Source organism: Anomaloglossus baeobatrachus, chromosome 2, assembly GCF_048569485.1.
Source record: "Anomaloglossus baeobatrachus isolate aAnoBae1 chromosome 2, aAnoBae1.hap1, whole genome shotgun sequence".
Lineage (NCBI taxonomy): Eukaryota > Metazoa > Chordata > Amphibia > Anura > Aromobatidae > Anomaloglossus > Anomaloglossus baeobatrachus.
Genome location: NC_134354.1, coordinates 554048943 through 554193121, shown reverse-complemented (window position 1 = coordinate 554193121; position 144179 = coordinate 554048943).

Genomic DNA, 144179 nt, shown 5'->3' with positions numbered 1-144179 from the left:
GACCTATAAGTATCACTAGAAAGTAAGATCTTAGAAATAAAAAGATAAGGAGACAAAAAGATGACATAACATTAGAAGAATGAACAGGAAGGCAACAAGTTCAAGTAGTTGAAGTTGAACACTTACAGAATTTGTTTCTCCATCGACTTTGCTTGTAATCAGAAGATTTCCCAAGTGTCATCAATATAAAGGCATATGGCAAGGAATAGTATCAGCCAATATCCACACCCTGAAAACTTAGTTGATCTCTTTGAAAACAAAAATAGGCAAGATATTTTTTTTTTCATTTATAATTTATTATACCATTATTTAGCAAAAAAAAATTGAGACATTTTGTGAAAATTGAAAAAATAATTTTCATTATTTATATATATTCTTGATGACTCAGTAGGAATACTGATAGAGGAGTTCCGTCTTTATTACAATTAAGAACAATTCTACTATATTCTTATGCCTTAATATAGCATACACAAAAAAGATGTAAAGTAGGCAAGCTTTTTTTCCCCATCTAAAATGCTTTGACCATGTTAGTGAGGAACACAGAATAGAAAATACATAACAGGGCTGTTCCTCAAAGTCACTTGGTGCAAAAATATAAGTGAGAACATCCACTGTTACACTAAAAATGAATACACAGCAAATGTAAAATTTGACTTTAAATAAATGACCCCAGCTTTTGGTAAAATTTTGAAGTTTATGAATAGAGAAGAGCCACCACCCTAGTGTTCGAGTTCGTTTCATCGAACGGCGGGTGTGTTCGTCGAATTTTAGACGAACACTTTCGAACACCTTCAAACACCATTGAAAACAATGGCAGGCAAACACAAACACATACAAACATGCACAAACACGAACGCACACACATATATTATGCTCACCTTACCTTCCGTTCCATCGCCGGCCTCCTGGGACTTGCAGTTTGCCGGTACAAGATGTGTAACGGGTAATCATTGCGACCGATGCTGGAACTTCCTCTGACAGAGCACTGACGTCAAAGGCAGGAGCCGCTTGCCTCTGATTGGCCAACGTGCTACCTTTGAGTAGCGTCTGACAGAGGAAGTTCCTCCCTCATCACGATGGTTACCCGATACACGTAGTTTGCTGCTACAGGATGTGTATCGGGTAACCATCGCCACCGATGCCAGAACTTCCGCTGACAGAGTGCTGACGTCAAAAGCAGGAGCCACTTGCCTCTGATTGGCCAGCGCACTGCCTTTGAGTAGCGTCTGACAGAGGAAGTTCCTCCCTCATTGCGATGGTTACCCGATACATGTAGTTCGCCGCTACAAGATGTGTATCGGGTAACCATCACGACGAGAGAGGAACTTTTTCTGTCAGACGCTACTCAAAGGCAGCGCGCTGCCCAATCAGAGGCAAGTGGCTCTTGCCTTTGACTTCAGCATTCTGGCAGTGGAAGTTCCGGCATCGGTCGCGATAATTACTCGATACACATCTTGTACCGGTGAACTGCAAGTCCCAGGAGGCCGGCGATAGAACGGAAGGTAAGGGGAGCATAATATGTGTATGTGTGTATGTTTGTGTGTGTTTGTGTGTGTTTTTGCATGTGTAAAATGGCACAATAGGGGACCAGGATGGGACATTTAACAAGTTGTGGAAGGAATTGTTTGCATTGCAATGATTTCCTATGGGAAATATTGTTTTGCTAAACGAGTAACTTGGTTAACAAGCACACTCCCAGAATGGATTGTTCTCATTAACCAAGGTTCCACTGTATTAACATTTAATGACAGTATTACTGTGAAAAGCCAGTTACGCTTTTGGTGATTGAACCATTATCGAACATAACCTCGAACTGTCGAACTTGAAGCTAATTGTTCGCGTTCGTCGAACGACTCGAACATCGCCTAAAACAGGTCGAATTTAAGATTGGCGAACAGTTCGATTCGAACACGGCTCATCTCTATTTATGAACTAACATCTTGTTGCAATATTATATATAGTGATGAGAGAACGCTAAAGTGCTCGGGTGCTCGATACTCGAATCGAGCAAACCGGACTGCTTGGCTTCTCATCTTGAATAACGAGCATAAAGAACAACTGCAGGGGCATGAAAATAGCAAATAAGATTGAAACAGTGCTCAAATGGAATTGGAACAACATAGGGGAAATGCCTGGACACATCTCTGACTCCCAGGTCACTGCTGGGAATTTTGTTGTCAGAGAATTATGCCACTTTTAGCGATTGACAAAAAACATGCAAAACAGAGGATAAAATGGATTTTACAGGAAAAAAGGTTAGGAAACGTTATTACTGTCTAACGATTTGTATATAAGGCAAATTAAAAAAAGAGGAAAAAATTAAAAAAGCCTCCTCTACTCTTTATACTCTGTTTACATGCAGCGTTTTTGCTATAGTTTTTAGACTTGGTCAATGGTTTCAATAAATATTTAACTGCCAAAATTTACAATGAAGCAGGACTCCTGGCCTTATATTAGACTTAAAGGGGTGCCTCATACACACACTGTTAAAATTATTAGGTAGTGAAACTCCGACAGCCATAAAGCCAGTGCAAGGCAGCTAAAAAATAGAAGGGAGGACTGTAAAACCCCCTGGAAGACACAGAGAGGAAAGACTCAGAAAACATTTTTTACCATTTTTATGGAATGGAACTCCTAGACTGATAAAACCTGTGCACTTACTACAAGGCCTTGCAAGAATTCCAAGCATGAATTACAATACATGCAGCAAAAGACTTAGAGGATGGCTTCTAACTACATTTTGGGACAATTTGAAAAACATTCAGAACTGCTAGACTGGTAAAACCTATGCACTCAGTGTAAGGCCTAGCAAAAATTTCAAGTAGGGATTGCAATACATTCAGCAGGAGACAAAGATGGGGGCCTCTGTCTACATTTTGAGACAATATTAACCCCTTCAGCCCCCGGGCACTTTCCGTTTTTGCGTTTTTGTTTTTTGCTCCCCTTCTTCCGAGAGGCGTAACTTTTTTATTTTTCCATTAATCTTGCCATATGAGGGCTTGTTTTTTGCGGGACGAGTTGTACTTTTAAATGAAACCATAAGTTTTACCATATAGTGTACTGGAAAACGGCAAAAAAATTCCAAGTGTGGAAAAATTGCAAAAAAGTGGGATTGTACAATAGTTTTTGGGATATTTTATTCACCGTGTTCACTATATGGTAAAACTGATGTGTGGGTATGATGCCTCAGGTCGGTGCGAGTTTATAGACACCAAACATGTATAGGTTTACTTGTATCTAAGGGGTTAAAAAAAATTCACAAGCTTGTCCGAAAAATGTGGCGCACGTTTTGCGCCATTTTCCAAAACCCGTAGCGTTCTCATTTTTCAGGATCTGAGGCTCAGTGATGGCTTATTTTTTGCGTCTCGACCTGACGTTCTTAACGGTACCATTTTTGCACAGATGCTACGTTTTGATCGCCTGTTATTGCATTTTGCGCAAAATTTGCGGCAACCAAAAAACGTAATTTTGGCGTTTGGAATTTTTTTGCCGCTACGCCGTTTACTGATCAGATTCATTGATTTTATATTTTGATAGATCGGGCATTTCTGAACGTGGCGATACCAAATATGTGTGTATTTTTTATTTTTTTAACCCTTTAATTTTCAATGGGGTGAAAGGGGGGTGATTTGAACTTTTAGGTTTTTTTATTTTTTTTAATTTTTTAAAACTTTTTTTTTTACTTTTTTTTTTTATTTTACTAGTCCCCCTAGGGGGCTATTGCGATCAGCAATCCGATCGCTCTGCACTATCTGCAGATCTCAGCTACAGAGCTGAGAACTGCAGATTTGCTGCTTCACTTTCAATGCCGGCTGTATTCCGGCATTGAGAGGAAGTGACTCATGTTAGCCACAGGCGTCATCACATGACCCTGTGCTACCATGGCAACCGCCGAAAGTCACGTGATCATGTCACGTGACTTCCGGCGGGGGCGGGGTAAGTCACTGTCATGGCGGCGCCCATATACATATCGCTGCCAAGACTTTGGCAGCGAAATGTAAGGGGTTAATGGCCGCGGGTGGAATTGATTCCACCCGCGGCTAGCAGGCACACATATCAGCTGTTGATAACAGCTGATATGTGCGCGTCTCGCCGCCGCCGACCGGCGACAGGGGGCGGGGCTTACCGGCACACGATCCATGACGTATTCAGTACGTCATGGGTCGTTAAGGGGTTAAAAATCATTTAGACTCAACAAAGGTAAAGCCTATGCACGCAGTACAAGGCCTAGCAAGAATTATAAAGAGGGATTGCAAAATACACAGCAAAATATGTAGAGGAGGGGAAATCTTAAAAACATTGGGGTAATTTTAAAAACATTTAGACTCCTACACAGGTACAGCCTATGTACTCAGTGGAAGGGCTAGCAAGAATTCCAAGGAACAATTGTAATACGCACAGCAAGAGATGTAGAGGAAGACCTCCCATTACATTTTTGCATTTTTACATTTAAGAGAATTATAGCAGCATTCCTCTAAAAATTATATATTCTGGATTATTCACACCCTGGGAAAGTTAAGGTTGATGGTCACATCATGATCCTGTTGATACAGTGAAGGAGGAAGACAAAAAAAAGAAGAAAAAATGGACTGTAAAACCTTGTTTGATAGAAAACAATGTATACACTGTAATAAAAGCAACATTACAATTGCTTCTAGGTTTGGCTGCTGTCACCTGGTGGGGTTGAGAAGCCTGAGTTTATCCATGCATTGTTCATTTTGATAAGATTAAGGTTGTCAGCATGTTCAGTTAACAGGAGGATGTCCCTTTAAGTTATTATGCCTCCTATGGCACTAAAAACGTTTTTAAACTTTTAGACAAAATACTAGCAGCAGGGCAGGCCAGCACCCCCAAGGTATAGAGGGACAGTTCATGCCATGTGTCCAGCTTGGTTACTTTGTTACCCAATAGTTGTATGGCACAGAGGAATCATGGAGGATGGTGGTATGGTTGGCTAGGTACTCTTTCATTATCTTCATAAACATTTCCGTCTTTGTCAGAGTACCCCGTACATCAGGGCCTTGGTGCTGGGAGGGTCTAATGAAACTGTCCCAGACCATCAATAGTGTTCCCCTGCCTCTGTTGGTCCTGTTTTGTGTCTCCCTCATCTATACTCCTTGGTTGTGCAAAGAACTTTGGCCTTTGACCCCAGTGTTGTCAGATGGGATTTTTTTGACCAATTCTTCAACTATGGAACACTAGTATTGCAACATTTTAGTTGACCTCTCCACTGCAAGACAAACAGATGGAAAGGTTTCCTTGTAGCATGGTTCAAGATTTATGCACAAACAATAATCGGTGTTGGCCAAAATGCGTATAACACAAGCATTATGGGAGATGCATCAGGGCATAAAGTGTGCTATGTGTGCTAGACTCCCAACAGGCAAGACTTCCCTGTCCCCATCAGAAGGATATCTCTTTATTTCCTTCTCCTCCCTCTCTTCCTCAAACTCCTCCTCTTCAGGCAATCCATGCTGAACAGAGGAGAAATTCGTATTGGTAATAACCTTTTTAGCACAGGCAACTATCTCCTGCTTTTACTCTTCCTCAGCCTCCACCTCCTTTTTATCATCCAATCCACACTGAGAAGATGAGATGAGTAGTACCACCCTGTGTACTTTCTCCCTCTATCTCCCCCTGGTCTGCATGCAAAGCTTTCTCTTTAATTGTAAACGCTAAGCAAATTGATTAGACACACAAGCAAGATAGTTATGCTGATTGTGGCGTCATTGCTGCTCATCATCTTGGTTGATTCCTCAAAGTTTTGGAGAACCACAAAGATGTCAGACATCCATGGAACTTGTTGGTTCTTATGTGCAGAGGCTGACTAGAATACTGATAACCATGTTGTAGCTGATATTCAAAAATTACTCTCTGCTGCCCACAAAGTCTTGCCAACATATGTAATATTATTTTCCAGCATGTGAGCAGGCTGCAAACCAATCCATGAGCTAGCACTTGCAAGCACTGCTGCAGCACTGCCAGACCAGCGGCAGCTGTAGGTGACTTGCGGAAATGGGCAAACTTGTGGCATACCTTGACATGCAGCTCATGAAAATCTTTGTAGTTTTTTAGAAAGAACTGAACCACTAAGTTAAGCACATGGGTAAGGTATGGTGTGTGTGGCAGTTTATTGAGCTTCAGAGCTGCCACCAGGTTACAGCCATTATTACACATGACCATGCCTGGTGGGAGGTTCATTAGAGAGAGCCATGGATCTCTCTGGTCTGTTACACCTTTCAACAACTCTGTGGCAGTGTACATTTACCACCATCAGTGTAACGTCCCCTTTCCAGTCCCTTACAGCATGCCTTGCACATTTTAAATTATGTATGCAGCTAAGATCGGTATTACTATAGAATAGAATCTATTTTAATTTTCCCTGAAAAGGACTGTTTTTTGTACGTAACAGCAGGAAGGACTGTAATGCAATGAAACCTGCCTAATTGCGTGTAATATACTATGCAGTTAACTCTACATTACCTGCTGCTAGGAGCAGTATTACTAAAGAATATATCTACTTGAATTGACTCTGAAAAGGATTGTTGGGTGTATGTGGCAGCATCAAGGACTGTAACACAATGAACCCTGCCTAAATGCCTGTAATACACTATCCGTACTATGGAAGCTAACCCTACACTATTTTCAGATTAAGAGCTGTATTATTATAGAATAGAATCAGTGACTTTCTCGTCAAGTAGACCAAGTTATACCAGGGTTTTTTTTAACAGTGCTTAGGGTACCTTCACACTTTAGCGATGCAGCAGCGATCCGACCAGCGATCTGACCTGGTCAGGATCGCTGCTGCATCGCTACATGGTCGCTGGTGAGCTGTCAAACAGGCAGATCTCACCAGCGACCAGTGACCAGCCCTCAGCCAGCAGCGACGTGCAAGCGACGCTGCGCTTGCACGGAGCCGGCGTCTGGAAGCTGCGGACACTGGTAACTAAGGTAAACATCGGGTATGGTTACCCGATGTTTACATTAGTTACCAGCGCACACAGCTTAGCTGTGTGTGCAGGGAGCAGGGAGCCACGCACACTGAGCGCAGGCTCCTTGCTCTCCTAGCTACAGTACACATCGGGTTAATTAACCCGATGTGTACAGCAGCTACATGTGCAGAGAGCCGGAGCCGGCAGCACAGGCAGCGTGAGAGCTGCGGAGGCTGGTAACTAAGGTAAATATCGGGTAACCACCTTGGTTACCTGATGTTTATCTTGGTTACAGCTTACCGCAGCTGCCAGACGCCGGCTCCTGCTCCCTGCTCGCTTCATTTGTCGCTCTCTCGCTGTCACACACAGCGATCTGTGTGTCACAGTGGGAGAGCGCCTTTGAAGAAAACAAACCAGGGCTGTATGTAACGAGCAGCGATCTCGCAGCAGGGGCTAGATCGCTGCTCAGTGTAACACACAGCGAGATCGCTAATGAGGTCACTGCTGCGTCACAAAAAGCGTGACTCAGCAGCGATCTCGGCAGCGAGCTCGCTGTGTGTGAAGCACCCCTTAGTCAAAGTGTTAGAGTGCAAACACTCAAAAGCCAGTGATAGTCTGGAACCAAATAAAAGTGTAACTTTTCTGTGCTGCTGTAAGAATGATGAAAATCCAAATGTGCTGAATAAAATGTAGGTGGTATTATTATTCTAAGCAGTTCAAAATGGGTTCTCACTTTGTCATCAGGAAACCCAGGGTTTCGGTGGGTTTCCTAATGTAGAAGGGAGGACCCACTTTGAAACACGTAGAATAAAACCACCTGCCTTTTATTCAGCACCTTTGGGTTTTTGTCATTCTTGAAGCAGTGCAGAAAAGTTCCCCTTTTATTTGATTCCTGATTATCTCTGACATTTTTAGATTTTGTTAGACTTAACTGTGTTCTCCAATGGTCACTTGATGTGATTTTTGGTAATCCTCTCTTGATATTTAGTTTAATTTTTATACATTTTATATATTTATATCAATAAAAGTTTTTGTGATTTTATATGAACATAGCACTCAACTTTTTTGCACCAAGGTTAGATCTTGAAATATTTGTTGCACTAATATTTCTAAAAAATTATACAACTCTTTTGACTTGGACTTTCAAAATAAGCAAACCAGCCTCAACAGGTTTAAGAGCTCTACTTAATTATGTTAATAATGTATGCATCTTAAATTAATTAAACAGACAATAAATATTTTCAACACTATGGCGATTGCTATGTGGAGTGTTGAAATGTCTGAAATTATTGTGATCCCATATGATTACCCTAGCAATCATTATGTTAAAGAAAGCTTTTTAGATTTATTGCAATTGGGACTGCACAACATCACGTTATAGCATTCCTTGTGGGTTCTAGGCCAGTGAAGTCCTACAGTTTTTGATCTGTTAGAGTTAGTGAGGGTACTCTTTAGAGTGGATATCCACTACTTTAACATTAATGGCCTATTCTTAGAATAGGTCATCAAAGTCCGATTGGCCGGAGTCCTACATCTAGCACCTCTGCCAATCAGCAGTTCTTGGTGCCAACGGCAGAAGCAGGTGGTCAGAAATTCTCAGTTCCAGAGTTGCCCTGTCAACTGATACTGGTACTGCACATCCGCCTCCTATTTATTTGAATGGGAGGTGGTTGTGCAGAACCTGGGGGGGGGGGGCGCTATAAGAATAGGCCATCTATGTAAAAGTAGTGGACTAACCCTATAATATGTAAGTGCAAAGCCTATATGAGCTCTAAAGCATACCTGTCATTTCAAGTTAATTTTCAGGATAGGCTGCTATGCTTGCTTGCATACATGATGAAGGTTATTATACAGAAGATATTATTAATGTAGCTATTAATCCAGCGCTAGTGTAAGATATAATACATACTGGAAAACCAAAGCATATTCTCTGTGTGTCCATCCATCTGTCTCATCTTTACCCTTCTTCTACCCTTTACTGTTATCAGAATTAACTAAAATCTAATCTCCCAGAGAGTTGATAACTAGTCTTCACTAAGGGGTGCTTCACACATAGCGAGATCGCTACTGAAATCGCTGCTACGGCACGGTTTTGGTGACGCAACAGTGACCTCATTAGCGATCTTGCTGTGTGTGACACTGAGCAGCGATCTGGCCCCTGCTGCGAGATCGCTGCTCGTTACACACAGCCCTGGTTCGTTTTCTTCAAAGCCGCTCTCCCGCTGTGACACACAGATCGCTGTGTGTGACAGCGAGAGAGCGACGAAATGAAGCGAGCAGGGAGCAGGAGCCGGCATCTGGCAGCTGTGGTAAGCTGTAGCCAGGGTAAACATCGGGTAACCAAGGTGGTTACCCGATATTTACCTTAGTTACCAGCCTCCGCAGCTCTCACACTGCCTGTGCTGCCGGCTCCGGCTCTCTGCACATGTAGCTGCAGTACACATCGGGTTAATTAACCCGATGTGTACTGTAGCTAGGAGAGCAAGGAGCCAGCGCTAAGCAGTGTGCGTGGCTCCCTGCTCTCTGCACATGTAGCTGCAGTACACATCGGGTTAATTAACCCGATGTGTACTGTAGCTAGGAGAGCAAGGAGCCAGCACTAAGCAGTGTGCGCGGCTCCCTGCTCTCGCGGTTATGATCTCTGCTTCGGCTGCTGTGTTTGACAGCTAAGCAGCGATCATAACAGCGACTTACAAGGTCACTGTTATGTCACAGAAAATGGTGACGTAACAGCGACCTCGTTGTCGCTGTCGCTTAGTGTGAACCAGCTCTAAGGATTGATTTGAACAGTAAATTTATTGTAGCTGTAATGCCACCACAAGGGGGTGCAGGTACACAGGAGAGATATTGAGATGCTAGGTCTAATGCGGCTTCTGCACACTAGATATCACCACCAGTATCTGGACAGGGAGGTAGCACAATGGTCGTACACACCAAAACTCCTAGCTGGGAGCTCAAGTCAGTGCAAAGGAGGAAGAGGAGCCGAAGTCACGTGGAAGCTTAAAGTCTGGGGTCAGAAGCCGAAGGGAAACGTCAGTACAAAAGGGGGGAAGCAGGACTGAGGGAACAAGACAATGAAGGGTAAGGAAATCAGGGAGCACAGACAAGATGGATGGAGCAGTGGACAGGGAAAGGAGTCGGGGTAGCGGGACGAGGATCAGAACAAACTCACAGGAACCAGAGGTGCACACTGCTGAGCAGGAACTATCACTGGCGAAGTTCTGGAGGAAACAGCCCAATCATAAAACAAATCGGAACTAAGCAACAAACAAGATCCGCCCACCAACAAGGACCCATGGAAAACAAACAAGCGAGCAATAGACAAAACCCAATGGCTTTGCAAGGAGCATGACAGTAGCTTTTTAAAACTTAGAGGTACAAATCATTCTCAATATGAGATAGATTTCATAATATTCTATGTCTTAAAATGTCCATAGGAGATATGAGCATTTCCAACCATTAATGGAGATGAGGAAATTGTTTTGATACAAATCAAATTTCTTACAATATTTTTAGGAACAATATGTGATTTGCATCAAATAAATTGATTAAAATAGCCTATTTTAAATTTTTCAAAAGTTTACGTAAGTGAGAAAGGGATCACACAACTTCGGACATGGAAAAGCTGGCTCTACAATAAGCTTTGCAGCTGAAAAGGGAAAGGTACTGTAAAAGGATGAAAAAAACTGTCCCACTTTTCTGTATGAAAATCAAACTAAGACTTAGGAACCTAGCCTTAGGCAATATATTAATGGTGGTTGGTCTGTCCGTCTTGGTGGGACAAAAAACAACACTGACTGACACTTAGGCATCATTGAGTTTTTCACTTATGTTTTCTATTTGTGATTTTAATGGATAGAAAAAATACCCATGACTTTGTTATAGCGGAGCTACGGTGACCCCCACCCAATACCTTTTACCTTACTCCTCAATAACTAAGAAATAAACACATCACAAAGTTGGATGAAATGGCCACAGCAGTCTTTATTAACATATACACACACAGGAAATGAGCTTAAATAGGGTGTGGTCCTCGAAGCTCATAAGTCTGTTGATTAACTTGTACCTTATTAACATTACCTTCCGCCTGAACCACACTTACACCCAGCCGTAATCACTAACTCGGGAGCACAAAAAAAAGCGGTGGAAGGGATAACTACCTAACTAGGAACCTGACATTCCATTGCCGGTGGTCCCCCAAATCACCAAACCACCAAACCACCATCCAAACTGGCCAATGAAAGGGATCTATATTTCCATGAATGCTCCAGTAACAATTTACATGAACTCTGAGGACCCACCCTAGCTGCCAACAGCCACCATGACCCTGCAATCACTAAAATTAGGGACAAGAGGGCGGAAAAATCCCAGGGGAGCGCAAGCCAAAGAGATCCTCCACCCCCAGGCTGGCCTATATATGCTCCAACTGACTCATAAACCCCACCCCCTCCCCCTTCTGGGGGGTCACCTCCTCCTGACCAAGTCATGCTGGCCTCCACCCACACCAGGGGTACTTTATATTCTATTGTGCTGTTAAAATGTCCATGTTTTTATGCAAACCATGTGTCCATGCAAAACCATACATGTTTTTTTTATAACAGAATCAGACACAAAAAGGACTCATAAAATTCTATGGATCTGGGAATATCATGGAAATCACAAGGACTAAAGGCCGCTTTACATGCTGCGATATCAGTACCAATATCGCTAACTTGGGTACCCGCCCCCATCAGTTGTCTGACACGGGCAAATCGCTGCCTGTGGTGCACAACATCGCCCAGACCCGTCACACTGCTTACCAGTCTAGTGACGTCACTGTGACCAGCAAACCGCCTCCTTTCTAAGGGGGCGGTCCGTGCGGCGTCACAGCGACGTCACTAAGCGGCTGCCCAATAGAAGCGGAGGAGCGGAGATGAGCGGGACGTAACATCTCACCCACCTCCTTCCTTCCTCATTGCGGGCGGGACGCAGGTAAGGAGAGGTTCCTCGTTCCTGCGGTGTCACATGGAGCGATGTGTGCTGCCGCAGGAACGATGAACTACATAGTTACTGGAGCAGCAACGATATTCGAGAATGGACCCCCATGTCACCGATGAGCGATTTTGCACGTTTTTGCGACAATGCAAAATCGCTCATAGGTGTCACACGCAACAACATCGCTAAAGCGACCGAATGTGCGTCACAAATTCCGCGACCCCAACGAGATCGCTCCAGCGATGTCGTAGCGTGTAAAGCGGCCTTAAGTCAGTGTGCAGTCTGTGTGATTTATTCATAAGTGAAAATCACTGATGACACTGATGGTAAAAACTTACCCACTGACCAAACACTGATGAATATCGGATTCAAAGCATTGATGACACTTATACCATTTAATGAATGAAGCCTTAAGGCTGCTTTACACCAGACAATCTATCGTGCGATAGATCGTCGGGGTCACGGTTTTTGTGACGCACATCCGGCATCGCTGGCGATGCCGGCCTGTGTGACACCTCCTAGCGACGCAGTATCGCTCACAAATCGTGAGTCGGGTACTGCTCGCTAGGTTCCATAATATCGTCTAATTTAGTTGACCATCGTTTCCGTGGTAGCACACGCCGCTCCGTGTGACACCACGGGAACGATGAGCAGCTCACCTGCCTCCCGCGGCCGCCGCCGGCTCTATGTGGAAGGAAGGAGGTGGGCGGGATGTTTACGTCCCGCTCATCTCCGCCCCTCCGCTTCTATTGGCCGGCGGCCGTGTGACGTCGCTGTGACGCCGAACGTCCCTCCCACTCCAGGAAGTGGACGTTCGCCGCCCACAGCGAGGTCGCACGAGAGGTAAGTATGTGTGACGGGGGTTACTGACTTTGTGCGACACGGGCAGCGATTTGCCCGTGACGCAAAAAGTACGGGGGCGGGTACGATCGATTGTGAAATCGCACAATCGGTCGTACCGTGTAAAGCAGCCTTAAGCCCCAGCAATAATAGATAAAAGGTGGCTGTCTGACACCTCCAGTACTAATGCTATAATAATGTGCAAAAATATAAACATATGTCATTTACAATAAAAAAACACTACTTCACACATCTTCCTGTTGAAAATGTAATTAACTATCTAGATTCCATGCTAGTGCCACAAATCCAAAATGTTGTCCAAACAGGAAAAACAGCAAAAAAAGCAGAAACTTTACAAAAACAAAATAGTAGGAAAAGTGAAAGAAATATCTGATATTTAGCATCACTTTGTCATAACATACATTGTGCTGTCATTGCTCTTTTTGTTGAAAACTTCGTTCTGTCTTATTTTTATCTTGCTGAATGGTAGGCACCAAGAAGGATTTTCTCTATTTGGACCAATATTTTCCCGTCCGTTACTGAATCTGAAGGTTTAGCTCTGTATAACACACCACTGATTGGCAGCTTTCTGTGTGCACGGTGCATAAACACAAATCTGCCAGTCAATGGGGGATTGGACTATAGACAGAATTCCTTTAGTGATAATCTACTGCTGATAAAACAGAGATTGTATACAAATTTCAGCAAGTATCCCAGTATGTGGTACTGTACATCGATGGAATCAGGGTCTCTGCCTCTATGTTATTCTGCTCTCAGTTGAAGTATCAAAAACTGTAGATGGATGTAATAAAAAAAATATAATCTAACGCCATCTCGTTTTTAGATTAAAAAAAACGAGGAATTAGAAATATGTGCAATAAAAAATAAAAGCACTGTGGAATTCTGAAAAGTGGCATGGCAGAAATACCTCTTTTTGAGGAAAAGGAAAAATGTATCTAATACCTGGTATTAACAAGCCTTTAATGAAACCATCATGTAATAGTTTGGTCATTGGATATTTTAGGTCCTTAATCTTTTAAAAATATCTTTTACACAAGTATCTAGAAGTTCAGTGCGCAGATTATGCCATAACCACAAGTAAGAAAATATACAATATGCATAGTTTTAGAACAAAATTAAACTCTTTTTATCATGTTTGAGAAAAATCAGGACTTTCAAATACATTCTCAGGTAACAGGAATTTGCGGCATATACATTTATTGTTACCACATTTTAAATCGGTTTTGGATAGAGGGAATTTTACAATATTGTTTATATGCTAAGAACAGACTGAACAAACAGCACAAATAGCATTTTACTGCATGGCTCCCATACTTTACATCTCTATGTACACATTGTTTATTTATCCCTAAAGAAACAAACAGGCCATAGGTGGTGTTATATTATATTCTTATACATGGTGCTTATTGGGAAGTTTGATCTACGCTAAATAGCTGATCTACAATTAATACCACAACACTCAGTTTGAAGTTCACAAGATATCACTGTTTTCTGATTTACTAAAGCCCCCTTTAAATGCAACGACATTGCTAACGAGATGTCGTTAGGGTAATGGAATTTGTGATGCATATCCGGCCTAGTTAGCTACGTTGTTGCATGTGACACAAATGAGCGAGTGTTAACGATCAAAGATACTCACCTAATCGTTGATCGTTGACACGTTCATTTTCAAAAAATCGTTGCTGCTTTTGGACGCAGGTTATTCGTCGTTCCTGAGGCAGCACACATCGCTACGTGTGACACCCCAGGAACGACGAACAACACCGTACCTGCGTCATCCAGCAACGAGATGGGCGTGACTTTCATGCAGCTGCTCTCTGCCCCTCCGCTTCTATTGGACGCCTGCTGTGTGACGTCACTGTGATGCCGCACAAACCGCCCTCAAAGAAAAGAGGTTGTTCGCCGGCCACAGCGTCGTCGCTAGGAAGGTAAGTACGTGTGGCGGGTACTAGCGATATTGTGTGCCACGGGCAGCGATTTGCCCGTGATGCAAAAACGACGGGGGCGGGTGCTTTCACGAGCGACATCGCTAGCGATGTCACTGCGTGTAAAGCAGCCTTAACTGGCAAGGATGCATTATATCCGGATACCTTAATTTTTTATACCACACAGTAAAATGCAAATTGAATGAAGTAGAAATGAATGCTCCTTGAATTCCCCAAAAAATGTATATTCTCCAGAAAATTAATGTTTTGGAATTTTCTCCTTGAAAATTCAGCGCAAATACTGACCAGCTTGCTAATATTTTGCTGAACCATGGAGGGCCAGCAAAAGATTTTTAAAAAATTGAATAAACCTCTTGTTTTTGTTTCAGGCCACTAACACATTCACAATCCTGGGACATCAAAGACCTAGTCACACCAGAGGTTGCAGCTTAGAGTGAAACAGGCCGAAGAAGATCAACAGGTTAAGGTGAAATGAAGAGGTGTAGAAAGCCATATGGCAGGCTGCGGGAGTGGTAGTACAAGTGTTCAGTGAGATAAGTATTGATTTTTTTTTTTTTTTTTACATGCTATGTTTATTATGCTCTGTTTTCCAGGGAAACCTAAAATATCCCTAAAACTTTTTAGCTATTAACTGAGCCCAAAACACCCATTACTACTCTGTGTTGCAAATTCTATTATCTCCATTGCACAGCTATTGACAACTTATGTATGTGTATTTGCACACTGCTGTCCAGTTGCATGTTTTGCTGTAACTTTTGCTAAATTTATTTGAATGTGAATGAAAAAAAATGATCACCTAATGCAGCATTGTTGATAGTTTATGAATTTTGAACAATTGTGTGCTCAATTGATATCTTTAAAATTAAGAACTTAACAAAATATTCACAATGTCTCTTAAGAATCTCAAAGTTATGCAGTCTTCTTACAGTCTCTTAACCTCCTTGGTTTCTTTAGTGCTGGAGAGAAGTGGTGGTTAATGCTGCACTGTCGCCAAGTAAAGAAAAAATTGTTGATTTGATAATAAAAATGTTTTATTCCATAGGTCAACGTGTTTCAGGGTTCAAAACCCCTTCTTCAGGACCAAAAAAGAAGAAAAATCAACAATGCAGCCCCCATTAAATTTTATGCATTCTTGGTGGTTGTGGGTGGTTGTGGCCCTCACAACCCTATAAGGTGAGTGTATACTGTACACACCTTTAACTTAATATCTGGTAAGACCCTATTTGCACTCTTTGTCCTAAGCTCTTAATACCTCTTGGTTTCTGGCAGAGTAGGCACATCTCTATGAATGTCAATTCTGATTAGTAACTGAGCTGTAATATTAACAGAATCATAGAACTTGGCAGACATTCTGCTATAACAGGTTGAGCTATCAATTGTTTGTTCCTAGTTTATGCCTTTCATACAAAGAGATAACAGTGCATTTGAACAAGCACACTTCTCTAGACAGTGGGAGCAATGATTAAGAGTATTAAGAGAAACCATTGCTGTGTCCTGGTGATTTTGCAATTCCTGTAATAGCAGCTTGTCAGGTCCAGGGAGAGATGTACAGGGAAATGAGCATATAACTACTGCATGGAAATTAATGGGCTTGAGAGAACTGGCTGTTTTTTTAGGGGTTAACCCCTTTCCTGGCATTTACAGTGAAAGCAAAAAGTGTAGACACCCCTGTGAAAATGACAGGCTTTTGTCATGTGAAAAATATTAAACGGAATCACTTTTAATGTCCCCCTTAATCTTTACAGAGCTGTCATAAATAGGTATAAATGCAAAGGTACTTCAACAAACTATTTATTCAAGCATGTGCATGTTTATGCTATTACAATACTTTAGATCTTTAGAGGTTTTTTCACTGAAAAGATTTTAGTTTCTCTTTCAATTGAATTCTACTTTTACTGATTATACATAATATTAAAGGTGGAAAAAGTTGTAAGATATTTGTTCTTTGCATGCTTTTTTTTACAAGACGTAAAACTGACATTTTAAGAAGGGTTTGTAAACGTTTTATATCCACTATAGCTACTGAGAAGACTTGGCCAGGCTCCAACAGTCAAGTTCCATGAAAACCAGCTGTAAACTATAAAAGATAAAAGCTCTCATTGCAGGAGAATAACAGCAGATAGAGGAAAAGTTAGTGATGCAAATCTTGTTACTTTCATGCGGTTTAAATAATTAAAGCAATATAATAACTTTTGAATAACCCTTTAATATTTAATCTTAGTATTTGGACATTATTAGAATGTTTAACTAAGGTTTCTGTGATATATCACTTAAGGTAAATTAGTCACACGGGAAACAAAGGTCCATAGTAATGGACTTTTTTAACATTATACAAATTCTGATGTTATATGCAAGTCGATTTAAGTACAAGTATAAGTATAAGAACAAATTATTAGTTACATTTATTGGAATCTGATGTCAGAATGTTAATTATATCTCTGGTGACCACTAAAAAAAGCTAGTACTATTAAAAAAATAACTAATATTACTACTAAAGAAATAACTAATATAGCTGGTCACATTTGTGTTTCTATTAACTTATCCATGAATGTCCCATTTTTATATATCATCAATATGACACAATAGAGGCATGACTATATAAGTCTCTACTATCCATAATTACATTAAAATAAACTTATCAATTTGTAATTCTTGAAACTGGAAGACTTAAGATTTTACTCATAGGCAGGTTATAACTTGGACATATGCTAAACATTCTATGAATGTAGACCTACTTACACAATAAGGGATGTTATAATCGCTTTCACAGGACACAGAGAGGACAGCTGTAATATAAATTTCTGGCACACGTGAGATTGTGAAAAAATAATAATATTTTATTATAGTGATTTCTGCAAAAAGTCACACCGTCAGTTTTGCCAACGTTTCGGTCCTTGTGTTCAGAGCTTTCATCTAGGCAAAATTAATCCTCAGGTCGACTATGAGAAACTCGCAGATCTAGCTTTCTGAAGCAGTAATAAATGCCTTGTCACTGGGACAAGGAAGTAGCAATATTAGTGCCAGGACTGCAGTGAGTCTGTGGTGAAGCTAGTAGATGGGGTGCTGGCGCCTTAGGAGAGCAGCTGGGTGCCTGGGAGGCAACTCCGGTGTGTAGGCGGCACGATGGCCAGCTTGCCCAGTGACAAGGCATTCATTACTGCTTCAGAAAGCTAGCTCTGCAAGTTTCTCATAGTCCACCTCAGGATCAATTTTGCTCAGATGAAGGCTCTGAACAGAAGAGCCAAAATGTTGGCAAAATTGATGGTGTGACTTTTTGCAGAAATAACTATAATAAAAAAAATATTATTTTCTCACAATCCCACGTGTGCAGAAATTTATATTACAGTGATTACTATTAATTTTTCTGAGCACCAATTTATCTATGGTTGAAGCGGAGCTCTATCCATTTACAGAAAGGACTGAGTCTGGGCTATTTTAAAACCTATTCTGCATCCTTACAACTCAAACTCAACTGAAAATTGAAAACTATTGTCTCCATGCCCCGCTACTTATGATGGAAGCTTCTGGCTTATCAGAGGCACACATCAAACAACAACCTTGGCATCTAATCACAGGCAGCACAATGACTTAAGTGAATTGCGACTCCTGCCCCATAAATGGGTGCAAGTGGGTCAAGGTGAGATCAAGTATTTTGAAGGGATTTCTGAAGAGAAATATTATATACAGGTATTACTGGAGAACGAAAATCTGGATTTTACTATTGTAAGTGGGTACTAAAGATTGGGAATTCTATTTTGAGGCATTACAAAACGGGAAATTACAAATCTATTGTTGGCAGTGCAAAAGAAGAATGTTTCTACTGTATTGGGGAAACAAAGTGAGGTTACTATTGTATAAAGGGCATTACGAATACAAGGGAGCAAAAGAGGGGGGCATTATATCTGTATGGGTACACAAACACTGATATTACTATATTACTATATATACTATATATTACTATAGGGGAAAAAATAGATGCAATACTAATCTAAAAATTAATTGAAAGAGGCATTCCTACTCTTTGGATGGCACATAGTGGGAGGAATTATTACTGTGTGGGAGCCACAAAGTTGGGCCAAACAAATGGGGACATTAAAACTCTGATGTATTTATTTTTGGGGATAATGATAACTCTGTTGTCGCTAGAGGGCTAAAGATGACACTATAGAGCCTGTGCTGAAGTAAAGGTAAAGGGAAGAGAATGCTTGACAAGCCATGAACCAAAATTGTTTGCATGTTAAATTCAAGTTGTCATGATAATCTGTGCAGGTAGAAAGGAAAAGAAACAATGAAAGACTCCAATCAGAAAAAATGTCACCTGCCAGTCATTAGATGTACTTTAATCATTTAAATAATCAGCACTACAGGTACCTATCAATATATAGTCACACTGTGGTGGTAATTTTAAGAGCCCATTTTTGTTACTAGGCAGTAGGGACTGTATATTCTGTCAATGAGGGGTTATGGTATGACAGTTTTATTTGGCACTTATATAGTGGCATTCAAGGTGTATTTGTAATAGAGGTATTCATGGTGTATTTGTAATAGTATAGAAAGAGAAAGAACATCCTCTTGAAGACCTTATAGTGTTAAGTGTAATATTGCTACATTTTCCATAAGTTGCTTTTTTAGGCCATTTAATGTGTGATTAATGTTCTTTGTGTTGGAAAAGTAAAGGTAACTGAGTTGATACTTAGTGAATCCATCAGATGGGGGGAATTTTGGGGAATAACAAGTGAGTTACTGTCTGTTTAGAGGGAATCAGCAGTTAGTAGTGAAGTGAAAAGATGGAAAGCAGTCAAAGGGAGTTTGACAAACTAGGCTGCATAATTAGTGTAACATCAAGTAAGAAACTGCTGAGGTAGCAAGCCGAAATGTAATCAAAGAGGTTGCAGATATACCCAAACACAGCCTGACGATACTTGACAATGATAAGTGAACTTGAAAGGAGTCCACCTGTAGCCCAGGAGAGCTAGAGAGAGAAGCGTTCAGATGGGCAAAGAAAATAACATGGTGATGGAGAGTTTAATTTATTTATGCTATGTAATTGAAAAGTACTTTGCAAGCTCTATGCTTAAGGTCATTTGATTTCTATGCTAGATTGAATTGCTTGCGCGTTCTAGGGTTAATGAAGATCTACCTAATGTACTGAATGCATTAGAATGTGCCAAGTTGATGAGTAAGAAATGTTCTTCTTTTGCAAATTGGATAGAGATCTTCTTTGGATTACCATATCATGATACAGTAAACAACCTATAGTATGCAGATAATGTCTGAAGGGAATAACATCACACACCGCGAGGAACCCATTTCACTGGTGTCTAAGGTCACAACAGAACACCTCAGTTCGTGGGACACTTTCACCATAATTTGGTGCACTTGTTAGGATTGAGTCCTGCAAAATATGGATGTTCACTCTCATACAGTTAGGGGTGCTTCACACACAGCGAGCTCGCTGCCGAGATCGCTGCTGAGTCACGCTTTTTGTGACGCAGCAGTGACCTCATTAGCGATCTCGCTGTGTGTGACAATGAGCAGCGATCTGGCCCCTGCTGCGAGATCGCTGCTCGTTACACACAGCCCTGGTTCGTTTTCTTCAAAGCCGCTCTCCTGCTGTGACACACAGATCGCTGTGTGTGACAGCAAGAGAGCGACAAATGAAGCGAGCAGGGAGCAGGAGCCGGCGTCTGACAGCTGAGGTAAGCTGTATCCAAGATAAACATCGGGTAACCAAGGTGGTTACCCGATATTTACCTTAGTTACCAGCCTCTGCAGCTCTCACGCTGCCAGTGCCGGCTCCGGCTCTCTGCACATGTAGCTGCTGTACACATCGGGTTAATTAACCCGATGTGTACAGCAGCTAGGAGAGCAAGGAGCCAGCGCTAAGCAGTGTGCGCGGCTCCCTGCTCTCTGCACATGTAGCTGCATTACACATCGGGTTAATTAACCCGATGTGTACTGTAGCTAGGAGAGCAAGGAGCCAGCGCTCAGTGTGCGCGGCTCCCTGCTCCCTGCTCACACTGGTAACTAATGTAAACATCGGGTAACCATACCCGATGTTTACCTTAGTTACCAGTCTCCGCAGCTTCCAGACGGCGGCTCCGTGCAAGCGCAGCGTCGCTTGCACGTCGCTGCTGGCTGGGGGCTGTTCACTGGTCGCTGGTGAGATCTGCCTGTTTGACAGCTCACCAGCGACCATGTAGCGATGCAGCAGCGATCCTGACCAGGTCAGATCGCTGGTCGGATCGCTGCTGCATCGCTAAGTGTGAAGGTACCCTTTAGAAAGAGCTTATCACCATGTGTTCAAAAATGATGGATTGTGTCCCAAAGAGAAAGACTGGCCTATTGTGGAAGCAGATTGTGCAGTGCGGCGTAAACACTAGCCAAACCCATTGAAGAAGTTGCCTATGGTATACATTGTCCTGTGAAGAAAAGTCAGCCTACTGTGAGAGGTGTGCACAACAGGATATAGTGATGGAAGGTAAAAGACTTCCCATAAAAAGGTGAAACCAGAACACATTAGGTGTGTCTAAGGGTGGTGACACTTTAGGATGAGAGAGCACCACTCACAAATGTTAAAGGGAAGGTATCGTGAAAAAAAAAAAAATCAATTACTGAAAAAATGTAAAGTAATAATGTTTTAATGTTTTGTTTAAATATTATTATTTGTTTTTAATTGAGCAAAATATAATTTTTTTAAAAAAAAAGTTTGATATTTTCCACTGTTAAACACTAGGGGGAGCAGCTGCTGAAATCCTACAGAAATCCGACTGTATAAAAAGCTCACATTACAGCCTGCAGTAAAGTGGGCGGAGTCTGCTCTCCTGTGTGTGATGACACGCCTCCCCCTCCTAATCTGAGTGTTTACAACAGATAACAGAGAATGACATGTAGGGACACAGTGCACAGCCATTTTGTTTGTGACCACCACAAATGTCTAAAGTGTCACCAAGGACAGCAGGAGTATCACACAGGATAGGCTTAGATACACAGCCATGCAGACAGTATCACACAGGATAGGATTAGACAGCTCAGCAGACAGTACCACACCGCAGGATTAGATACACAGCTCAGCAGACAGTATCACACAGGAGAGGATTAGATACACAGCCATGCAGACAGTATCACACAAAATAGGATTAGATACACAAGCGTGCAGACAGTATCACACAGGATAGGATGCATGCAGTTATAATGTTATCTTGCTTTAAATAAAGATGTCTTTCAGTTTTTATAATCTTTGAAAGCTGGCAATGGGGGCTGCCATGTTACATTCCAAGTTCTAGCATGACAATGCAGGCTCAATTTACAGCACCTCATGGACAGAGGGGATAGTAGTCGGATTCCGACCCCTTTAGTTCTGTTACTACTCAAATGGTAACACCTATGTTGGCTGCCCAATTCCCAGCCGTGGGTGTGTTCAGCCACCATTTTTCCAAGGCCCACGCTTTGGGCTGGGCTGTATTTTTCCCCTACAGCCAGGATCTGAAGGAATAAGCAGTACCAGCTTCCATCCTAACAGATCCTAGAACAGAACCAGCCTTACCGACAGCTAGTTGTTAGTTGTAACAGAACTAAAGGGGTCAGAATCCGACTACTATCCCCTATGTCCATGAGGTGCTGTAAATTGAGCCTGCACTGTCGTGCTAGAACTTGGAATGTAACATGGCAGCCCCATTGCCAGCTTTCAAAGATTATAAAAACTGAAAGACATCTTTATTTAAAGCAAGATAACATTATAATCGCATGTTATCTTACAAGTAATCATTGTTTTGATTAAAAAAATCCACGACACCTTCCCTTTAATGAACAGCCAACTGAAGGAAGGAATCAATACTGCACTAAAGTGGTTGCAGCCATTGTACTGCAAGTGCAAAGTAGAGAACTTCATGAACTCTGCAGAACCAGTATGACTGAACAGGGAAATCTTAGTTCTTGCAAGTGGTGGTTTGAAGAGGAGCCAGAGAAGGTAGTGGAGATGTGGGGGAAGCCAAAAGAAAATGACCCATGAAGCAGTAATAGATCACAATTCAGATATCCAACAGTCCACAAATGGTATGTTTGGGATTTACATCTCAAGCATCAGTAGTGCTGCTCAGCAACAGGACGTATCATGATTAGTAGTGGAGGAGGCCAAGCTCTCTGGCAGAGGAGAAACTTGGCCTTTAGGATTCAGCCACAAAAGTGGGGGTCAAGAATAGAGTTGAGCGCGGTTCGTGGTTCGTGGTTCTCCAGTTCGCGGCTCGAGTGATTTTGGGGCATGTTCTAGATCGAACTAGAACTCGAGCTTTTTGCAAAAGCTCGGTAGTTCTAGAAACGTTCGAGAACGGTTCTAGCAGCCAAAAAACAGCTAAATCATAGCTTGGTTTCTGCTGTAATAGTGTAAGTCACTCTGTGAATCAAACTATTATCACATTTCAGTGTATAGTGTGCGTGAACAGCGCCTTCAGATCACTGCTGTTTCTATAATGGCGATCGCCATTTTTTTTTTTTTTTTTTCTTGTCTTCCTTCCCTAAGCGCGCGCGTCTTGTGGGGCGGGCCAGCATGTCAGCCAATCCCAGACACACACACAGCTAAGTGGACTTTGAGCCAGAGAAGCAACGGCATGTGTGATAGGATCTGCATGTCACATGTCCCTGCATTATAAAACCGGACATTTTCTTCACGGACGCCATTATCTGCCTTCTGCGTCTTTGGTGTCAGACATCACTGTCGCAGCTCCGTCTTCCTGAGTCCTATAGCCGATACAGCTGTATGCGCTGCATACACAGCGTTAGACAGCTTAGGGAGAGCACTTTATAGCAGTCCTTTTAAGGGCTCCAACCGGCAGGGTCAGAGAGCCATAGGTGACAGGTCCTGCAAACAGCAACAGCGTCTGTGTAGCCCAGGTCAGGGATTTCCTACCTGCATTTCACCATTAGGAGGGAATAGAAAGGCAGTCTTCCATTCCTCTACCCAGAGCACCACAATCCTGCCACTGTACCCTCTTGTCCTCTGCACACTCCAACTGATAACTAAGCCATTATACTAGCAAACACTCAGTGTACCTAGTGGCATCCTATACGTGGCTATTGGACTTTGCTATAGTCCCACTAGTGCAAAGACATTTGCAGAGCGCGTCTGCCTGCATTGCACACTACAACTCATTCTAACCAAGCCATTATACTAGCAAACACTCAGTGTACCTAGTGGCATCCTATACGTGGCTATTGGACTTTGCTATAGTCCCACTAGTGCAAAGACATTTGCAGAGCGCGTCTGCCTGCGTTGCACACTACAACTCATTCTAACCAAGCCATTATACTAGCAAACACTCAGTGTACCTAGTGGCATCCTATACGTGGCTATTGGACTTTGCTATAGTCCCACTAGTGCAAAGACATTTGCAGAGCGCGTCTGCCTGCGTTGCACACTACAACTCATTCTAACCAAGCCATTATACTAGCAAACACTCAGTGTACCTAGTGGCATCCTATACGTGGCTATTGGACTTTGCTATAGTCCCACTAGTGCAAAGACATTTGCAGAGCGCGTCTGCCTGCGTTGCACACTACAACTCATTCTAACCAAGCCATTATACTAGCAAACACTCAGTGTACCTAGTGGCATCCTATACGTGGCTATTGGACTTTGCTATAGTCCCACTAGTGCAAAGACATTTGCAGAGCGCGTCTGCCTGCGTTGCACACTACAACTCATTCTAACCAAGCCATTATACTAGCAAACACTCAGTGTACCTAGTGGCATCCTATACGTGGCTATTGGACTTTGCTATAGTCCCACTAGTGCAAAGACATTTGCAGAGCGCGTCTGCCTGCGTTGCACACTACAACTCATTCTAACCAAGCCATTATACTAGCAAACACTCAGTGTACCTAGTGGCATCCTATACGTGGCTATTGGACTTTGCTATAGTCCCACTAGTGCAAAGACATTTGCAGAGCGCGTCTGCCTGCGTTGCACACTACAACTCATTCTAACCAAGCCATTATACTAGCAAACACTCAGTGTACCTAGTGGCATCCTATACGTGGCTATTGGACTTTGCTATAGTCCCACTAGTGCAAAGACATTTGCAGAGCGCGTCTGCCTGCGTTGCACACTACAACTCATTCTAACCAAGCCATTATACTAGCAAACACTCAGTGTACCTAGTGGCATCCTATACGTGGCTATTGGACTTTGCTATAGTCCCACTAGTGCAAAGACATTTGCAGAGCGCGTCTGCCTGCGTTGCACACTACAACTCATTCTAACCAAGCCATTATACTAGCAAACACTCAGTGTACCTAGTGGCATCCTATACGTGGCTATTGGACTTTGCTATAGTCCCACTAGTGCAAAGACATTTGCAGAGCGCGTCTGCCTGCGTTGCACACTACAACTCATTCTAACCAAGCCATTATACTAGCAAACACTCAGTGTACCTAGTGGCATCCTATACGTGGCTATTGGACTTTGCTATAGTCCCACTAGTGCAAAGACATTTGCAGAGCGCGTCTGCCTGCGTTGCACACTACAACTCATTCTAACCAAGCCATTATACTAGCAAACACTCAGTGTACCTAGTGGCATCCTATACGTGGCTATTGGACTTTGCTATAGTCCCACTAGTGCAAAGACATTTGCAGAGCGCGTCTGCCTGCGTTGCACACTACAACTCATTCTAACCAAGCCATTATACTAGCAAACACTCAGTGTACCTAGTGGCATCCTATACGTGGCTATTGGACTTTGCTATAGTCCCACTAGTGCAAAGACATTTGCAGCACGTCTGCCTGCGTTGCACACTCCAACTAATTATAACTAAGTTGCATTGTCAGGGATATTTATTCTTTATTATTCTGCTGTTAATAAAGCTAGACCACCACTGCAATCTTCACCACCTCTCAATTTTTACTACCACATTTTCAGTCCACAATCTTGTCGCAATCAACATGAGTGGCAAAATGACAGATGCTGGTGGAAAGGGGAAGAGGCGTGGTGGAAAAGGCAAAAAAGGTTTTGTCCGTGGGGAAGGTGGCAAAGCTCCATTATCATCTGCTGAAGATAGACCATCTACCAGCAAAAGTAAGATGTCTACTACTTACCGTGGACAATCCGATGTGCTCCCTTTTTTACGGACACGAACAACAGGAAGAAAGGTAGATGATGGGCAAAAAAGGAAAATGCTTGAATGGATCTCAAGTGGTCCAACAAGTGCCCTCTCAGCCACTTCAAGTACCGCATCCAAAAAACACCAGTCCTCTGAGTTGTCATCCCAATCACACTTGATTTCTCCCAGCTCTGAAGTCTCCATCAGCCCTGCACAGTATGGTGGAACTGAGATGGCTGAGTCTGCAGAGCTGTTCAGTCACACTATAGCCTGGGAATCAGAGGTCTGCTCCCAAGCTACAGTGAGTACAGAACAGGAAATGGTCTGCAGTGATGCCCAGAACCTTTGTGACTCAGATTCAGGCCGTGAGGACCAAGTTTCTGAGCATAATGTTGACCCTTTGTCACAAACTGTAACACCTGTGGTTATAGACAATGAGGAACATACTGATGAAGATGAGACGCAGATACCCGATTGGGATGACAACTTAAATATTCCGTCAGGGCAAGAAGAGGCTCGGTCTGAGGGGGAGGGGAGTGCAAACACAACAATTGATGATGACGTTCTAGATCCCACCTACTGTCAACCCCCAGTCAGGCACTCGAGGAGGTCAACAGAGGCGGTGGAGGAGGATGCAACCGACGACGAAGTTACCTTGCGCCTTCCTGGACAGAGTCGGAGCACTGGTAGCACGTCTACAACTGCATCCTCAGCCACCACTCTGCCTATGAGCATTATTCGGGGTGGATCAACAGGTCGCATGGCCTCTAAGCCTTGCCTAGCCTGGTCCTTTTTTCACATCGAAAAAGATCGCCCAACTCATGTGATATGTAACATTTGTCATGATTCTCTTAGTAGAGGTCAAAAGCTCAGCAGTTTGACAACTTCTTCCATGAATCGTCACATGAATAAATATCATAAGTCCCGGTGGGAAGCTCACCGTGCTGCAATGCGGCCTAGCGGAGCGAACCATCCACCGCCCGCCCCTTCCACTGCATCCGCGCGCTCTTCATCTTCTAGGACTGTGGGGACAGCTGCCACACCTGTTTTTCCACGCAAAACTTCCACCACTGTAACCGCAACAGGCAGTTTGCTTGTAAGGTCGTCAGTTGGTTTGGAAGGGGAAACAAGTGAGTGTGTACAGCTCTCTCAGACATCGATAGCACCAACGTTGGATGAAGGCAACATCATGTCTCCGCCTGCACTTTCCTCACAAACCTGCATTTTTCCAGGGACACCCTACTCAACACCGTCTACACACAGCAGCCAGATCTCTGTCCCTCAGATGTGGTCAAATAAAAGGCCACTTCCTCCGACCCATGACAAAGCTAAGAGGTTGACTCTATCCCTCTGTAAGCTGTTGGCTACCGAAATGCTGCCTTTCCGCCTAGTGGACACACAGGATTTTAGAGACCTTATGTCTGTCGCTGTGCCCCAGTACCAGATGCCTAGTCGCCACTACTTCTCTAAGAAAGGTGTGCCCGCGCTACACCAGCATGTCGCACACAACATCACCGCTTCCTTGAGAAACTCTGTGTGTGAACGGGTGCATTTCACCACCGATACTTGGACCAGTAAGCATGGACAGGGACGTTACATGTCGCTGACTGGGCACTGGGTAACTATGGTGATAGATGGTGAAGGGTCTGCTGCACAAGTCTTGCCGTCCCCACGACTTGTGTGTCAATCCTCTGTCTGTCCAAGTTCCGCCACTGCTTCTGCATCCTCCACCTCATCTGGGTCCTCCACCTCCGCCCCAAGCCTGCCTGGTCAGGCCACCAGCGTTCTCACTGCGCAGAAGGAATCACGCACCCCTCATTACTATGCTGGCAGCAGAGCGCAACGGCATCAGGCGGTCTTTAGCTTGACATGTCTTGGTAATAAGAGTCACACAGCTGAGGAGTTGTGGTCAGCTTTGCGGTCCGAGTTTAATAAATGGTTGTCTCCACTCAAACTGCAGCCTGGTAAGGCCGTGTGCGACAATGCTGCAAACCTGGGTGCGGCACTTCGCCTGGGCAAGGTGACACACGTACCTTGTATGGCTCACGTGTTGAACCTTGTCGTGCAGCAATTTTTAACACACTATCCCGGCCTAGATGGCCTTCTGAACAGGGCACGAAAACTGTCAGCTCACTTCCGCCGTTCAAGCGCCGCAGCAGAGCGACTTGCATCGCTCCAGAAGTCTTTCGGCCTGCCGGTTCATCGCCTGAAATGCGATGTGGCGACACGCTGGAATTCAACTCTCCACATGTTACAGCGACTGTGGCAGCACCGCAGAGCCCTGGTGCAATACGTCATGACGTATAGCCTGGGCCAACGAGATGCAGAGGTGGGGCAGATCACCCTGATGGAGTGGTCTCAGATCAAGGACCTATGCACCCTTCTGCACAGTTTCGACATGGCGACGAATATGTTTAGCTCTGACAATGCCATTATCAGCATGACGATTCCAGTCATTTACATGCTGGAGCACACGCTAAACACTATTCGGAGTCAGGGGGTGGGACAACATGAAGGGGAGGAACTACAGGAGGATTCATATGCGCAAGGGACAACAACATCACGAAGGTCCAGACGTTCATCATCACCAACGCAGCAGGCATGGGACCATGGGGGACAGGGATCGACAAGGGCGCATAGTAGCAGGCGAAATGTTGAGCAAGGTGCAGGAGAACATGAAGAAATGGAGGACGAACTGTCCATGGACATGGAAGACTCAGCGGATGAGGGAGACCTTGGTCAAATTTCAGTTGAAAGAGGTTGGGGTCAGATGTCAGAGGAAGAAAGAACGGGTAGCACCTCTATGCCACAAACACAGCATGGACTTGGTCCGCATGGCTGCGCAAGACACATGAGTGCCTTTTTGTTGCACTACCTCCAACATGACAGTCGTATTGTCAAAATTAGAAGTGATGATGACTACTGGATTGCCACACTATTAGATCCCCGGTACAAGTCCAAATTTTGTGACATAATTCCAGCCATAGAAAGGGACGCACGTATGCAGGAGTATCAGCAGAAGCTGTTACTAGATCTTAGCTCGGCTTTTCCACCAAACAACCGTGCAGGTGCAGGGAGTGAATCTCCCAGTTGTAACTTGACAAACATGGGACGGTCTCGTCATCTTCAACAGTCTACCCGTACCAGTAGGACCTTTTCTGGTGCCGGTAACAGCAATTTTATGGAATCTTTTCATAATTTTTTTAGACCCTCTTTTGCAAGGCCACCAGAGACAACAAGTCTGACACATAGTCAACGGCTGGAGAGGATGATACAGGAGTATCTCCAAATGAACATCGATGCCATGACTGTGCAACTGGAGCCTTGCTCCTTTTGGGCTTCAAACCTACAAAAATGGCCAGAGCTCGCAACTTACGCCTTGGAGATTTTGTCGTGTCCAGCTGCCAGCGTTGTCTCTGAACGTGTATTCAGTGCTGCTGGGTGTGTGCTGACAGATAAGCGCACGCGTCTGTCCAGTGACAATGTGGACAGACTGACGTTCATCAAAATGAACAAGTCATGGATCCAGAAGGAATTTACTACCCCTGTGTCATCCTGGGGAGAGTAAATGCTTGTGGATTTGGAATGTGCTTGATGCAAATCAAAACATCCTGTTTGCAACTAGGGCCCAAGTGCTGCCACTGATGGGGTGGGTGTCTGTGTGGCCCAATTTTTGGAAAAAAGGGAGACTCCGCTTGGAGTAACCCTTGCTTACATTGTTTTTAAAAGAAGCCAAGATGAACAAGTCATGGGTCAGCAAAGACTTTGCTACCTACCCCGGTGTCATCCTGGGGACGGCTAAGAATAGCGTATTTTTGAATGTGCTTGATGCAAATCAAAACATCCTGTTTGCAACTAGGGCCCAAGTGCTGCCACTGATGGGGTGGGTGTCTGTGTGGCCCAATTTTTGGAAAAAAGGGAGACTCCGCTTGGAGTAACCCTTGCTTGCTGTGTTTTTAAAAGAAGCCAAGATGAACAGAGCTGGGATCAGGAAAGACTTTGCTACCTACCCCGGTGTCATCCTGTGGACGGCTAAGAATAGCGTATTTTTGAATGTGCTTGATGCAAATCAAAACATCCTGTTTGCAACTAGGGCCCAAGTGCTGCCACTGATGGGGTGGGTGTCTGTGTGGCCCAATTTTTGGAAAAAAGGGAGACTCCGCTTGGAGTAACCCTTGCTTGCTGTGTTTTTAAAAGAAGCCAAGATGAACAGAGCTGGGATCAGGAAAGACTTTGCTACCTACCCCGGTGTCATCCTGGGGACGGTTAAGAATAGCGTATTTTTGAATGTGCTTGATGCAAATCAAAACATCCTGTTTGCAACTAGGGCCCAAGTGCTGCCACTGATGGGGTGGGTGTCTGTGTGGCCCAATTTTTGGAAAAAAGGGAGACTCCGCTTGGAGTAACCCTTGCTTGCTGTGTTTTTAAAAGAAGCCAAGATGAACAGAGCTGGGATCAGGAAAGACTTTGCTACCTACCCCGGTGTCATCCTGGGGACGGATAAGAATGGCGTATTTTTGAATGTGCTTGATGCAAATCTAGCTGTGAAGTGTACAACTGGGGCACAACTGCTGCCACTGAAGGGGTGGGTGTGTGGGGCCCAATTTTTGGAAAAAAGGGAGACTCCGCTTGGAGTCACCTTGCGGTGTTTTACATGACTTTAGAAGGGCGTGCCATGCCTATATCTGTGTGTCCTCCTCTTTTTCCTTGTCCAGCTGTTTTGTTTTCGCATGAGTACATGTCCTTGTCACTTTCCCATGTGTTTGTGTTGTGTTGTGAGTTGTTTGTCACCTTTTGGACACCTTTGAGGGTGTTTTCTAGGTGTTTTACTGTGTTTGTGATTGCCTGCCATTGTTTCCTATGGGCTCGAGTTCGGTTCGTCGAACGTTCGACGAGCCGAACTCGAGCCAGACCCCCCGTTCGGCGAACCGCCTCGAGCCGAACCGGGACCGGTTCGCTCATCTCTAGTCAAGAAGAAGCGACAAACAGGTACCAGTTGCACAAGTAATGTTCATTGACATGGAAGAAGGATCCTCTATTCTTACTTGCTGGACTGGATAAGTCATTGTTGATAAGAGTGACTGTTTTTGTGCACCCTCTAAAAACTGAAGAAAGGCCTGAAGAAGCCAGATCGGCTGGACTTTAGTTTAGTTTTGTTTTGTTATGCTTTTTCTGCTGGAAGAAGAGCACTTGTGCAGTTGAAGGGTCCCGCAGTACTAAGAGTCTACGTGCTGTATGGCCCAAGACAGCAAGAGAAAAGTGGACCAAATAAGGCAAAATGTGAGCCAGACCTGGAAGCATAGGAGTGAAGACTAGGATAAGCAATTCATGGAAGGGTTACTACTGCAGAAGTGGAATTTAGACAAAAACAAGGTATAATCTAGATTGAGCGTACACTTTTTTATGCTGTGCAATTGCTGAGTAACTGAAAAGTGTTTCAGAAGCTCTGTGCCACCATTTCTAACCACCAGACTTATTCCTCTGATGTACCTCATGTATTGAAAACCTGCTACTATATATTTCCAAGAAGTTCATCACTAAAGATTGTTCTATTTTCACAAAATGAACTGAGATCTTCCTTTTGCAAATCCATAAAAAGGGGTTCACATATCCTATAGGAAGCCAACTCACAGGGCAACACCTGACATTAATGGGATTCAGTATTTGTTCTTTAGTGCATAAATGATGCAATATTTTTACAATATATATATTTGTAAATTTTGTGAGATCTACAGTATACATTATGTTCGTATTTTTTTTTTTGGGGGGGTGGGAGAAAATATAATTTTAATAGTGATGATGCTATTGGGTCAACAAATTTATATCTGAGCACTGTGCTGCTCATGGTAGCAGGGTGCGAAGGCTACAGTCAAAATAGTCCTGGTGCCCAAAGGACTCTAGATATTCCCCTGGCTACTACAAACTTTATGTTACAATATGGATTAATTATAATAAAATTGTCAAATTAGCATTAAGTGGAAATACTCATGTTTTGAGATATGTCACTTCTTTCCTTTAGCTTGTGAAAAGCTTACAAAAAATAGATAAGAACAATGCCACGGCAGTCAACGTTTTTTTTTGTTTTTTTCTAAAAGCATTTTCAGCTCTATCGTATGAAGTAGAAATTACTCCCACATACATTTCATCTTAACATGTTTAGGTAATGCCATCTTAACTGCTAACTTATTGAAGCTATTTTTGACATATTTTAAAATACAGATTTTAATAATTTTGACATTAGAATTAAAACATTTCAAACTGATATAATGATTAAAATAGACAAAGCTTGATTAATACTATATTAATTCTATATGCAGCTTAGCAGCTTTACAGTAAACAGATACAGATCTGTTTATTCATTCCTTTTTTTTAATTGGGGCAAAAACATGTAAAATTGTCCTAGTCATGATTTCTTTTATAGCTATCTTTTATACTTTAAAATGAAGATAATAAAATGAAGAGCTTTTCAGGAGTAAAGCAATGATAATTTCTCTGGTATAAGCAATTGCTGTTTGATAGGTAAGGATTAGTGATGTGTGAATACTAACTATTTGGGTTCGGATTATTCGTAACTAATCACAATGTAATCAGGTACTGGTCATGAATAACAAACTTAGGCCCGTTTCACACGTCAGTGAAAAACACAGACGTTCTTCACTGACGTGTAAAACACGCACAAGTCCCTCCGTGTGCCGTGATTCACAGCACACGTGGGTTGTATAAGTGCAATTTGGCTCCGTTCTCCGTGGTCCATGATTGTACATAGAGATCAACTCACCTGTGCCCGCTCCCGCTCTCTGTGGTGCTGAATGCTCCCACGGTGCAGCATCCGGCCGGTGATGACCTCCGCAGCAACTGCTTCCGGCTCAGAAGCAGCAGGCAGAACAGGCTGCAGAGAGCACCGCTGAAGCCGGGTGAGTAAAAATGATTTTTGTTTTATATGCACAATTTTTTTCTGGCACGTGTTTCACGGATCACACCACTGCGTGGTCCGTGGGATATCAGTGATGCCAGAAAAAAATGGACATGTCTCCGTGCGGCAATCACGGACACGCGGGTATGCCGCACGGAGACAAGGTCAGTGAAAAATCACTGATGTGTGAGCAGACCCAATGATTATAATGGGTCTGCATATGTCCATGATTCTGGTACGTAGATAAAAAATCACAAACGTACCAGAATCACTGACGTGTGAAACAGGCCTTAATGCTAGTCAATGGGGAATCCAAACATTTTTCTTGAAGACTTCCCAAATAAAATGCTCGGGTTCCCCATTGACTTGCATTAGGTTCATTATGTGTAACAAGTACCGGAATACTACTTTGGGATTAATTCGAAATAATCTGAAACTGGAATAATTAGAATTTGATCATCACTAGAGATAAGCGAGTACCGTAATACCGTAATATAATCACTATACTCGTGACGAAACTTTGTAATATTTGTGTATTCATTACGAATAGCGAGTACAATGCAAGTCAATGGGAAATGCGAGTAATTTTCTGCTGGACTCAATAAAGAGGGGGCCTAAGGAAAAGGCTGAAATGGATGGGAAAGTGATGAAACTGATTTGGGAAAGCCTGGAGAATGTGCCTGCATGCATTTCTGACTCACATATAGTTTCTGGGAATAGGGATGTTACAGTATTACGCCACTTTTACAGATGCACAAAAACACCTACCAAACTTAACCTCCTAAATTGCATTTTACAGGCCGAAGGTTAAGAAACAGTTTTTCCTGCTTAATCACTTATAAATAAGGCTAAATAAACTGGAGGAAAAAAATATCCCTTTTAGCGTTTGTTCACATGTAGTGTTTTTGACTTTTTTTTTACTTTTACAATTGGGACGGCCCTGACTTATACATTTTGTAGGTTCCTCTGTCATACATAATTTCTGGTTAGCTATTTCCCAGTACTAGAGAAGGCCAGCTAGAACGCACCTGTTGGTATGTCAATCATTCACCCTGAATGAGGGCCGTGAGGTGGCCCAGTAACATACATTTGTGAGGGACTGCTTTTACTTATTCATTTGGACAGTTCCTTCCCCGTTGAGACTCAGATGATGGAAAACATATTCCATAGCAGTTTACAATGTGCCCATTGCGGCATTGGGTTTTACCCTCCTCCTCCTCCTCTTCCATGTCATTCTGTGGCCCTCAATTCAAGTTTTCAGAGGGCCTGCAGGTGTCAGGAAAGCTGGGTTTGGTGAGGGCCCTGAGGTGGCCCAGTCACATACGTTTGGGAGGAACTGCTCTTACTTATGCATTTGGGCAGCCCCTCCCCCATTGAGACTGATGATGGAATACATATTTCATAGCAGTTTACAATGCGTCCATTGTAGCACTTGGGTTTACCCTCCTCCTCAAGTTTCCAGGTCTGGATTGTAAACATGTGTGTAAGCCAGAACAGCGAGAGCAGATGCTGTCTAGCATGGCAGACAACAAGGTTTCTTCAAATATCTCAAGCAGCAACAAATCGTCCATGAGCCCACAGTCTACTATTTGGATACACAGAAGGCTGGCCCATCCAATCCTGAACCTGGTCCTCTTTTCTCCTCCCATCATCAGTCACAGGAGACATATGACTCCAAGCTTGTGCACTTTGAGGATCTGTTTTGTACGTATCATTTGGTTGGCTCTGGCCTCTCACCGTGCAGCATTGTAGAGGGACGTGAGGAGGTGGTGTGCGTTGATGCCCACGTATTTGAGGACCTACAGCTAGAAGAAAGCCTCTTTGAGGAATATGATTTACTGTCTCCAGAGGTGGAGGCTGATGATGATGAGACACAGTTGTCATCAGGTCAGCCTACAATCTCAACTGGGAAGATGAGATGGAAGATGAGGTGATCGATGATAAGTTCACTGATCTGACCTGGACCATTAACATGCATAGTCAGCTTAACATCACAGAGGAAGATGGGTATGTAGTAGCAACACAGGCACCAGGGGGTAGTGGTTTGCCCAGAGTGAGAACTGGATGAACTGTTCCGAAGAGAACCCCCACTGTGACCCAAGTCAGGGCAAGGGGGTGTTGTGCTGAAGCTGATATGTCTGGAAAGTTTTTTTTAAAGTCCTTCAGAGAAAAACATTGTATTCCATAGCATCTGCCATCCAACTTGAGCAGATGCCAGGGCAAAGGCAACCTGAGCATTACCAGTATGCAGAACCACATGGCAGCCAAGCACCCCAGTAATAAAAATAATAATGATAAAAAACTTTATTTTTATAGCGCCAACATATTCTGCAGCGCTTTACAATTCAGAGGCTCATATACAAGCAATTAACAGTTATAGAAAATACAATAATTATAACAAAAAAGACAACCCTGCTCATGAGAGCTTACATCTACAATAAGGTGGGGTGGACAAGGTACAGGTACTCTGTTCATTTCCAATGACAATACAGCAATCTCAAAGAAATGGGGGATAGATAAAAGCTGCCTGAACCAGTCAGCCAATCTTTGAGATGCTTTTGGGTGTGGTGGAGTTTGATGGAGAGTTATGTTGTGAGAATTCGTGGAGGGACTATGTGAATTTAATTCAATTAGGGAGTGTGATAGGCCACCCTAAAAAGATGTGTTTTTATAGAGCATCTGAAGCTGAGTAAGTTGTGGTTCATCCTGGTTTCTTGGGTCAGAGCATTCCAGATGATTGGTGCAGCTCGGGAAAAAAGAGTGGGAGGTTAGGATTAGTGTGGATGTGGATGTTAGTCGAAAGTCGTTTGTGGACTGTAGAGAATGGGTAGGGTGATAGACAGAGATGAGGGTGGAGATGTAGGGGGGTGCCGCATTGTAGAGAGCTTTGTGGGTGAGAACAAGCAATTCGAATTGGATCCTGTGACATATGGGCAGCCAGTGCAATGACTGGCACAGAGCAGAAGCATCCGAGTAACGGTTAGCCAGATAGTTGACCCTGGCTGCAGCATTAAGGATGGACTGTAGAGGAGAGTCTAGTTAGGGGGAGACCAATTAATAGAGAATTGCAGTAGTCAGGGCGGGAGTGGATGAGGGCCACGATGAAGGTTTTTGTAGTTTTTATGGTAAGAAATGGGTGGATTCTAGAGAGATGTTCTTGAGGTGCAAGCAACAGGAGCTGCCAAGAGATTTCATATAGGGTGTGAAGGATAAATTGGTTTCAAGCATAACCCCCAGACAGCGAGCCTGCTGCCTAGGAGTTATTATCATGATACTGCACATAGAGAGGGGAGGTTAGAAGATAGGGGGGGACAGAAGTAGTTCAGTTTTAGAAAGTTAAGTTTGAAATAGAGAGCAGACATGACGTTGGAAACTGCAGACAGACAGTAGGTGGGCAGAACACCAGGGTACCAAATTTGTGTCTGCGGGTCAAACCAATCCCATGTCACCAGTGCTATGTCCTTCACAATCTGCTGTCCAGGAAGCAGGCATTCATACATCCTGCCCACAAGCTGTGATTGTACAGACACAGCAAACATCAACCACATCCACTTCCTCCAGCAAAGCATCTAGTTGTTCGTGTCTGTGAGCTTGGAAAGGAAGCTTAAATACCCAGCCACGCACCCACAGGCACAAAACCTAAACTCGTATATTGCCAAATTGCTAGCTGTGGAGATGTTGCTGCTTAGACTTGTGGGAAAACAGTATTTCCGTGATCTCTTGGCTGTAGCTGCCTCACAATAGTGTTTCCAGCCACCACTATTTTGATCAGTGTGCCATCCACATATTACACAAGCATATGTTAAACAATTTCAACCATGCTCTGACCAATGCCATTACTGGGAAGGTCCACCTAACAACAAACACGTAGACAAGTTATTGTGGACAGGGACGATACATATCTGTCACGGCAAATTGGGTAAACCTGGTGGAGGCTAGGACAAAATCGCAAACAGGAACATCACACATCCTACCCACGCCAAGAATAGTGGGCCCAACTAATACCAGCGTTTCCGCCTGATCATATGCCACTTCCTATCTCCCCTCCTCCTCCTCCTGCTCCTCATCCTGCGCTGAAGTACTCTCCCCATCACTGCAAAGCAGGAAGCTGTGCAGCAGCACATCAGCAAAGTGGCAACACGTGCTGCTGAAGCTGATCTGTTTAGGTCAGAAACCACACACTGCAGCAGAACTTTGGCAAGTTATAAAAGAAAAGACCGATGAGTGGCTTTCCATGCTGCATCTCCAACTTGGTCTGGTTGTGTGTGATAATGGGCATAACCTGGCGGCGGCTTTAAAGGTGGGTGAGCTGGTACACGTTCCATGCATGGCTCACATGCTGAACCTAGTTGTTCAAAAATTTCTGAAAACATACCCTGACATGCCGTACCTACTTGAGAAGGTAATATAAGAACAAAAAAACAAAAAAGGTGAGCCAGAGTATGAGTTAGTGTACATACGATGTGTAAGATCATGTTCACTTGAGAAGGTGCCCCGTATTAGTGACCGTTTCCGCCATTCTTCTACCGCTTTTGTTGGTCTTACCACACTGCAAAAGCGCATAAATTTGTGAAGTCATCAAATCATGTGTATAATATAAATAATAAGCTGCACACTAACCACTATAAAAATATAAACATAAAAATGGTAAAGCATTACTGCTATAGGAATACTGTGAACAATGAAAAATACATTTAGCTATCCGGAAAAATTAAATACATGAAAAATACTATTGCAAAAACTGCTCTGAATATTTGAAAATAGTAGAGATGTTTAGCAAATGTATTGATCAATGCAAATCAGCCTAAAAACCAACGACAAGGTAATTTCTAATTTTTTGGGAACGTAACCTTTGTGCCTCTCTATGTGCTATTAAAAATCTGCAAGTATGGGCAGACAGGCTCCTGGCTATATAGGAACATGAATATAGTCTGGTAATAGGGTGAGGATCTGGGTTCTTAGTCAGAAGAAACTGCATACTTATCAGAAAAAAGACTGACTGGAATACCTATGTGTGTGAATTAGGTACTACCTTAAAAATACATGACTATAATATAAATTATAAAGCAGTTTTTTTTCTAATTAGTATACAGTTTCTTCTGATTTGATATGTGGGTTCAGTCATCGCTTAGTGTATCAAGAGTGGTGATTGTAACCTTGAACCCCCTGCATGGACTGACAGTTGCACAGCATTAGGCCATGTGCGCACATAGCTTGATAGAGGGATAGCTAGCTTAGACAGCTTTTTTAAAAAAAATTTTGTAAAAAAAAATGATGTGGGATCCCCCCATTTTTAATATCCAGCACAGGAACAGCAGCTGCTGCAGGCTGCAACCCTCAGCTGTCTGTTGTACCTTGGCTCGTTATGAAAAATAGAGGGGATTGCACACTTTTTATCAATTTGAAGATGAAAATTTTAAAAAGACTTGGGGTCCCCCCATTTTTATAAAACCAGCCAAGGTGCATGAGACAACTGGGAGCTAATATTATTAGGGTGGGAAGGCCCATCATTATTTGGCCCTTTCCAGCCTAACAATAGCAGCCCACAGCTGCCCCAGAAATGGGGCATCCATAAAATGTGCCAATTCTGGTGCTTGACCCGACTCTTCCTGTGGCCCTCGTGTAGTGGCAATCAGGGTAATAAGGAGTTAATGGCAGCCCACAGCAGCCACTAAGTCCTAGATTAGTGATGGCAGTCGTCTATGACATCCCACCCCCATCATTAATCTGTAAGTGAAAGTAAGTAAACACATACACCCCCAAAATCCTTTATTTGGAGTAAAATTCAAAAGGCACTACTTTCACTACTTTATTAACCCCTAAACACCCCTGAAAGTCCGAAGTAATCCACAAGATGTCCCATGGCGATTCAGCTTTGCTTTATTTATTGTGCTGTACGATATAGACCCGCCTACCGGTGGCTGTGATTGGTTGCAGTCTGACAGCTGTAACTCAATGTGGGGGTGTGTCTGACTGCAACCAATCATAGGCGTTGCTGGGCAAGGGAAGCAGTGAATGTGAGATGAGCCTAATAAGCGGGTGAAGTGAATATGAGATGAGCCTAATGAAGCAGGAGAGGCCATGGAAGCAGTGTGACAGCTGCACTGGTGATCAGGGAGTATGAAGCGGAGAGAGACAGAGAGCAAGCAAGAGGGAGAAAGAATGGAGAAAATCTATTGACCTGCATTTTTGTTGACAAAAATGCATCCAAAATGCAACAAAAATGCAGTGCAAGCGCACAGCTAAACATTTTGGTTGCGTTTTGACACACATCATTCATTTCAATGGGTGGAAAATGTTCACAAAACACAATGAAGTGTCATGCTGCTTTTTTTTAGGCAACGATTTTGACAAATATTTATCAAACAAAATCCTGCCAAAAAAAAAGCAATGTGCACATGTAATCTCTGATTTATCATACACTTTGCTGAGGAAGCAAATGCATGCATTTTGTCAATGACACAGTGCAGTTTAAAACGCAACCAAAACGCAAGAAAAAATGCAACATGCGCACATGGCCTAATGCTGTGCAGCTGTCAGTCCATGCAGGGGGTTCAAGGTTACAGTCACCACTCTTGATACTCAGAGCGATGACTGAACCCACACAGCGCCACCCTGATGAATAAAACTCAAATGCTGTTTGGAGGAATACATTTCCTTCTGGCAGCAGGGTTTGATGTACTGGCACTGGGCATTTGCAAATATATATTTCCTCATATCTAAACATTATTGCAGTTTTTCACATGAGGAGTTCCTTTTAACATACATGCCAATAGAAATAGTCCAAGAGTTTTCATTCAAGGTGTTAAAAAAATCTGAAACACATTATTCTGCATTTTAAGTCATTGTCCATTTAAATGAATCAGTAACAGTAACATGATGTAAAAGTTTGCAATCATTGGCAAGAATAGCAGGAGTCTGAGATAAATCACAAGATTAATAATACATTACATTAGGCCTGGACATTGGACATTGTCTCAACCAGACAATTATCCTATGGGCCATACTTTATTGATCCCACAGTGGTCCATTCACTCCCATTTAAGCCTTTCCTTGCAACCTCCTTGTTCTTGTAAAATGCATAGTATAACTTGTGATATGTAGTGTTGATAATGTGGGATGGGGAATATGGCATAGGACTTGTGTAGGAAGATTCCAGACCATAGGGTAAGAAACAGTTACGATTTGGGATTAGCCCACAATGAGAAGAGAACAAAGTAAAAGATGGTTCATTCAAGAGGAGTGTCACGAATCGGGGTACAGGGGCTCCTCGTTTGTCTTCTGGGGCTGTTCCTCCCTGATGTCACTCAGCCCGATCTCCTGAACCACGGATGGTGACCAGGACGTTTTGGAATTCTGACACTGTGTCAAAAAGAGCCTACTGAGCATGTGCGGGATTCCTATGGGTCTTTTGACATTATCTGAGCATGTCAGTGATGTGGCACGTTCCTATTGGCCACAGTGACATCATCAGTGATGTGGCATGTTCTTATTGGCCACCGTGACATCATCAGTGATGTGTAAGGCTCTCATTGGCCAAAGGGGCTGGCTACATGTGGTTCCTCCATCTTGTGGACGGTACAGAGGTGATAAAAGCCCTGACGCCAACATGGAGGTGCACACTCGTCTTTGTGCATTCAACAGCACACAGCTATTTTAGGTAGGGATACGCGGCGAGGTCCAACTGGACTGATTGAGGGTCAGGAGGCAGGTTAGGGTGAGGCGTCGCGGTCACATCTAGACCGAGTTAGGGTCAGAAGCTGGCTAGGGTTCCATAGATATCGGGGTTGTGCCGCTAAGGGACCGTTGGTTAACTGGTTACACCCTAATACATATGGATATAGGAGCAGTACCCTACAAGCTCACTCACTCCTGCATATACCCAGAGCATATACTAGCAGAATATGGGTAGTGTTCTGCAGGCCTATCCCTATACATACTGTGTATGCAACATATATTAACTTCTGTGAAGTCACAGGAGAGCATTGTGCCATATCTGATCCTGTGAGTTAACAGGGTCCTGTCCTTTATATATTATTACCCACTTTGGGTCCTGTGAGTTATCAGGGTCCCGCTATATTATGCTACAGCTTCTGTGTGGCCTAGAACACAGAGACTGTACACGCAGGTTCTGAGTACTTATTATACCTGTGTTAACACCTGTGTGACCTGTAACACAGGCGTAAATTATTACCTGGGGCTTTGTTGAATATCAATAGAGCCTTATTCTATCAGCTGCAGTTTACCACCACTGAACGGTGGACCCTGACCACTGATATCAGTTTACTCTCATCTTTTACCATATCAGTAGGTCCATCTGTAACAGGAGTCAGTTAAGCGGAATTTAGAGAGTAAAGATCTAATGAGCAACATTGGATTCATAGTCTGTAGGTCGTGAAGTTGCAGTTAGTGGGTGATTTGTGGCAGTAACTGAAAGAAAGACTGGAGAAGAGGCTTCTAAAGGCATTGAATTGAGAGACTGATTCTCAAAGAAATAGCCCCAGACAATAGTAGCCAGAAGACATGACTCTAATGGTCAGGTCCATTAACCGTTAAGGTAATGGGTTTTTCCTAACTGCTATATGACTTATATTTGCTATAAAAGCAAATTTTCCCAGAGTGTCTGAGAGGGCAAGGCTTTACTCTGATAATGGTGATGGGACCCATGATCCTCACCCCTGTAAGGAGACTAGACTTGGAGCAGCTGCAAGATATTAACCATCATGAGTTGTATTGTAATGCTTAGCTGATTTTGTGCTGGAGCTGACAGAACCAATAAGATTTGGAGCAATCCGGTGGGAACTAAAACTGTGCCTGAATATGCCTTGTAGAACTGTAACATGCTGAAAGATATGTGCCTACTAGCTGAAGTGTAATATTGCTGCAAAGAATGAACCATTGAGTTAGGAAATGTTTGAAATTAACTGTTGGTCTTCTTTTGAGTATGGATCTTGGCCAGCCGATGTCAGTAGCAGTATGCGGCTTGCACGGGTTCACGACCAACACAACAAAAGTCCTCACATACAGTCAGGTCAAGCTTTTCTATCTAGCGTGTCAAAGCGTCTGGAGTCAATCCCTCACCCGTGACTACCACCCACGACACTCTAGATGAATGTGCATATGATTCATTGTTATGTACACATCAAAGTACTAAATACACTAGTCCATACTGTAATGCTCTTACTAGTGTCCCCGCATTGTACTGTTCCCCTCCTCTGGTGGGGATGCCGCCACTCTCACCTTTACAACTGTTCTGAGGTGACTGCTCAGTCCCTAGTTCTTGCCGCTGCCTCCCATGGCCTACTCACACTGCCCTGACCTCCTGGGAGTGCTCTTACAGCACATACATATATCTTGTCTTAAAGGGCCAGTACACCCTAACCTAGAAGTGCTTCTGGTACTTAAGGCACTTTTTACTTTAGGAAGGTAATTGGGCATACATTGCTAGTCTTAGGTCCTTAGCTTCTGCTGCTGTTTATGGCTGTATTCCACATTGCTAATGCTGTTCTATGTCCCAGTACCTGATGTACCCACTGCTACTCCATTGTACCCTGTAAGCCAAGTCCACTATACTGGCCTCTGCTGCATCGTGTCTTATCAGTCAAGTCAGCTATACCGGCCACTGCTGCATTGTACCCTATTGATCAAGTCTGCAATACCAGACGCTTATGCATCTTATCCTATTGGTCAAGTCTGCTATACCGGTTGCTACTGCATCATACCCTATCAATTAAGTCTTCTATACTGGCCATTGCTGCATCATATCCCATCAGTTAAGTCTGCTATACTGGCTATTTCTACATCGTACTCCATTGGTCAAACCTGTTGTGCCATCTGCTGTATCATACCATTTTGGCCAAGCCTGCTGCATCAGCCATCCCACCTGCACCTACCATATCAGTGACTGTCCATGTCCATACCTCTGGTGTCAAATGCTGAGGCACCAAGATCTTCTGGTGCTGCCCTTGGTGGCTACCTATCAGTGCCAGCCTATCCGTACAATCTCTGGCTTAGTGAAGTATCGGCAGCCGTTTAGGTATGCTCCTACAGGCCAGAGATCAGTACCTTGGTCCAGCGGGTCAACTCCCCACTCGCTCCTGTGTGCATATGTTATGTAAGGTACAGAGCAGAGTCTCAGTCTGTCCTATGTTATGTATGCCGCAGAGTCTCAGTGTATCCTATGTACTGTACAGCAAAGTTTTGTTGTATGTGTTGAATACTGTCAGAATCTCAGTGTATACTTTATGATATATGCAGCAACATTTCAGTATTCTTTGTAATGTGTACAGCAGAGCTTCAGTGTCTCTTATGTGAGCCTGAGTGTATCTCCTTTAGGCCCGTTTCACACGTCAGTGAAAAACACTGACGTTTTTCACTGGTGTGTAAAACACGCACATGTCCCTCCCTGTGCCATGAATTACGGCACACGTGGGTTGTCTAAGTGCAATCCGGGCTCCGTTCCCCGTGGCCCGTAGTTGCACTTAGAGATTAACTCACCTGTGCGCGCTCCCGCTCTCCATGGTGCTGATCGCTTCCGCGGTGCAGCATCCGGCCGGTGCTGACCCCCGCAGCAGCTGCTTCTGGGTCGGCTGTGTCGTGCATCATGAATATGCGCGACAGTAATGAGCCAGCTCAGAAGCAGCAGGCTGCACGGGCTGCAGAGGACATCGCTGGAGCCAGGTGAGTAAAAATGATTTTTATTTTAAAAGCACGTTTTTTTCTGGCACATGTTTCACGGACCACACCACTGCGTGGTCCGTGGGACATCAGTGATGCCAGAAAAAAATGGACATGTCTCCGTGCGGCAATCACGGACACGCGGGTACGCCGCACAGAGACACAAGCAGTGAAAAATCACTGATGTGTGAGCAGACCCATTCATTATAATGGGTCTGCGTATGTCAGTGATTCTGGTATGTTTAAAAAAAAGCACAAACGTACCAGAATCACTGATGTGTGAAAGGGGCCTTAAGGTAAGTTTAAATAGTATGATCAAGTAATGCAAAATTTGCTGTACCTTGCACTACACTCTGATAGTGTGAGGGGGTGTTAAAGCTTTTAAGCTAGAGAGGTTTGTTTGCCAGGACTGCCTCTTTGTTCCAGGCTAGCCTTACATCACACCTGGATGTGTGGTGTTACTGTGATAACTCTTGCTAATATGCCTCTTTCAAGGGGTGTTTTCTGCACATTTGATCATGTTATTATTTTGGGAGGCTCATTTTAAGACCCTAAGTAAGTTTGTAGAGGTATTTAGTGCCTACAATTCTTGGCTTTACTTTACTTGCTATTTTGTTTCTATTTGAGTCCACAAATATTAGTTTGTTTTTTGTTAGACATTGAAATTCCAAGGTATATATCTCTCTTTAGATATCTTTTTCCATTTTGTTGTCTGTGCTGTTAGGATAGTATTCGTATAGTGTCAAACAATATTGCGGGCATCACACGAGACGAGCTATCGTGCGATTGCACGAGCGATCGTACCTGCCCCCGTCATTTGTGCATCACGGGTAAATAGTTGCCCGTGGCGCACAAAGTTGTTAAACCGCCATTACACGTACTTACCTGCTGAGCGACCTCGCTGTGCGCGGCGAACATCCTCTTCCTGAAGGGGGAGGGACGTTCGGTGTCACAGCGACGTCACACAGCGGCCGGCCAATAGAAGCGGAGGGGCGGAGATGAGCGGGACGTAAATATCCCGCCCACCTCCTTACTTCCGCATTGCCGGCAGGTGCCGCGGGACGCAGGTCATCGTTCCCAGGGTGTCACACGGAGCGATGTGTGCTGCCCCGGGTACGATGAACAACCGGAACCATTAAAAATAAACAATTTTTAAAAAATAAGCGAAGAGTACACGACTCACGATTTGTGAGTGATTCCGGGTTGCTCGGAGGTGTCACACGAAACGACGTCGCAAGCAATGCCGGATGTGCGTCTCGAAAACCGTGACCCCGACTATGCATTGCGCGATAGCTCGTCTCGTGTGATGCCCGCATATGTGTTGATTTTATTTTCAATGTGTCAATTAAGTTTTACCTCAGATATATGCTGTGCTCTTCATTCTTTTGATATGTATTGCTGTTTATAAGGATATAGGCTATGATACCTCCATCTACTCTTTCCCCCATTTTGCTTCCTTTTGCAGACCCTCTTGCCCTTGCTATGACAACTTTAGAGCAAAAACCTTGGGTCCCTATTGACATATGGGATTGTGGATCTAAGGTAAAGTTTGGGTCAAGTCTGGATATCAAACTGAAATATTTTAACTAATTCCTGGTTGAACCCAACAACCCCGAACATCCACGGGTCCGCTCATCCCTAGTAAATACCATAAATATTAAATAAAAATGGCCATATCTCTGTAAATGTATAGTGGATTAAAGAAAAAGGCTGTATGGAATAGCAGGAGTGAAAACAGAACAAAAGCTAGGCAGTTTTGACCTGGTTCTCGCTAAATATTGCAAATTACGGTAAATTCAATTATAGTTTAGGAAGGTAACTACAAGAGCTAGATAAGTACACAGATATAGACAACAAAAAACATATTCGACCATCATTTATTAGCAATCACATGCACAATTACATTTTATTTTAATATAACTTAATCATAATACACAAGATTCTAATAATATCAACCTCCATTTGCCAGCAAATACAATAGATCAGATAAAGATATGCCTGGGGTTACCTATACAACTTTGTAGTTGTAATATTTAGTTATAACATGGTAAATGTTGTGCTTATAACACAGTTTATATTATTAATTCATTTGCAATTCTTTCATTGATTGCTTTTGCAATTTTTCAATTTGTTATATTTGTCATTTATAACAACATTTTGTTGTGATCAGAATACCAAACGCAAAAAAGAGTAGAGTAGAGAAGAACCTAACTTTTTATTTTTGCATGTTTTTATCAGAATGTACAAAACGTTTTGTATGGAACAATAAATAGATAATACACATGCCCTTGTATTGTACCCAGTTGCTTATGTGTCACATAGACAAGAAATACTTTATAATGGCAAATATAGGTGTACCCAAATATAATGCAATAAAACTGTACAAACATTTTTACAATAAACATTTTTTAAATTCTTAAAAAGGAAAATTGAATACAAGTTTGCAAAGAAAAATAAAAATTACAAGCCCCCTTAAGACAAAAAAATGCCTTAGGCTGTGTTCACATGTCCTGCAGTCATCTGTTAGAACTGATAAATTGGGAAACTGATTAATGCCGGATCTATTTTTTAACATGCAAGTGTCGCGGGCGGAGGGGTGGGAACGCCGCTTGTCTGGACTCGCTGGTGCTCGGGTCCGGTGCTTCTGCTCCTCGGTGGCTCGAGCACGGGGTCGGACCCGGGGTTCGAGCAGCGCCTCCTCGCCCACGAGTGAAAAGGGGAGGTTTTTGGTGGGTATTTGGGATGTTGGTCGTGACGCCACCCATGGGTTGTGGTGATGGTGGGCACCACCGCTGCTGGTGACGGGGTATCCCGGGAGAAATGGCGGAGAGCAGCTGAGGTGTTGACCCCTCCGTGGGTAGGGGCTGTTGGTACCGGGGCCCCGGTTGGGGAGTAGGGAGGAGGTATAGGTGCAGGTGCAGAGACGGGGAGGCAGCAAGGGCGCGGGTGCAACGTTGCGGTGCAGCGCGGTGCCGGATGGCACTGTTTTACTCACTCAGACACAGAAGGACAAAGTCTCTGGTAAACCAAACAGCTGGATGGACGGGGCCCACAGCCGGCTGCGGTGTTCTCACTCTCGCCAGACGGGTTGATGGTGATTGTCGTTTTCCTGCACCTGTGTATGTGTATTTGACTCCTATGGCTTCCCACGGGTAGTCCGCTCCCCGGCGTGTACGTGTCGGGAGAGCCCGTTTGCCCGCAGGCACTAGCCCTTGGATCTCTGGCCCTTGGCGGTGGCACTTATCCGGACGGGTTGGGATGTTGCCTTCTGACGGGACTTAGGTGGGAATGAACCCCTGAGGTCCAGACCGCAATCAGATAATTTGACCTTTTTGACAGCTCCTAGCCTGGTCGGGGTCTGAGTACTCTGCGTTGGTGCTTGGCTTCAATCTGCTCCCTGGTTTAGTACCGGCGGGCCACCACCCGACCCCGGTCCTACGGTTCCGCTGACCTACACCTACACCAACTCCTGCAGACGGCCACCACCGTCTGCCGACCTTGCTGAACGTGCCTGGGCTCCAACCCAGACATCAACAGTTTTCAATCCTCTCACTTCCACTGTCTACCACAAACTCCCTTCTTTTCCCGCCTCCAGGCCTGTGAACTCCTTGGTGGCTGGGATCAACCACCTTGCTCCGCCCCACCTGGTGTGGACATCAAGTCTGGAGGGTGGCAACAAGGATTTGATTGACTGGTGTCACCTACCCAGGGGAGGGGGTGTGTGTGTGATGTTAGTGTACTGTGACCCCTGGGGTCCAGGGTGTCACACAAGTCTATGGACAATGGATCCATTAACAGATTACTACTTAACCATGCTTTGTACTTGCACCTATAATGGATCTGTTCTTTTCTTAACAGATCCTTTACAAATGGACAATAAGTAGCAATCCATTAACGCATCCATTGTCTATAGACTCCACAAGTTAAAAAAGGATCTGGCCAACATCCTTTATTTAACAACCGCAAAAAAATTGTGTTTGCACAAGTTCTTTGCAAACAGATCTCTAACGGATCTGTGATAACGGATGATTACAGGACATGTGAACTCAGCCTTAAGGTACCGTCACACTAAGCGACGCTCCAGCGATCCCACCAGCAACCTGACCTGGCAGGGATTGCTGCAGTGTCGCTACACGGGTTGCTGGTGAGCTGTCAAACAGGCAGATCTCACCAGCAACCAGTGACCAGCCCCCAGCCAGCAGCGACGCGTGAAAGCGATCCTGCGCTTGGTAACTAAGGTAAATATCGGGTAACCAACCCGATATTTACCTTGGTTACCAGCGCACACCGCTTAGCACTGGCTCCCTGCACTCCTAGCCAGAGTACACATCGGGTTAATTACCCGATGTGTAGTCTGGCTATGTGTGCAGGGAGCCGGCACTGACAGCGTGAGAGCCGTGGATGCTGGTAACGAAGGTAAATATCGGGTAACCAAGGAAAGTGCTTCTTGGTTACCCGATATTCACATTGGTTGCCAACGTCCGCAGAAGCCGGCTCCCTGCTCACTGCACATTAAGTTGTTGCTCTCTCGCTGTCACACACAGCGATGTGTGCTTCACATCAGGAGAGCAACAACTAAAAAATGGTCCAGGAGATTCAGCAACAACCAGTGACCTCACAGCAGGGGCCAGGTTGTTGCTGGATGTCACACACAGCAACATCGCTAGCAACATCGCTGTTGCATCACAAAAGTCGTGCCTCAGCAGCGATATTGCTAGCGATGTTGCTTAGTGAGACGTTGCCTTTAGGGTTCAGTCACATCTGCATGTAAAATATAGCTCCATTGTTGCTCCTGAAGTATCCTAAGTGAGATGTGAGTGACATGCAACTGTCACTCCGTATGTCATGCGAGTGCTATGCAAGTGCATTTTTCCCCTCCTCTAGTCTCCGTGGGATGTCCATGTGTTGTCCGTGTGCTATCTATGTGATCTATGATACAAGGAAGAACAAGAAGCAGACATCAGCACTCTACTCATCAAAAATACCAAACAATAAATGTATAAATAATCAATAATTTTATTGAAAAAACACACTATAAAAGCATTTAAAAGGCAGAAAACACCAGACAAAGAACAACAGTACGTACGTATGGTGGTATAAGGTAGCTAGAGCATCAACCAGCAATAAACAATTGGCCATAGAGACAAATCAATAAATTCATATATAAATACAAGAGTAATAAACAATGCCACAGCTGGAAGCACAGACATAAATACAAAAAACCTACCAATACCAATGCATATCAATGTAGGAAGCCAGGGTAGGCCTAAGGAAGACCAGTGTCTGGTGAACCCCCCAAGCACAATGCGTGTCGCTCATCAAGTGAGCTTCATCAGGAGAGATTGATGAGTATGCCGATACCACATATGTGGTTGAAAACTAATTTTGAGGCACAATACAAAATCAGGAAGGAAAAGAGTGCCATATTTGAAATCAGATTTAGTTGGAATGGTTTGTGGGTGCCAAACCACATTGGCAGAGCCCTTGAGGTGCCAGAACAACATAAAACCCTCACAAGTCATCCCATTTAACAAACTGCACTACTCAATGAATTCATCCAGGGGTGCAGGGAGCATATTGACACCACAGATGAGTCACAAAATGTTATACTTTTGGGCAATGAACAAAAAATAATTACATTTTATTATGACATTTTTACAGCTCGGATTTTTACGGACATGGCAATATAAAATACGTCTAGTTTATTTGTTGTATTTTTTTTCTGTACATTTATATATATATATATATATATATATATATATATATATATATATATATATATATATATATATATATATATATATATACACTGTGTGCAGAATTATTGGGCAGATGAGTATTTTGATCACATGATACTTTTTATACATGTTGTCCTACTTCAAGCTATATAGGCTTGAGAGCCAACTACCAATTAAGTAAATCAGGTGATGTGCATCTCTGTAATGAGGAGGGGTGTGGTGTAATAACATCAACATCCTATATAAGGTGTACTAAATTATTAGGCAACTTCCTTTCCTTTGGCAAAATGGGTGAAAAGAGAGATTTGATGGGCTCTGAAAAGTCCAAAATTGTGAGATGTCTTGCAGAGGGATGCAGCAGTCTTGAAATTGCGAAACTTTTGAAGCGTGATCACCGAACAATCAAGCGTTTCATGGCAAATAGCCAACAGGGTCACAAGAAGCGTGTTGGGTAAAAAGGCGCAAAATAACTGCCCATGAATTTAGGAAAATCAAGCGTGAAGCTGGCAAGATGCCATTTTCCACCAGTTTGGCTATATTTCAGAGCTCCAATGTTATTGGAGCATCAAAAAGCACAAGGTGTGCCATACTTAGGGACATGGCCAAGGTAAGGAAGGCTGAGAAACGACCACCGTTGAACAAGAAACATAAGATAAAACATATAGACGGCCAAGAAATATCTTAAAACTGATTTTTCAAAGGTTTTATGGACTGATGAAAGGAGAGTGACTTTTGATGGGCCAGATGGATGGGCCAGAGGCTGAATCAGTAAAGGGCAGAGAGCTCCACTCCGACTCAGATGACAGCAAGGTGGAGGTGGGGTACTGGTATGGGCTGGTATCATTATAGATTAACTTGTGAGACCTTTTGGGTTGATGTTGGAGTGAAGCTCAACTCCCAGACCTACTGCCAGTTTCTGGAAGACAACTTCTTCAAGCAGTGGTACAGGAAGAAGTCTGTATTGTTCAAGAAAAACATGATTTTTATGCAAAACAATGCTCCATCACATGCATCCAACTACTCCACAGCATGGCTGGACAGTAAAGGTCTAAAAGATGAAAAAATAATGATATAGCCCCCTTGTTCACCTGATCTGAACCCCACAGAGAACCTGTGGTCCCTCATAAAATGTGATATCTACAGGGAGGGAAAACAGTACACCTCTCGGAACAGTGTCTGGGAGGCTGTGGTGGCTGCTGCATGCAATGTTGATCGTAAACAGATCAAGCAACTGACAGAATCTATGGTTGGTAGGCTGTTGAGGGTCATCATAAAGAAAGGTGGCTATATTGGTCATTTTTTTGGGGTTTTGTTTTTGCATGTCAGAAATGTTTATTTCTAAATTTTGTGCAGTTATATTGGTTTACCTGGTGAAAATAAACAAGTGAGATGGGAATATATTTGTTTTTATTAAGTTGCCCAATAATTCTGCACAGTAATAGTTACCTGCAAAAACAGATATCCTCCTAAGATAGCCAAATCTAAAAGAAAAGCTATTCCAACTTCCAAAAATATTAAGCTTTCAAATTTATGAGTCTTTTGGGTTGATTGAGAACATAGTTGTTGATCAATAAAAAAAAATCCACTAAAATACAACTTGGCCAATAATTCTGCACACGGTATATATATATATATATATATATATATATATATATATATATATATATATATATATATTCATACCGTATATTGTTTTGGGGGGTTTTTTGTTTTGTTTATTTTCCTTAAATTGTTTTAATACTTTTAACACTTTTTTACTTTCTTTTTACTTGTTTTCTTAGTTGCTTATGGAACACTAACTTTCAGTGCTCTGATCACTGATATAATCAACTAGAGTGCTTGATCACTGCAGTGGATTATAAGGGGTACTTTGCACACTGCGACATTGCTAGCAGATGCTAGCGATGCCGAGCGTGATAGTACCCGCCCCCGTCACACATGCGATATCTTGTGATAGCTGCCGTAGCGTACATTATCGCTACGGCAGCTTCACACGCACTTACCTGCCCTGCGATGTTGCTCTGGCCGGTGACCCGCCTCCTGTCTAAGGGGGCGGGTTGTGCGGCGTCACAGCGACGTCACACGGCAGGCGGCCAACAGAAGTGGAGGGGCGGAGATGAGCGGGACGTAAACATCCTGCCCACCTCCTTCCTTCCACATAGCCGGTGGAGGCAGGTAAGGAGATGTTCCTCACTCCTGTGGCTTCACACACAGCAATGTGTGCTGCCACAGGAACGAGGAACAACATCGTATCTCCTATTGGTGCGACATTATGAAAATGACCGACGCTACACAGATCACCGATTTTCGACAATTTTGCGATCCTTTATCAGCGCATCTAGGCTTTACACGTTTGGACGTCGTTACCGGCGCTGAATGTGCGTCTCTTTCCATTTGACCCCGAAGATATCGCAATAGCGATGTCACAGGGTGCAAAGTACCCCTAAGTGTTAGAGTTGCAGCAGTAGCTCTCACACTTCACCTCACGAAGGCATACAGCATAGTCTGTGATGCGATCTGTACCTGGGTGACCCAGGGCTGTAATGGTGATAACCCAGGGTTGCCATGGCAGCAATTGGATCCCTGTGATCACATTACAGGGACCTAATTGCCAGGGAGAGTTAACCAATTCCTCTCCCTGCCTTCTGAATGCTGCGATAACATTGATCACAGCATTTAGGGAGTTAAACTGCTGGGAGTGGCTCGGGACCACTCCTGGCAGTGAGAGCTTGGTCTTGGCTACAAGATAAGCCATTCACGGGGGTACAGCGCAGGAACCTCCACAACTGCCAGAACATACTGGGTATCTCCTTGGTCATTAAGGCTCAGATAGCAAGGATGTCTTCAGTACATACAATATCGGTAAGAGGTTAAAATAAAAGAAATAATTTAAAACAAAAAATTTAGCGTCCTCCCAAATTGAATTAACAGCCAAGGTAAAGCAGACAGCTGTGGTCTGATATTCTCAGATTGGGGAGAGTCATGGTCATTAAGCCCTTCTCAGCCTAAAAATAGCAGGCCACAGCCACCCCAAAAGTGGTGTATCCATTAGGTGCATCAATCCTGGTGCTTCACTCTGGCTCTTCCAGTTGTCCTGGTGCGGTGGCGAATGGGGTAATAAATGGGGTTCATGTAAGCTATGAATTGCTTCAGTAGTCTCATTCATCTAAATATTACTGAAGTTTCATTATCTTTTGGCAAATCAGCCAACTGAGCAGTTTTATTCATGACACACTAAAATACTAGTTAATATTAAAGCATAATTTTATTTACCAGCCATTATGTATAGTATAATCTGATTGTTCAATAGATTTTGAATTATTTTTTTACGCAAGCGTTTTTTTTTTAATTAAACAGCTGTAATTTTTTTTACTTAAGCACCTGTAATATTAAACAATAATTTTGGTTGTGTAACAATTCAATAGATTGTTTCAATAGATGAGTAAAATATTCTACATTTTATTAAATCAATGCAATATTTTACAAAGCATTACATGAAACCAGTCAGTTGTACTTTCTGCATTCATCAATACTTTACCTCTCCAAGGACAATTATTATTGATTTTGAATATTTAATGTGAAATGTTCATGCCCTTGTGGGAAACAGTTCAGCATCTTGATGAGTGGGGTTAGGTTCAAGCCATAATCCATACAAGATAAAAATATGTAAAAAATTTGCATAGCACTTACAATGAGAGCACTTAAAGAGGATGATATCTGTAATTAAATAATAGGGGAGAGACTTGTCAACATCAAGTTGAAAGAAGTAATTTATGATGTCCAAAACATCAAAAAAATAATATCTGTGAAATAGCGTCTCAATTTTCAAAGAGAAAAAAGCAAATGTGGTTGCACTTTAAAAAGGTCAAGAACCTACACATCTGAAGGCAAGTGCTGTGATAGGATTTGAAGCTATAAATAGTCATGTTTCTTGAATCAAGTGAAAATCAGACTTGCAAACCTACAATATAATACATGCTTATTGCTTTGGACTGGTATTTTAATTCCTAGATTTCTATATTGTTAGTTTGTTATTAGAGAAAGTTAGACTTTATTCTGTCTATTGTAAAAGTGCTTACATTCTAATAAGTGATGATCATCCATTATTAAGGAGCTAAGGAAAGCTTAAAATACCAAATAAGTCAGGTCTGCTGGTAATCTAATGTTTTAAAATTAAAATTGATGACTCATTTGTCTTTTTAATCCAGTGTAATATTAGAAAACTACAAAAGTAGAATCGTGAGCTGATTTTCATCATTTTTAAGTAATATGTAAACATTGTAGACCTAGACAAGACAGTGTTCCAAATCACCAAATTTCTGTAAGCATTTCATGTTGTTTGATAAATGTAGTGCCTTTTTAGTAGATTTGGTGCGTATTTATTCCCACGTGCCATTCCATCTGCTGTGACAGTGGTCTGTGATGTGATGACTGGATAGGAGAGGGAGTTCATCTCTTCCCTGGCAATGTCCACTGCTTTACTTTTTATTAGCCGGCCTGGTGCAACATCACATCTGCACCACAACAATGACATTGTGCCAGGCCATATAATCAAAAGAATAGCTGAGGATTCTGGCAGTTAGGAGTCAATGCTTTCTCTCCCATCCAGCAGCCACAGAACAGTGTCATGGCTAATGGAAAAAAATTACTAACTAATTCACATCAACTCTACTTTGTTTTACATTTGCACCTATTGCTATGTGATTTTGAGCCATATATTTCTTCTAAAATTTTGTCATAACGTTGTCAAACTGTGTAACATTTCAGACCATGATTTTTTCCAGCAGATCCCCGGTCTTTGTTAAAAAAGTAAAACAAATATTTTAAACTCACAATAAGAGATAGGTGAACCCTCAGATGTCCAGGTTCGGTGCGACCAGACGAACCTAAAAACAAAGTCTGGCTTAGGACCGGATTCAACCCTAACTTAAGCCCGGATTGGACCCGAACTTGAGTCCATTGAGACTCAAACTTATGTGCTGTAAAATGGTGCTAGTAAGGGCAAGGGGGCTGTAATAAGAAGAAATATGGGTATTAGAGCAGTACAGTTATATTTACCGAGTCTGAGGCGTAGCTGTCACACTGCTGCTGGGTCAAATAATTACTGTAAGTATTATGCATAGTCACTACTTCCCCCATCCATCCTCTGTGACAGCATCTATAATTTCTTGGAATTAGACTGCCGTCATGCCGGCATTTTTGATTAATTGTGGAATGTAAACATAAATAAAGAATTTGAAAAAATGGTGTAGGGTCCCCCGTATATTGCTATTCAGTGCACCTAAAGCAGATGGCTACAGGCTATAGTCCTCAGTTGTGCTTGTTATCTTGGCTGTGTATCAAAATATGAGGGACTCAATTCGGATGTTTTTTAAATTATTTAAATAAACCATTAAAAAAACAGCTTTTCGTCCCTTTCAATTATAATAACCAGTCAAGATAAAGTGGAGGGCTAGTAGTCTCAGGCTTTTTGAGATCCATGGTTACTGTCCCCCCAGCAGATTTGGTGCAGAAATGTATGCATTTTTAGCTGCTAATTTCAATTTTATGTTTGCTGAACAGAATGCCCTAGCTACTTTGGAAAGTCTGTTGCGTGAAAATGAAAATTCTAATGATATTATTGAGTCCAATGTTAACGTTACCAATCATAATTATTATCCTAAGGACTCATGAGTTGAATCCTTAGATTTTTTTCAGACACTTGTTGAACAAGATTTACAACAATTAATAATAATAATAATAATAATAATAATAATAAAGTTTATTTTTATAGCACCAACATATTCCACAGCACTTTACAATCAGGTGGAGGCTTGTACAGAGAAAAACAAACCAAAATGGCACATAGTTCAGCAGCTACATTAGAAATGAAGGCCCTGCTTGCAATCTAAAGCTGGGGTCACACAAAGCGACGCAGCAGCGATGCAGACGGGCAACCTGACCTTATCAGGATCGCTGCTGCGTTGTTACATGGTCGCTTGTGAGCTGTCAAACAGGCAGATCTTACCAGCAACTAGTGACCAGCCCCCAGCCAGCAGCGACGCGTGGAAGCGATGCTGCGCTTGGTAACTAAGGTAAATATCGGGTAACCAAGGAAAGCACTTCTCTTGGTTACCCGATATTTACCTTAGTTACTAGCGTCCGCCGCTCTCACGCTGCCAGTGCCGGCTCCCTGCTCTCCTAGCCAGAGTACACATTGGGTTAATTACCCAATGTGTACTCCAGCTACGTGTGCAGGGAGCCGCCACTGGCAGCGTGAGAGCACACCGCTTAGCGCTGGATCCCTGCACACGTAGCTGGAGTACACATTGGGTAATTAACCCGATGTGTACTCTGGCTAGGAGAGCAGGGAACAGGGAGCCGGCGCTGGCAGTGTGAGAGGACACAGCTTAGCGCTGGCTCCCTGCACTCCTAGCCAGAGTACACATCGGGTTAATTACCCAATGTGTACTCCAGCTACGTGTACAGGGAGCAGGGAGCCGGGACTGGCAGCATGAGAGTGATGGACGCTAGTAACTAAGGTAAATCCCTTGGTTACCCGATGTTTATCTTGGTTACAGCTTACCGCAGACTGCCAGAAGCCGTCTCCCTGCTCCCTGCTTGCTTCAGTTCGTCACTCTCTCGCTGTCACACACAGCAATGTGTGCTTCACAGCGGGAGAGCGACGAGCAAAAAATGAAGCAGGACATTCAGCAACGACCGGCAACCTCACAGCAGGGGCCAGGTCGCTGCTACGTCACAGAAAATGGTGACTTAGCAGCGACGTCATTGTCGCTGTCACTGTGTGTGACACCACCTTTACAAACTATGGGGAAATAGGTAAAGCATGCTTGTAGTATCTGGTCCAGCCATTGTTGTGATAATTTATTGATTTCATATAAAGTTGTCATTAGACAGTAACCTTTTAGGTGCACTTACGAGCTATTGTTTGTATGGAGGATGTGAGGACAGAAATAGGAGGGAGAAGGTTATGAATAGCATTTAGAAGGTGGTACAGGGGAGAGTTAGATTAGTAAGTTATGATGATAAGCTTGTCTGATGAAACATGTTTTAAATGCAAGCTTAAAAACTTGGGGTCCTGATATTAGTCGCATTCTTTGAAGTAGTACATTCTAGAAAACTGGCTCGGAACGAGAAAAGTCTTGGAGTTGGAGGTGTGAGGTTTGTATTATGGAGGATGTTAGCCTAAGATCATTTGTGAAATGGAGGGGGAAGGTAGGATGATAGACAGATATGAGGGATGAGATACAGTGGAGAGCTGTGGAGAGCTTTGTGGGTGAGAGATATAAGTTTGTATTGTATTCTGTAGCTGATAGGTAGTCAGTGTAGTGACTGGCACAAGGTGGTGGCATCACTGAAGCAGCTGGACAGAAATATGACCCTGGCTGCTGCGTTCAGGATGGATTGGAGAGGAGAAAGTTTAGTCAGAGGGAGATCGATCAGTAAAGAGTTGCAATAGTCCAGACAAGAATGAATAAGAGGGACAATAAAGTGTTTTGCAGTGTCAAAGGTGAGAAACGTTCTGATTCTGGAGATGTTTTTAAGATGCAGATGACATGTGCGAGTGAGTGCTTGTATATGGTGAATGAAAGTTCTGAGTCAAATCTAACCCCAAGTCAGCGAGCATGCCCCTTGGGAGTAATGGTTGAATAATCAAAGGTAATTGAAATGTCGTGTTTAGGTTGGTTAGTAGAGGGAGGAAACACAAGAAACTCAGTTTTGGAGAGATTCAGTTTCAGATAGAGGGAGGACATGGTTTGAGAGACAGCAGACAGACAACCACTGGTATTTTGTATTTTCCTAACATCACCCCTGCATTATTTTGTAATAAAGCAGGGGTGATGTTAGGAGATGATGTGTATAATCAGGTGTCATCAGCATAGAGATTATACTGGAAACCAAATCTGCTGATGGTTTGTCCAATAGTGGCAGTGTATAGAGAGAAGAAGAGGGCAGCCAAGACTGAGCTGAGGAACCCCAAAAATGAAGGGGAGAAGAGAGGAGTAAGAGCCGACAAAGGAAACAGTGAATGAGTGGTCAGAGAGATAGGAAGAGAACCACTCGAGAGTGGTGTCGTTGAGGTCACTAGAGTGGAGCATGGTGAGTAGGAATTGGTGATCCACAGTGTCAAAAGCAGCTGAGAAAAACAATAGGGAGTTGTGGCCATTTGATTTTGCTGTTTGTTGTTACGAGATCATTGGAGACTTTGGTGAGGACCGTTTCGGTGGAGTGTAAGAGTGGAAACCAGATTGAGAGGGATTAAGAAGTGAGTTTGTAGAGAGATTACAAATTGAAGCCAGATCCACCCCACAACACAGCAGCCTCTCTAAATCTGAGGTGAAAGCATTGAATAAATTACTAAGAAATTCCAATTTCATTATAAAAAAGTTTTGATGTGTTGTGATGCTTCATGTGGCTTTATATGAAAGACAGGTCTTAGAGATTCTCAGAGAAGATAACATGCAGGAGACCTCCTGTAGACCCTACATCTATCTGCAGAAATAAATTACTCTTTGGTTGATGATGGGGTTAATATTGGAGTGCTTAACCTACGCACATCCAAATTTCTAGTGAAAGATGATATTCCTATAGCTATTTTTCATTACCTAAAGTGCACAAAGGGGTCTTTCCACCCACAATTTGTCCTATTATCTTGGGGATTAATTTTTTGTGCGAGAGTTTAAGTATGTGGGTGGACCAACACCTCCAGCTCTAGATTCCCCAGGTTCATGGCTTTCTCAAACAGAATTTTGAAAGAATGGAGTGGTGTGACAATTGATGTTTCATTTCATGTGATGTGGTTAATTTGTTTTCCTCTATTTCCCATGATCTTGCCCTGAAAGCTATTGTTCATCATTTACATAGTTATCGTGCATATGGCCCTCACTTGTAGGAATTTATTATCTGGGATTCATTTTTTGCTGAGACATAATTTTTTTTATGTGCAATGATAATTATTATTTTCAGGTGAAGGGTGTACCAATGGCCTCATGGTTCTTGCCCACTTTGGTGATTCTTTTTGTAGCCTGGTGGGAGGAATTTTTTGTGCTTTCTTCTAGCAATACACATTTTCATGACATATTCTGGCTTGGTCGATATGTAGACGATATTTAATAGTGGGGTCCAGGGACATATCGACCATACCAGATTTTATGTTTATCTTAATGCTAATGATGTCAATTTGTGTTTTAGACCCTTCTACTGGTGTGGATTTTGTATATGTTTTGCTATGTGACAAAAATTATACTAGAAGGTTAAATGTTCTGTTTTTCAAAAATTAGTTAGTGGAATTACCATCCTTAGAGCCAATAGTTGTCATCCTATTCATACGGTTTTCTCTATCCTCTAAGGGGAATTCCTTAGAGTGAAGCACACTTGCTCTACTGCTTTTAAAGATTAAAGAGGAATGTGCCAATATTAAAAATAATTTGGTAGCAAGAGGATATGAGCCAAATGTTCTGAGAAAAGCGTGCAGAAAAATGCTAGGTCTAATTTGTTAGGGGGCCCAGGCAATTCCAGACCTTCATTTCCTGGGGATAATGAACGTTCTGCCTCCTTTAACTGTGAAGCCTCCTGGTCGTCCCAGGGACATCGATCCATTTTCAGGGACGCCACAGGAGCTTCACCTGAATATTTGGCAAGGCAACAGGTATGTAGTTTTGTTTGCATGTATCGTGACGCCACTCACGTTTTGCGGTCAGGGATATGGGTGACCGGCACTGCAGGTTTAATAAGCGTCTGGGGCTGATGGAGTCTGCAGTCGGATGGTGTGGCCTCTTGTGAGTGAGGCTGGCCCCAGGGGCTCGGGTGTGTAGAACAACAGGTCCCAGAATAACTCAGTCTCAGTCCAAAATGTCTTTCAACTGATCTTTACTCACTTTTAGATGTTTTGTGAGGTACCCGGGTGATGCTGAGATTAAACCAGGTGAAACCATGTATCCTATAGGCCGGTCTAAGGGTAATCGTTAACTCGCCTTCCTTGCACTTCTTGTTTTGGATAACCCCTGACTTGAAGTACCGTGGGATTCATCCAGGGAAGTTGCTACTGCCTTTTCTCCCCTTTTTGGACCGTTTGCCGGCAGCGTGGACCAAGTGAGATAGCTCCAGGCTCGATCCCCCTTATGGGCCCCCTCATTGCTGCTGAGGCTCGGACTCTAGATTTTTGGTGAGGTACTTGTAGTTCCCCTCACCGGCAGGTTTAGCAGGTAGTTAAACTTGAGCCTGCTCTGGGAACCTGTATCCCATACGTGCCTAGTCACCAGGAGTCCCTGTACTCGACCGACTGACTCCCTCAGCGTCATTCTGACTGACTGACTAGTAACCGTTCTCCCCCGCTAATGGCTACTACACATGCAGGGTCTGACTAGCATGTGCACGCGCCTCTGTTTCCTAGCAACCGCGCTCACTGTTACCAGACTGGCTCGCTCCACTTCTTTCCTGACAGCCTCTGCAGCTTAGCTTCAAGCCCCTCCACCAAAAGTCCCATCTAATGGTGTGGGAGACCTGGTTGCTATGTGTCTGTGCATACATACCTCATTCTGGCCTTTGGAATTACCTGGAAGTACTGCCCCAGCATGGGTGCAGTACTCAGTGGTGCCTGACCAGGTCAGGGGCGCCACATAACCAACATGTAATTTTTAGTACATCTTGTTAGTTTTCTAAAATAAAAAAAAATAATTGCTAAATATTTTCCCGTATTATATCATGATGAGGTTTTATTTCTCCAGGTGTATATAACAATAACAAAAAAAAAACCTCCTGAAACATGGTTATCAATGAGAGGATTTTGCAAATGTTTTAGTAATAAGTATAGAGTATGTCAGTTTGTAAAAAAAAAAAATTGCTTCATGAATTGTGAGAATATACATGTGGTTTATTGCATTGTATGTTTATCATGCTGCTTGAAAAACATTGGTTATACCAGCAGGAAAATAAAAAAGTGGATTTCTGAGCACATTTACAATATCAATAATGATAATGGGACTAAAACAGGCTTTACATGCTACAATATATCTTACGATGTGTCAGCGGGGTCACGTCGTAAGTGACACACATCCGGCATCGTAAGTAAAATTGTAGCGTGTGACAGCTAAGTGCGATTGTGATTGAACGTTAAAACGTTCATCGCATGCACGTCGTTCAATTGCTAAAAATTCAACGTGAGGTTGTTTAATGTTCCCGAGGTAGCACACATCGCAGTCTGTGACACCCCGGGAACGATGAACATATCTTACCTGCGTCCCGCGGCCCCCGCCAGCAATGCGGAAGGAAGAAGGTGGGCAGGATGTTTACATCCCACTCATCTCCGCCCCTCCGCTTCTATTGGCCGGCTGCCGCGTGACGTTGATGTGGCGCCGAACGTCCCTCCCACTCCAGGAAGTGGACGTTCGCCGCCCACACGACAGGGCAAATAATCGTTTGTGCGAACGTGCCGCACATACGATGGGGGCGGTTACGATCGCATACGATATTGTATGCTTAATCGTAATGTGTAAAGCAGGCTTTACTCAGGAGTCACTAAACATTTTATTGAAGCTCATAATGGGAGGATTGATGATTTATTGATGATTTAATTTTTTTTTTGGTATAGAGAAAGTTCATCCACCCAAACGAGGTGGCAATTGACAGAAAACATTGCATATGAGGGAGGTTTTTTGGAACATAAGACTCGAAACTAAGCAGCCATATGGAATGAATATTAGGAATGATACCATGTTTATATATTGATTAAATAAATGGTTAATATAGTCCTTTTTGTGTTTTTTTTCTATCTTTATGCCGATTCCTGTGTATACATATATATATATATATATATTTATATATATATATATATATATGTTTATATATATATATATATATATATATATATATATATATATATATATATATATATATATATATATATATATGTATATAAATATATATATATATATATACAGTATATACCCTATACCCACATATGTATATGTGACGCCCTGGACCCCAGGGGTCACAGGTAACAACAACCAACACACAACACACACACCCATCCCTTGTGAGGACACGCCCGTCACCCGAAAGGGAGACCTGATGCCTCCCTCAGGGCCAGTAGGGCACACCAGGTGGGCGGAGTCAGGCGGAAAGGCACGCCCACTGAGGAGACTATGGTCTTGAGGCAGGAAATACAAGTCAGTTGTAGTAGGAGAGTTTGGAGTAGTGAGAGTGGCAGGAGGAAGGAGAAAAGCTGTCAGGGACCCGGGTTGGAGCCTGGGATCCCCATAACGTCAGGCACGCAGACGGTGGTGGCCACCTGCAGGAGTACCGGTATAGCGACCGGCGAAACCGTAGGGACCGGGCCAGGGTTGGAGCCCGCCGGACCTGAACTGGGGAGTCAACAGCTAATCGGGGCACCAGTAACCAGGTACTCAAACCCCATCCTAGCTTGGAAGCCACTGAGTTTAGGCAAATTCACTGATTGCAGTCTGGACCTCACGGGTTCATCCTCACCCAAAGTCCCGAAAGAAGGCAACAGCCCACCGATACCGGGTGAGAGCCACCGTCAAGGGCCAAACATCCAACGGGCTAGCGCCTGCGGGCAATCGAGGGCTCTTCCGGCAGCTAAACGCCGGGGAGTGGGCTACCACTGCTCAGGCAGGGGAGCCAAAAGTCAAAACAAGAGGTGCAAGGGAAAGGGGCCACCATCAGCCTCACAAGGGACACAAGCAGCGGGCTTTGGGACCCGACCATACCCGAACTTTTGTTTACCAGTGACTCTGAGTGTGAATTAATAGTGAGTACACCAGTGCCATCCGGGCACGACATTGCACCGCAGCACGGCACCCTGCACCCCGACATCATCGCCCGTCCCACTGGGCCCCAGGACACACCACCCCTACCTACAGAGGGGCTAACATCCAGGCTGCGCCTTCAACACTGATCCCGGGAGCCCCCTTTACTCCAGCCGCAGCGGTGGTGCATCCCGTCACCACGATCCGTGGGTGGTGTCACGACCCGTACAACGACAATGCAGCCCCCAGCTGCGAACCTCGTCCCACACCACCACCCCACTGCCTCCCCTTAACAGTGCGACATGGCCCCCGGTCCAGAGGAGCTCGAGCCACCGACAACCCGAGGCCGGACCTCGAGTGGCTCGGCCCGTCCAGGGAGCGTCCGAGCCCCTCTCAGGGCGGTACATATATTTCTTTAGTTTTTGCTTCTTATATGTTTATTTTTTTCTGTTAATCTGTGATTGTTAATTCTGTGTTTTAAGAATTTGTATGTTTCATTTGTTTTTATTGATTCCATGTGTGTTGCTGGTTTTCTTATGTATATGTAAGAACTGTCTTATACTTTGTCTTTTTGCTATGACTAAGAGCGCTCTTAGCGCTTGAAATGTGTAAGGGCTGAGGCATCTGTTTTTGTCTACCACACTTTGTGGTTTATTAATATGACTTAAATAAAGTTTGGTCATTTTATCTATTATTTTTTCACTGTGCCTTTTTTTCTTATTTTTATATATCTGTTCTGTTGGTCAGCAGGTGAAGGCCTTACATGCTTTTCAGTGGAGCTAATATGTAACAGTTAGCATGGGTTTCAACTTTTTTACTTTCACTCATCTCTATTGTTGTCTTGTTCAGTATGTGTTGATTATACAAATGATATTTTGATTTAAATGAATTACGGTATATAATTATGTCCTCTCACCTAGTCCTAATAACAAACAACTAAACTACTTATGCTAATGTCTGCTTTACATTCATATGCTGCCTATTATAAAAGTATTGCTAATCATCATTTACGGGAGATAACCAATTCTTTATGTCACCAAGAATAACATTTCATAAAAAGATAAACATATCATGGTACCACTTCATGTGAGATTTTAGATGTTGGTCAGGCTGTTGTTTGCAGCATATTTACTTTCAATCACTGAAGTTTATGAACTGGTAATACCATGACATAAACTCCTTACCCAACTAATGACTGCAACACACGGCATAAATCATGTTCCTTTTCTTGGCATAGCGCCATGAAATCACTGTAGCAACCTGATGTCAGATGCTGTGAATTTTCAAAATATTAATGTTCCTTTGTGCTGTGTACTTTTACACCTATTGATTTTGCAACTGCTGACACTTTATCTACTCGTTATGTATTTGGATGTCACTTGTTGTGAACACCAAGTGAATGGAATCAATATAGTTATCTGTATGTGCAGGCGTTTTCCGTAAAGTAGAACCTCTAGACAATGGCAGAGATTGACTGACTGTCAAATACTTGTGTCTTGAACCAATATATATTGGCTGACACATTAGCTGAAGTGATTAACCTTGTCACAGGAAAACATGTGTTAGACAGTCATACGATGATTGAATATTTTCACAGCTATATGTAAATCAATGTTAGAAATTGTATAAAACAGTTTTGTTTCTTCCATGCTTACAGAATGAAATTTGTGACTTCTTTTTGTGTTTCCTGAAAATAGATGACTACTATGTATTATTAACTGTGCTTTGGCCAATTAATATAAACTATTGAATATTAAATGTGTGGTGGCATTAGGGAGAAGTAGACAATTCTGTTAAATAAGACCATGATCATTGAGTCATATCTATGTCATTTGATTTGAATGAAATGAAAGGGAATCTCTCAGCAGATTTTTGCTACCTCTTTTGAGAGTGGCATGAAGAGGCTCTGAATCCAATGATGTATCACTTTGTTTACTGGGTACAGTAGTTGTGACATAATCAGAGCGTTTAAATTTAGGAATGCAGTAGAGCTCAGAAAGTCAACCCACACCAGTTTCTCTATGTACAAAGTCTATATACAGTGAGTTACTAAACAGAGGGAGATTTGCCATGGTCGGACTAGTGTAGTCCCAACAATGTTAATCCCAGCTGATAAAACCTTCACTATAAGTAAACAATGGCAAACAAATGAAAAGAATCGCATACCAGCTGTTAAATATAGACTGTGCTAAATTGAATGTACTTGTCATGCAATGTTTGGCTTTGCACACACCTTCTGGCACGAAATTGTTGGACTCTGTTCACATCACAGAATCTGAAGGGCAACCTGAGGCTTCTATATTGTTCAGCCAGAGTTTGGCATTGGCTGGTTGAGGTTCAATGGTCTTCAGCTCTACAGGAATTAATTCCTACAGACTGGTGAGCAGGACCTAAGAGCTCAGGTTGCTAATTGCCTCCTGCTACTGTATCCTCCCTATTTAAAGCATGGTTTCCTTCCTGTTTGTGCCGATGATAGCTTCATCTTTACCATCAGTGACCCCGATCTTGATGATTTTCCTGTTTATGGTGATCCATGTTACGCTTCTGAGTGGTGTGAGCGTTCCCCTGTTGTGTGTTACTTTCCCCCCTTTTTCTGTTGTTTCCCATTACATATATTGTCTCTTCTGTGTGTTTTGAGTGCTGTGTATATGAGTTTCTTATCTCCCTTGTCCATGTTTTTTTTGTTTTTTATCTTTGTCCCCATATAGATCACCAAACAGCTTCATTCGATACCATGAGCATGATGTCTTTTTTACTGGGTTTCAATAAATTTACTCAGCATTATGGCCTTTTGGTATCAAGAAGGCCTTTGATTTGATGACTTGTGTTCTCAGTGGCATACTTGGTATCGGAATCCCTGGTGCTGCATGAAGATGCCGGAAGATCCTGATAAGAAGTCTGGTATGGTACAGAAGGAAGCGGCAAAGTTAATATATTGTTTCAAATATTTTTCAGCACTCTACAAATTAACAAACTAATAGTAGCTCGGACACTGTTTTTTTGAATTTGCATAAAGCAAATTAAAAAGATATCAGATGTTAAAATGTAAATTTCTAGCAGAATATCAGGCAAAATGAGTCAGCCTCAAACCTATTTGCTCATGTTTACTATCAACATACATTTAATATGGTTGTCTGACATGAGATTACCTGATAGTTGGATCTTGTCTATAGTTATGTTAAAGTACATAGATCAACTTGTCTATTATTTATCAGATACAAGAAAAGCATTATCATCATTTCATCTATCTGTCTGTCTATCTGGCTAGCAGAAGCATGAATCAGCCTCCTGATGAACCAATGGAGAACCATATCAAGGCAGGACTATGTGCACTTTTGATTGCATAAGTATTAAGTTATGACTTCCCTGATATTTTCTGCCCTACTGTAGGTAGCACTGTTGGTACTTTTTTTTTTTAGCATTTGAGCACTTTGTATTATTTACACTGGCACTTTATTCTGACTGCATCTGTGAGGGATAGAAAGAGCAATTTGGGGCTAGTCGATGGTGAGTGGGGGCAACACTTCGAACCTGAGGGTACCAAACTCTGCTGTCAGGTAGGGCACAGGAGGGAGGAGATATTGCAGGGTGATTCTATTATATTCCCCCTCCTATTACCTGTGCATTAGAATTGGTTATCTTATATATGGGTTTTTTTTTTGCCTTGTGTAAGTTATTTTAATCAAGTAAATAAAGTACATGTTTTTAAAGGTATATTTTTCAGGTTAGCAGTATTATATGACCCTATTTTGGATTCTACTATCAACATATATTTAATTTGAATCAGATTTTATATTGTAAATTTCTAGCAGAACATCAGGCAAAATGAGTCAGCCTCAGACCTATTTGCTCATGTATACTATCAACATATATGTAATTTAGTTTTCTGACATGAGACTACCTGATGGTCGGATCTTGTCTATAGGTTTGTTTAGGTCATACCTATAGATCAGCTGGGTAGATCAAAGTGTGCATGCACGCGAGCAGAATAGAGGACTATGTGTGAATGATGCAGTGCACATCATACACACGGGGCTGAGTAGGAGGATGGCGAGCACACGAGAGGGAAGAGGCACCGTACTGAGAGCAGTGATGCCCATAGGACCATATCGCCCCCTAGGTGAGTATTATAAAGGTGGGTTTATATTCTACAGAGCAACCTGGACTCTTATGTACAGCAGTCTGGATTGATGTATATAAGAGCTCACTGGTAGGGGCTGCTGCTTATAAAGGAAAAACTTGGTGACAGGTTCCCTTTAACTTGATATTATTTTCTATAGGAATAAGCAATTTACCAGTTAAGATTTGTCACTTCATATGCCATATATTATTAACAGTGTTTGAACATAATTTTGCATTAGAGAAAAACAATTAAAAAAATATTTACTAAGATGGAACCTATGGAACAATAGGTTTATATCTATGTTAAGTTTAGATAAATATATAGATTAAGAATGGCTAATAAGGTTTAATGTAAATTGTATATTTAGGTTGTTTAAGAAGTTATGTTATATACATTTAATCTAATTTATGTATAACTGCTTCATCCCTTATTTCCTTATTCCCCATATGATGCCTTCATTCCCTCTTTCCTATTCTTTCCTTTGCTTCCCCATATTATCCTAGCTTTATCTTGTTTCTTAAAAATACAAAACCAATAAAAATTATTTGAAACTAGAAAAAAAAAATCAAAAAACAGTTGTAGCACCCTTGAGACACTCAGGGCACTACAAGGAACTGCATCCTCTTGGGGATGCAGGACCTAGCCCCAGGAACCTGGAGTACCAGTGCCGATACCACCAAAGCACAACTAAAATCCTAATTCTCCACACCAGGCATTGAGGGTTAACCATGTACGGGAATCGTCGCCATGGAAAAGAACGAGTCTCTGGGATTAGCCAGCCTAGTGGGAGGGGTCAACAGTCAGCAGAGAGTCTAGAGAAGTGTGGTACACAAGAGAGGTGTGCGGACGTGCCTGAGCTGGGTCCATGCAACGGTGACCCAGGGGCACAGGAGAGAGGTCGCCAGGTCGAGTACTGGAGATACCGCTGGGACCGGAGCATGCACGGGGCACAGGTCCCTAGATCAGGCACCAGTTCTACATGGCTTGATAAATACCTGCCCGGTGAGGACACTTTCACGGACTTTACCAAACCAAATAATCCGGGGGCATCAGCAGTAGACTAGGATCAGGGTTCGGACAATTACCCCCCCACAGGGTCCGCACTGCCCGCCGTACGGAGAAGGAGACTGTACCCCAAAAGTGACAGTTGGGCCCCAAACACTCCATGCTACGGGGATCCAACCAACTGAGGGTGCCGGGAACAGAGCAACCTGGGTCACTACATTGGCACTGATATTCCAAGGGACCTGATCCAGAAACCCCTGGGTCCAAGTGAGTAGAGACTGTTAAAGACAACCCGGTGTGGTCTATGTTATTATCCTTCATCATCTCCCAGGCATGGCCCTACCTGCGGAGGGCCTAACACCATTGCTGCAATTACCTCCAGCTCTGGGAGTACCAACATTTAGCAGCGGCAGTTCTCTATCCTTAACCACAACCCGCAGGTGGCGTCACATGATATTAACTCTATTTACCCCTGTAAATACCCTCTTTTACAACAGGAGCCCCAGGGCATGGAACCGGGCAACGGCGACCAGAGTGACATTTCCATTTGTTACCGCCCGGGACCGAGTACCCCCTTCCCTAGGCACGACACAGTAGTTCCCGATTATATATGGAAGCTATTTATCCACTCAAGAAAAACTACACAACAAACTGTGTGGTTTTATTTCTTATTAGCCCTTATAAAAATGAAAAACTTGGGGCTAAAAGAACATTTTAGGGGGAAAAAATGTAATTATTCTTTCTTCACCGCTAAATGGTATAAAATTATGTGGAACACCTGTGGTGTCAATATGCTCAATGCATCCTTAGATTAATTAATTGAGGGGTGTACTTTGTAAAATGGGGTCACCTATGGGGGACTCTGCTTTCTGGCATGTCAGCAGCTGTGCAATTTTGACATTGTACCCCCAAACCATTCCAATTAAATCTGCCCTCCAAAATAGCACTCCCTCCCTTCAGAGATTTGCAATGTGCCTCAAAATTAGTTTTTACCTACATATTGGTGAACTCAAGAGAAATTGTGTAATAAATTAAATGGTCCATTTTCTCCTATTACCTTTTTTGAAAATTAAAACTTCATGGCCAAAGCAACATGTAAGTGGAAAAAAAATGAAAAACGTTATTTTTACAGCAAAATGTTATACAATTTTGTAAATCACCTGAGGGTTAAAATTGCTCACTAAACCTCAAGATGAATTTAATGAGAGCTGTAGCTTCCAGAATAGATTTACTATTTGGAGTTTTGTGGTGTTTTTGCATGTTAGGGAATTTTCAAATATGACATCGCATCGGCAATCTATTCCAGCCAAAATGGCGGTCCAAAATTAAAATAGCTCTCCTTCTCTTCCATCCCCTGCCATGCACGCACACAGTAGTTTTCCTTTACACATTGAGTATTGGTGTACTCAGGAGAATTTGTACAATAAACTACATGGTCCATATTTTTCTGTGAGCCTTGAGAAATTGAAATATTTGGGTTATGGCAACAGTTTTGTGGTAAAAATACTTTTTTTCATTTTCATGGTTAAAAGTTATATATTTCTGTAAAGTACTGTATCTATGGGTTCACGGTGCTCACCACACAACTAGATAAATTCCTTGAGAGGTCTGGTTTACAAAATGTGGTCCCTTTAGGGGGAGCTCCACTGCTTAGTAGAGTTGAGCGCGGTTCGCGGTTCGCGGTTCTCCAGTTCGCGGTTCGAGTGATTTTGGGGGCTGTTCTAGATCGAACTAGAACTCGAGCTTTTTTGCTAAAATTCGATAGTTCTAGATACGTTCGAGAACGGTTCTAGCAGCAAAAAGCAGGGCTTTTTACAGCTACAGTGTGCAGGAGCCATCGCTGGCAGCCTGCCAGAAGCTGGTAACCAAGATAAACATCGGGTATCCAAGCAAAGCGCTTTGGTTAGTAACCCGATGTTTATCCTAGTTACGTGCAGGAAGCCCACACTTCCCCGCTTAGCTCACTCCGCCCCCTCCTGCACGCGGCATATACACACGTACACACACACACACACACACACACACTCTGCACACATGGCCCCGCTCGGCTTACCTGAGGTGATGAAGTCCCGCCATCCCGACCTCAGCGCTGTCACTGTCCTCCATGGCCGCCGCTTGTCACATCACCTTCTCTCGCTTCCGACCCGAGACTGACTAGCGGTGACGTCACGGGCCTCTCGCGATACTTGGCTGTGAAGGCGACGATCATTGAACTCAGTGACAGGGGCTGTCAGTGTGCTGGAGATCAGCGCAGGTAATGTACCTCGCTCCTGACAGCAGCACTTGTCATGCCCTGCAGTGACCTGGGCTGACCCATTGATGTTAGCTCAGGTCACTGCATTGCTCTCCCAGCCAATGGGGAACATTCTGCTCTTCATTGACTGGGACAGTGTGGATCGTCATGGCAACCCCTTGGATTACACCAGACCTGGATTTGTTTTTCTTTCTAATAAATTGGTTAAAGAGGGAATGTTTTGGCGAGTGTTTTTTCAAATAAAAATGTGTTTGTCGTCTATTTTTTTTTATTACTGACAGGGTTGGTGATGACGGGTATCTGATAGACGCCTGACCTCACCAACCCCAGGGCTTGATGCCAGGTGACATTACACATCTGGTATTAACCCCATATATTACCCCGTTTGCCACCGCACCAGGGCGCGGGATGAGCTGGGGCGAAGCACCAGGATTGGCGCATCTAATGGATGCGCCACTTCTGGGGCGGCTGCGGCCTGCTATTTTTAGGCTGGGGAGAGTCCAATAACCATGGACCTCCCTAGTCTGAGAATATCAGACCCCAGCTGTCTGCTTTACCTTGGCTGGTGATCCAATTTTGGGGGGACCCCTACGTGTTTTTTTTTTTAATTATTTATTTAATTTAAAATAACAGCGTGGGGTGCCCTCAGTTTTGGATTACCAGCCAAGGTGAGGTTGCCAGCTGTGGTCTGCAGGCTGCAGCCGTCTGCTTTACCCTAGCTGGCTACAAAAATAGGGGGAACCCTACGTCATTTTTTTTTTCATTTTTTTGGCTAAATACAAAGCTAAGCACCCCTTAGTGCCACATGAAAGGCACCAAAGGGTGCAAAATTACAAAATGCAGGAGAGTGGGACATTATGTGTGTTTCTGCCATTATAATGACAGAAAAGACTGATATGAAGTGCACAAGCACAAGAAAATCACCAGAGCGCTCTACGCTGTGAAAAGCAGTAGAAAATGGCACTGGAGTGAACATGTGACTGCCTCATGTAGGATGAAGCTATGGATCCTGGGTAAATTTATGCATTTACCCTCCTTCAGTTTTTTTGCAGTACACAAAAAAAACGAAAGGCACACGGATGACAATCAGATTACATATGGACCGTCTACGAAACGGAAAGGGATGCCACACGGATGCACCCGTGACAAAAAACGGACTGTTTTTTGCAGACCGCAAAAATGGATAGGTCGTGTTAATGTAGCCTTATTCTGATCTGCCGTTTACAAACAGCAGGCAGAAATAAGTGAATAACGCCCCCCAGCGTCAGAAAATCTCCGGGGTTTCAGGGCTAGCTGAGACCCTGGAGATCCTGATTCAGGACGGTTTTTCCGATTCCCGCTCACGTGATCACAGGTATACACCGTACACCGATGATCACGTTACAGTAAATGACAGCGCCGGTAAAAAATTATTTATCTCCCATCTGGCATGAACAAACACTTCTTCTCCACTTCTTCTCCACTTCTTCTCCACTTCTTCTCCACTTCTCCACTTCTTCTCCACTTTTTCTCCACCTTTTCTCCATTTTTTTCTCCATTTTTTTCTCCATTTTTTCTCCACTTCTTCTCCACTTCTTCTCCACTTTTTCTCCACTTTTTCTCCACCTTTTCTCCACTTTTTCTCCATTTTTTCTCCACTTTTTCTACATTTTTTTCTCCACTTTTTCTCCACTTTTTCTACATTTTTTCTCCACTTTTTCTCCACTTTTTCTCCATTTTTTCTCCACTTTTTCTCCACTTTTTCTCCACTTTTTCTCCACTTTTTCTCCACTTTTTCTACACTCTTTCTCCATTTTTTCTCCACTTTTTCTCCACTTTTTCTCCACTTTTTCTCCACTTTTTCTCCATTTTTTCTCCACTTTTTCTCCATTTTTCTCCACTTTTTCTCCACTTTTTCTCCATTTTTTCTCCACTTTTTCTCCACTTTTTCTCCATTTTTTTCTCCATTTTTTTCTCCATTTTTTCTCCACTTTTTCTCCACTTTTTCTCCACTTCTTCTCCAATTCTTCTCCACTTCTTCTCCACTTTTTCTCCACCTTTTCTTCACTTTTTCTCCATTTTTTCTCCACTTTTTCTACATTTTTTCTCCACTTTTTCTCCACTTTTTCTACATTTTTTCTCCACTTTTTCTCCACTTTTTCTCCACTTTTTCTCCATTTTTTCTCCACTTTTTCTCCATTTTTTCTCCACTTTTTCTCCACTTTTTCTCCATTTTTTCTCCACTTTTTCTCCATTTTTTGTCCACTTTTTCTCCACTTTTTCTCCACTTTTTCTCCACTTTTTCTCCATTTTTTCTCCACTTTTTCTCCATTTTTTCTCCACTTTTTCTCCACTTTTTCTCCATTTTTTCTCCACTTTTTCTCCATTTTTTCTCCACTTTTTCTCCACTTTTTCTCCACTTTTTCTCCACTTTTTCTCCGTTCTTTTTCTATGGTCGGTCTACCCATTAGCTCTGCTATGCATAGTGTAGCTCTACACCTACTGCAAATGTTACATTATGATTGACATCTCTTTCGTACCAGAGCTGTCTATGGCTACTCTGACCCCATATTTGTCATTACTATATTGTCCTTGTACTGTATTATGACATTTGTATCATGTGTTTCATTTCTTGCTGTGTTGCAATTTTTTTGCTGCATCCCAATTGTACCTCTACATTGTTCGAGTTTATGTTATTGTTCTCTCACTCTTATGTGATACTGATTATTGTCATTTTTCATGATTACATGCAGATAAGTCCAATCTGACGAAGGCTCAGGCCGAAACGTCATTTGTAACTTGTTTTGGACAAAAACATATATGCTTATGAAAAAAAAAATTTTCTTAATACGGACCAATAAAGAGTGATTTTGCATTACTATCCGTTGTGACTTACTGACTTAGTCTGGGAGATTTAGAGTGCCGAGGTTACTCACTAATTTTATCTATTATTACCTCTGAGCACCTATATACCAGTGAGCAGAGCTTCCTCTACAGTAGTTCTCCTGATTAGGCATGCCCTTACCTCATGAGCAGGGCATTACAGCTTTGGTAGCAACCATTACGACATGGACTCTGCTGCTGTGGACCTGGGGAGATTGAGTGCAGATTCATTGCACCCACACTCCTCACATGAAGGGTCCGCACTCCTAGAAAATGGGGGATACGTTCCCTGAGTGTCCCCCCCATATTCTAGACGGTCCAGAGTCGTCGTGGGACCCCTTTATTTTTTTTCTTACAATAAATTGGTGAAAGAGGAAATGTTTTGGGGACTGTTTTTCAAATAAATTTCTTTTGTCGATTTTTTTTTTTGTTAGTACTGACAGTTTATGATGTTGGGTATCTAATAGATGCCATGACATCACAAACTGCTGGGCTTGATCTCAGGTGACTTTACAGCTAGTATCAACCCGATTTATTACCCCGTTTGCCACTGCACCAGGGCACGGGATGAGCTGGGGTGAAGCGCCAGGATTGGCGCATCTAGTGGATGCTATTTTTAGGCTGTGAAGGCCCAATAACTATGGACCTTCCCACCCTGAGAATACCAGACCACAGCTGTCCGCTTTACCTTGGCTGGTGATCCAATTTGGGGGGGACCCTACTTTTATTGTGTGATTATTAATATTTATAAAATAATTATAAAAAAGAGCCTGAGGGGACCTCCACATTGGATCCCCAACCACGGTAAAGCTGCCAGCTGTAGTTTTCAGGCTACAGCCGTCTGCTTTACCCTAGCTGGCTATCAAAAATGGGGGGACCCAACGTCATTTTTTTTTTTAACTATTTTTTAAATAGAAAAAATTAATGGGCTTCCCTGTATTTTGATTGCCAACCAAGGTAACGGCAGGCAGATGGGGGTGGCAACCCATAGCTGTCTGCTTTATCTGCGCTGAGAATCAAAAATACCGCGGAGCGCTACGTCATTTTTTTAAAGATTTATTTTTACAGCACTGTGATGTCCAGCAATCAAAATACAGGGAAGCCCATTTTGTTTTTAGTTATTTAAATAAATAATTAAAAAAAATATATATGGGCTCCCGCTGCATTTTTTTGTATTGCTAGCTAAGGGTAATCCAAGCAGCTACTGGCTGCTAACCCCCACTGCTTGGTGTTACCTTCACTGGCAATGGAAAATCCAGGGAAGCATTTTTTATTTTTTTTGCCAAAAAACTACAAAAAAAGGACGTGAGCTTCACCATATTTTTGTATGCTAGCCAGATATAGCAGGCAGGTGCTGGAAGAGTTGGATACAGCGCCAGAAGATGGCGCTTCTATGAAAATGCCATTTTCTGAGGCGGCTGCAGACTGCAATTCGCAGCAGAGGGGCCCAGAAAGCTCAGGCCAACCTGTGCTGCGGATTCCAATCCCCAGCTGCCTAGTTGTACCTGGCTGGACACAAAAATATGGCGAAGCCTACGTCATTTGTTTTCTAATTATTTCATGAAATTCATGAAATAATAAAAAAAGGGCTTCCCTTCATTTTTGGTTCCCAGCCGGGTACAAATAGGCAACTGGGGGTTGGGGGCAGCCCGTACCTGTCTGCTGTACCTGGCTAGCATACAAAAATATGGCGAAGCCCACATAATTTTTTCAGGGGGCAAAAAACTTCTGCATACAGTCCTGGATGGAGTATGCTGAGCCTTGTAGTTCTGCAGCTGCTGTCTGTCTGTATGTAGAAGAGCAGACAGCAGCTGCAGAACTACAAGGCTCAGCATACTCCATCCAGGACTGTATGCAGAAGTTTTTTGCCCACCAAAAAAATGACGTGGGCTTCGCCATATTTTTGTATGCTAGCCAGGTACAGCAGGCAGCCACGGGCTGCCTCCAACCCCCAGTTGCCTATTTGTACCCGGCTGGGAACCAAAAATATAGGGAAGCCCGTTTTTTTTAATTATTTCACTTATTTCATGAAATCATTAAAAAACAAATGACGTGGGCTTCGCCCCATTTTTGTGTCCAGCCGGGTACAACTAGGCAGCTGGGGATTGGAATCCGCAACACAGGTTAGCCCAAGGTTTCTGGGCGCCTCTGCTGCGAATTTCAGTCCGCAGCCGTCCCAGAAAATGGCGCTCTCATAGTAGTGCCATCATCTGGCGCTGTATCCAACTCTTCCAACAGCCCTGGAGCCGGGTGGCTTGTTGGGTAATCATGAGTTAATACTGGCTTTGGTTTACTAGCCAGTATTAAGCCAGAGATTCTTAATGTCAGGCACGTTTGACCCGGCCATTAAGAATCTCCAATAAAGGGTTAAAAAAAAGACTCCACACAGAGAAAAAATACTTTAATAGAAATAAATACACAGACACATTAGAGACTCCATCTTTATTACCCCCTGTCAGCCCTCCACGATCCTGCTCTTCTGTCTTTCTCGTTCAACAAATGCAGCTCTGCTACATCACTGCTGCATGGGGGAAGACGCTGCTTCCCGTGGAGCATTCACTCCGTGAAAGCTGCACGAGAAGCAGCGTGCAGCCTTCACTCCGTGAGTGATCAGTGCTGCTAGCGGTAACAGCGGTAACGCTGACAGACGCGTTACCATAGCAACGGTGCTCCCTTAGCTGCGTTTAGCGGTGACGTCACCGCTAACTGCGTTGCTATGGCAACGGTGATCTCCGTTAATGACCGGCTGTGTCATCCAGTCCCTAACGGAACGGGGAGTCGACCGTGTGCTAGAGCATGTCGCCGGTACACGGCGATACACAAATGTGCACTGTGTCCCGGAGAGATGCACTCGCAGGTCCTACATGACGCGTCATAGTCATGTGACCAGTCTGTAGCCAATGAGATAATAGCCACGTGACTGGTCACATGGCTATTTTGACGTCACAATAGGTCCTGCATCTCTGCTGGTAGTGCCGGTCACCGGGAGGATTCAGCGATCATCGGATGGAATAGCGGCAGGAGACAGAGTGCAGGAGGGATCGCGGGGACCGGTAAGTGTTATGGCAATGTTTATTAACTGTTTGTGTACATTTATCATGCATTTTTATGTGTTTGTGATTGCCTCCCATTATAGCCTATTGGTTCGAGTTCGGTTCGTCGAACGTTCGACGAACCGAACTCGAACGGGAGCTCCGTTCGGCGAACCGACCTCGAGCCGAACCGCGACCGGTTCGCTCATCTCTACTGCTTAGACACCTCAGAGCTGTGCAAACACGACATTGTGTCCACTATCGATATAAGATAATTTTGTGTTCCAAAAGTCAAATGGTGCTCCTTCAAATGTTTTCTAATGAAGATCTATCTATATTTTTAAAGAAAATTTTGGATACTATGAAGCTGTATTATCTAGTATTTTTAATTATCTCAGTGGTTGTTACATTCCAGAAGAGACGATAAGGGGTACTTTGCACGCTGCGACATCGCTACTGCGATATCGTCGGGGTCAAATCGAAAGTGATGCACATCCGGCGCCGGTAACGTCGTAACGTGTAAAGCCTAGATGCGCCGATAAATGATCGCAAAAGCGTCGTAAATCGGTGATATAGTGTAGTGTTGGTCATTTTCATAATGTCGCACCAATAGGAGATACGATGTTGTTCCTCGTTCCTGCGGCATCACACATCGCTGTGTGTGAAGCCGCATGAGCGAGGAACATTTCCTACTGCGTCCACCGGCTATGCGGAAGGAAGGAGATGGGTGGGATGTTTACGTCCCGCTCATCTCCGCCCCTCCGCTTCTATTGGCCGCCTGCCGTGTGACATCGCTGTGACGCCGCATGACCTGCCCCCTTAGGTAGGAGGCAGGTCGCCTGCCAGAGCGACGTCACAGGGCAGGTAAGTGCGTGTGAAGCTGCCATAGCGATAATGTTCACTACGGCAGCTATCACAAGATATCGCATGTGCGACGGGGGCGGGTACTATCGTGCTCGGCATCGCAAGCATTGGTTAGCGATATCGCAGCATGCAAAGTACCCCTAAGACCTACAATAGCAATCAGCTCTGTCCATCTCATTGATTTCTATACAGAAGTTAGCTACCTTCCTCTCCCTCAGTTGCTAACAGGTTTCTTATCATTGCAGTAAAATCACAATACCCCAACACCCAATGTTGGCAGTTTCTAGAGCAGTGGCACTCACTTTCCTGTGTTAGTTCAAATTCCCTGTTATCTATATTTGTAAATACAATGAAAACAGTTTAGAAACATCGACTGACAGTCCATTAATTTGTAGTAGCAGAATTAATCTTCTCATTAGAACTGTCAATCAAGGAAGAGTACCCCTTCCAAGCAACTATGAGCTGCTCAAGAGACAACTTGAAAAACCCCTTGAAGCAACTTGAATTAAATTTGAACTTTTGCACAATTGTTTTTAATTAGATATTAGTATTAGTAAGTGCAGCCAGGCTCTGATTCATGCAACCCGTGGTTTGGTGGCACAACTGGTTCCTAAACACTATTGGCTGGTAACAAACAAAGATGCCGTCCCGCACCACCGGTATTGACTGTTCCTGTAACATGGTTAGAAAGGTAAGATGGGATACTCCTGGAGTACGCTAAGGGGTGGTGTTCACTCTGGGAAAACTAGTCCTGTTTTAAGTCCAAAAAACAGAAGTATAAAATTGGCACTTACCATAGCGTAAAATTCATCTTTATTTTAGTCCACACATAAAAGCCAGTGGGTCAGCGGTTGGATACAGGCCCACAGAGTACCATAGAAATATTTATACAATGTTTCACTAGTTAATTTTGTTAATATCAGCTCTTTTTGTATCACCTTATCACCTATTTAAACACACAAGGAGTATGTACAGCTCTCAGTCCTGAAGAGTAAGCATTGCATTTTCTTATTATCAAAACAACCACTTAGTTGTCTGCATGCTGCAAAACTGTGAGTACAGAATAAGCACATATTTAATATTCATAGCATATATATGGCATACATGGCTCCCCAAAAGACTCTATATACATTATTCACACCTCCTACATTCTTGTAAAAAATAGAGTTGAGGAACATAATAATATGTATTTTTATCCATTCAGAATGATAATGAACCTTACTTTTACAGTTTTTATTTAACCGCTGTAAGTTCCAATGACTCATCTTGTTCAAATATATCCTTATATGACTATTTTATATACAGTTTCATTTTATATCTATTACACATTAATATCCCTTTTACGACTCTAAATTCCTGTTGACAGATTGGGCCATCCTATTTCTGAGCAATTAAAAAGACGTAATTTATAGGTTAGAACACTGTAGCTAAAGTATCTGTAAGTAACAAGGAGGGGGAAGAGTTAGCTTAGCTCACCTACCTGGATGCCTGCTGGCTTTTATGCTTCACAAGGACTGGTCCTAGCTGCTGGAGGTCACAGCACACTTTTCACTCTTGGCCAGGACTGCTGAACTCTGGTGCCTAATTAGGGCTGGAAGTCCCGGACTTAAAAGGAACAGAAGAGACACATCGATGGCTCCTCCATTCCTCAGCATCACTCGTTCAGTACTTGACGCATCTTCTTATCACTGTCACCAGAGCTCACTCGCCACATGCAGGCACATGGTCATGTTGCATGTCGGGACATTATGATGTCATGATATTGACTTTTCACATACAGTATGTGTATAATCAGTATTACCTGAATAAATCCCTAAATCTGTTCCATTAATAATATCAACCAGGGAGGTAATTAACTACTGGAGAACTCAAATAATGATATATCAGAAAGAAAAAAAGAGTTCAAACTCCATTTTAAGTATAAAATATTTTAATTTATTAAACAATTTAATGAAAAAACACTAAAAAATAGACATAATACATATGGAGGTACAGGTGTGGTACACAAAATGATGAATCACATGACACAGATCCAAATATATATAATGGCAATTGGTAAGCAGGAGGCCTCACAGAGCCAGTCTATAACCTGTAACATATAACTTAATGTGCTGCTACCCATAAATTGATCCTTATATGGCCACAAGAGCTCAATGGATCACCTATTACACTACACCTATTACTTTAGAATAGAGTAAAACAGCCAGTTACACAGAGTATACAAAAATGTTATACTTACCCATAGTTTTCCTTGTACTAGTCAATGAGTCACCGACGCCAATGCACGTTTCGCGTATGGCTTACCTGAAGAATTCCCAACCGCAAGAGATAGTAATGGCACATACTGTAACAGCATTTTAAAAAAGGGCTGGCTGATTTCCTCCTTACAAACACCATTGTCAGTTATAAAAGACTTAATGACAAAATGTATAATTGGTGGAGGAAGATTGAACTAGATGGACCTAGGTCTTTTTTGAACCTGTGTAACTATGTAGGGGAGCTCCACTGTTTAGGCACATCAGGGGCTTTCCAAATGCAAAATGGCGTCCACAATCTATTCTAGATAATCTTTCATTCAAAACCTCAAATGGCGCTCCTTCCCTTCTAAACCCTGCGGTGTACACAACAGTTGATTTCCACCACATATAAGGTATCAGCATACTCAGGAGAAATTACCTAACAAACCATATGGTGATTTTTTTCCTCTTAACCTTGTGAAAACAAAATATTTGAGGGTTAAAGCAACAGTTTTGTGGTAAAACTTTTTTTTTTTATTTTCATAGCTCAATGTTATAAAATTCTATAAAGCACCTGGGGGCTCACGATTAGAGATGAGCGAACCTCTAGAGGCTCGAGTTCAGTTCGGTTCGTCGAACGGAGGCCGCGTTCGAGTTCGGTTCGGCGAGCCATTCGATGAACCTCTCGAACCCCATTGAAACCAATGGGAGGCAAACACAAACACATAAAAACACATTACAAATGTACACATACAGATAATAAACATTGCCATAACACTTACCTTTCCCCGCGATGCGTCCTGCGCTCTGTCTCCCACCGCTTTTCCTTCCAATAATCGCTGCGTCCTCCCGGTAACCAGCACCAGCATAGGACCTATCATGACGTCAAAAAAGCCATGTGACCAGTCACGTGTCTATTATCTCATTGGCTACAGACTGGTCACATGGCTTTGACGTAATGCTAGGTCCTGTCAGTACATCTCTCCAGTACGCAGTGATCGTTTGTGTATCTTTGTGTACCGGCGACATGCTCTGGCACACGATCGACTCCCCATTCTGCTTCCCCATTCCGTTATTCACCGGCTGCCACAGCTGGTCAATAACGGAGATCACTATTGCTATAGCAACACGCCTGTCAGCGGTGATGTCACCGCTTACAGCCGGCAGCCTCTGGTCACACACTGAGTGATTACTGCACGGGAACAGCAGCGTCTACCTCCTATGCAACGCTGCTGATGTAGCAGAGCTGCATGGGTTGAAGGAGAAAGAAGACAGAAGAGCAGGATCGTGGAGGGATAAGAGGGAGCAATAAACATGGAGTCTCTAAGTGTGTCTGTGTATTTATTTCTATTAAAGTTTTTTTTATCTGTGTGGTGTCTTTTTTTTAACCCTTTATTGGAGATTCTTAATGGCCGGGTCAAACTTGCCTGACATTAAAAATCTCTGACTTAATACTAGCTAGTAAAACAAAGCTAATATTAACTCATAATTACCCAGCAACCACCCAGCTCCAGGGCTGTCGGAAGAGTTGGATACAGCGCCAGATGATGGCGCTTCTATGAAAGCGCCATTTTCTGGGGCGGCTGCGGATTGAAATTCGTAGCAGAGGGGCCCAGAAAGCTCGGGCTAACCTGTGCTGTGGATTCCAATCCCCAGCTGCCTAGTTGTACCTGGCTGGATACAAAAATATGGCGAAGCTCACATCATTTGTTTTTTAATTATTTCATGAAATAAGTGAAATAATTATAAAAAACGGGCTTCCCTATATTTTTGGTTCCCAGCCGGGTACAAATAGGCAGCTGGGGGTTGGGGGCAGCCCGTAGGTGCCTGCTGTACCTGGCTAGCATACAAAACATGGGGAAGCCAACGTCATTTTTTTGATGGGCAAAAAACTCCTGCATACAGTCCTGGATGGAGTATGCTGAGCCTTGTAGTTCTGCAGCTGCTGTCTGCTCTCCTGCATACACTAGTGAATGGAGCATGCTGAGCCTTGTCGTTCTGCAGCTGCTGTCTGCTCTCCTGCATACACTAGTGAATGGAGCATGCTGAGCCTTGTCGTTCTGCAGCTGCTGTCTGCTCTCCTACATACAGACAGACAGCAGCTGCAGAACTACAAGACTCAGCATACTCCAACCAGGACTGTATGCAGGAGGTTTTTGCCCCCCCAAAAAATTATGTGGGCTTCGCCATGTTTTTGTATGCTAGCCAGGTACAGCAGGCACATACGGGCTGTCCCCAACCCCCAGCTGCCTATTTGTACCCGGTTGGGAACCAAAAATATAGAAAATCCCGTTATTTTTAATTATTTCACTTATTTCATGAAATAATTAAAACAACATGATGACGTGGGCTTCACCATATTTTTGTGTCCAGCCAGGTACAACTAGGCAGCTGGGGATTGGAATCCACAGCAAAGGTTGGCCTGAGCTTTCTGGGCTCCTCTACTGTGAATTGCAGTCCGCAGCCGCCCTAGAACATGGCGCTTTCATAGAAGCGCCATCTTCTGGCGCTGTATCCAACTCTTCCAGCTGACCTGGTGATGGGTGGCTCACTAAGTAATAATGGGGTTGGGGCTAGCTGTATATTATCAACTGGCCCTAAGCCCGAAATTCATGGTGTCACGCTAATATTAGACATGGCCACCATGAATTTCTAGTACATATAAAAAAACCAACACACAGAAAAATATGTTTATTATAAATAAAACACAACACAATTAGTGAATCCATCTTTATTGAAATAAAGAACCCCCCTCCGCAGTAATCCTGGGTCCAGGGTCCCGCGCCATTGAATCCAGATCCAATATCATCTGATCGGTTTGCTGGAGGTATTGGTAGGTAATATGGCCATAGTACGGTAAACCCACAATCCGCGTCACGGATCCTCATGTTTGTGGATCCCTACACTAATATATCATATAGGTACATACATAAAAAACACCAAAAAGAGGAATAAAAACCTCCAAAAGTTAAACAAAAACTCACAGACTAATGGCAGAAGATGTAAACTGCCCAGGCCAATTATCTACTAATACCTCATATATTTATTTATTCTTTTGCACAGAATATTTTATACAGGATGCAGTCGGGCCTCTTAATGTTAGGCCTTGCATATTATACTCACTGTCCCTGCATGGTGCACATATATAGTACTGGTGCAGCCCGCTTGCATCGATTGTGATGGGCGTAACTAATAGGCTGCTTAACAGATACTGTGTGCCTGTGTGTGTGAACAGTGACCTATGCAAGCCACAAATGTGCAATTTTACTACCATCTCCCTTTGCACCTGTGATGTCTCCATTTAATGGAGGTCTTGCTGCATCCTGGTAATGCATTAGTCTTTTTGGCCTGGGCAGTTTACATCTTCTGCCATTAGTCTGTGAGTTTTTGAATCACACGACACAGCAGCTGATTGTATAAATGGCTTTCATACAATCAGCTGATGCATCAGTGCAAAAGATCTACACACTTCTGTGCAAACTCCTGTTCGATGGACAAAAAAAAAAGAGAGAGGGAAAGAGAGAGAGAAAGAAAGAGAGAGCAAGAAGGAAAGAGAGAGCAAGAAGGAAAGAAAGAGCAAGAAAGAAAGAAAGAGCAAGAAAGAAAGAGCAAGAAAGAAAGAGCAAGAAGGAAAGAAAGAGCAGAAAAGAAAGAAAGAGCAAGAAGGAAAGAGCAAGAAGGAAATAAAGAGCAAGAAAGAAAGAAAGAGCAAGAAAGAAAGCAAGAAAGAAAGAGCAAGAAAGAAAAAGCAAGAAAGAAAGAGTAAGAAAGGGAGCAAGAAAGAGGGAGCAAGAAAGAGGGAGCAAGAAAGAGGGAGCAAGAAAGAGAGAGCAAGAAAGAGAGAGCAAGAAAGAGAGAGCAAGAAGGAAAGAGCAAGAAGGAAAGAGCAAGAAAGAAAGGAAGAGAGCAAGAAAGAAAGAGAGCAACAAAGAAAGAAAGAAAGACAAAGCAAGAAAGAAAGAGAAAAACAAAGAGAGAGACAGATAAACATAGATGGGGAAAGACACAGACCTTGATAGATGATGTCCAGCTACTCCCCTCTGTGCATAATTAAAATAATAATATTGCATAATTAATTATAAACAAAGAAGAATCATTAATTAATTTAAAAAAAAAAAAAATCCAACACAGCCAGGATTTGAACTCTTAGGCAAGAGCTCTATCCATTCAGCTATTTGCTCCAATGAGGGAACATAGGCAGATTTCGTTATCTTGAGCTCTGAAAAGCAAAGTGAAGTCTGAGGTGACAGGCGATTCTCTTCATGTGCTATGTGGAGAGGAGACAGAGCACTTGTGTTCTGTAGCAGAGCTGACAGTGGCGTGTGGACTACGTTGGACCTGGATGTGTATTTTGGGATTAATAAAGAGGTAAATGAGGTGTTTTTTGTCTTTTATTCCAAACAAAGGATTTTTCGCTGTGTGTGTTTCTTTACTTTCACTTTATAAATAAATAATAATTATAATTTAAAATTAAAAAAAAAATGCTCTACCGGGGCTAGAACTCCTGACGTTATGGTTCTTGTGCGCACGCTCTATCCACTAGTCTACTGCCTGTAATGATAAAGATGGGCAGATTAGTAGTCTTGACTTCTGCATTGCTGAAGTCTCTGCTGACAGCGCGATTTACTTCCTTGCTACGTGGACCTGGTACAGCGTGGTGGTGTTCTACAGTGCTGCAACATCTTCAGGGAGCAGAGCTGACAGTGTTGTGTGGATTACGTTGGACCTGGAGGGGTATTTGGTGATTAATAAATGGGTGAAAGAGGGTGTTTTTTGTCTTTTATTCCAAATAAAGGATTTTTCGCGGTGTGTTTCTCAACTTTAACTTTCAGTTTAATCATTGAAGGTATCTCGGGGAGACGCCTGGCATGATTAAACTCATTATTACCCTGATTACCACCCCACCAGGGCAATTCGGGATGAGCTGGGTGGAGTTCCGGGACTGTCACATCTAATGGATGCGGCTATTCCGGCCGGCTGCTGGGTGATATTATTAGGCTGGAGGGCTCCCCATACTGTGGCGTTCTCCATACTGACAATACCAGCCTCCAGCCATGCGGCTTTATCCTGGCTGGTATCAAATATGGGGAGAACTGCATTTTTTTTTATTATTTATTTTACTGCACGAAATAGACCCGCCCCCCGGTGGCTGTGATTGGTTGCAGTGAGACAGCTGTCACTCAGCTTGGGGACGTGTCTGACTGCAACCAATCATAGGTGCCGGTGGGCGGGGAAAGCATGGAATAACTAATTGACTAATGAAGCGGCAGCCATTTTCTAAAGACGAAAAGACACCGCAGATTTGTGACAGACGTGGAGCGAGACGTCCGTGATCGGTGAGTAGGAAAGAGAGAGGGATTGTGCTGGGGACGCAGGACGCATGCAGATAGCAACGTGTGCAGATAGCCTTACTGGGAAAAGCCATGTTTATCGTGATCGAACTGTACTCGAACTGTCAAGCTATTAGCAAAAAGCTCGAGTTCGAGTTCGAACACCCCCCAAAATCACTCGAACATGAAATTGGCAAACCTCGAACATCACTCATCTCTATTCACGATGCTCACCAGATATCTATATAAATTTTATGAGGGGGTCTAGCTTCCAAATGGGGACACTTGTGGGGGAGCTTCTCTATTTAGGCACATAAGGTGATCTCTAAATGCAACATGTCGTTCTCTAAATCTTCCGAACAGATTTGCATTCAAAAAGTTAAATGGGGCTCCTTCCTATCCAAGCCCTGCTGTGTGCCCAAACTTTCTACCACATATGGGGTATCAGCATACTCAGCAATAAAGGCTTATGTGACGGGGTATGCGACAGAGCAGTAAGGGACGCCAGGCCAAGGAACAATCCAAGAAGATTTAATGAGACAGGGAGCATAAAACATCCAATATTAAAATGGTTCTTTAGAGTCCACAGAAAGGAAATAGGTCCGGGGGCGCCAAGGAGAATGCAAAAGTCCTCAAAGTCTAATCGTCCATGTACGGGCGAAAAGGAGCTGGCCTTAGCACAGGTCCTCACCCTTCACTCAACAAAGCATAACTAAAAACTAAAACATAGGGCTGAATCTCCCACCCCTCCTTAGATCCACCCCCTTAACATTTGCTACTTATAGCTACTAGCTAGAAAAGGGTTCCTAGACACAGTCTACAGAGATTATGTACTAGGCAAGCCCCCTGCAGAGGAGAACAATATATTTGCAACCCCCCCCAAATCAAGGACAATAGCTACGGCTGAAGCCTGATTGCAATATGATACAGGCTGGGGGGATATAATGTTACAACCCCTTCCCCCCTCAATTGGTGTACGGACTAGTGACCTCAACACAGGTCGCTTGTCAAGTACACATAAACATGGTGGACCTGACTCAGGGCTCCTCTTGCCTGGACAATCCGTCTGCATTTTGGTGTTGGCTGCCCCTTCTATATTGTATGGTAAAGTTATAGGGTTGAAGAGCCAGGCTCCATCGTAGTAAGCGTTCATTGTCCCCAGAGACTCTGTTCAGCCAGGTGAGGGGATTATGATCAGTAACCACAGTGAATTCTCGTCCATACAGATACGGCCGTAGTTTCCTAAAGGCCCATACTACAGCCAGACATTCTTTTTCAACAGTTGCATAGGCCACTTCTCGGTCCAGCAGTTTCCTGCTGAGGTAGGCAATGGGGTGCTCCTCCCCGGCTGCATTCACCTGGCTGAGTACAGCTCCCAGTCCATAAGAAGAGGCATCCGTCTGCATAATGAATCTCCTCTTGTAGTCTGGAGCAGCCAGAACAGGGTCGCAGACCAAGGCGTCCTTCAGCTGGTTAAAAGCCTCATCACAGGCTGGAGTCCAGATCACCAGCCGGGGCATTGTTTTCTTGGTCAGGTCGGTAATGGGCTTGGCCACACTGCTGAAATGAGAAACAAATTTTCGGTAATAACTGGCAGTGCCCAAAAAAGCCATAACTTGTTTCTTGGTTTGGGGTACAGGCCAGTCTCTAATAGCCTGGATTTTGGCAGGTTCAGGACGTAACTTCCCTCCTCCTACTCGATGCCCTAGATATTGGACTTCACCCATCCCCAATTGGCATTTATCAGGTCGAATAGTTAGGCCTGCTGTGAGAATCCGGTCAAGAACAACAGCTACTTGATTCAGATGTTCCTCCCATGTGTGGCTGAAGATGGCGATATCATCCAGGTAGGCACAAGCGATGTCGCCACATCCCCGGAGGATCTGGTCCACCATTCTCTGAAAGGTTGCAGGGGCGTTTTTCATTCCGAAAGGCATGTTTAGAAATTCATACAGACCAAAGGGGGTTATAAAAGCCGACTTTTCTCTACCTTCCTCCGTCAGGGGAATTTGCCAGTATCCCTTACTAAGATCCAAGGTGGTGACGTATCGTGCCCCAGCTAGCCGGTCTAGAAGTTCATCAATGCAGGGCATTGGGTAAGCATCACTGATGGTATGGTCATTTAGTCGTCTGTAGTCCACACAAAATCGAGTACTCCCATCTTTCTTGGGTACTAACACAACAGGAGAGGCCCAAGGACTATGGGAGGCCTGAATCACCCCAAGCTGTAACATCTCCTCCAGCTCATGCTGCATGGTGTTTCTAACTGATTCTAGTACCCGGTAGGGAGCCTGTTGTATGGGACGGATGCCCTTAGTGTCCACATGATGTTGGGTTACTGTGGTTCGACCTGGTCGGGATGAGAAAGCAGCCTGTCTCTGATGGAGCACTCCCAGCATTTGTTTTTTCTGTAAGGAATCTAAGTGATCTCTCAGAGGAACCTGTTCCACAGTGGATGGGGCTCTGGCTGCTTCAACAAGATCAGGTTGATCATCCTCCTGACCATCTTCTGAAGACAGCCGACAGGTTGCTATCATAGGAAATGTCCGGTCATGGTACTCCTTAATCATATTCACATGGACAGTCCTTTGTCTTAGACCCTGATCATCTAGAGCAAGAAAGTAATTGGTGTCGTTTAGTTTTCTGAGAACCCGGAAGGGACCCTCCCATGTTGTCTGGAGTTTATTTTGCCGATGGGGAACAATCATTAAGACTTGTTGTCCCTCTACAAATTCTCAACAGCGTGCTTTGCGGTCATACCATGTCTTCTGTCTGGTTTGAGCCATCCGCACATGATTCTGAGCCAAACTAGCAAGTTCAGCCAGGGTTTCACGAAGCTTGAGGACATGTGGAACAACAGGAGTTCCTGTATCTTCAACTTGCCCCTCCCAATATTCCTTTAGCAGAGTTAAGGGTCCTCTGACCTTTCTTCCATAGAGTAGTTCAAAGGGGGAAAACCCAGTGGACTCCTGGGGAAGTTCCCGGTAGGCGAACAGGAGATGGGGTAGGTACTTCTCCCAGTCGGAATCACTGTCAGTGAAGGCCCTTAGCATATTTTTCAGTGTTTGATTAAACCGTTCACAAAGTCCATTGGTTTGAGGATGGTATGCTGTAGTTCGAATTGCTCGTACTCCACAGGTGCGCCACAGACACTGCACCAACTCTGACATAAACTGGGAGCCTTGGTCCGATAAGATTTCACTGGGGAATCCTACTCGGGTGAAAATGGTAACAAGGGCCTCGGCCACCTTGGCTGCAGAAATACTTGACAAGGCCACAGCTTCTGGATATCGGGTGGCATAGTCCACAATAGTGAGAATGTACTGCTTTCCAGATTTACTTGGTTTAGCCAGAGGTCCAATGATATTGACAGCTACTCTTTGAAAGGGTTCTTCTATTATAGGGAGTGGTTGCAAGGGTGCCTTTGGGTGATCTCCGGTTCGCCCTCTACGCTGACATACAGTATGTTGCAGGTTCGGCAGAAATGCGCCACTGCTTGAGAAATTCCAGGCCAATAGAAAATTTGAGTCAATCGTCGCTCGGTGCGGGATTTCCCTTGATGGCCAGCAGTAGGAATGTCATGAGCAAGGTGTAATAGGGAAATTCTGTATTTCTTAGGAACAATCAGCTGTTTGCTATAAGTCCAGGGCTTATCTAAGGAGTCAGCGTTGGTAACTCGATATAGGAGTCCATTTTCTCTGATAATTTTTTCCCCATTTTCTCCTAACTGCCCTACTTCAGCCCGAGCTCTAAAGCTAGCCAGGGTGGGGTCAGTCTCTACCTCTTGTCTAAACTGAACTTTATCCCAAGTGACATTCATATGAGACCCACAAGAAGAATCACTCACCGGCTGTGAAGGCAGTTCGGGTGACCTCAGTTCCATTGATGGGTTGAACATATCCACGTCTGATGCTCTCTTTGCTTGACTTCTGGTTATTGCGCTGACAAAGTGGCATTGAAGATTCCCCACATCATTCCCTAGAAGAATGTCTGCAGGAAGGCCGCTCATCACACCAATCGTGCATTGTTTTGCTCCAAAGCCATAATCCAGGGTTACTCTCGCTCTTGGAATGTATCTTTGAGTACCTCCAGCCAATTCAATAGCAATTCCTGGTCCCTTTTGCATTGCTTCTGGTTGAATTACTCGGGGATCTGCGATGGTGAGAAAAGCCCCAGTGTCACGAAAGCCAACAACTTTTTGGCCATCCAGCACGACCTCCTGTAGATGTTTATGCTGAAGATCAGAAGAACGGGCGGCTGTGGCTCGCACCCCATAGATTCCTGGTAGGGAAGTCAACATATCAGAGTCACTTGGCAAATCATCAGGGAATGAATCCAGCTCTTCTCCTGTTGAGGGTGTCTGTAGAAAATGAACAGGCAAAGGGGGCCAGTAACTGTTTTGCCTCTGAACACCTGGACAGTGAGCTTGCAGATGACCAGGCTGCCCACATCCATAACATCTGCGTTCTATGAGTCTTTCTCCACGTCATACTCCCAAAGAGGAGGCAGGAGTAGTAGGAGGCACATTCACACGGGGTCCGCCATGTGTTGGTAGTCTATTGGGACGGTGAACATTGGAGGCCAAAGGACAAGGGACCACTGGTGTTGGGGAGCTGGTAGTTTTTTTGTCACCGACTAGTAGCCTTTTCCATTGAGGCTTGATGGTGAGCACCTCATCAGCTAGAGCGGCAGCTTGTTCCACAGTTGACGGCTTTCTCTCATGCACCCATTCTCTGATTTCCGCAGGGCACCTGGCATAGAACTGCTGTTTCAGGATGACCTGGAGGAAGGTCTCCCAAGTTAAGGCCCCCTCTCCCTCCAGCCAGCGATGGCATACTTGTTTCAGTCTGTGGGCAAACATCTTGAAAGACACTTCTCCATCACAGGCTAATGTACGGAACTGAGTCCTATAAGTATCTGGGGTCACAGCATAATGTTCCAGAATGGTCTGTTATATCTCCCCATACTCACAATTCCACTGAGGGTCCATAGCTCTATAGGCATCTGCAGCTCCACCCTCCAAGAGGCCCACCAGGTGTCTGACTCGCTCTCTTTCTGGGACTTCCATTAATCAGCACTGATGCTCAAAGTCCTGGAAGAAACCCTCAATGTCACCTGCAGCCTCATTAAATGGCTTAAAGTCCTTGCGGGACACTCTGGAGAATTCCCTCATAGTTGGTGCTGTGGTTACAGTTTGTCTGGAGCCTCTAGCTGCTTCCACAGCAAATCTCCTCTCCAGCAATGCCCTCTCCTTAGCTCCGCGAATAGCCTCCCTCTTATCTTCTATGGTGGCCTCATCTCCAAGCAGTGCCATCTCCTCCTCATACCACACAATCCATTGACTTTTTTGGGTATTTACCTCCAGCTCCCGTCTTTCCTCCCTTTGCTGTGGAAATTGTTCCTCGGTGCCATCTTGCAGGCAAGCGTTTTCCAATGCCTCAATTAGTTGCTCCTTAGAGAGTCCTTTGTAACCGACTCCTAATTCACGGGCCATTGTTTGTAGGCTCACCACAGTCCAGTTCTTGTACTCTGAGGTTCTGATTCCAGATGTTAATGGGCCGTTGTCCTCCATTCTTTCTGCTCTGATCCCGCCGCTGCCACCAGTTTGTGACGGGGTATGCGACAGAGCAGTAAGGGACGCCAGGCCAAGGAACAATCCAAGAAGATTTAATGAGGCAGGGAGCATAAAACATCCAATATTAAAATGGTTCTTTAGAGTCCACACAAAGGAAATAGGTCCGGGGGCGCCAAGGAGAATGCAAAAGTCCTCAAAGTCCAATTGACCATGTACGGGCGAAAAGTAGCTGGCCTTAGCACAGGTCCTCACCCTTCACTCAACAAAGCATAACTAAAAACTAAAACATGGGGCTGAATCTCCCACCCCTCCTTAGATCCACCCCCTTAACATTTGCTACTTGTAGCTAGTAGCTAGAAAAGGGTTCCTAGACACAGTCTCCAGAGATTATGTACTATGCAAGCCCCCTGCAGAGGAGAACAATATATTTGCAATCCCCCCCCCCAAATCAAGGACAATAGCTACGGCTGAAGCCTGATTGCAATATGATACAGGCTGGGGGGATATAATGTTACAGTCTAATATATTGTATGGGGCATTTTCTCTTGTTACTCTTGTGAAAATAACATATTTTGGGTTAAAGTAACAGTTTGGTTGTAAAAATGTTTTTATTTTTTATTTTCATGGCTCAACATAATAAAAGTTTATGCAGCACCTGTGCATTCAAAGTGCTCACTTAACATCTAGATCAATTCCTTGAGGGGTCTAGTTACCAAAATGAAATAACTTGTTGGGAAACTGCTTAGGTGCATCAGCGGCTTTCCAACTGGGATATGGCATCTACTAATGATTCCAGTCAATTTTGTGCTCTAAAATTCAATTGGCTCTCCTTCCCTTCCGAGCCCTGCCATGTGCCCAAACAGTAGATATTTACCAGATATTTGTATCGACGAACTCAGGATAAATTGCACAATACATTTTATGGTGCATTTTCTTTTGTTAGGCTTGTGAAAATGCAAACTTTTGGGCTAAATTAACATTTTTGGGGAAATAGTAAAATTTTTATTTTTTTCCTTCCACATTGCTTTAGTTCTTGTGACTCACCTAAAGGATTAATAAGCTTCTTTGTTGTGTTACTGAGTACTTTGAGAAGTGAAGATTTAATAATGGTGTCACTTTGGGGTATTTTCTGTCACCTAGGCCTCTCAAAGCCATATGATGTGGTCTGTAAAAAAATGGTTTTGTAAATTTTGTTGAAAAGAATGAGAAATTACTGAAAAAATATGAACTCTTCTAACTTCCTAAAAAAATAAAATTATGTTTGAAAAATTGTGTTGATGTTAAGTAGACATGAGGTAAATATTACTTATTAACTATTTTGTGTGACATAACTCTGGTTTAAGAACAAAAAATTACAAAGTTTTTTATTTTTACACAAATAATTGGAAAATATATTGGTCTAAATTTACTTCATTCTCAGAATCACTGGTATCCATTCAAGCATTACAGAGTTATAATCTCATAAATTGACACTGGTCAGAATTTATAAAAAATGGTTGGATCATGAAGGTGAAACATGCTGGGGGGTGAAGGAAATGGATTGTGCAATACAATTATTTTCAGTTTAAAAATAGTTAAAATAATTAGGTAAATGTAATATTTACCTAAACATTGGGTAACTGTAAACAAAGCTTTATTTGAAAATTTTAGTGTTGTATACATTCGCATTGCTCTTTCTGTGTAAATTTGAAACTCTACACTCATCTGCTTAAGTTTATCTGTAGTGACCAGTTTTTCTACATCTAAATAAATCTGTAGAAGAATTGAACATTCTGTGGCCAAAATAGTTTTTAACCCTTTAGTGACGGAGCTAATTTTCACCTTAATGACCAGACCAAATTTTGCAATTCTGACCAGTGTCACTTCATGAGGTTATAACTCTGGAACGCTTCAATGGATCCCGGTGAATCTGAGATTGTTTTTTCGTCACATATTGGACTTCATGTTAGTACCAAATTTAGGACAATATTTTTTGTGTTTATTTATGAAAAAAATTGAATATTGGCAAAAATTTTGAAAATTTAGCAATTTTCAACTTTTGAATTTTTATACCGTTAAACCAGAGATTTCTGTGACACAAAATAGTTAATAAATAACATTTCCCACATGTCTACTTTACATCAGCACAATTTTGGAAACAAAATTTTTTTTTGTTAGGAAGTTAGAGGGGTTCAAAGTTTATCAGCAATTTCTCATTTTTACATCAAAATTTACAAAACCAGTTTTTTAGGGACCACATCACATTTGAAGTGACTTCAATAGGCCTAGATGACAGAAAATACCCAAAAGTGACACCATTCTAAAAACTGCACCCCCCAAAGTACTCAAAACCACATTCAAGAAGTTTATTAACCCTTCAGGTGCTTCACATGAACAAAAGCAATGTGGAATGAAAAAAAGCAAAAATTAAATTTTACCTAAAAATGTTGCTCTAACCCAAATTTATTCACTTTTAGAAGACATAACACAACAAAATGGACCTCAAAACTTGTTCCCCACTTTCTTATGAGCGCGCCGATACCCCACATGTGGTCAGAAACCTCTGTTTGGACAAATGGGAGGGCTCGGAACAGAAGGAGCAATATTTGAATTTTGGAAAGCAAATTTGGCTGAAATAGATTGCGGGCACCATGTTGCATTTACAGGTCCGCTAAGGTACCTAAACAGAAGAAATCCCTCACAAGTGACACCATTTTGGAAACTAGACCCCTCAAGGCTTCTATCTAGGGGTATAGTGAGCATTTTAGATCCACAGGTACTTCACAGATTTTGTTAACGTTACGTTGTCATATTGAAAATTTTAATAATTTTCTCAAAAATGTTGCTTTAGCATCAATTTTCTCACTTTTTCAAGAGGTAATTCCAAAAAGTTTACCTCAAGGTTTGTTAAACACTTTTTTATGAGCGCGGTGATACCTCACATGTGGTCTGAAACCTTTGTTTGGACAAATGGGAGGGCTTGGAACGAAAGGAGCAATATTTGAATTTTAGAAAGGAAATTTGGCTGAAAAAGATTGCGGGCACCATGTCACATTTGGAGGTCCCCTAAGGTACCTAAACAGCAGAAACCCCGCACAAGTGGCCCCATTTTGGAAACTAGGCCCCTCAAGGAATTTATCTAGATGTTTGGTGAGTACCCTGAACCCTCAGGTGCTTCACAGAATTTTATAACGTTGAGCCATGAAAAAAAAAAATAAAATTTTACCACAAAATTGTTATTTCAACCAGGTAGCTTTTTTTTTTACAAGAGTAAAAGGAAAAAATTCAGCATAACATTTATTGTGCAATTTCTCCTGAGTTTGGCAATACCTTATATGTGGTGGAAATCAACTGTTTGGGCGCATGGCAGGGCTCGGAAGGGAAGGAGTGCCATTTGACTGCAAAATTGGCTGGAATCAATAGCGGACGCCAGGTTGCATTTGGAGAGCCCCTGAGGTGCCTAAACAGTGGCGGTCCCCCACAAGTGACTTCATTCTGGAAACAAGACACCTCAAGGCTTTTATCAAGGTGTATAGTGAGCAGTTTGAATCCACGAGTACTTCACAGAATTTGATAAGCTTAGGTTGCCATATTGAAAATTTTCATTTTTTTCACAAAACTGTTGCTTTAGCATCAAATTTCTCACTTTTTCAAGAGACAACAACAAACCGTGGACCCCACAGGTTGTTATCCAATGTCTTATGAGCACAGGGATACCCCACATGTGGCCAAAAACCTCTGTTTGGATAAATGGGAGGGCTTGGAATGGAGGGAGCACCATTTGAATTCTGGAAAAGTTGAAATAAATTGCGCGCACCATGTCACATTAGCAGGGCCCCTTGGGTACCTATACATCAGAAAACCCCCACAAGTGACCCCATTTTGGAAACTGGATTTTATTCAGGAGTATAGTAAGCATTTTGAATCCACAGGTACTTCACAAAAATGTTGCTGTAGCAACAAATGTCTCACTGTTAGGCTCTGTGGCCATGATCCAGCGACACGGCATCTAGTACACAGTGTCAGCCTCCTGCAGAGATGTGAGTGTTGTCCACGGGAGAACGCAGCTGCCCAAGCCCACGATTTGGGTTCATTAAGGAATAACGTTTGGAACTCCATTCTATGTCTGAACTGGGTGCAAAAAACCTAAAAAACATCACTATGGGGAGATAAGGTATGCACACCAGTGACTATGAAAGGGGAATACATGGAATAGCAGAAACTGCTGTGTGAATACTGACATGAAAAATTCAATAGCTATTTGTAAGAATGAAATGTGAAAAATGGAACCTGCATTACTGCCATGCATACCTTATCTCCCCATAGTGATGTTTTTTAGGTTTTTTGCACCCAGTTCAGACATAGAATGGAGTTCCAAACGTTATTCCTTAATGTTAGTAGTTTTTCATTTGTGAACCCTCCCCATACACACCTATTGCCAATCCACATCGTATATATAGCCTGGGTCTCAGCGTCCCATACACGGTAAGTTTTTTAACTGCATGAGAGGACACACACAAGCTAGGGACCCCAACGTAGAGAAATACTTTGGCGTAGTGTTGGGGCTCTTCTGCATTGATCAATTCAGTAGCTAAATTTCTCTTTATTCATATATTCATGGCAGTAATGCAGGTTCCATTTTTCACATTTCATTCTTACAAATAGCTATTGAATTTTTCATGTCAGTATTCACACAGCAGTTTCTGCTATTCCATGTATTCCCCTTTCATAGTCACTGGTGTGCATACCTTATCTCCCCATAGTGATGTTTTTTAGGTTTTTTGCACCCAGTTCAGACATAGAATGGAGTTCCAAACGTTATTCCTTAATGTTAGTAGTTTTTCGTTTGTGAACCCTCCCCATACACACCTATTGCCAATCCACATCGTATATATAGCCTGGGTCTCAGCGTCCCATACACGGTAAGTTTTTTAACTGCATGAGAGGACACACACAAGCTAGGGACCCCAACGTAGAGAAATACTTTGGCGTAGTGTTGGGGCTCTTCTGCATTGATCAATTCAGTAGCTAAATTTCTCTTTATTCATATATTCATGGCAGTAATGCAGGTTCCATTTTTCACATTTCATTCTTACAAATAGCTATTGAATTTTTCATGTCAGTATTCACACAGCAGTTTCTGCTATTCCATGTATTCCCCTTTCATAGTCACTGGTGTGCATACCTTATCTCCCCATAGTGATGTTTTTTAGGTTTTTTGCACCCAGTTCAGACATAGAATGGAGTTCCAAACGTTATTCCTTAATGTTAGTAGTTTTTCGTTTGTGAACCCTCCCCATACACACCTATTGCCAATCCACATCGTATATATAGCCTGGGTCTCAGCGTCCCATACACGGTAAGTTTTTTAACTGCATGAGAGGACACACACAAGCTAGGGACCCCAACGTAGAGAAATACTTTGGCGTAGTGTTGGGGCTCTTCTACATTGATCAATTCAGTAGCTAAATTTCTCTTTATTCATATATTCATGGCAGTAATGCAGGTTCCATTTTTCACATTTCATTCTTACAAATAGCTATTGAATTTTTCATGTCAGTATTCACACAGCAGTTTCTGCTATTCCATGTATTCCCCTTTCATAGTCACTGGTGTGCATACCTTATCTCCCCATAGTGATGTTTTTTAGGTTTTTTGCACCCAGTTCAGACATAGAATGGAGTTCCAAATGTTATTCCTTAATGTTAGTAGTTTTTCGTTTGTGAACCCTCCCCATACACACTTATTGCCAATCCACATCGTATATATAGCCTGGGTCTCAGCGTCCCATACACGGTAAGTTTTTTAACTGCATGAGAGGACACACACAAGCTAGGGACCCCAACGTAGAGAAATACTTTGGCGTAGTGTTGGGGCTCTTCTGCATTGATCAATTCAGTAGCTAAATTTCTCTTTATTCATATATTCATGGCAGTAATGCAGGTTCCATTTTTCACATTTCATTCTTACAAATAGCTATTGAATTTTTCATGTCAGTATTCACACAGCAGTTTCTGCTATTCCATGTATTCCCCTTTCATAGTCACTGGTGTGCATACCTTATCTCCCCATAGTGATGTTTTTTAGGTTTTTTGCACCCAGTTCAGACATAGAATGGAGTTCCAAACGTTATTCCTTAATGTTAGTAGTTTTTCGTTTGTGAACCCTCCCCATACACACCTATTGCCAATCCACATCGTATATATAGCCTGGGTCTCAGCGTCCCATACACGGTAAGTTTTTTAACTGCATGAGAGGACACACACAAGCTAGGGACCCCAACGTAGAGAAATACTTTGGCGTAGTGTTGGGGCTCTTCTGCATTGATCAATTCAGTAGCTAAATTTCTCTTTATTCATATATTCATGGCAGTAATGCAGGTTCCATTTTTCACATTTCATTCTTACAAATAGCTATTGAATTTTTCATGTCAGTATTCACACAGCAGTTTCTGCTATTCCATGTATTCCCCTTTCATAGTCACTGGTGTGCATACCTTATCTCCCCATAGTGATGTTTTTTAGGTTTTTTGCACCCAGTTCAGACATAGAATGGAGTTCCAAACGTTATTCCTTAATGTTAGTAGTTTTTCGTTTGTGAACCCTCCCCATACACACCTATTGCCAATCCACATCGTATATATAGCCTGGGTCTCAGCGTCCCATACACGGTAAGTTTTTTAACTGCATGAGAGGACACACACAAGCTAGGGACCCCAACGTAGAGAAATACTTTGGCGTAGTGTTGGGGCTCTTCTGCATTGATCAATTCAGTAGCTAAATTTCTCTTTATTCATATATTCATGGCAGTAATGCAGGTTCCATTTTTCACATTTCATTCTTACAAATAGCTATTGAATTTTTCATGTCAGTATTCACACAGCAGTTTCTGCTATTCCATGTATTCCCCTTTCATAGTCACTGGTGTACATACCTTATCTCCCCATAGTGATGTTTTTTTAGGTTTTTGCACCCAGTTCGGACTTAGAATGGTGTTCCAAACGTTATTCCTATTTGTTAGTATTTTTTCGTTTGTGAACCCTCCCCAACCACACCTATTGCCAATCCATATCATACGCATAAATAGCCTGGGTCTCAGCTTCCCATACACGGTAGGTTTTTTAACTGCATGAGAGGACACACACAAGCTAGGGACCCCAACGTAGAGAAATACTTTGGCGTAGTGTTGGGGCTCTTCTGCATTGATCAATTCAGTAGCTAAATTTCTCTTTATTCATATATTCATGGCAGTAATGCAGGTTCCATTTTTCACATTTCATTCTTACAAATAGCTATTGAATTTTTCATGTCAGTATTCACACAGCAGTTTCTGCTATTCCATGTATTCCCCTTTCATAGTCACTGGTGTGCATACCTTATCTCCCCATAGTGATGTTTTTTAGGTTTTTTGCACCCAGTTCAGACATAGAATGGAGTTCCAAACGTTATTCCTTAATGTTAGTAGTTTTTCGTTTGTGAACCCTCCCCATACACACCTATTGCCAATCCACATCGTATATATAGCCTGGGTCTCAGCGTCCCATACACGGTAAGTTTTTTAACTGCATGAGAGGACACACACAAGCTAGGGACCCCAACGTAGAGAAATACTTTGGCGTAGTGTTGGGGCTCTTCTGCATTGATCAATTCAGTAGCTAAATTTCTCTTTATTCATATATTCATGGCAGTAATGCAGGTTCCATTTTTCACATTTCATTCTTACAAATAGCTATTGAATTTTTCATGTCAGTATTCACACAGCAGTTTCTGCTATTCCATGTATTCCCCTTTCATAGTCACTGGTGTGCATACCTTATCTCCCCATAGTGATGTTTTTTAGGTTTTTTGCACCCAGTTCAGACATAGAATGGAGTTCCAAACGTTATTCCTTAATGTTAGTAGTTTTTCGTTTGTGAACCCTCCCCATACACACCTATTGCCAATCCACATCGTATATATAGCCTGGGTCTCAGCGTCCCATACACGGTAAGTTTTTTAACTGCATGAGAGGACACACACAAGCTAGGGACCCCAACGTAGAGAAATAATTTGGCGTAGTGTTGGGGCTCTTCTACATTGATCAATTCAGTAGCTAAATTTCTCTTTATTCATATATTCATGGCAGTAATGCAGGTTCCATTTTTCACATTTCATTCTTACAAATAGCTATTGAATTTTTCATGTCAGTATTCACACAGCAGTTTCTGCTATTCCATGTATTCCCCTTTCATAGTCACTGGTGTGCATACCTTATCTCCCCATAGTGATGTTTTTTAGGTTTTTTGCACCCAGTTCAGACATAGAATGGAGTTCCAAATGTTATTCCTTAATGTTAGTAGTTTTTCGTTTGTGAACCCTCCCCATACACACTTATTGCCAATCCACATCGTATATATAGCCTGGGTCTCAGCGTCCCATACACGGTAAGTTTTTTAACTGCATGAGAGGACACACACAAGCTAGGGACCCCAACGTAGAGAAATACTTTGGCGTAGTGTTGGGGCTCTTCTGCATTGATCAATTCAGTAGCTAAATTTCTCTTTATTCATATATTCATGGCAGTAATGCAGGTTCCATTTTTCACATTTCATTCTTACAAATAGCTATTGAATTTTTCATGTCAGTATTCACACAGCAGTTTCTGCTATTCCATGTATTCCCCTTTCATAGTCACTGGTGTGCATACCTTATCTCCCCATAGTGATGTTTTTTAGGTTTTTTGCACCCAGTTCAGACATAGAATGGAGTTCCAAACGTTATTCCTTAATGTTAGTAGTTTTTCGTTTGTGAACCCTCCCCATACACACCTATTGCCAATCCACATCGTATATATAGCCTGGGTCTCAGCGTCCCATACACGGTAAGTTTTTTAACTGCATGAGAGGACACACACAAGCTAGGGACCCCAACGTAGAGAAATACTTTGGCGTAGTGTTGGGGCTCTTCTGCATTTATCAATTCAGTAGCTAAATTTCTCTTTATTCATATATTCATGGCAGTAATGCAGGTTCCATTTTTCACATTTCATTCTTACAAATAGCTATTGAATTTTTCATGTCAGTATTCACACAGCAGTTTCTGCTATTCCATGTATTCCCCTTTCATAGTCACTGGTGTGCATACCTTATCTCCCCATAGTGATGTTTTTTAGGTTTTTTGCACCCAGTTCAGACATAGAATGGAGTTCCAAACGTTATTCCTTAATGTTAGTAGTTTTTCGTTTGTGAACCCTCCCCATACACACCTATTGCCAATCCACATCGTATATATAGCCTGGGTCTCAGCGTCCCATACACGGTAAGTTTTTTAACTGCATGAGAGGACACACACAAGCTAGGGACCCCAACGTAGAGAAATACTTTGGCGTAGTGTTGGGGCTCTTCTGCATTGATCAATTCAGTAGCTAAATTTCTCTTTATTCATATATTCATGGCAGTAATGCAGGTTCCATTTTTCACATTTCATTCTTACAAATAGCTATTGAATTTTTCATGTCAGTATTCACACAGCAGTTTCTGCTATTCCATGTATTCCCCTTTCATAGTCACTGGTGTGCATACCTTATCTCCCCATAGTGATGTTTTTTAGGTTTTTTGCACCCAGTTCAGACATAGAATGGAGTTCCAAACGTTATTCCTTAATGTTAGTAGTTTTTCGTTTGTGAACCCTCCCCATACACACCTATTGCCAATCCACATCGTATATATAGCCTGGGTCTCAGCGTCCCATACACGGTAAGTTTTTTAACTGCATGAGAGGACACACACAAGCTAGGGACCCCAACGTAGAGAAATACTTTGGCGTAGTGTTGGGGCTCTTCTGCATTGATCAATTCAGTAGCTAAATTTCTCTTTATTCATATATTCATGGCAGTAATGCAGGTTCCATTTTTCACATTTCATTCTTACAAATAGCTATTGAATTTTTCATGTCAGTATTCACACAGCAGTTTCTGCTATTCCATGTATTCCCCTTTCATAGTCACTGGTGTGCATACCTTATCTCCCCATAGTGATGTTTTTTAGGTTTTTTGCACCCAGTTCAGACATAGAATGGAGTTCCAAACGTTATTCCTTAATGTTAGTAGTTTTTCGTTTGTGAACCCTCCCCATACACACCTATTGCCAATCCACATCGTATATATAGCCTGGGTCTCAGCGTCCCATACACGGTAAGTTTTTTAACTGCATGAGAGGACACACACAAGCTAGGGACCCCAACGTAGAGAAATACTTTGGCGTAGTGTTGGGGCTCTTCTGCATTGATCAATTCAGTAGCTAAATTTCTCTTTATTCATATATTCATGGCAGTAATGCAGGTTCCATTTTTCACATTTCATTCTTACAAATAGCTATTGAATTTTTCATGTCAGTATTCACACAGCAGTTTCTGCTATTCCATGTATTCCCCTTTCATAGTCACTGGTGTGCATACCTTATCTCCCCATAGTGATGTTTTTTAGGTTTTTTGCACCCAGTTCAGACATAGAATGGAGTTCCAAACGTTATTCCTTAATGTTAGTAGTTTTTCGTTTGTGAACCCTCCCCATACACACCTATTGCCAATCCACATCGTATATATAGCCTGGGTCTCAGCGTCCCATACACGGTAAGTTTTTTAACTGCATGAGAGGACACACACAAGCTAGGGACCCCAACGTAGAGAAATACTTTGGCGTAGTGTTGGGGCTCTTCTGCATTGATCAATTCAGTAGCTAAATTTCTCTTTATTCATATATTCATGGCAGTAATGCAGGTTCCATTTTTCACATTTCATTCTTACAAATAGCTATTGAATTTTTCATGTCAGTATTCACACAGCAGTTTCTGCTATTCCATGTATTCCCCTTTCATAGTCACTGGTGTGCATACCTTATCTCCCCATAGTGATGTTTTTTAGGTTTTTTGCACCCAGTTCAGACATAGAATGGAGTTCCAAACGTTATTCCTTAATGTTAGTAGTTTTTCGTTTGTGAACCCTCCCCATACACACCTATTGCCAATCCACATCGTATATATAGCCTGGGTCTCAGCGTCCCATACACGGTAAGTTTTTTAACTGCATGAGAGGACACACACAAGCTAGGGACCCCAACGTAGAGAAATACTTTGGCGTAGTGTTGGGGCTCTTCTGCATTGATCAATTCAGTAGCTAAATTTCTCTTTATTCATATATTCATGGCAGTAATGCAGGTTCCATTTTTCACATTTCATTCTTACAAATAGCTATTGAATTTTTCATGTCAGTATTCACACAGCAGTTTCTGCTATTCCATGTATTCCCCTTTCATAGTCACTGGTGTGCATACCTTATCTCCCCATAGTGATGTTTTTTAGGTTTTTTGCACCCAGTTCAGACATAGAATGGAGTTCCAAACGTTATTCCTTAATGTTAGTAGTTTTTCGTTTGTGAACCCTCCCCATACACACCTATTGCCAATCCACATCGTATATATAGCCTGGGTCTCAGCGTCCCATACACGGTAAGTTTTTTAACTGCATGAGAGGACACACACAAGCTAGGGACCCCAACGTAGAGAAATACTTTGGCGTAGTGTTGGGGCTCTTCTGCATTGATCAATTCAGTAGCTAAATTTCTCTTTATTCATATATTCATGGCAGTAATGCAGTTTCCATTTTTCACATTTCATTCTTACAAATAGCTATTGAATTTTTCATGTCAGTATTCACACAGCAGTTTCTGCTATTCCATGTATTCCCCTTTCATAGTCACTGGTGTGCATACCTTATCTCCCCATCACGATTTGGGTTCAGGCCGCTGTGGAGCTCTATGCTACCTGCAGAGAACACTCATCTCCGCAGCATAAATTGACATGCTGAGGCTCGGGAAGCTGCGCCACAGGTCGGTTTATGCTGCGGAGAAAAGAAGCACATTGGGCATGGGATTTCTAAAAATCCTTCCACTGTGCTTCTACTGCACAACGCAGCATTATGGACACAGGGAAAACACTCTGCGCCCAAAACGCTGCAAACCCTGATTGTGTGCACACAGCGTAAAATGCTACAATGGATGAATGGATAGATGTCAAACAAATATAACGTCCCATTCCCCTGCATATTCTAATCTGGCGCCCTTTAGTGCCTTTCATGTGGCACTAAAGGGTGCCTAGACTTGTATTTAGCCCCCCAAAAAATTAATAATTAAAATAAACGACGTGGGGTCCCCCCTATTTTTGATAGCCAGCTAGGGTAAAGCAGACAGCTGTAGCCTGCAAACCACAGCTGACAGCTTCACCTTGGCTGGTGATCAATTTGGAGGGCTCCCCAGGCGTTTTTAAAAAAAAAAAAAAAAACGTGGGGTCCCCCCCAAATTAGATCACCAGCCAAGGTGAAGCGGACAGCTGGGGTCTGGTATTCTCAGGGTGGGAAGAGCCATGGTTATTGGACTCTTCCCAGCCTAAAAATAGCAGGCCGCAGCCGCCCCAGAAGTGGCGCATCCATTAGATGCGCCAATCCTGGCGCTTCGCCCCAGCTCATCCCGCGCCCTGGTGCGGTGGCAGACGGGGTAATATATGGGGTTGATACCAGCTGTAATGTTACCTGGCATCAAGCCCTGGGGTTAGTGATGTCACGGCATCTGAACAGATACCCGACATCACTAACCCAGTCAGTAATAGAAAAAAAAAAGACAAAAAAAAAATTTATTTGAAAAAACACCCCCCCGAAACATTCCTCTTTTACCAATTTATTGAAAATAAAGAAATTCCGGTCGCTGTAATCCATTTTGGAGGTCCCGCGCCGACTCTGGATCTTCTAGAATATGGGGGGCACGTTCAGGGAACGTATCCCCCATTTTCTGGAAGAGCAAGCTCTCCATGAGCAGTGTGGGTGCAGTAATCTGAGAATACTGCACTCACACTGCCCCGGTCCAACCTAGGGCAGAGTGACCTGCAGTAACCTCATTCCAGAATATGAGGGGCACGCTCACAGAACGTACCCCCCATTTTCTGGAACAGCAGCCTCTCCATGTGAGGAGTGTGGCTGCAGATCACTGCACTCACCCTCCCCCGGTCCACAGTGGAGCCTGTGCATCAGCGACGTCAGCAGGATCCCTGCTTGCAGGGATCCAGCTGACAGCCGCTGTCTGCGCATGCGCCGCCAGCATTGAAGAAGGAGGCGGCGATCGCGGGCCCGGAGCGGCAGACAGGTAATGTATAACCGGGGGCTTGGGGGGGGGGTGACCTAGTGGGACCTGGGGACACCTTTCTGCCGCATGTGACGTGTCACATGCGGCAGAAAGAGCAGAATGAAGGCGGCCGCGCGCTGTGCGCCGCCATCTTCCACGCTCCGGAGGGGGGAGGGGGGTGGTGGCTCTGGAGAACCGGAGGGGGCTCCGGTGACCAGAGGGCTCCGGTGGACCGGAGGAGGGGTCAGGGGGAGGACATTTCCCTCCGATCTGAAATGTTTGATCATTTCAGATCGGAGGGAAATGACTGCAGAGCCGGCGCCGGCGGCAGTTTTCTGTGCGCTTCGGCGCCATTTTGGATGTCCGGTGGGGGTAGGGGTGGGGGTGGGGGGACTCTCCGGTACCGGGGGCTTTGGGGGCACTAGGGGGTTAGATTTCTTTCTCATCTGACATGTTTGATCATGTCAGATGAAAAAGAAATCAGTTTTACCGGCCATTTCTTTTTTTTTCATGTGTTCGTCGGTATACGGTGTATACCGCCGATCACATGATCGGGGTCCAAAAAAAACACCCCGATTCATAATCTGGGGGGTCTCAGCTACCCCCGGTAGCTGAAACCTCCGAGATTTTCGGTCGCTGGGGGGCGCTACAGGGTTTTTTCGGGCCGCCGCTTTAAAGCGGCGGAACAGAATAAGTACCCTGTTTTGCCGCCGCTTTAAGTCGTACGGCCGTCGTTATGAGGTTAAAATACCTTGACAAGGCTAATTAATACCTTGAGAAGGTTAATTAAATTTCAAAAATTTCATATTATCCTCAATTCAATTAATTTATTATTCACTTCATGCAAATTCTGCAAAACGGTGGTTAGTTAGCTGCCATTTTGCTGAATTGAAGACGGCCATAAAAATAATTCTCACCTTGTCACTCACTTGTTCCACTATTGCAACCCACCATTGGGTGCTGTGCACATCCTCTTCAGCTTGTATGTCATCTTAACTCGATTATGGAATCAGAAAGTAATAATGTCTTAATTAAAGATAAGCCACCCGCCTGGAGTTCGAGTTCGGTTCATCAAACAATGCCCCGTTCGACGAGCCGTTTAACAAACTCTTGAACCCCATTGAAAACAATCACAAACACATAAAAACACATTATAAATGTACACATACAGTTAATAAACATTGCCACAACACTTACCGATGCCCGCGATCCGTCCTGCACTCTGTCTCCCGCCGCTTTTCCATCAATAATCGCTGCGTCCTCCCGGTAACCAGCAGTGATGCAGGACCTATCGTGACGTCAAAATAGCCATGTGACCAGTCACGTGTCTATTATCTCATTGGCTACAGACTGGTCACATGGCTTTGACGTCATGCTAGGTCCTGTCATTGCACTCTCCAGTACACAGTGCACGTTTGTGTATCGCAGTGTACCGGCGACATGCTCTGGCACACGGTCGACTCCCCGGTCTGCTTCGCCATTCCATTATTGACCGGCTGACACAGCCAGTAAATAACGGAGATCACCGTTGCATAGCAACGCGCCTGTTAGCGGTGACGTCACTGCTAGCAGCGGCACCGGGAATCATGTGATCGGAGCACCGTTGCTATGGCAACCCGTCTGTCAGCAGTGACGGTACCGCTAACAGCCAGCAGCACTGATCACTCCCGTAGTGAAAAGCCTGCACGGGCAGCAGCGTCCTTCCTCACATGCAGTGCTGCTGATGGAGCAGAGCTGCATATGTTGATGGAGAAAGAAGGCCGAAGACCATGGATCGTGGAGGAATAAGAGGGGGTAATAAACATGGAGTCTCTAAGTGTGTCTGTGTATTTATTTCTATTAAAGTATTTTTTCTCTGTGTGGTGTCTTTTTTTAACCCTTTATTGGAGATTTTTAATGGCCGGGTCAAACATGCCTGACATTAAGAATCTCTGGCTTAATACTAGCTAGTAAAACAAAGCCAGTATTAACTCATTATTACCCAGCAAGCCACCCGGCTTCAGTGCAGCTGGAAGAGTTGGATACAGCGCCAGATGATGGCGCCTCTATGAGAGTGCCATTTTCTGGGGCGGCTGCGGACTGCAATTCGCAGCAGAGGGGCCCCGAAACAAATAAAGAGCAAAGCACTTATCTGAGGTAGATGTGGTCTGGAGCAGGATGAAGCAGGCTGGTGAACAAAGAACAACTGACATCCGGCATAACCTGCTATCCGACCAGGGTTTAAATAAGCAGAGAGTTAGCAATGGAAACGCCCATTGCTCAACACACCTGGTCTCTGTCCAAACCTTTCCTGGCCACAAGAGGGAGCCTCACAGCAGCCAAAGCATAACTGACATTGACAACACTCAGGCCACCCGGTGCTGCGGATTCCAATCCCCACCTGCCTAGTTGTACCCGGCTGGACACAAAAATGGGGCAAAGCCCACGTAGTTTTCTTTTTAATCATTTCATGAAATTCATGAAATAATTAAAAAAAGGCCTTCCCTATATTTTTAGTTCCCAGCCGGGTACAAATAGGCAGCTGGGGGTTGGGGGCAGCCCGTACCTGCCTGCTGTACCTGGCTAGCATACAAAAATATGGCAAAGCTCACGTCAGTTTTTTTAGTTTTTTGAAAAAAAAAAATAAAAAATGCTTTCCTGGATTTTCCATTGGCAGTGGGGGTTAGCAGCCAGTAGCTGCTTGGATTACCCTTATCTAGCAATACAAAAAATGCAGCGGGAGCCCATATATTTTTTTTTTATTATTTATTTAAATAACTAAAAAAAAATGGGCTTCCCCGTATTTTGATTTCCTGACATGACAGTGCTGTAAAAATAAATCATTAAAAAAATGACGTAGCGCCCCGCGATATTTTTGATCTCAGCGCAGATAAACCAGACAGCTACAGGTTGCCACCTCCATCTGCCTGGCATTACCTTGGCTGGCAATCAAAATACAGGGAAGCCCATTAATTTTTTTTATTTAAAAAAATAGTTAAAAAAAAATGAGGTGGGGTCCCCCCATTTTTGATAGCCAGCTAGTGTAAAGCAGACGGCTGTAGCCTAAAAATCAAAACTGGCAGCATTACCGTGATTTGGGATCCAATGTGGAGGTCACCCCAGGCTCTTTTTTATAATTATTTTATAAATATTAATAATTACAAAAAAAAAGTAGGGTCTCCCCAAATTGGATCACCAGCCAAGTTAAAGCGGACAGCTGTGATCTGGTGTTCTTAGGATGGAAAGGTCCATAGTTATTGGCCCTTCACAGCCTAAAAATAACAGGCTGCAGGTGCCCCAGAAGTGGCATATCCACTAGATGCGCCAATCCTGATGCTTCACCCCAGTTCATCCCGTGCCCTGGTGCAGTGGCAAATGGGGTAATAAATGGGGTTGATACTAGCTGTAAAGTCACCTGACATCAAGCTCAGTAGTTTGTGATGTCATGGCGTCTATCAGATACCTGACATCACAAACTGTCAGTACTAACAAAAAAAATAGACAAAAAAAAATTTATTTGAAAAAACACTCCCCAAAACATTCTCTCTTTCACCAATTTATTGTAAGGAAAAGAAATAAGGGGGTCCCACGATGACTCTAGACCGTCTAGAATATGGGGGGACATACTCAGGGAACGTATCCCCAATTTTCTAGGAGTGCAGACCCTCCATGTGAGGAGTGTGGGTGCAATGAATCTGCACCCACTCTCCCCGGGTCCACAGCAGCAGAGTCCATGTCGTAACTGTTGCTACCAAAGCTGCAATGCCCTGCTCATGAGGTAAGGGCATGCCTAATCAGGAGAACTAATCTACATTTCCAAAGATTGGTATTTGCTGATATTATTGCTATTCCACCTAGTATATATTGGGGATAGGATCTTGGAGATGGAATACCTCTTTAAGTCCAGTTATCAAGCTGAATGAATACTAAACAACAGAGCTCGCTATTTAGACATGTTTTTTTGTGGCATATAACGGACTCTCATGTTTGGTATTCGTTCAGCAGGGCAACTATAAAATCCAATACCTCCATTTGGAATTGTAGTATAGTTCTCCTGATCAACTATGTTCCTTACCTCATGAGCAGGGCATTGCAGTAGCTTACAGATGCATGGTTACCACCACTCACTGTGTCTGAACACAGAAAGCTGAGCTGACAGTCGCTCTGTGCATGGGGCAGCGTCTATTGTTAAGGAGAAGGCCACGAGGGATCAACGCTGCACAGGTACCGTGGGACACTGGGGAACACCGGTGGAGTTATAGGGGGTGACCTGGCAGGGCCTGGCGAGGAATTTTCTGTCGCATGTATCATGGCACATGCGACAGAAATCAGAGGAGTAGAGTGAATGCAGCCGGCGCGCTGCTGTGCGTGTAACCATCTTGGATTTCCGGGAGGGGGCCGGGGGGGACACTTTGGCGACACCAGGGGACCGGAGGGGACTGGGGAAGAGATTTATCTCCTATCTGACATGTTTGTTCATGCCAGATGGGAGATAAATAATTTTTTACAGGCGCTGTCATTTACTGTAACGTGATCATCGGTATACGGTGTATACCTGTGATCACTTGAGCGGGGACCGGAAAAACCGGCCTGAATCATGATCTCCAGGGTATCAGTTACCCCTGAAACCCCGGAGATTTTCTGACGCTGGGGGGCGCTATTCACTTATTTCTGCCTGCTGTTTATAAACGGCAGATCAGAATAAGATTACATTCACACGACCGATCCGTTTTTGCGGTCCGCAGAAAATTGTCCTTTTTTTCACGGGTGCATCCGTGTGGCATCCGTTTCCGTTCCGTATACGGTCCGTATGTCATCTGTTTGTCATCCGTGTGCCTTCCAATTTTTTTGGCGTACTGCAAAAAACCTGAAGGAGGGAAAATACATAAATTTACGAGGATCCATAGCTTCAACCTACATGAGACGGTCACATGTTCACTCCAGTGCGATTTTCTGCTGCTTTTCACAGCGTAGAGTGCTCTGGTGATTTTCCTGTGCTTGTACAGTTCATATCAGTCTTTTCTGTCATTATAATGGCAGAAAGACACATAATGTCCCACTCTCCTGCATTTTGTAATTTTGCACCCTTTGGTGCTTTTCATGTGGCACTAAGGGGTGCTTAGCCTTGTATTTACCAAAAAAAACAAATACATTTAAAAAAAAAAAAAAAGGACATGTGGTTTCCCCTATTTTTGTAGCTAGCTAGGGTAAAGCAGACATCTGCAGCTTGCACCCCACAGCTGGCAGCTTCACCTTGGCTGGTAATCCAAAACTGAGGGCACCCCAGGCTGTTATTTTAAATTAAGTAAATAATTTTAAAAAAAACACGTGGGGGTCCCCCCAAAATTGGATCACCAGCCAAGGTAAAGCGGACAGCTGGGATCTGATATTCTCAGACTAGGGAGGTCCATGGTTATTGGACTCTGCCCAGCCTAAAAATAGATTAGATTTGCCAATCCTGGTGCTTCGCCCCAGGTCATCCCGTGCCCTGGTGCGGTGGCAAACGGGGTAATATATGGGGTTAATAACAGATGTGTAATGTCACCTGGCATCAAGCCCTGGGGTTCGTGAAGTCAGGAGTCTATCAGATACCTGACATCACCAACCCAGTCAGTAATAAAAAAAAATAGACGACAAACACATTTTTATTTGAAAAAACACTGCACAAAACATTCCCTCTTTCACCAATTCAGCCAAGCGGGGTAATGTGTGCGGAGTGCGAGGTGGGTGGAGCTAAGCAGGGTAATGTGTGTGGAGTGCAAAGTGGGTGGAGCCTAGCAGGGCCATGTGTGCGGGCGGTGGAGTGCGAAGTGGGTGGAGCCTAGCAGGGCCATGTGCCGCTGAGGACGTCAGTGCCGGGGACTGCATGGCTGGGGACAGGTGAGTGTGAGTGTGTGTACATGCCGAGTGCAGGAGGGGGCGGAGCCCAGTGGGCAAATGTCGGCTCCCTGCACACGTAACTAGGGTAAATATCAGGTTACCAAGCAAAGCACTTTGTTTGGATACCCGATATTTATCTTGGTTACCAGCTTATGCAGGCTGCCAGCGATGGCTCCCTGCACACTGTAGCTGTAAAAAGCCCTGCTTTTGGTGATCGAACCGTTCTCGAACGTAACTCGAACTGTCGAGCTTTTAGCAAAAAGCTCGAGTTCGATCTCGAGCACCCCAAAAATCACTCGAACATGAAATTGGCGAACCTCGAACATCGCTCAACTCTAGTCTTAATATCCAATCATGTCATGTCCCACACCAGGGCCAATGTCAGCACCTGGAGCACCAGGGCATGTGCCAGGACCTTGGACAGTTAGGGGGTGGTGATCTATTCTGTGTCCCCCAGGCCAATTTATGGGAACCGCAATGTTTGTGCTGGTAGCTGCACTTTGCTGGCTGTAGGCCCATTAAACACGCAGTAGCACACAGCATTCACTACTGAACACTGCTTGGACTTGCATTAAAGTTCATCTGTGGCCAGAGCTAGTGTATAATGCAGTCCCGTCCCACAGATGAGAGATGAGCTGCAGTGCCAGTGTCTATTAGTGCTTTATGCTCCCTATAGCTGCTTGCCCCTCCAGAGCTGGATGCCTCTCCTCAGAGCTGTATGGCACCCACCCCAGTAACTTGTATGCCCTCTGAGATCTGTATGCCCCCAATTCTGTATGCCTCCACACCTCAGTAATGTATATGCCCACCAGTGCTGTATGCCCTCCACTCCAGTAATATGTATGCCCCCAATAATGTGTATGCCCCCCAATTAATGTGTATGCTCCTCCCGTAATGTATATGCCACCAAGTAATGTTTATGCCCCCAGTAATGTATATATAGCAGACTCAATGTACACTGTGCAGGGCCATCATGCAGCAGAGCCTGCACAGATCCGTGCCAGAGACAAGCTGGATAAGAGATAAGCAGGGGCAGTGAATGAGGCTTGTTGCTTGCTTCCCCATATTAAAAATATCTTTAATGTGTCTATGTGTGCATGTATGATTGATGTGTGTATCTATGCATGTCAGTTTATATGTGCATATGTTTATGTCTGTTTTTATGAATTTTTGTGAATTTGTCCTTAAATATGTATATGTATGTGTGTCTTTATGTCTGGATGTTTGTGTATGTGCATGTCTTCATGTGCATGAGACCCACTGAGACTCTTTCAACCAGGACCATAAAAACCTGAAGCTGAGCCTGCGCCACACAAAACACTAGCTAGGCTGAGTTGGCAATGAGCCTTGTAGGCATCAGAAGTCCTAGTGCCATGTGGAGTTAGCAGAGAAGATAAAGATGACATGCAGACACTTAGATGCATGCTGAATCAGATGAGGTGTTGCAATTACAAGACATTTAAGCAGTGAAGGGAGTATTATTTTTTATTATCAAAAAAGTAGATTATCATATTTTTTGAACTATAAAAAATACCATATTAAAATATACACCTAAGTTTTAGAGGAGGAAAATAGGAAAAAACTATCTCATCCTGACATTTTTAGGGTTAATATCCCCAATTCTGTACTAATGTCCCCATCCTGGGCCCCTTGTATATACCAGAATGAGGAACTCATACACAGTATGTCCTCCATCTTGTGCATAAGTTCCTCATCCTGGTATATACACTCCCTGACAGAAGTACTGTCACTTCTCCATGTTATGTAATTAAAAGCTTATAACTTGACTTTAAATTCATCCATTGGTTTTATAAATTACTCTTTTGAAAGCTGAAACCCTCCCAAATTTGGTTTAGGTTATGAAAATAAAGTTGCTGCAAAGCTGAAATATTGATTATTTAATTGACACAGAAAGGTCAGATTTTGGCAAGACAAATGTATTGTCGCCCACAGAAAGTAATGTAAAATTCAAACAAATAATTAACTTCTAATAGAAAGATATGTGTTACGGGGGCTGTCAGATAATAACGGAATGGAAGGCTATCCGACAGTCAGGGTCCACCGTGCAGAGCTCTGCTGCAGAGTATGGCAGAGGATAGGGGAATCCTGTACCACCAAAGCGGTACTGACACTGTTGCGTCACAGTGTCACCAAGACCAATAGCGGCGTATACTGTTTAAGTCACAGAGACTACCTTATTAAAATAACATAAGAGTGGAAATGCAAAAGAGTGAGGAACACAATATAAAAGTGCATAGAAGTCTCACAGTCTGTGAACGTGAAAGCACCTGTCTCAGTTAACAGTCACAGAGACTAGGTGTAGTGTGTGCAATATGGCACCTACCTATGTCCACTCCACTTGTGGTGCAAGGATACAGACAGCAGCAAGGCTGCTAGCTTGAAACTCCTGCCTTTGACCGCTCCCCTAGTGTGCGAGGATACGGACTGCTGCAGGAGGCAGCGTAGTGGAGCGTTACCCTAGAAGGCAACGACCACCTAACCTACCTATGTCCGCTCCACTAAGGTGCGAGGACACGGACAACAGTACGGCTGAAAGGTACAGGAGCGCTACCCTACCGATAGCGCTCACCTCAGAGTAGAACCACAAGGCCCAGTCAGACCATGTGCAGCAAGCACCTGTCTATGTCCGCTCCACTAAGGTGCGAGGATACGGACCACAACATCAGCTGCAAGGTACAAGAGCATTACCCTACCGATAACGCTCACCTAGATAGAATAGGTGCCGCAAGGGACATGCACAGAGTGTCTACTCCTATGCAGGAACCAAGAGGACTGAGCGCCGGGCGGCGTGCGTCAGGGTCTTATATAGACTCTGTGCCTCATCCAAGATGGAGGACACCAGAGCCAATCCGCTGCCAGAATGACAGCAATGACGTCACGCTGGCCTATCACCGAGCAAAGCGTCACAAGCACATGACCTGCGACCAATCGGCATAGAAGATGTCAGAGACATGTGACCTCGTGTCAGCGATGATGTCACCCGCACATGTGCAATGGCTCCAAGATAGGACTTAGTCTCCAGCGCTTGCACATGTGCAGAACCAAGAAATCCGAACATAGTCTGCAGTGCTTGCACATGTGCAGTAGCAAGAAATCCAAACATAGTCTCCAGTGCCACAGCAACCGTAACAGTACCTCCCCCTCAAGGGCCCCCCTCCCGGCGAAGAAAGGTAATCGGCAACTAAGTCGGGAGCATGGACAGCCTCCTCAGGCTCCCAAGAGCGATGTTGCGGGCCGTAGCCCTCCCAATCTATCAAGAAGAACCTGCGGCCTCGAACCATCTTAGAACCAACTATGGCTCGTACCTCATAGCTTGAGCGAGAGGAATCAGAGGCAGGAGAGTGCACTTCACGAGCGTGAGGTAAAATAGCCGGCTTTAACAGTGAAACATGGAATTTGTCATGGATCCTAAGGTGGACGGGTATCTTCAATTGGTAGACTACAGGATTTACCTGTCAAATAACCTCATAAGGACCCAGGAAGCGAGGAGCAAATTTGACAGAGCTCACTCTAAATTTCACGTTTTTTGCAGAGAGCCAGACAAAGTCCCCAGGAGAAAAGACAGGGGCCGGGCGACGAAACCAATCGGACACCGTCTTCACCCGGTCCTTAGCTGCTTGGATCGACTCTTGAGTCCGATCCCAGACCTCTCTGGCATTAGTCGCTCAGTCGGCCACAAGAGGAGGAGGTGCAGCAGCGGGAAACGGTACCGGTACCCTAGGGTGTTGCCCATTGTTGAGTATGAACGGTGTCTGCCCAGTGGCCTCAGCCAGAGAATTGTTAAGGGCAAACTCTGCCCAGGGTAGGAGGGAGGACCAGTTATCGTGGTTCTCAGCAACAAAGTGTCGAAGGTATATAATCATGGATTGATTGGTACGCTCAACCAAACCATTGGTCTCCGGATGGTATGCCAAAGAGAGATTCAACTCAATTTGCAGAAGGCTACAAAGATCTCGCCAGAAACGGGAATCAAATTGCGGACCTCTATCACAAATTATACGATCTGGCATCCCATGAAGTCTAAAGACATGCTTGAGGAATAGTTTGGCTAGTACCCTGGAAGATGGGATTCTTGCTAACGGTACGAGATGAACCATCCGGGAGAAATGGTCCGTAATGACCCACACAAATCGATGTCCCTGTTAACACGAAAGATCACCCACAAAGTCCATGTTACCTCCCATGGTCTATCTGGCACTGGCAAAGGATGCAAGAGCCCAGCCGGTCTCTGCCGTAACGGACGGTTGCGAGCACATGAGTAGCAGGAACCGACATATCTTTTGACATGGCTGGCTAAGTGTGGCCACCAATACCACCTCTCGAGTAACTCTCGTGTCCATCTAATACCAAAATGCCCACCCACCTTTGAGGTGTGGGCCCACGACAATATATCATTTTGTCGATTAGGCGGAACAAAGGTCTTGCCCAGTGGGATTTGGTCTAACGTTACAGGAGAGAGTGTGTGAAAAACCCTGGATGGAAGAATGAGACGAGGGTCCTCATTCTCTTCATGAGATGATTCCATAGAGCGAGAGAGTGCGTCGGCCTTATTATTCTTACTCCCGGTAAGATAATTAATGGAGAAGTTAAACCGAGAGAAAAACAAGGACCAGCGAGCTTTCCAAGGATTCAAACGTTGTGCAGTTTGCAAATATGTCAGGTTCTTATGGTCTGTAAAGACCTGAAAGGGCTGCCTGGCTCCCTCGAGCAAGTGACGCCACTCTTCCAATGCTAATTTTAGGGCAAGTAGTTCCCTGTCACCAATAGTGTAGTTCCTCTCAGCAGGAGAGAACGTCTTTGCAAAGAAAAAACACGGTCTTTTTCTACCTGAGCTGTTCTTTTGATATAGTACTGCTCCAGATCCTACAGAGGACGCGTCCACCTCCATGAGAAAGGGCTTATTTTTGTCAGGTCTTTGGAGGACAGGAGCATATGAAAAGTGTTCTTTAACTGCCTTGAAAGCCTGGGATGTCTCAGTAGACCAGACCTTAGGATTGGCGCCCTTTTTAGTCAAAGCCACTAACGGAGCTACCAAGGTAGAAAAGTGTGGTATAAATTGCCGGTAATAATTTATGAATCCCAGGAAGCGTTGTACTGCTTTCAAGGAATGAGGTTCAGCCCATTCCATTCCATAACTGCAGAAAGCTTCGCAGGATCCTTTGCCAATCCCTCATGAGAAATGATATAGCCTAAGAAGGGTAGAGAGTAGAGTTGAGCGCGGTTCGCGGTTCGAGGTTCTCCAGTTCGCGGCTCGAGTGATTTTGGGGGCTGTTCTTGATCGAACTAGAACTCGAGCTTTTTGCTAAAGCTCGATAGTTCTAGATACATTCGAGAACGGTTCTAGCAGCAAAAAGACAAGCTAATTACTAGCTGGCTTTCCGCTGTAATAGTGTAAGTCACTCTGTGACTCACACTATTATGAAATTTCAGTGTATAGTGTGCGGGAACAGCGCATTCAGATCACTGCTGTTTGGATAATGGCAATCGCCATTTTTTTTTTTTTCCTTGTCTTCCTTCCCTAAGCGCGCGCGTGTAGTGGGGTGGGCCAGCATGTCAGCCAATCCCAGACACACACACAGCTAAGTGGACTTTTAGCCAGAGAAGCAACTGCATGTGTGATAGGATGTCCATGTCACATGTCCCTTCATTATAAAAACGAGTATCTGCCCGTCCGGACGCCATTATCTCTTCTGTGTCTGGGTGTCAGTCACCACTGGCGTAGCTCCTGTCTCCGATACTGCTGTGTACACTCTATACACGGCGCTATACAGAATAGGGATAGAAGTTTCTTTGAGCCCTTGTAAGGGCTAATACCGACAGGGTCAGAGCCATAGGTGACAGTCAGGGCCGTGAAAACAGATTTTAACAGCTACACAAGATGACAGCGTCTGTGTAGCTAAGGTCAGGGATTTCCTCGCTGCATTTACCCATTAGGAGGGATAGAAAGGGAGGCTTCCTTTCCTCTACCCAGACCCACAACCCTGCCACTGTACCCTCCTGCCCTTTGCACACTCAGACTCATTGTTACTAAGCCATTATACTAGCAAACACTGAGGAAACTTAGTGGCATCCTAAATGTGGCTGTTGGACTTCCATTAGTGCCCCACTGGTGCCAAGCTATTTCTAGCACCTCTGCATGACACCCTCCTGCTCTGTTTTTAATAAGCTATAATGATAGCAAAAAATGCTGCCATTTAGTGGCATACAAGAAGTGGCTGTTGTACTCCATTAGTGCCCCACTGGTGCCAAGCTATTTCTAGCACCTCTGCATGACACCCTCCTGCTCTGTTTTTAATAAGCTATAATGATAGCAAAAAATGCTGCCATTTAGTGGCATACAAGAAGTGGCTGTTGTACTCCATTAGTGCCCCACTGGTGCAAATCTATGTGCAGCACCTCTGCATGACACCCTCCTGTTCTGTTTTTAATAAGCTATAATGATAGCAAAAAATGCTGCCATTTAGTGGCATACAAGAAGTGGCTGTTGTACTCCATTAGTGCCCCACTAGTGCCAAGCTATTTCTAGCACCTCTGCGTGACACCCTCCTGCTCTGTTTTTAATAAGCTATAATGATAGCAAAAAATGCTGCCATTTAGTGGCATACAAGAAGTGGCTGTTGTACTCCATTAGTGCCCCACTGGTGCGAATCTATTTGCAGCACCTCTGCATTGCACACTCAAACTCATTGTTACTAAGCTATTATACTAGAAAACACTGAGTAAACTTAGTGGCATCCTAAAAGTGGCTGTTGGACTTCCATTAGTGTCCCACTGGTGCAAAGCTATTTGCAGCACCACTGCATTACACCCTCATGCACATTTTGCTACGCTAATTTTATAGCAAACTCAGGGAATTCCTTGCTGCATTTGATCATTCGGAGGGATAGAAAGTGAGGCTTCCTTTACTGTCCTGGTACCCACAGAACACGGCCACTGTACCCACCTGTCCACTTTTGCCACGCTAATTAATTTGCCCAAAGAGCTGACTCTTTTTCTGCCTTCCTAAAATTGTCTGTAATACTAAGTTAGTGTTCCTTTGCTGCCAAGCAAGGTACAACACATGTGCATTCTACACTCCTTTCCATTTCTGGAATGCAATTATTAACTGCAGGTAGTCCAGCCAATCTGTGACGAAGGTGCAGGGGTGGATATAATGTAGCCTGCATCCAATGTTGGTTTTCTCGATGTCTGACAGCCCAACAATACCATCTGTTTCCACTTCCAAAACAAGTGATGACCTGCCAATCACACTCCCTGTTGCGTGTAAAGGGGTGGAAGTTCAGTGTGAAAAACCATGTGAGACTGCTGTCCCCACAGTCACAGAGGATGAAGAGCACGCAGATGCACTTGATGGGGCAGGCGGTGGTTGCACAGGCATGCTAGGCCGCATTGTAGCACAGTGAAATTCAAATTGTGACTTATGCTTCATTTTAAGTTGTGTACAGGGTGGGCTCCCCAGTATGCAGCAAAACCAGGCAACAGGAAAAGGACTCTAGGCAGTTGGGTTGATAAATGATTGTTTAATTTTACCAAAACAAACAATAAGAACCATGCATACAATTTAAATAATTGAACAATCTATTCTGTTACCAACTACCTGCTAATCCCTCTGCGTAGCAGTAATTGTGTGTTTGTGCGTGTGTGTGTGTGTGTGTGTGTGTGTGCAAACACGACTTACCAGTGTCGCATCACAAGAGCTTCCAAGTTATCTACCTAAACATAGACAAAACACATTACCCCCCCTGAATACTCTTGTTAGCTGAAGCCTCACAGATAAGGCAGATGATAGCAGTGTGAATGCAAACCACACAGCTTTGCAACACAGTCATGGAAATCTTGAAAAGCAACAGTCAATGCAAACATGTGTCGCTGTCCCTCTATGATTTAAACTGTATGTGACAATTTGACAGTGCAGAGGCAGCAAGTCTTATTGTCTATATAGTCGGCCTACCCAGAACAGATATGTGTTTTGCTAATAAAACAAAGTGTTGCGTGCCCGCATTATTGTCTGGGCACAGCCTACCGTACCCGGGTACTGTGATGTCCAGTTGACAGAAATACAGACTTTACGCTCCTCTCATGGTAAGCAGTATAGACAGCACCGTAAGAATGTTGGTCTGTGGCACAGGATGCTGCTCACTGGCGTTACGGTACTCCTCACCAAACTCCAAAATGACTCCCCTCACAATTGAACGAAGTGTTTCCGCAGTGGCTCCTTGCTGTAACACACACCTTTAGCTTTTCCTTCTGTTCATAGACAGCATCTCCAAGTCCACACCCGAAGAGCAATTTCTCCTCCACGTCTAAGTGTGGAGAGGCAGCTAGTGCGCATGCGTGTGCCAATTTACCCCAGCCGCAGCCTAACTACAGTGTTTCGCCTAGTGAGTATGCTCAGCCTTACTGTGCCATTCCTGAGGCTAAGTGTTCATTTCGGGATACAGCGCATGCTCCCACACTTATTGTGAAAAGCCTCTTTGCACAGGTACTTGCAGTCCATGCCGGGTCTAAGTCCTGTGTTGTGCCTAGACACCATGCTAAAGCTGTTTAACATACCACATGTACCACATTATATCATTTACCAGACGACATCATCTATATATATAATTGCCTTATTCTGTCTGTCTGTCTGTCTGTCTGTCTGTCTTGCTCCAAAATTGTGTCCTTACGGTGACACAAAGCTGATTGGCCGCTGGGCTCGCCATGGTCCCGCCCACCCTCACGGATTGGCCGCTCGCCCAGGCTGCGCCCCCACACGGATTGGCCGGCCGCTCGCCCAAGCTCCGCCCCCCACAGATTGGCCTCTCGCCCCGGCACCCTGCAGGCATTGGCAACTCGGCCACGCCCCGCCCCCCTCACGCAATGCACGCTAGCTCTGGCCCCGCCCCCCCTACGCATTCCCCGAACCGACACGGTCACGGAGCCACGACTACCAGGTGAGTACTGTACCCCTGGGAGCCCACATCAGCGTACGCCGCCAAACCAGCCGACCCATACCCTCGCATTGCTGGGGCTGGCCGGCGTATGCTGGTGTGGGCTCCCGTGCGAGCGGGGGACGAGATACGCTGGTAACCATGGTAGCATAGTTACCAGCGCATCAAGGTCCTGCAGCGGCGGAAAATACACACACGCACACACATAACAGCACACACACACACACACACACACATACACACACATCAGATCATACTCACTCTCACACACACCTCACACACACATCACATCGCATCCACACATCAAGGTCCTGCAGCAGCGGAAAATACACACACGCACACACATAACAGCACACACATACACACACACACACATCAGATCACACTCACTCTCACACACACATCACACACACACATCACACACACATCACATCGCATCCACATACTCACAACATCCTGGGATATCGCTTGCTTCTCGGCGGCGATACTGTGCTGTGAGCTTCCAGGACCTGCCGGAGGATCACATGGCCAGAAGCATGTGGTATCTCCGGATGTTGTGAGTATGAGCGCGTATGTGCAATATCATCAATGTGTGTGTGCGTGAGTGTATGCGATTGGGTGTGTGTGAGTGTATGCGATCGGGTGTGTGTGAGTGTATGCGATCGGGTGTGTGTGAGTGTATGCGATCGGGTGTGTGTGAGTGTATGCGATCGGGTGTGTGTGAGTGTATGCGATCGGGTGTGTGTGGGTGTGTGTGAGTGTATGCGATCGGATCTGTGAGTGTCGGCAGAGGAGCACGGCATCCTGGAGGAGGCTGGGAGGAGAGAGGCTGATCCTGGGGAAGGCTGGGATGGGGAGGCTGAGAGAAGAGAGGCTGATGCTGGGGGAGGCTGAGGCTGGGGTAGGCTGGGAGGATAGAGGCTGATGCTGGGGACCGAAAAGGCTGATGCTGGGAGGAGACAGGCTGATGCTGGGGGAGGCTGGGAGGAGAGAGGCTGATGCTGGGGGAGGCTGATGCTGGGGTAGGCTGGGAGGAGAGAGGCTGATGCTGGGAGGAGAGAGGCTGATGCTGGGAGGAGAGAGGCTGATGCTGGGGGAGGCTGAGGCTGGGGTAGGCTGGGAGGAGAGAGGCTGATGCTGGGAAGAGAGAGGCTGATGCTGGAAGGAGAGAGGCTGATGCTGGGGGAGGCTGATGCTGGGGGAGGCTGAGGCTGGGGTAGGCTGGGAGGAGAGAGGCTGATGCTGGGGACAGAAAAGGCTGATGCTGGGAGGAGAGAGGCTGATGCTGGGAGGAGAGAGGCTGATGCTGGGGGAGGCTGAGGCTGGGGTAGGCTGGGAGGAGAGAGGCTGATGCTGGGGACAGAAAAGGCTGATGCTGGGAGGAGAGAGGCTGATGCTGGGAGGAGAGAGGCTGATGCTGGGAGGAGAGAGGCTGATGCTGGGGGAGGCTGAGGCTGGGGTAGGCTGGGAGGAGAGAGGCTGATGCTGGGAGGAGAGAGGCTGATGCTGGGAGGAGAGAGGCTGATGCTGGGGGAGGCTGAAGCTGGGGTAGTCTGGGAGGAGAGAGGCTGATGCTGGGAAGAGAGAGGCTGATGCTGGAAGGAGAGAGGCTGATGCTGGAGGAGGCTGATGCTGGGGGAGGCTGAGGCTGGGGTAGGCTAGGAGGAGAGAGGCTGATGCTGGGAGGAGAGAGGCTGATGCTGGGAGGAGAGAGGCTGATGCTATGAGGAGAGAGGCTGATGCTGGGGACAGAAAAGGCTGATGCTGGGGGGAGAGAGGCTGATGCTGGGAGGAGAGAGGCTGATGCTGGGGGAGGCTGAGGCTGGGGTAGGCTGGGAGGAGAGAGGCTGATGCTGGGAGGAGAGAGGCTGATGCTGGGAGGAGAGAGGCTGATGCTGGGGATAGAAAAGGCTGATGCTGGGAGGAGAGAGGCTGATGCTGGGGACAGAGAGGCTGATGCTGGGATGAGAGAGGCTGATGCTGGGGACAGAGAGGCTGATGCTGGGGACAGAGAGGCTGATGCTGGGAGGAGAGAGGCTGATGCTGCGGGTAGAGAGGCTGATGCTGGGAGGAGAGAGGCTAATGCTGCGGGCAGAGAGGCTGATGCTGCGGGTAGAGAGGCTGATGCTGGTGCAGCATGGGGGATGGAGCACGATGGGGGGTGCGCAGCATGGGGGATGGAGCACGTTTGGGAGTGCGCAGCATGGCGGATGGAGCACGTTTGGGAGTGCGCAGCATGGCGGATGGAGCATGTTTGGGAGTGCGCAGCATGGCGGATGGACCACGTTTGGGAGTGCGCAGCATGGCGGATGGAGCACGTTTGGGAGTGCGCAGCATGGCGGATGGAGCACGTTTGGGAGTGCGCAGCATGGCGGATGGACCACGTTTGGGAGTGCGCAGCATGGCGGATAGAGCACGTTTGGGAGTGCACAGCATGGCGGATGGAGCACGTTTGGGAGTGCGCAGCATGGGAGATGGAGCACGATGGGAGGTGCGCAGCATAGGGGATGGAGCACGATGGGGAGTGCGCTGCATGGGGGATGGAGCATGATGGGGAGTGCGGAGTATGGCGGATGGAGGACGTTTGGGAGTGCGCAGCATAGCGGATGGAGCACAATTGGGAGTGCGCAGCATGGTGGATGGAGCAGGTTTGGGAGTGCGCAGCATGGCGGATGGAGCACGTTTGGGAGTGCACAGCATGGGAGATGGAGCACGATGGGGGGTGCGCAGCATAGGGGATGGAGCACGATGGGGAGTGCGCTGCATGGGGGATGGAGCACGATGGGGGGTGCGCTGCATGGGGGATGGAGCATGATGGGGAGTGCGGAGTATGGCGGATGGAGGACGTTTGGGAGTGCGCAGCATAGCGGATGGAGCACAATTGGGAGTGCGCAGCATGGTGGATGGAGCAGGTTTGGGAGTGCGCAGCATGGCGGATGGAGCACGTTTGGGAGTGCACAGCATGGGAGATGGAGCACGATGGGGGGTGCGCAGCATAGGGGATGGAGCACGATGGGGAGTGCGCTGCATGGGGGATGGAGCACGATGGGGGGTGCGCTGCATGGGGGATGGAGCACGATGGGAAGTGCACACCTCCCCCCAACATACACACACACACACATGCGCGCGCACTGCACAACACACCACACACACACACTGGGAACCACAAACAACTGCCCTACACAGACACCCACACACACAGACAACGCTCCACACTCACAACACCCAACACACAAACACCGCGGCACACACAAATATACGCACATACTGCACAACACACACATCGCACAAAACATACCTCCCCCCAAAACACACTACACACACACAAACCGCGCAACACACACACACACAACGCTACAGACACACAGCGCTCCACAAACAACGCAACACACGCAACACACATACAACACCGCTCTCACCCCCCGCCACACCCAGACAACACCCAGAACACGTACAGCGCCCTACACAAACACTTGGTAACTACACACAACAACATCTATATATATATATATAACAAAAATCATACATGAACTACACAATATGTAAATTCTAGAATACCCGATGCGTAGAATCGGGCCACCTTCTAGTATATAGATAATCACCTAGTGACTCCCGTCAAGAAACCACTAAGATGTCAATATTTCTTAAAACCTCATTTTATTATAACATTTAAAATCAATGACAGTATATGTTTAGCAGAATAGGGCAGTGGAAATCACAAGTGCAAATCCCTCCTAACAGAGAAGGGGTGAGTGCGGGCACACCAGGACACCATTACAGGTCAATTGACAACATACAAATATTCACATTGTTATGCTGTCAGTTATACAGACTCCTTTATCCGTGTAAATAAGGGACAAGAGTAAAAAAGAGTTTTTTAAATGTATCTTACAGGTTATAAATTGCCAGCATGATAGTACCAAACAGTCAGACTCTGCTCCACTGACAGTCAAATTTGATCATAAGTCATGTATACATAGAAGGGCACAACCCATAAATCCGTAGTATTTAAAGTCAGGGTGAGCCCGAGAGAAAGGTACCAGCCCTATGTTAGTCCATAATACATACCCAAAATGGTACACAGTTACGGGCATCTACCTCCTATCGGGCCCAACCTCACTACCACATGAAGGTTAATTTCCTTACATACACTATTTCAAGATCATGTGGGAGGAAACGCAGTAACAAGTTACCACAGTGACTAGCCCATATGGCATCAAATTATAAGCGTTCCTCCCCATGAACTTCCCAACTATTCAGCACACTGTGTGCACCATTCAGGTCTGTGCATTGTCATTGTATTGGTCATGTGGTTTATCAACTTTCTTGTGTGCTGAATAGTTGGGAAGTTCATGGGGAGGAGCGCTTATAATTTGATGCCATATGGGCTAGTCACTGTGGTAACTTGTTACTGCGTTTCCTCCCACATGATCTTGAAATAGTGTATGTAAGGAAATTAACCTTCATGTGGTAGTGAGGTTGAGCCCGATAGGAGGTAGATGCCCGTAACTGTGTACCATTTTGGGTATGTATTATGGACTAACATAGGGCTGGTACCTTTCTCTCGGGCTCACCCTGACTTTAAATACTACGGATTTATGGGTTGTGCCCTTCTATGTATACATGACTTATGATCAAATTTGACTGTCAGTGGAGCAGAGTCCGACTGTTTGGTACTATCATGCTGGCATTTTATAACATGTAAGGTACATTTAAAACACTCTTTTTTACTCTTGTCCCTTATTTACACGGATAAAGGAGTCTGTATAACTGACAGCATGACAATGTGAATATTTGTATGTTGTCAATTGACCTGTAATGGTGTCCTGGTGTGCCCGCACTCACCCCTTCTCTGTTAGGAGGGATTTGCACTTGTGATTTCCACTGCCCAATTCTGCTAAACATATACTATCATTGATTTTAAATGTTATAATAAAATGAGGTTTTAACACATATTGACATCTTAGTGGTTTCTTGACGGGAGTCACTAGGTGATTATCTATATATGATGTCGTCTGGTAAATGATATAATGTGGTACATGTGGTATGTTAAACTGGTATTTTCCTGTGTATTCACAGGATTTTGGTTACCGCTATTTCTAATGGTCTTTAAAACTAAGGAAGCAGTTTGGCGCAGTAGGGCGGCGGATCTCTTTAAGTGCGATTCTTCCTTCCTTTTACAGCAAACGTCTCCTGATAATAAAGAGCTGTGTACCAGATATAGGGATTGTGTCCATAAAAGAATGAAAATTTGTTGGACCAACCTGTCTTTGGAGAATTATCTATCTAACAACATTATTCCAAGGGGTCTTAGGATCCAAACATATCCATCCTTTCCTCTTGAGGAGGAGAGTTTCATCAATAGATGGGAGGAAGCAGCGACAATATACTCAAAAGCCTTCTTACAGATAATAATAGATAAGAACAAGACGGCTCTCGTTACATTGGACACTGAACTCATGGAATTGACTAATAATTTACAAAAAGATCTCCCTCCAGATACGGTAAAAAAATTCCTGGACGAAGTAGAGAAAGATATGCAGAAGTGGGAGAAAGAGATTAGTATGACTAAATCCAAGAAATACCAACGTGATGTGTCTGATTACGCGAACAAAAAAATCTTTAGATGGCAGTTTAAAACAGGACCATCGAAGAGGGGTAGAACACAAACAGGATCATTTTCATCAATAACCACTGCTAGTGAAGTGGAGCAATCAGAAGACGAGTTACCATCAGGCAGTGGTATTAATACTAGATCGGGTGGTGTCAGGAGAACTGCCCCTCTTCTTCAGGCAACAAAGGAGCGGACAGATCAATTCAAGGTAATCAACCTTTCTGACCACATATTATCTGATGTCCATATCCAGCTGCTTGAAAGGGGTCTCTCCTTTGCCCCCACCATGCAGCTGGATACCTTTACGGCCATCAAGGATGTACATTTGTTCACCCGAAAATTGCTCTTTAAACGCATCTTTACCCAATCCACCTTAGGGGGGCCCACCGAAGTGGAAAGGGAGGAAGAGGCGGTAGAAGCATTAGAGGCCCTAGCAGAAGAATCGTCAGGAGCACATATAAGTAAGTTTCCAGTCCATCTTTACTCCAGGTCCAAAAAGTTTCCTTCTCTTAGCTTGTGTCCTGCATTGGATATTTTTGTGAAAATGGTCACTAAGGATATTGAGAGGTTGAATGAGGAACCTAATAGGTTTTCTAACTTAGGTTCGCAGGAACGCAGTGCCCTGGAAGAAATGAAGGAGTGGACTGATGTCCAGTTTAAGCCAGCTGACAAGGGTGGCAACCTTGTCATCTGGCCAAACGCCATGTATGAGAGAGAGGCCAACAAGCAGCTGGGTAATCAAACCTGTTATAAAGAATTGTATACAGATCCAATACAGGAGTTTCAGGTTCAACTAGTGGGGATCCTGGAGGAGGCTTGTACAAATGGGGTAATTCCCAAGAAATTATTTGATAGCCTGTTGATCAAGCATCCCAGGATGCCCACTTTCTACCTGATACCCAAGCTGCACAAAAGCCAATCCAATCCTCTTGGATGCCCCATAGTGTGGGGTATGGATGGGCTTTGTGAGGGGGTGTGCCAGATGCTGGATTATTATCTGAAGCCTCTGGCCGCCTCCCTCCCATCATACATAAAAGACACTACGGAGGCCCTCAGGAGGTTGGATAACATCGTATTGGATACAGGGACCATCATGGTGACCACGGATGTGGAAAGTTTATACACATCAATAGGTCACCATGATGGTCTCAAAGCTGTGGCCTACTTCCTAAACTCCAGCAATCTTGACAGGGCACTAGTGGAACTGCTCCTTACCGTGTTAGAATACATATTAACACACAATGTATTCACTTTTTGGGGGTCTGTCTATATCCAGAGGCGGGGCACCGCCATGGGTGCGGCTTGTGCCCCGGCCTATGCAAATCTTTTTTGGGGGGCCTGGGAGAGACAGATCTTCCTCACGGAACCAGATGTCGAAATCGGGAAAGTACATAATTGGATGAGATACATCGATGACATCTAGTTCCTGTGGGAGGGGTCCCCCAATGAATTAACTGGGTTTATAGACAGACTAAACCAAAATGCAATTAACATCTTCCTCACATATAAATATGGCCGCGAGATGGATTTTCTGGACATAAAGATTAGAGTCACGGATCAGGGTGTACTCGATACTGAAATATATTGAAAACCTATGGCTACGAATGCCCTTCTCCACGCAAACTCCTCACATACCCCAGCAACTATTAGCGGTATTCCAGTGGCACAGTTTTTGAGAGCCAGGAGAATTTGCTCCACTCAAAAGGCTTTTTCTGAACAAGCCAGTGATTTAACCGAAAGGTTTGTATGCCGAGGGTATAGCAAGAGGATGATAAAGCATGGCTTCGATCGGGCAAGATCATGTACCAGGGAGTCCCTACTTTATCCCAACTACTCTGAATTAAGACCATGTAAGGGAAATGATGTGCGTTTGATTACCACCTATAACAATCGCTGGAGGGATTTAGGCGAGATTCTCAGGAAGCACTGGGGCATTTTAAAAAACGATTCGGTCCTGGGTAGAAATCTGTCAACATGTCCTCTCATGACGGCGCGTAGAGCCAGAAACATTAAAGATCATCTGGTGCGCAGCCATTATAGAGTGAGGAATAGTGGACGGACAAAAACAGGAATTGTAGGCTTCTTCCCTTGTGGATTATGCAAGGCATGTGCGAACATGCGCAAAGCCAAAACGTTCAGAGGCACCAGGGATGATAAGGAGTACGATATCAGGTTACATCTTAGTTGTACTTCCAAGGCAGTTGTCTATCAGGCCTCATGCCCATGCAATTTATTGTATATCGGCATGACCACCCGGGAACTTAAAACCCGGGTGGGAGAACATGTTCGAGATATTAAAAACTCGAAGGAGGCCTTGGACAACGATAAACTAAAAACTATTCCCCGCCACTTTAGAGAGTTTCATAACTCTGACTCCAGACTCCTTTTGGTCAAAGCAATTGACCAAATTAGAGTGGACACACGTGGCGGGGATGTAGGAAAATCCCTGGCTCGGCATGAAAGCCGATGGATATACCGGTTGGGCACGGTATCTCCGGATGGCCTAAATGAAAATTTTGGCTTCAATGCCTTTCTTTAGGTCTGGTACCGGCTCTTGTTTGGAGACATTTGCATCATACTGATTTTAATTTATTTTATTTTGCAATGGTGAAGTATTAATAATTACATCTTATTGGCTAGGGGTTAATAATTGATTCTGTGAGGTGTACTAATATCACCCTTTCTTCTCTATTGAGCTTTCAGAGCGTATATTTGATGTTTTCGTGGAGAAGAGGAGGTGTTTACTATGGATATCCATGGGGCCTGTTGGTACCCGGATGAATTTACTAGCAACCCGTATATACAGACAGCAGGCAGCCGGACACCTAGTGTATATTTGATATCTTCGTGGACAAAAGGTTCACTATAGATGTCAATGGAGCCTGTTGCTATGTGGAGGAATCTATTAGCAACCCGTATATATGAGCAGCAGGTGGATGGGATACCTGCAAGCGGTCTTGGAGACTAATACATATCATCCTCCTATATACCAATTGATTTGGACTCTATAATATTGGCCTGTTTTAATGTAAGATAATATGGATATGCTCATGTGGCTTATATAATATCTGTATGGGGCATAATATTAATGCTTTTTGGTGGAAGTATGAAAGACAAAAACTTCCTATCTATATGTATTGCATGCGGGTATCTATGGGATAGAAATTGTGGAGATGAGATGTGGATTTTTTCCCCTGTTCTATTATTGTTAAAATATCCCTTATATGTAGAATTGGGTTAGTGCTGGGTTTCCGGCAAAATCTATAGCCCTGTGTTACACACATTACTAATCTAGGACGTGTAGCAATACATAATGGATATTGATAAAGGATTCATTGGATGCTGTAGCGCTAAACATGCTGTGCGCGGCCAAACCAGACACTGGATTCCCAGCGCTCCAGTACGGTGAGGCGGTGGCAGGCTGTGCATGCGCGGCGGCCGTGGCATCGCGTTGCCATGGTTGCCGTGACTGACAGCTCTTCACCGCAACCGGAAGAAAGCGCTGGGTCACTTCCGCTATCCAGGTGTCATGGTGGCGCCCGCGCCGAGGAAAACATGTGGCGGCGCTTCAGCACCTGTTCCTGATACTCATCAGATATGGGTATAAAAAGGCCTCTGGATGTCCTGTGAGTACACCTGCCTCCAGAAGAAGCAGCTAGTGAAACGCGTCGAGGCGGCTGCGGGCATACTTTGTGCATCATTCAGGTCTGTGCATTGTCATTGTATTGGTCATGTGGTTTATCAACTTTCTTGTGAGCTGAATAGTTGGGAAGTTCATGGGGAGGAACGCTTATAATTTGATGCCATATGGGCTAGTCACTGTGGTAACTTGTTACTGCGTTTCCTCCCACATGATCTTGAAATAGTGTTTGTAAGGAAATTAACCTTCATGTGGTAGTGAGGTTGAGCCCGATAGGAGGTAGATGCCCGTAACTGTGTACCATTTTGGGTATGTATTATGGACTAACATAGGGCTGGTACCTTTCTCTCGGGCTCACCCTGACTTTAAATACTACGGATTTATGGGTTGTGCCCTTCTATGTATACATGACTTATGATCAAATTTGACTGTCAGTGGAGTAGAGTCCGACTGTTTGGTACTATCATGCTGGCAATTTATAGCCTGTAAGGTACATTTAAAACACTCTTTTTTACTCTTGTCCCTTATTTACACGGATAAAGGAGTCTGTATAACTGACAGCATGAAAATGTGAATATTTGTATGTTGTCAATTGACCTGTAATGGTGTCCTGGTGTGCCCGCACTCACCCCTTCTCTGTTAGGAGGGATTTGCACTTGTGATTTCCACTGCCCTATTCTGCTACACATATACTGTCATTGATTTTAAATGTTATAATAAAATGAGGTTTTAAGACATATTGACATCTTAGTGGTTTCTTGACGGGAGTCACTAGGTGATTAACCATGCTAAAGCTGATAGTCTTTTTTCAGAGACTGTATTTCATGCATTTAGCATGCTCGGGCACTTACTGCATCAGAGACTAGGTCCGGTAATGAACTCTTTGGCCCTGCCCCTGATGTGGGGGGCCCATATAGACCACAGGGCAACAGGTGTCCTTACGATGTGGCCAGGCCACTCCCAAATGGCTTGCAGAGGCCCGCCCCTATGACTTGTCACCTCATTATTGATGGTCAGACGATAACTGGTGAGGTGTTTGTGTCGTGGCAGCCATGAGTTCATTATTGAAGTTACGGTTCCAAATGGGACACTAGTTATGCCACTCATGACGTGTCACTCTGCTTTTGTCTCCAGGAGGTGCATTGTGGTCCACCCTGGTTTGGGGCGGACCCAGGTTATAAAACGGGCTGGAGCCAACAAGGAGGTGCGCAGTCTTCTATTATGCTCCGAAAGAGCACACTTCCATGTGTTGAACCCATTGCGGCTTTAGGCCAGAGGTAGGCAGGGATAGGGTGTCGATGCAGGCCGCCACCACAGTTGGTAACGCAGAATGGTTAAGACCAGCTCCTGTCCTACCAGTCCTGCTTGTGCAGCCCAGTGGCATTAACAGGCCTGCTGCTGCTGATGCGCCTGCTGTCCACAGGTGTGGCCCCAATGCACACGGTCAGCATACTCAATGGCCCCTGTGATGTTAACAGGGAGTTCCTGGGCTGGGTGGGCGTGTGGACCCTGTGACGCTAACAGGGCTCCCAGTCTCCAGATCCGAGTGGCGTCTTACTCGGTTCAGGCTACTATTAGTTTCATAGCCACACAGCTCTGTATCTTCCACCCAACCTTCCAGTTGCCAACCTCTCCTTTTCCATCTGGGAGCACGGTGGACACTGACTACTGATGGGGATATATACCTTTCTCTTTCTTATCTTGTTAATTTTCGTTATATAGCGGTAACATAGTATATACCACCTTATCCAAATCTGCCAGTCCCACCGTAACAGATGGTGTTTCTTCAGCAAATGTTACTTTTGCTTAACCACCAAACCCACGTACAAAAACTTTTTTCCCCTTTCCAACACACCTGTTCCCCTTTCCACCAGCATCTGTCCTTTTTCAACTCATTTTGTATATGACTAAAAGTGCAACTCTGCAGGGACACCGTACTCAATGCCATCTCAGCACAGCAGCCAGCCCTCGGTCCCTCAGATGTGGACAAGTAAAAGACCATTTCCTCCTATCCATGACAAAGCGTTGAGATTCACTCTGTGCAGCACTGGTGTTTAGTGGAAAAGCAGATCTAAGATTGCGTACCACCTTCTGCAGATACTCCTGTATACGTGCGTCCCTTTCTATGGCAGGAATTATTTCGCCAAATTTTGTCTTGTACCGGGGATCTAACAGTGTGGCAACCCAGTAGTTACCATTACTTCGAATTCGTACAATCCGAGGGTCATGTTGTAGGTAGTGCAGCAAGAAGGCGCTCATGTGTCTTGTGCATCCAGGAGGACCAAGTCCTTCGTGTGTTGGTGGCAGAGAGGTGAGAATCGTGCCTCCTTCCTCTGCCCTCTCCCCACAACCTCGCACAACCGAAATGTGAGCAAGCTCTCACTCATCTGCTGAGTCTTCCATGCCCATTGCCAGTTCGTCCTCCATTTCTTCATGGGCTCCTGCACCTTCCGCAACACTTTTTGCTGATACTATGCACCCTTGTTAATCCCTCTCCCCCACCATGACTGCCGCCTAAGTGCCGCTGACCATCTGGACCTTGTAGATCTTGTTATCCTTTCCGCATATGACTCCTCCTGTACTTCCTCCCCTTCCTCTTGTCCCAACACCTGACTCCGAATAATGCTTACAGTGTGCTCTATCATGTAGATGACCAGAATTGTCACTCTGAGAATGGCATTGCCAGTGCTAAACATCTTCGTCGACATTTGTAAACTGTGTAGAAGGGTGCATAGGTCCTTGATCTGACACCACTCCAGCAGCGTGATCTGCACCACCTCTGGATCAAGTTAGGCCAGGCTATATGTCATAGCGTATTGCAGCAGGGTTCGGCGGTGCTGCCACAAACGCTGCAACATGTTCAGATTCAAATTCCTGCGTGTCGGCACATGGCATTTCAGGCGTTTAACCACCAGACCTAAAGACTTCTGTAGTGACGAAAGTCGTTGAGCTGCTGTGTGCGAACGATGGAAGTGAGCACATAGCGAGCGTGCCCGCTGCACAAGGCCATGTAGGCCGGGATGGTGTTTTAAAAATTGCTGGAGAATTAGATTCAACACGTGAGCCATACAAGGCACGTGTGTCACATTGCCCTGACGATGGCCCGCAGCCAGATTTGCATCATTGCCGCACACTGCGGTTAAGTCATCAACGGTGTACGCTCCGTCAATTTGTACTCCGGTCGCCAGGTGACAACGTGTTCCTTTCATGCATAGTGCTGATGATGGGAGAGAAGTTGATGCCAGCGGCGCAGGTGGACGCAGGTTATGCTCACCCACTGGGCTGCATTACCTTGACAGATGCAGAATCTCTGGCTGAATGTAGGTGGTGGGTATCTCACAGATGAAGTACCATCATTCAGCTACAACCAATGGGAAGAGACCACACCCTTTTTTATGATCATCCTGTCTGCAGACCACTGCCAGACATAGCTATGAACCTCTGGTTACTTTTACCCCCAGTTCAGTTTTATGATTTTGTGTGCTTGTTACCTGACTACTTTTCCTGCTTGCTGTTTATGTACCTTGTTGGCCGATCCGCATTTCACCTCTGCTTGTTTTCTGATTAAGTCCTGGCCGTTCCATTCTGTTCCTGTTCCTCAATTAATGTTTTGTCCCTGCCTGACTACTATTCTCTGGAAATGCAGCCTTCCACAGGTATTGATCACCTTGGGCCCTGTGTAATTCCTAATCCCTGTATAGGGGTTAAAGGGTTTCAGGGTTCAGGAGGTCCTGCTTGGTGAGTGGCTTTCCTCTAGCCTATCCTTTATAGCCCATCTGAGTGTGTGGATTAAGGAAGACGTTACACCGTGCCCTCTGCAGAAGGCCATGTAGGCCAGGATAGCGCTTTAAAAATTGCTGGACAACCAGGTTCAACACGTGAGCCACACAAGGCACGTGTGTCACATTGTCACGGCGAAGGGTCGCACCCATGTTTGCATCATTGTCACACCCGGCATTCCCTGGCTGCTGGTTGAGTGGAGACAACCATTGATGAAACTCGGTCTCCAGAGCTAACCGTTCACAACTTCTCAGCGGTGTGACTCACATTTCCCATACATTTCAAAGTAAACATTTGACCGCATAATGGCATTGAGCTCTGCTGCCAGCATAGTAAGGAGGTGTGTGGTATTCCTTGTGCGCCGTTACAAGGAAGGGTGCCCTGACCACACAGGGTTTGGGCCGAGGTGAAGGACCCACACGAGGTCGAGGAGACAGAAGCAGTGTATTAACTTCTACATACAGAGGAAGGATTGATACAACTCGTGGGGACAGCAAGACTTGTACAGCAGACCCTTCTCCATCTCTCCCCATAGTAACCCATTGCCCAGTCAGCGACATGTAACGCCCCTGTCCATGCTTACTGGGCCAAGTATCTGTGGTGAAATGCACCCTGTCACACAGTTTCTCAAAGAAGCGGTGATGTTTGGTGCGACATGCTGGTGTAGCGCGTGCACGCCTTTGTTGGAGAAGGAGTGACGCCTGGGCATCGGCTCTTGGGGCACTGCGATGGGCATAAGGTCTCGAAAATCCTTGGTTAAAAAGGTTGGAAAGGAAGCATTTTGGTAGCCAACAGTTTGCAGATGCTGAAAGTCAACCTCTAAGCCATGTCATGCCCTTCTAAAAGCATGTAAAAAACAGCAAGGGGACTCCAACCACAGTCTCCCTCGTTTCCACTAATTGGGCCACACACACCCCACTTGACTGGCATCAGTTGACCCCCATTTTCAAGATGAAAAAGATGCTTTGCATGAAGCACTCTCAAAAATACACGTGCCTTTCGCCTCCCCTGGCTGAGCCAGGGGAAGAAAAGTCCTCTGAGAGCCATGACTTGTTCATCTTGGTTCTTTTAGAAACACAGCGAGGGGACTCCAACCACAGTCTCCCTCGTTTCCACTAATTGGGCCACACACACTCCACTTGACTGGCATCAGTTGACCCCATTTTCAAGATGAAAAAGATGTTTTGCATGAAGCACTCTCAAAAATACGCGTGCCTTTCACCTCCTCTGGCTGAGCCAGGGGAAGAAAAGTCCTCTGAGAGCCATGACTTGTTCATCTTGGTTCTTTTTTCAAAAGCGAGGGGACTCCAACCACAGTCTCCCTCGTTTCCACTAATTGGGCTACACACACCCCACTTGACTGGCTTCAGTTGACCCCCATTTTCAAGATGAAAAAGATGCTTTGCATGAAGCACTCTCAAAAATACGCGTGCCTTTCGCCTCCCCTGGTTGAGCCAGGGGAAGAAAAGTCCTATGAGAGCCATGACTTTTTCATCTTGGTGAACGTTAGTCTGTCCACATTGTCAGTGGACAGATGCGTGTGCCTAGCTGTCAGCACACCCCCAGCAGCACTGAGGACACGTTCCGAAAAAACGCTGGCTGCGGGACACAAAAAGATCCCCAAGGCATACGTGGTGAGCTCAGGCATTTTATACAGATTGGAAGCCTAAAATGAGCAGGGCTCAAGTTGCACAGTAATGGCATCGACGTTCCCTTGCATATACTCATATCTGTGTCTCCTCCTCCTCTTTTTCCTTGTCCAGCTCCTTTGTTTTCGCATGAGTATATGTCCTTGTCACTTTCCCATGTGTTTGTGTTGTGTTGTGAATTGTTTGTCACCTTTTGGACACCTTTGAGGGTGTTTTTATGTGTTTGTGATTGCCTGCCATTGTTTCCTATGCGGTTCGAGTTCGGTTCGTCGAACGTTTGCCGAACTGAACTCGAACGAGACCTCCGTTGGATGAACCGAACTCGAGCCGAACCGCGGCTGGTTCGCTCATCTCTAGTAGAGAGGCTTGCTCAAATATACATTTCTCGAGTTTGGCAAACAGAGAGTGCTCCCTTAGACGTGACAGAACCCTGATCACATCCAACCGATGTGTCTCCAGGTCGGGAGAAAAAAATAGTATATCATCCAGGTATACCACCACCGATGATAACAGTAAATCCCTAAACACGTCATTTATGAAGTCCTGGAACACTGCAGGTGCATTACACAGACCGAAAGGCATGACGAGGTATTTATAGTGACCATCTCTGGTGTTAAAAGCGGTCTTCCATTCGTCACCCTCTCGAATTCGCACTAAGTTATAAGCACCTCGCAGATCCAATTTCGTAAATACCTTAGCTCCCCGTAGTCTGTCAAACAGTTCAGAAATTAGGGGCAAGGGGTATCTATTCTTTACAGTAATGGCGTTAAGACCCCTGTAGTCTATGCAGGGACGCAGATCACCCTCTTTTTTCCGCACAAAGAAAAAAACAGCCCCTGCAGGTGAGACAGACTTGCGGATAAAGCCCCTCTCCAGACTATCCTTTATATAGGCCGACATAGCCTCGGATTCTGGGATAGACAAGGGATAGACCCTGCCCTTTGGTGGAACAGAACCCGGCAATAGGTCTATAGCACAGTCATAAGGCCTATGAGGTGGAAGAGTCTCAGTACCCTGCTTGGAAAACACATCAGCAAAATCCACATAGGGTGTAGGTAAGGGAGAGAGATCAGTTGATGCAACCACAACGACCTTAGGTGGTAAGGGAAGACATTGGGACTGACATTTCGAGCCCCAACTAATAATGCTGTCGGACTCCCAGTCAATTAGAGGAGGTCCACCGTGCAGAGCTCTGCTGCAGAGTATGGCAGAGGATAGGGGAAACCTGTACCACCAAAGCGGTACTGACACTGTTGCGTCACAGTGTCACCAAGACCAATAGCGGCGTTTACTGTTTAAGTCACAGCGACTACCTTATTAGAATAACATAGGAGTGGAAATGCAAGAGAGTGAGGAATACAACATAAAAGTGCATAGAAGTCTCACAGTCTGTGAGCGTGAAAGCACTTGTCTCAGTTAACAGTCACAGAGACTAGGTGTAGTGTGTGCAATATGGCACCTACCTATGTTCGCTCCACTTGTGGTGCAAGGATATGGACAGCAGCAAGGCTGCTAGCTTGAAACTCCTGCCTTTGACCGCTCCCCTAGTGTGCGAGGATACGGACTGCTGCAGGAGGCAGCGTAGTGGAGCGTTACCCTAGAAGGCAACGACCACCTAACCTACCTATGTCCGCTCCACTAAGGTGCGAGGACACGGACAACAGTACGGCTGAAAGGTACAGGAGCGCTACCCTACCGATAGCGCTCACCTCAGAGTAGAACCACAAGGCCCAGTCAGACCATGTGCAGCAAGCACCTGCCTATGTCCGCTCCACTAAGGTGCGAGGATACGGACCACAGCATAAGCTGCAAGGTACAAGAGAGTTACCCTACCGATAACGCTCACCTAGATAGAATAGGTGCCGCAAGGGACATGCACAGAGCGTCTACTCCTATGCAGGAACCAAGAGGACTGAGCGCCGGGCGGCGTGCGTCAGGGTCTTATATAGACTCTGTGCCTCATCCAAGATGGAGGACACCAGAGCCAATCCGCTGCCAGAATGACAGCAATGATCTCACGCTGGCCTATCACCGAGCAAAGCGTCACAAGCACATGACCTGCGACCAATCGGCATAGAAGGTGTCAGAGACATGTGACCACGTGTCAGCGATGATGTCACCCGCACATGTGCAATGGCTCCAAGATAGGACTTAGTCTCCAGTGCTCGCACATGTGCAGTAGCAAGAAATCTGAACATAGTCTCCAGTGCCACAGCAACCGTAACAATATGTCGATTAACATTGGTGAATAACGTTGTGGTGCTGTTATCGCCATATTTAATATTTTGTGTGACTTCAATGAGCTGGAAGGACTGCATCCATGCGGTTCAACAATGATTCATACAATTTATTAATGAAGTCATCAGAATTAGCAAAGAATGTAGTCTTACATGCCTCCCAGAGTTCATCTAGATTCTTTGGTTTTGTCTTCCAAGCTTCCTCTTTTATCCTACCCCAAACATGCTCAATGATGTTCCTGTCTGGTGTCTTGGCTGGCCTGTCCTTGAGCACCTTGATCTTCTTTGCCAGGAGAAACTTTGCTGTAGAGATGGATGTATGAGATGGAGCACTATCCTGCTGAAAAATTTGACCCCTCTTATGATTGGGAATGTAAGAGGTAGCTAAGACTTCTTGATATTTTAGGCTATTGATATTGCCTTCTGCCTTGCAAATGTTTTGCACACCCCCATACTGAATGTAACCCCAGTCCATGATCTTCCCACCACCAAACTTAACTGTTTTCTGGGTGTATTTTGGATCCATACGGGCTCCAGTAGGTTTCCTGCAGTATTTGCAGTGGCTGTGGTGTAATTCAACTGAAGATTCATCAAAGAAATCCACCTTCTGCCACTTTTCCAGCATCCATATGCTTAGCAGGCTGTGGGACTTGGGAAATGCCACACGGTTTTTTAATTGCCTCTTGTTTAGTGCTGGCTTCTGGGCACTGATTCGACCATGGAGGCCATTTCGAGACAGAATCCTACAAACTGTTCTAGTTGACACAGGGACTTGAGGTGACCAGGACTATTGGAGCTCTGCTGCAGTGGAAGAGGGGCTGGCTTTGGATTTTCTAACCAACAAACGTTCCTCCTGAGCAGTTGTTTTGTGCGGTCTGCCGGACCTGGGCTTGTCAAAAACATCTCCAGTCTCTCTAAATCTTTTTTTTAATTCTTTGTACTTGATGCTGAGTCACCTTAAAAATACCAGCCACCTCTGCAGTGTATCTGGTCTTCAGCCTCTTGATAATCAAGGCTTTGGTCGCAGGGAGGATTTTTGGCATGTTGTCATGTCATGTTTGTAAACAAAATTTGGGAGGGTTTCAGCTTTCAAAAGAGTAATTTATAAAACCAATGGATGAATTTAAAGTCAGGTTATAAGCTTTTATTTACATAACATGGATAAGCGACAGAACTTCTGTCAGGGAGTGTATGTCCCTAATCCTGGTATATATGTCCTCCATCCTGGTATATATGTCCCTTATCCTAATATACAGTATATGTCCCTCATCTTGGTATATGTCTTCCTTCCATCCTTGTTTGTATGTCCTTATCCTGGTATTCATAATCCCCAGCCTGGTACATATGTCCACCATTCTGATATACATGTCCTTAATATTGGTATGTGTGGTCCCCATCATGGGCACATCCTGGTATATATGCTTCCCGTTATGCAAAAATAAAAAAAATTGAAGCAACAGCACTCCCCATTTGTGTCCACGATTTTTCATTTTAAATCCATAAGATCACCAAATTGTGGGAGTGCAAGGAAGGGGTAGCCGAGAACGTAGCCAGCAATTTTGTGATCTTATGGATTTAAAATAGACTTGTGGACACAATATTGAGTATTGCTGCTCCAATTCTTCTATTTGTCTTGTAGTCTAAAAAATGCAGCACCACTCACTGCAAAGTATGATAAAACGATGTTTGATTTTTTTTGCATGCTGGAGGGGCATACAAAAAGAACAATATGTAGCAGGTCAGGAAAAATTATTATTTTGCTTTTTTCCAGCACTGGAGTCACACTTTAAATCTAAGCCCTGTGTCCCTTGTACTATACTCAAAATCTGTTGTTTTCACCATCTTTTGACTTTAACTTCTGACTGGCCAGAAGTCATAACTTATGTTACAAGTGCTTAGTAGAGCTCTATGAGAGCCAGAAAGAGGCAAGAGCAAGGCTTTCATAAAGTTGTATTGACTTGTTGTGTCTGCATGCTCCGTGAAGCACTAGTGATGCCAGCCAGTCAAAGATCCCAGGAGACCGTTAGGAGCAGCGGTGGTAGAAGATAAAGTAGCCGGAAGGTGGGTTTAAGACAGTAGTCAGGGGACTTAGATTTAAAGCACCACACCAGTAGGGAACTAAAAAAATTGTTGTGGTAGTACTTACGCTTTGTGTTTGAAACAGCTATAAGCTCCGGACCTGCTAAATAATGTTCTTTTGCATACCTCTTCACATGCAAAGTAAATTAACAGCTGTTTTATCAAATACACTGCTAAGCATAAATGAGTACACCCTCTCTGCAAAATCTTTCTTTCAAAAACTGGATTTTTACTTACCACACATCAAAGACTACTAGATTTATTTTGTATGACCTTCATGATTTTTAAGAATGGCACCAAGTCTTCTAGAACCATGTAATTAATGATGCTCTATAAATAAATATTAATAATAATAATAATAATAATTGAGTAAGTTGAGTCAGTCCAATGTAATACCAAAAATACTCTAATTATTGCTCAGTCAAAAATTACATGTAAAGAACTCTGCATGCCCTGCTTCATAGCGGATCTGTGTTTTATATCTCTTCCAGGGAGTAAAATGCTCTTTTCAATTCATATGGTGTATTCTCTATGTATCTTTATGAAGTTAAGATTTAGAGGCAACTGAGAAAGATTCTCATTTATATTCCAAGTTGAAGATTTAAAGTTTGTCTGAGTAATCGGTGGCTACACCTTCACTTTCAGTAATCTATAACGTACATTTTCATGCTTTTGACATAACTCACAGCTAAGCAATCATTCCTATTTCCTGTTCCGATAGAAAAGATGCACTGCTCAGTATTAAAGATGCACTGATATCCAATAGTGACATTATTTACTTGTTGTTTAAGATAGATGTATAGGCAGCAACTTGAATTAGAGCTTCAAACATTTTTTATAGGAAAAAATTGATAACGGAAAGCCCCAGATAATTTACACCTCTGGTTCAAGTGTCTGTTTTGTCTAATATTCATCAATACTTTCATTCTATCTTTTATTCATGATGGGATCTGCAAGCTATTTTTTACTCTGTGCTAGAAAGTTTGATCATGTGTGATATTGGAAATTATTTCACCCTGTAAATAAAAAGCAGAAGAATGCACTGATATTGCAGATTTATCAAAAGGTAATTTAGGTCTTGTCAATGTGCAGTTTAGGTAAGATTCAGAAAAATAAATATGTCATGCTCCTACAGCTAAGCAAGCAGAGTATACCTGTTGCCTTACTGTTATCAATTAAATGGGTATTCCATCTCATACATTGGTGGCCTATCCACACAATATTGCATCAATATATATCTGGTGTGGGTCCCAACAACTGGATCAGAATTTATTGTAAAGGGTGGTCAGAATTACCATTAATGCGAATTTCCAACCTCCTCTCTACTGGCAACATGTGACAATGCCGTATTGTTGAGTTACATAGGGTCCTTTTTCGTTGGACCAACATCTACTATACCTTTATACCATATTTTGTGTATGTACTATAAATGTAAGTTATAAGAATATCCTTTAAATAAAATATTACCTTAATAGAAATAGATAAAAATACAAAATGTACTCTTGCTTTAGTCCCTTAATAGAGCATGTATTCCTAAAGAAATTTAGCTTTGGAAAATCTAACAGAGGTGGAGAAAGAATTTAACAATATTAAGTGTAGAGTAAAGATGATCACGTCTTTTTAAATTTGAATTTGAAATTTATTTGTTACATTTTTCAACAATTTTATTTGTAGCACATTGATTTGCTGTGCATTTCAATACTTCGGAACATCTAATTACCCTGAAAAGGCATGTGACACTCCGAGGTCTCTTTGGACTATATCTGACACAGCCTTAGTAATGTTAAAGTGACTTCACCATAGAATTGCAAATACTCAACAGCCCATTTATTGAAAAGATGAACTAAACTTTTCATATTTTATAAAATGAAAAACTCAGTTTAAAAAAAAATATTGCTTTGATCATTTCTGATGGGACAGACCGCTCTAACAGTGACAGAAACCGAGGGTGACTGTCGGAGGTAACATCATATTTCTGTGTCTATAATAAATGATGTGCCATGTATTTCATAAAGCCTTCCACTTCCTCCCAACCAGTAAACTTTCTGGAAGCAAAAGGGGCTAATTGTGGACTGGATTTGTTAGGCCTAATGTTCCCCAGCTGGTGCCAGTGGTGGTGATGCTTCTGATGCAGCTAGCGGCTCACACATTCTAAGGCGGGCTTTGCACACTACGACATCGCAGGCCGATGCTGCGATGCCGAGTGCGATAGTGCCCGCCCCCGTCGCAGCAGCGATATGTGGTGATAGCTGGCGTAGCGAAAGTTATCGCTACGCCAGCTTCACACACACACTCACCTGCCGTGCGACGTCCCTGTGGCCGGCGACCCGCCTCCTTGTTAAGGGGGCGGGTCGTGCGGCGTCACTGCGACGTCACACGGCAGGCGGCCAATCAGAGCGGAGGGGCGGAGATGAGCAGGATATAAACATCCTGCCCACCTCCTTCCTTCCGCATATCCTACGGAAGCCGCAGTGAGGCCGGTAGGAGACGTTCCTCGCTCCTGCGACTTCACACACAGCGATGTGTGCTGCCGCAGGAGCGAGGAACAACATCGGACCATTGCGTCAGCGTAATTATGGATTACGCCGACGCTGTACCGATGATACGATTACGACGCTTTTGCGCTCGTTAATCGTATCATCCAGCCTTTACACACTGCGATGTCGCATGCGATGCCGGAAGTGCGTCATTTTCAATTTGACCCCACCGACATCGCACCTGCGATGTCGCAGTGTGCAAAGTGCCCCTTAGTGGTGGTATGTTTTTTATCCTTTAACTTAACCCATCCATTGCCATTTTTTAATTTTAACATACATTTGTACAACAAATGCCCAGTAGGTATTTAAACATACAGAACAAAAAATGTTGCAGCAATCCACCGTATAGTTGCTGGACTGTACAGTTGTCTAATTGGACTAGTAAAACCTGTGCAAAAAAAGATAGCTGAATTTCTGCATTTTGTTAAAACAATTCTTTTTAACAAAATCCAAATCACATCTGTGATCACATGTTTTTTGCAGTTTTTCTGCACTTGAAATTGTTTTGCTGTTTTCCAGTACACTATATGGTAAAACTCATAGTTAAATTTAAAAGTAAATCTTGTCCCGCAAAAAAACAAGCCCTTATATGGCAAGATTGATGGAAAAAAAAGTTACGGCTCTCAGAAGAAGGAGAGCAAAAAAAAACCCCCAGAAAAAAGGAAAATCACCCGGGGTTGAAGGGGTTGACTATTTATTACCTTTTCACAAAATAATTGCATAAAGCTTGCAAAAACTAAGTACAGGAGCTGCTTGTGATAAGCAAGCACATTGCACTATTTGACAGATATTTCAGATTCTTTTTCACTACAATTTATTGTGCTGTCTTGTTTATCCTTTATACTAGAAGAGGGCAGTAAGAATGAAGAAAAAATGTATCATTGTAACTCAGTTGCTGTAGGACTGATGCGAGCTACATCATATCACTGATAGATCATGCTGAGTCTGGCACTGCCATTGTGTCCTCTGCTATCTTCCTTTCCCCCATCAATTGGATTTCTGTAATAATCACTGACTCCTACACTCTTCTTCTTCATTGCCACACTTGTACTATACAATACTTTCTGAAGTATTTGTCCATAGTTTTAATGTTTTCTCTTTCTATATGTATTACTTAGCTGTTAGCTCTGACACCATCTCAATTTCCTAAGCTCACCTTTAAATTTTCTGCTTCCTAGGTTTTTCAACAAGCTATTTTAGTCCATTCTGATTAGCTGTGCCATACTATTTTATGTGAGATCAGTAAGGCATTCTGGGAAATCCCACACAGTTGTGATTGTAGTTATCCCTGCCTTCTGTGATTGATGTAATCTTTTGCAATATGTGAATCATTTTTACACAAGAGGACTAAGGAAACTGTACTCTTGGTCAATAATTGACTGATATTTATCAATAAAGCAGTCAAAACAACTCCTTCCAAAAATGTAAAACATTTATTAAGTAGTAGTCATAGCAACAAGTGACATACAAATTTATCAAAAAGTTAGTTTACAAACATCACGTCTTTACAGGATGTCCCTGAAGTTAGATCACAAGGGCCAACACAATATACATGGTAGTGAGATGAACAAGTATTATAAAATTCATCTAACGACAATTACTATATGGTTTATAGATACAATATAAAATAGAAATAAATTATCAACAGGCAAAACCATAATAGCATAACACTCATGTGCCACAAGCGGGTGCAGGTCAAAAGCTTCAATATATCAATAATAGACTCCCAATCACTCCCGCCGAGATATGTCAACTCAGCTGGATGGAGACCCACAGGGGAAAACTTCCCCTTAGATAATGTAAACAGACAAAGCCTATGACCGGCATCCCTATAGAAAAGAGATCACTCACCCATGGTAGTTGGATTATCCAAGGAAAATGTGCCCCCGACGCGCACGTTTTGTTGTCTGCTTCGGGGGGCTGTGGAGTTGTTTTGACTGCTTAATTGACAAATATTGGTCAATTATTGACCAAGACTATGGTTTCCTTAGTCCTCTTGTGTAAAAATTATATTCATGAAGGTGTAGTCTATTCATACTTTCTTGATATGGTGCCATTATTTGTCCATAATCTTGTTATTTATAATATGTGAATAATTGTTTGTACAGATGAACAAGGCACCTTCAGGTGTCTGAAAATTGCACTTAAGAATGAACCAGACTTGTGCAAGTCCACAATTCTCTTCCTGAGCTCTTGGCTGGTTTCTTTTGATTTTCCCATGATGCTACAGAAACATGCAATGTGTTTCAGGTGTGAATTAAAATACATCCACAGGTGTGTCTCTAATTAACTTAGATGTTGCCAATAAACCTATCAGAAGCTTCCAAAGACATGACATGATCACATGGGCTGTCTCATATTGTTTAAAGGAATAGTTCTCTTATTGTATGTAAACTTTAGACTTTGCAGAAAGTAATAAAAATGCCTTCAACATTCTCTCTCTCATTCTGACATTTGACAAATATAAATAGTTATCAGATAGTGAGAAAAACACGCATATGTGTCTTTTTAGAAGGTGTATGTAAACTTATATACAGAGTATTTTTTAATGACACAGATACAGTATATGTATATACTGTACCTATATTTGATTTTTTGGTATAAGTTAGGTACTTTCTCCTCAGCAATGACGTCAAGTTATCTTTTCTTCTCCTGTTTGAATTTTTGATGACTGCAGCAGCCGTTTTTTACGTGCCTTTCTGAGGGTTGTAACCGTTTCCCAATCAATCCAGGTAATCATATTCACCTATGTATCATTACTTTAATCTTCAATAGGACCCGATGTTTGCCAATTTGTTTTTTTTCAGCTATTTCCTAAGATGTGAAAGTATGGGAGTCTCACAAAGAGAGAACTAAAGGCCACTTTACACACAGAGATAAATCTGCGGCAGATCTGTGGTTGCAGTGAAATTGTGGACAATCAGTGCCAGGTTTGTGGCTGTGTACAAATGGGACAATATGTCCATGATTTCACTGCAACCACAGATCTGTCACGGATTTATCTCTGTATGTGACAGGGCCTTAAGTCAATGCAAACAAATGAGCAGGTCAGTTTGCAAAATCCAATAACAACCGCACATAACTTCTGTAATATATTAATATACCTATAATCAATGCAGAAGTATAACTACCATATGAATGTACCCCTGGGAGACCCAGAGGGCATGTGACACTTATATTGACACTTAGACCAAATAGGTTTTCAATTTCTATCTATAGCATTCACTGCTGTCTAAAAATGCCTGCATAATAGCAAGCAAAATCAATAAAATAATGTAACAAAAACTCAACAAATATAAAGCAAATGAGCAATCATTTTATACCTGTGTTTGTATATCATTTTTGAGTGACTTCATGGAACTCATTTGGTGAAAAGAACATTGCAAAAATGTTGAAAGAATTGACTTGCTGCAGATTACTTTCTGCACCAAATCTGCGAGTCAAAAATAAGCAACATATTCTTTGCACTTCAGGTTTCTCATTGACTTTGCTTGCATCGGGATTCCCTTCAGGTTTTGTGAGAAATCTGCACTCAAAAACACGTAAAATAATGCAATACAAACACAACATGTGCACACAGCCAAAACCATTTGTTCACTTTAAATAGCATAGTTAATAAATTATTCTTTAGGTGGTCTCCGTGATGTTCAATAACAGTGTGAAACTCTGTCAGTTTTTAGAGATTCCCTGGAAGATGGGCTGTAATTTTCTCCTTTTATGCACGACTTTTCCTTAGCAGATTTAATGGAAGACATTTGTTTTAGACTGGTTTTCATTTTAGAATACTTGTGACGATGCTAACAGGTTTCTGTTATCAAGCAGTAAGCTAACTGATATTTCCTGCAAATCATTAATAATTGTCTTTGTTTTGCCAATTGTGTTGGAATGCAATACATGATTGAAATGATGTGAACAGAAGCACAATATACAATGAATATGCAATGTTAGTTTTAGCATCCACACTTCCTGGATCCTGTACACAATACCAACACATTTTACGAGACATATTTAGACATGTTAGAATAAAAGTAAATGGAAGCCACACTCTTGCCTCTTTCAGTATCCGAAGAGTGTATTGTGCTGCTGTAGCCTACTTGAAGATTGATTTCTCACTTGTGCAAATACGCTATGTGGGTCTTATCTATCTTTTTAAGGAAACATTTCTCATACATACTCTTCTGATTCCGGGAGAATTGAGAGTGCAGCTCTATCATTCTTCCTGTCATATTATTTGTATAAATCTATTATTCCCGAATAAAGCTTGGTATGATAGCGTTGTGTACAGAATAATGAAAGACACACAAGATTAGGATGGGACTTTGGGTTATGAAAAATCAAGTAATGACACGTTGCCGCCTATGTTTTGGTAACATAAAATGCATTTGTATTATCTTTACATGCATATAAACTAAACTTTGGTTTTCTGTGCAGAGAAGTTCTGCTGCTGTTATTATTGCTTGTAGATCAATCAATATGAAAGACTTCACTAACACATCAAAATTATTTTCTTTTTTCGGGGCCATGTATTTTTGATTATTTTGTTACATTAAAATTAAAGGAAAATAAAACCTAGATAGAAGTGATACTGGTATATGGGAAAACTACTTTCCTCTCGTTTATCAGACTGCAAAACTTTCTGCATGTTCTTTAACAATCCTGCAGAGAACATAGGAATTTATCTGGTGCTGATCCAGTGAACAAAGGGTTCTGCACAGCTAGCTGTCTGATAGAAGAAAGACAGTGAGGATGGGAATGACTGATCTCTTAGGACACAGAGAGAAGAATTTTTTACATTTCTCATTCAGACATGCTTTTATTCTCATATGTGTTATATTGATAAAATGCATATCATTCCATGAAACTGTTTCCATGGCCATGTTACTTGTAAACTGTGTCAAAAAAATAAAATATTCTGGAGTTAGATGCATTTTTATCAAGTCAAGAATTAAAATTGCTCATACCAGTTATTGGATCTGTGAAAACCATGGCAACACATGGATGGCATCCATATATCCCATTTGTGTGCTATCCGGGATAAACATGGCAAATAGTAAGAAAAGTTTTTTAATTTATTTATTTCATACGAGAAAATCACTGATGGAACACTATTAGAAAAAACTGAAACTAAGACCAAATAGTGATTAAAACTGGAGCATCAATACTAATTAGACTTGTACTGGTTTTTAAGAAAAATCACTGATGTCTGATTTAAGTCTTTAGGCCAGAGTCACACTTGTGAGTGTCTCACAAATAACTCACATGAGTCTCAGATTGCATCACCCGACACGGTCTGATGCTCTCTGGACAGGAGCATCTCAGCTGCACAGAAATACATGCAGCCGACCCGCTCCTGTTAGGAGAGTGTGCAGCCATGCCGGGGTGATGCGATGCAAGACTTGGCGAGACACTCGCAAGTGTTACTCCGGCCTAATTCTCTTTGAGACAGACTAGGATCAAAAAAATGAAGTAATTGAAGAGAGGCATTGCTAAGATTTTTTTTTATTTTATGTTATATGTTTAGTG